At 47.3% G+C, this 142909-nt stretch overlaps 3 protein-coding genes, 3 non-coding genes and 1 pseudogene across 6 annotated transcripts; 2 read left to right on the top strand and 5 right to left on the bottom strand.

Moving 5' to 3' along the window:
• Nucleotides 1–3199: 3199 nt before the first annotated feature.
• Nucleotides 3200–17526, bottom strand: LOC136316137 (microtubule-actin cross-linking factor 1-like). Its single transcript, XM_066247932.1, has 9 exons — nucleotides 17468–17526; nucleotides 16525–16642; nucleotides 14889–15594; nucleotides 8021–8098; nucleotides 7265–7426; nucleotides 5805–5909; nucleotides 5107–5202; nucleotides 3891–4016; nucleotides 3200–3266 (listed from the first exon to the last, which is right to left on the bottom strand). Exons 3-9 carry the CDS (start codon nucleotides 15393–15395, stop codon nucleotides 3225–3227), a joined length of 1116 nt encoding a protein of 371 aa, XP_066104029.1. The 5' UTR covers nucleotides 15396–15594; nucleotides 16525–16642; nucleotides 17468–17526; the 3' UTR covers nucleotides 3200–3224.
• LOC136316125 (mortality factor 4-like protein 1 pseudogene) lies at nucleotides 10547–11713 on the bottom strand (annotated as a pseudogene).
• A 1214-nt stretch (nucleotides 17527–18740) lies between the features above and the next one.
• LOC136316138 (E3 ubiquitin-protein ligase RNF213-like) lies at nucleotides 18741–70500 on the bottom strand. Its single transcript, XM_066247935.1, is given in 55 exon segments — nucleotides 18741–19057; nucleotides 22393–22427; nucleotides 23572–23653; nucleotides 23926–24165; nucleotides 24959–25069; nucleotides 26197–26319; nucleotides 27075–27151; nucleotides 27154–27264; nucleotides 27495–27579; nucleotides 27581–27694; nucleotides 29210–29321; nucleotides 34165–34211; nucleotides 34214–34266; nucleotides 34367–34438; nucleotides 34441–34535; nucleotides 35904–36086; nucleotides 36200–36300; nucleotides 38184–38304; nucleotides 38916–38934; nucleotides 38937–39096; nucleotides 39426–39632; nucleotides 44948–45086; nucleotides 45213–45361; nucleotides 45706–45796; nucleotides 45798–45849; nucleotides 46328–46447; nucleotides 47213–47331; nucleotides 48232–48327; nucleotides 49538–49669; nucleotides 51203–51428; nucleotides 51431–51622; nucleotides 51625–52077; nucleotides 52080–52127; nucleotides 52130–52297; nucleotides 52300–53471; nucleotides 53473–53734; nucleotides 53737–53862; nucleotides 53865–54243; nucleotides 54245–54652; nucleotides 54654–54776; nucleotides 56738–56887; nucleotides 57106–57296; nucleotides 58237–58419; nucleotides 58422–58637; nucleotides 58640–58736; nucleotides 58738–58821; nucleotides 58823–59407; nucleotides 60287–60451; nucleotides 60572–60712; nucleotides 62004–62053; nucleotides 62056–62220; nucleotides 63861–64026; nucleotides 68475–68641; nucleotides 69280–69669; nucleotides 70364–70500. Coding segments are annotated over 53 exon segments (8904 nt in total). The 5' UTR covers nucleotides 68508–68641; nucleotides 69280–69669; nucleotides 70364–70500; the 3' UTR covers nucleotides 18741–18982.
• Nucleotides 31518–31626, bottom strand: LOC136316516 (U6 spliceosomal RNA). Its single transcript, XR_010727746.1, has one exon. It is a non-coding gene; the product is annotated as a U6 spliceosomal RNA (small nuclear RNA).
• A 1662-nt stretch (nucleotides 70501–72162) lies between the features above and the next one.
• LOC136316435 (microtubule-actin cross-linking factor 1-like) lies at nucleotides 72163–85275 on the bottom strand. Its single transcript, XM_066248467.1, has 10 exons — nucleotides 85231–85275; nucleotides 82588–82821; nucleotides 80876–81079; nucleotides 79657–79762; nucleotides 77231–77736; nucleotides 76275–76451; nucleotides 75894–76017; nucleotides 74479–74687; nucleotides 73779–74093; nucleotides 72163–72323 (listed from the first exon to the last, which is right to left on the bottom strand). Exons 1-8 carry the CDS (start codon nucleotides 85273–85275, stop codon nucleotides 74500–74502), a joined length of 1584 nt encoding a protein of 527 aa, XP_066104564.1. The 3' UTR covers nucleotides 72163–72323; nucleotides 73779–74093; nucleotides 74479–74499.
• A 44271-nt stretch (nucleotides 85276–129546) lies between these two features.
• On the top strand, nucleotides 129547–129622 carry TRNAT-AGU (transfer RNA threonine (anticodon AGU)). The gene has a single exon. It is a non-coding gene; the product is annotated as a tRNA-Thr (tRNA).
• Nucleotides 129623–137091: 7469 nt separating this feature from the next.
• TRNAS-AGA (transfer RNA serine (anticodon AGA)) lies at nucleotides 137092–137167 on the top strand. The gene has a single exon. It is a non-coding gene; the product is annotated as a tRNA-Ser (tRNA).
• The last annotated feature ends 5742 nt before the right edge of the window (nucleotides 137168–142909 follow it).

Consider the following 142909-nt stretch of genomic DNA (forward strand, 5'->3'; position numbering starts at 1 on the left):
AGTTTAGACATTTCTAAATTTTGGACCTGGCCAGTTGGCTCAGCGGTAGAGCGTCGGCCTGGCATGCAGGGGACCCAGGTTCGATTCCCAGCCAGGGCACATAGGAGAAGCGCCCATTTGCTTCTCCACCCCCACCCTCTCCTTCCTCTCTGTCTCTCTCTTCCCCTCCCGCATCCAAGGCTCCATTGGAGCAAAGATGGCCTGGGCGCTGGGGATGGCCCCTTGGCCTCTGCCCCAGGCGCTAGAGTGGCTCTGGTTGCAGCAGAGCGACGCCCTGGAGGGGCAGAGCATCGCCCCCTGGTGGGCAGAGCATCACCCCTGGTGGGCATGCCGGGTGGATCCCGGTCGGGCGCATGCGGGAGTCTGACTGCCTCCTCGTTTCCAGCTTTTGAAAAATGAAAAAAAAAAAAATTCTAAATTTTAAAACGTCTCGTGTCTGACCAGGCGGTGGTGCAGTGGATAGAGCATCGGACTGGGATGTGGAAGGACCCGGGTTCGAGAACCCGAGGTTGCCAGCTTGAGTGCAAACTCATCTGGTTGGAGCAAAAGCTCACCAGTTTGGATGCAAGGTCGCTGGCTCAAGCAAGGGGTTTCTCGGTCTGCTGAAGGCCCGCAGTCAGGGCACATATGAGAAAGCAATCAATGAACAACTAGGGTGTGCCGCAAAGCGCAATAAAAAACTAAGGATTGATGCTTCTCATCTCTCTGTTCCTGTTTGTCCTTGTCTATTTCTCTCTCTGACTCTCTGTCTCTGTTTAAAAAATAAATAAATAAAAATTTAAAAAACAGACAAAAAATCCCACTCTTTATCATTTGATTTTTCCTTACTGTCATAACTCTATGAGGAAGCTTCCCTTGTCCCTCATGTCCCTCTAGAGCCAGAATACCCGTTCTCTCTCCTTACCTCGATCTGCCGGTAGTCACATATGGCGTGCACAAAAATGGTGCTCTTCAGCACATGGTCAGGACTTCATGGCTTTAGCGGAACAATTGTTGTTTTTTTGTTTTCCATTTTTCTGAAGCTGGAAACGGGGAGGCAGTCAGACAGACTCCCGCATGCGCTCAACCGGGATCCACCCAGCATACCCACCAGGGGGCGATGCTCTGCCCCTCTGGGGCGTCGCTGTTGCATCCAGAGCCATTCTAGCGCCTGAGGCAGAGGCCACAGAGCCATCCCCAGCGCCCGGGCCATCTTTGCTCCAATGGAGCCTTGGCTGCGGGAGGGGAAGAGAGAGACAGAGAGGAAGGAGAGGGGTAGGGGTGGAGAAGCAGATGGGTGCTTCTCCTGTGTGCCCTGGCTGGGAATGGAATTCGGGAATCGAACCCGGACTCCTGCACACCAGGCCGACGCTCTACGGCGGAGCCAACTGACCAGGGCCGGAACAATTGTTTTTGATCTCCCAACAAGACTGGCAACAGAACTCTTGGACTGTATAAGCTGCTCCTTTTCATCCTACAAAATAAAAAGAAAATAAGAAAGACACTAATGTTGCTACTCAGAGTGACTAACAAAAACTGAATACTCCACTCCCTTAGAGAATGTCATTTCTCAGTTAAATAATTGTTGGTGGAGCCATCTTAGAAACAGTGGGGTAGAGGAGAAAGGAGAGACCGTTTCTGTCTTCCACCAAGTGCATTTGAACTCAAATTTTGCAGCTTTTTCCCTGTGCCCTTTCAAGGAACCAGAGAAGCTACAGGCAAAAAATAAAAGAAAAAGACCTTCTAGCTGCCAAATACAACTATAAAGCTAGCAAAAGATTTCCCCCAAAGAAAGTTCAAAGAACACAGAAATTAAAAATAGTAACAACCATGTTGTTATTGTTGTTATTCAACTTCTCAATGGGAAAAGCCAGTTCTTGCCTTCTGCTTAGGAGAAGCTAGAGTTAAGTTCTTTAAAAATTTTAAGTTATATTCACCACAAATGTTTTACTTTTTTTAATTGAGTCAAACTTTCTCCAGAAAGATCTTAGCTCTCCAACCAACAATCTACAAATCAATACTGTTGGTGAAGGCATTGCAACAAATGATTTAGGGTTCACCTTTCAGTGCCTTGCTGTGTGACAATCATGTAAATTTGATTGCTTTGAAAGCAGTACCATGCAAAATTAAAACTCTCAAGTCTCTGCAAACCCAATTATCTTAAAAACTAATGAACCTCTTGTCAACAAAATTGGTAGCGATCTACTGCCAATTCCATTAACATAAAAGATTAATGGGAATGTTTTGAGCCTGTTTCAAGGTACAAAAACTCCCAGAAGAGGGCTTTCTTAGGATAGAAATAGATGTAATGAGAGAAAAGAGTTAATAATGTTAAGAAATGTCATTAAGGAATTAAGAATATGCAAGTTAAAAAAAGAAATGCTTAATTAAACTACTTCTGCCTGTCCCGGGGAGCATGACTGGAAGAAATACAACTTGAACTTATTAGTTAAGAAAGAGGAATGGAATCTATCAGGGAGACAGCCTCACTGTTCCATACTTGCAAGCTCACCACCCATGTCATTTGCCTTGCAATAAAGATGTCAGTTTCTGTCTAACCCAGAGCCAAACATCTCAAACTCGAGACACCAAGTGCTCAGCGTGGTAAAAGTTCTGAAAAGAACCAGAAGCCAGGACAGATGCTCCCGAACCTGACAGAAAGCTGAGGACAAGCTGAGGAGCAGACCCAGGTGACTCCATGCCCCGAGGATGCCGCCAACCCGATGCCCCTGACCTGGAGAGGAGGGCACAGAGCAGCGACCCTCGAGAAGAGAAGGTATGACAACAACTGCAGAGGAGTTACCCTACGACAGGAAGGTACTCTGTGGGAGGGAGGAGATAACAGCCAAGGATTATTATAATCCTCCTTCATACCTGAAGTACCTCTGAAAGAGACATTCTAGAGACAACATCTGAAAAGTCAGGTTTTTACCCTTCATTCCAAATTAACAGATTATCTGCCCAGGTGAAACACTGAATGCAAATTCATTCATAGGTTTATAATTCCTCTAACTATATATATAAAAAACCCACCAACCAACATTCATTAGTGCCCAAGTCTTACCCACAAAACAAATGGCATTGTTTTGAGTTATTCTGCTTTTCTTATTTATAATCTTCTATTGAAGTGTGAGAGTCCCCTGGCTTCTCATACAGGAAAAGTAATTTCTCTATTACAAACATATTTCATTCTTACTGAGAGATGTACCTGGAGCCTTGTCTTGCCAACTCTACGTAATAGACATTCAATAAATGGAAGTAGTCCTGCTGATTTCATTACAGCACTCCTGAAGGGACAGTTCATTGGAGGAAATGAAGGTAAAATTGATTTGGGTTAAATACTAAATGCAATACTATATTTTTTTAAAGTAAATATTGCTACGTAAATAAACTGGGAAATATAGCATTACCTCTAAGAAAGATTTTAATGTCCTTAATTAAATTCAATATTCTAGTACCTCATCATTACCAAAAGAAAATTGCCAAGGAAGAGAAATTTGGCTCAAGTCTAGTTTCATAGGGGTTTTCTGAGTGAAAAAGAATCTGATGTCAGTTAATCCCCTTCAACCCTACTTTTGTTGCTCTACACCTCATCTCTGGCTCCAACTACAGAACTGAAACAGACAGGAACAAGGCAAAGAAAGTATGATGAGCGCTAAGAGGCTCAGGGGAGATGACTAGGCCTTTACTTCAATAATGTACCCAAAGGAATATTATTAACAATGTCTTTAAAGAAAGAAAGGAAAAAAGGAAAGGGAGCAAACTGATTAAACTCTATTTGAATGTGAGCCAAACATAAAAACAATGACCCACTGCCTGGAGCTTTCAAGGATATAAACAGCAGCAGCTGACAGGTTTACCCTGTTTCTCAGAGCTCCTTTCTGTAATCGTCCCACTGATGCAACACCCACCACGGAGTCCTGGAACAGGTCCTCGAGGCGGGATAAGCTGGTGTTATGGTCACAGGAGTATTTCCGCTTGATGGAGTCTTGGAGGTTCCTCAAGAAGGACTCCAGTTCTCGTGCATCACTGAAGAACTGTGGGGACAGACGGGAGGGGTGCCTTGTGCTCACTACAACGCAACACCAAGACCTTAACTGAGACAGCCTACTGCGCAGAGCCGAGCAGAGCCGATTACACTCTCCCGGCTCAGTGAGGTTCATTACAAAGGCCATGGAAGTATAAACGGGAGCTTTTATGATGCCGTGGCCTAGAACTATTACTGGTAACTAGCACAAAGCCTGCTGAGCACTGTGGAAAAGTCAGCCGGCTTCACACCCCCCCAGAAAGCTCTGCTCATTCCTCTTGACTTCTCACTAGTGACAGCACTGGGCTGTGAGGTATAGTTCACAAAAGCCTAGAGGTTAAATTATCAAATGTTTTAATTTGTTGGTATAATTACAAAATCATCAGGAAGAATATTTAACTTAGGGCAAAACCAAACAAATAATAATTTATTGTCTCTGCCTACCCTCATTTGAAAACAAGTAGCATATCCTTCATTCTGTGAGAGACTGTAGAAAAAAAAATGGCCCTGTTATTCTATAGGTCTTGCCATCAAGAGATGGAGTCTAGTTCTCCTCCCCTGGAAGCTGGGCATGGCCACATGACTTCCTTTGGCCACTGGCCTGTTACTAAGCAAGGCAGCAGACAGGCGCTGGTGCCCTGGGGCTCCCTCTCTCTGGCTGTTTGTGGACAGAGGCACCACGTGGAGAAGTCCAGAATAACTTGCTGGGAGCTACAGACTTGTATACAGACCTGTAGCTCCTCACCTCAGATGACGTCAGACATGGGGTGATGCTGTTAGGGACCCACCAACCCCAGCCTGCCTGCCAGCTGCCTGCAGTCATGATTCAGCCAGGTAAGATGAGAAGACCACGCAGCTGAGCAGAGCCCTAAGTGTCAAACCATAGAATCATTAACTACCTAAATGATTGCTGTTTTAAGCAATTAGTTTTAGGGTGCTGGTTTATACAATAGAAGCTAACTGACACAGGTGAGATTAACTTTGCCTTCCCCATGTATATGCATGTGCACACACAATCTCTTGTGAGACTGAAAATATTCTCCTCAGTCTCTGATACACACATACTTACACAAAGGCATGCACGCAAACAGCCCACGTACCTGAAAGTAAGCAGTGTTCTCCTTCACGTGCTGCTCGACACACAGGCACAGCTGCTTCATCCACTGCAACTGGGACTGGACAGCGGCGCTGTAAGCCTGCAACCACCAAGCACAGACAGAGCAGCATGAAATCAACACACCCAATACACGCACAAGGCTCTCCTCCTAGGACAATCTCCTAAGGATAGGGAGGCCTACAGAAGATACATGGAGGTACTTGACTGGCACCTGCTCAGTGCTTCCCGTAAGCAAGAGGCTTGTCTTTTATCTAACATGGTCTTGTAAGAAGGGGTTACACAGAAAAGGCCTCTCCACACTCAGTTGCAACTAAAGGATCTAGCCAGCAAAACTCAGGCATAAACAAACCCCTCCTGAGTTCCTCTACCATCTTTCCTCTCTGGGCAATGCTACCACATCAACAAGAGGATCTGTCTGGGCAGTTACTTGAAAAAATACGGTCCAAGGCATTTTCCCCGTGAAGTTAGGAGTAAATATCCCTTCTTGTTTTTCATAGTATTCTTCTTAGACCATCTAAACTGTTTGCAGTCTTTTGAGGGCTCAGATGAAAAGGGAGAAGATCCAAGACAAATGTTCCCATCATTCCTCCAGGTCTTTCAGCGGAACAAAGCCACTGATTTGAACACTTTTATAACAACTGCCTCTGAGCACTTGGCCCTCACACACCCTCCAGTCCATACCTCCACAGTCTGCTTGGCTGGGTGGTTCTCAAGTGATAGCAGCTCTGCTGTATCTTGTAGAGACCGAAACACATCCTGTTTCTCCTCCAGTTCCATTCTCAACTCCTGAATATGGAATAAAGGTTTATGCAATAAGCACTACTAAAGGGACAGTATCAGTGAAGAAAAGGCTCTGTTCCCTGCCCTACTTTTTAAAAGCCTACAGCACTGGGTTACAGCCAAAATGAGATGCATGAACAGTACATGCCAAAGGGTTTCAGAAAGGAGCAAAAATACTGGAATTACTGAGGAATGATTCACAAAGGATGTGGGACCCACACCAGACCTGAGTAAGAGAGGGAACATAGGACGAGCACTGAAAGCAGAGAAAGGACAAAACTGGGCTAGAGTGGCTAGTTCATGCCTGCACCCACCTAACACAGGACCTGACACACCAGTGGACCCGAGGCCCTGAGTGGCTGGCTTCGCTAAGGCTATTCCCACAGCCTGCAGTGTCCTCTTCTGGCTCTGAATTCTATTAACATTACAAGACCTACTTTAGATGCCAGCTCTTCTATCAGATTTGACCCCTCTCCCTTGATGCTTTCCAAGCACCTTCTTTATATCTATATAGTCTGTTCTCATACAGACTGTTCTAGGAATTATCATATCTATTCCGTCTCCTTTACCTCAGAAGAATCCTGTACCACTCTCTATTCAGGAAAAGCCTATATTTTAAAATAAACTCTAAATTCATGGAATTAAAATATATAATGTAAATGTTAGTTAAAAAGTTTCCTATTTGCATAGGATTTACAAAATATTTAAAAATCCTCTGAGATGTAGAAATAGTAAAAACACCAAAAAGTAACCCTATTAACTTGTGTCCATCTTGCACTGAAAAGAATACAGTACTGTCCCATAGTCCAATGCTGAATTTTCCTTCCCATTTCACAAATGAAGAGATTGAGACCAAAAAGTTTTGTAATGAATTAGAGAATTCAGCATTTCTGAGAGGCCTCAGTTAAACAATACTAAGATTATTAGCTTATTAAATCTTACTGAATCTTTTACACAACACTTTGAAGTGGTGCTATTATCCCATTTTATAGAGGTCCAGAGAGATTCAATGACTTGCCAAGGCCACAGAGCTAGTAAGCGGAGGAATAAGAAGTTACATTAGAACTAGCTCACTTCAAAGACTATAAGCTTAACCACAAGCCATGTTGCTTCTGAAATGACTCAACTTGCAGGCTGCTGCTCTGTGAACCCAAGACACTGTCTTTCTAAACAAACTCATTCTAGCGTTCGAGTTCTCTCTCTCCACATCCACTTCTCCCATGCGCAGATGCATTAAACAGTATCCTTATTTCTACCTAGCAGAATGCAAACCCAGAAACCCAAGCTCTCAGCAGACTAGACCCTCTGTCTCCTTCTGCTGCTATTACAGAAATATGACAGGCATGTTGTGCTAGACTCAGAGAGAAGTAATTTTTCTTGGCCGAGATATTGGGATTGTCGTCACTCCAATCATATGCTAGTTCCTCCTCCTCCTTCTCATTCAACCAAATCAACTCAGCTGTAGCTCTGGAAACAAATTTCTGCAGGCTCTGAAGGTGCCTCATCCGGAAGCTAGAAGTTCCCTAGACAAAGCAAGGGTTACAAGGTGAAACCACCAGCCTTTCATCTACAGAAGATAGCACATTTGACTGCCAAGCAAACAATAATTCAGGAAATGAATTTTGTCTTCCTTTTTACATCTCTGGGTGCTTCTCCATTGACTTAAATGTAGTACAAGTCTGGTACAGGACTCCCAGAGAGAGCCCTTGTCAATTTTAACTAAAAGCTGGAACTAACCAGGCCTTTGTGGGGCTCCCTGGATAAAAATGATCCTGGGCTTGTCCTACCCTGGGCAACACTGAGTGATAGAAATGAAGAACACAGAAGTCCCCTCCTAATCAACCTCAAACTTGCAGTCTGGTGTCTCAGAGCACACACAGCCACTGCTTTGTAAAGCATGACAGCTCAGACAGGTTCTACTTAAAACTTCCTGGGGCAGTGGTTCTGATCCATTAAGAAAATATTATACTACATGTGAACAACTGCAGAGTAAATGATACAATCTAACAGAAAACCAAAACAGGGCCAAACTCAGAGCTTTCCTAGCTAGGGCAGAGTTGTATGGAGGGAAGCAGATTCTCCATGAACAGAACACAGGAGAGTTAGTCAAAACTTACCTTTAGTTTACAATACTGTGTCTCCAGCTTCCCAGGAGTCTCAACATAACTAGTGTGAAAATTCTGGGACATTTTTCCCTGATAAGAAAGGTATGAAATAAAAATAATTAGAGGAAAAGTAAACTATATTTATGGCATAGCTTCAACTATGTCAATGCTATGTCTGCACATAGGTAAAGATCACTTACTCTGACAAAATAGAAACTTAAGACAACAAATCTCTGGGTCAGATTTTACAGCCTGGAGTAGATCAATGAAACAGAACATAGAACCCAGAAATAAATCCACAGCTCTATGGACAACTGATACTTGACAAAGGAGGTTAAGGGCATACAATGGAGTAAAGACAGCCTCTTTAATAAATGATGTTGGGAAAATTGGACAGCTACCTGCAAAAAAATGAAACTATACCACCAACTTATACCATTCACAAAAATCAACTCAAAATAGATAAAACACTTAAATGTAAGCCGTGAAACAATAAGTATCTTAGAAGAAAGCATAGGCAGTAAGCTCTCCAACATCTCTCACAGCCATATATTTGCTGATTTATCTCTACAGGCAAGTGAAATAAAAGACAGGATAAACAAATGGGACTATATCAAACTAAAAAGCTTTTGCACAGCTAAAGACACTAAGAACAGAATAAAAAAACAAACTACACAATGGGAGAACATATTTGACAATACGTCTGATAAGGGGTTAATAACCAAAATTTATAAAGAACTTGTAAATCTCAACACCAGGAAGACAAACAATCCAATCAAAAAATGAGCAAAAGAAATGAATAGACACTTCTCCAAAGAGGACATACAGATGGCCAATAGGTATATGAAAAAATGCTCAACATCACTAATCATTAGAAAAATGCAAATTAAAACCACAATGAGATATCACCTCACACCAGTCAGAATGATGCTCATCAACAAAACAACACAGAATAAGTGCTGGCCAGGATGTGGAGAAAAGGGACCCTCCTACACTGCTGGTGGGAAGGCAGACTGGTGCAGCCACTGGAAAACAGTATGGAGATTCCTCAAAAAATTGAAAATCGAACTGCCTTTTGACCCAGCTATCCCACTTGTAGGAATATACCCTAAGAGAACCACAGAACTGTTCTAAAAGGAGAAATGCACCCCCATATTTCTGGCAGCATTGTTAACAATAGCAAAGATCTGGAAACAGCCTAAGTGTCCATCAATGTACGAGTGGATTAAAAAGCTTTGGTATATATATATTATGGAATAGTACTCAGCCATAAGAAATGACATTGGATCATTTACAATAACATGGATGGACCTTGATAAAATTATACGGAGTGAAATAAGTATATCAGAAAAAACAAACAACTATATAAATTCATACATAGATGGGACATAAAAATGAGACTCAGAGACATGGACAAGAATGTGATGGTAAGGGGGGGACGAAGAAGGAGAGAGGGGGTGGGGAGCACAAAGAAAAACAGATAGAAGGTGACAGGTGACAGAAGACAATTTGACTTTGACTGAGGGTTATGCAAAGTAATCAAATGTCAAAATAATCTGGAAATGTTTTCCCTGAACATATTGACCTGATTTATCAATGTCACCACATTAAAATTAATAAAAATAACAACCAGCTCAGCTCTGTATATTATGTGCTCATTGGCTCAATAAATACTTTTTGAATGAGTGAAAATTCAGTAAGAAGATTATTCATTCAAAAACATCTGTGTATGCCTGCAAAATGATAAGGACAATGATGCAGGCATAATCAGCACCTTGTCAGCCACACCTTCTCACAGAGATGTCAAAGAGAAGCAACTTCCAGTATTAAAATCTAAGCATGAGGTCTGGCTTAATCTAGAAACCATGATCCTAGTACTTGTGTGAAACTCCACTGAATACTATGCTCACAGTCTCCCAGGTAATCTGCTTTAGGCATCTATTTGAATACATTGTTTTACATTATTTATGATATTCTATATATTTTCTTAATTGAGAAAAGACTTTTATTTTTTTATTTTTTATTTTATTTTTTTAAATTTAAAGAAAAAATTTATTGAAGATCTGAGAAACAATTCCTAAAAGATTGGCTTTTCCAGAAAACTGTAGCTACAGAATGCATTGCGCTTATCATGTTAAAACGTGCATTAGACACAAATACAAAAACCATAAACAAGCCACCACTCTTCAACAATCTGAGTAGATAAAATGCCTAAGGAACAATGTGGATGACTTGCAAAGGATAAACTCTTTACTTTAAGCACCAATAAAAAAAAAGAGCACAAATGGATGAGTGTGATCAGTTATATACACTGAATTGGACCTTTGGCACTAGGAATCAGAGCATTTTGTCATATAGCATTAACACATATTATAAAAGTGCGTAGTGTCAAAGGAATAGAACCACCAGCATTCAAAAGCAGCTTTGTCAACTAGGCAGAAGAACACTCTACAGTATGTCTCTCCATTGTCCATCAATACACTGGTAGCAACTTTGAAATAAAATTTAAAAAATGAAAAAAGAAAAAAGGAACTATAACCCCTTTTATTTTCTCTGTTTAACTCAAACAGAAAACAAACATCAACTCTGTTCTACACTAACATTTTCAAAGTACATCATTTGTACAGGAGGACTAAGAACAGAAATGTGTCAAAGAGATCCAAATGTAACTAGTATGCGCCTCACACCGCTTTCCGGTGGTACTCAGGAGGAGCCACTTCATAATCGCTGGCACTAAACAAAGTTGCAGAATTCTTTGCCAGGTATTTTAGGAAATCATGAAGATAATTCAGTAATAAAGCAAGGCTCTTCTCATCCAGAGGTGTGTAGGCCAGCATTGCGCCAATTCGTACAAATAATCTCAGTAGATGTGGCGCTCCATACACCTGGGACATAGGTGCATCAGGGTGGTCTGCAAGGATTTCAGCATACTGTGGTCTCTCAAATTTGTAGAGCAGCTGAGTGCCCACATCACATTGAAGTATTCCTTTATCCCTGCCACAACTTCATTAACAGCATACTCCCTATTATTATCTGTGTTTCCTGGAGATTTCTTGTAATTTGCATAATCCTCCAGAATGGAATCCACATTCTTCTTGGCAGGAGATAGAAGAGCTGTTTCTGCCCGGTGGTAATTAAGTCCCAGTCATCAACAAGCCATGGTTTTAGTTCTTCAGGAATCTTTAACTTCAACTCTGTTCATGAACGTTTCCTCGTTTTCAACAGTAGGATCCACTCGAGCGCTTTTCTTGCGAGGAGGCCGAGGTGTCGCACTGGTGCTGCCACCATCTCCATTTCCAGGTGTTTTCTGTTTGTTCTTTTTTGTTTTCACTCCAACATTTTTCTGCTGCAGACCAGATAGATGTCTTCTTGCCTGGGGCAGCCCCTCTCATCTTCCCCTCCGCATACTGCTCCTGATTGGCTTTTTGAAGTTCTCGCTGTTTCTGCAGATTGGTGTCCACATATTTGAGGACTCTGCTTTCTGGAACCCACTCATCCCAATTTTTATTCCAACCGCTGTAATGTATGAAGTATTTCACTTGCTTGTCCTTTATGGCAACCTTTACACACTCTGCTTCATAAAGAAGAGGCCCATGAAAGCATAGCCCGCGTTCACCCTCCTGGAATTTAGGCTTCGGGTCCTGCTTCGGCGCCATTTATAGGGATTTGCCGCCGCCTCCTCCTTCTCCCACCACCCCGACTACCGCCCCCACTCGCCACCCCACCCAACTTCGCGACAGACGCCGTGGGCAGCACCAGTTCTACTAAAGACTATTTTAAAAGAGCAGAGAGTAATCTGAAAGGGGCCAGAGCACTTTTCATTGCTCCATTGTTAAAACACCCTGCACTGGAGGCAGTAACATGTAAGCAACATTTTCCTTCCCATCATTATGTTTCTTTTAATATCTTTGTGTGTCTCCATCAATTCACTGATAAGTGACTTCACATTCCTAAAGTAAAGAAGTCTACCCTGCTGCTCATTCAATCACTTTAGTCAAGGACCATTTGTACACAGATACAGGCAAACGCCAGGTACAGGCATCCAACCAAGGCTGGGATCTCTTTCCTCTCGTCCGGAAAACACGGCTGTCACCCAAGTCCTAAAAGCAGGAGTCTCGTGCTCCAGCCAGTACTCACAAGATCTCGTGTTCCTCTTAGTAGTAATAATATGACAATCCCCCTCGATGGCATCTGTAAAGCCAGTATCCAGGGCCAGGGCTACCACTATCAAAGCAGCCCGGCTCACGCAGGTTCGCATTGGATTTGGACAGTCGGTAAAGAAATGGAGCCAAAAACTGATAGGCCATTTTCTTTCATTCTAGCTTGCACCCGGCGGGCAAGGAAAAATACACACTGGGCTCCAAAACCCACTCACATTCAGTGCTCACAAAGCCACTGACTTATCCGAGTTTCTTAGAATCAAAGGTTTCTAGCTCACCAGCCTTATTCTCCTCAGTTCCCCATCTCCTTCCTTATCCCAGATACAAACTCTACACAAACTGGCATCTCACTCAGCACTCTGCCATCTTGGCTGCTTTTCCTGGCCTCCTCCACGTGGCCTCCTTCTGCTCTCTGCTCTGCTCTCTCCTCTAATGATAATCTCAGGAACCAAGAGGGCAAGCTCCCGCTCCATCCCCATTTTATAGTGTAGAAATCCAAACCTTTAATCCAATATACAAAACAGGGAAGTCTCTAATACAAAGTCACTTTCTGAGGCATGATTGGATTGTACCACCCCACATCAAAAAGGGTAGGAAAGGCTTAATCCCAAAACCAAGCCCCAGGCTACAAGGACTCTGCCTGCCTTTAGCCCACCCCAACACACATTAATATCACCTGGGCGAAGGCCTCCTCGTGTTATCTTTAACAAAGTGAGCATAATACATTTTATCTGCCCAACAGCATCCAACTTCTGAGTGTGTGAGTGTGTATGTGTGTGTGTGTGGGGGGGGGGGGGGTTGCGTGAACAGGAGCTACCAGGAGGCAAGGATTGGGGTTGAGAGGAGTGGAGACAGGCTGGGGAGGAGAAGACACCCCACCTTCAAGTTCACTAATCCTTGCTTGTCCTCTGCCCACCCTGTGCTCAAGCCTCGCACACCCCTACCTCTCCCAAAGCCATCTGGCACTGCAAGCGACAGTCCCCAAGGCCACTCCGGGAAGTGGCCCAGCGCGAGCCCCCAAACTCTGCTGAGCACGGTTCAAAGAAAGCCCAGAGCGCTGCGCCCACCTCTGGGCAAGACACACTGTGACACCGATGACTCTAAACTCACCCCAAGAATCACCTCGCTGGTGCCCATCTCGCACTAGTTTAACCTCAAGCCCCAGGGAATGTCTCAAAAGAAACTGACAACAAAATAGACAGCCAACTAAATGGGAAATGACGTTTTCAAACAACAGCTCAGATAAAGGCCTAATATCCAAAATATACAAAGAACTCATACAACTCAACAACAAACGAACAAATTCAATAAAAAAAATGGGAAGAGGACATGAACAGACACATCTTCCAGGAAGAAATACAAATGGCCAACAGATATATGAAAAGAGGCTCATCTTCATTAATTATTAGAGAAATGCAAATCAAAACTGCAATGAGATACCACCTCACACCTGTTAAGACTAGCTATTATCAACAAGACAGGTAATAAATAGCAAATGCTGGAGAGGCTGTGGAGAAAAAGGAACCCTCAATTCATGGTTGGTGGGAATGTAAAGTAGTACAACCATAATGGAAGAAAGTATGGTGGTTCCTCAAAAAACTAAAATTAGAACTACCTTATGACCCAGCAATCCCTCTACTGGGTATATACCCCCAAAACTCAGAAACATTGATACGTAAAAACACATGTAGCCCTATGTTCATTGCAGCATTGTTCAGTGGCCAAGACATGGAAACAACCAAAATGCTCTTCAACAGAAGACTGATAAAGAAGATGTGGCACATATACACTATGGAATACTACTCAGCCATAAGAAATGATGGAATCAGATCATTTACAACAAAATGGTGGGATCTTGATGACATTACATGGAGGGAAATAAGTAAATCAGTAAAAACCAAGAACTACATGATTCCATACATTGGTGGGACATAAAAACCTGACTAAGAGACATGGACAAGAGTGTGGTGGTTTCCAGGGGGGGGGGGGAGGTGGGGGGCGTGGGAGGAAAGGAGGGAGAGGGGAAAGGGAGGGGGAGGGGCACAAAGAAAACTAGATAGAGGGTGACAAGAGGACAACCTGACTTTGGGTGATGAATCTGCAACATAATTGAATGGCAAGATAACCGGGACATGTTTTCTTTGAATATATGTACCCTGATTTATTGGTATCACCCCATTAACATTAATAAAAATTTATTTATGCCTGACCAGGCGGTGGCGCAGTGCATAGAGCATCGGACTGGGATGCAGAAGATCCAGGTTTGAGACCCCGAGGTTGCCAGCTTGAGAGCGGGCTCATCTGGTTTGAGAAAAAAAAAAAAGAGCTCACCAGCTTGAACCCAAGGTCGCTGGCTCCAGCAGGGGGTTACTCGGTCTGCTGAAGGCCTGAGGTCAATGCACATATGAGAAAGCAATCAATGAAAACTAAGGTGTTGCCACGCGCAATGAAAAACTAATGATTGATGCTTCTCATCTCTCTCCGTTCCTGTCTGTCTGTCCCTGTCTATGACCTCTCTCTGACACACACTCTCTGTAAAAAAAAAAAAAAGTCTTCCCAGGCATTGCCCAGCAGTACCGCGCCTCAAAAAAGTACTGTGGCTGCCATTCCGGGTCTGTCCTTCCCTAGTTGGTTTCCTCCCTTGTCACTTCACCCCAAATCTAGTGGTTTCTGCCCTGTGCTAGGTCCCGTCCCCAGCAGGAGGCGGACGCCCAGCTCACCATTCTCCTTGGCGTTGGCAGTGGAGGTGGCTGCAGAGGCCATGGTGCGGGAGGGAGCAACCCAGGATGCGAGGCCGGGCAGCGGGTCACACCAGACCGCTGGGCGGCTCCAGCACTCCGGGCGGCTGTTAATCCAAGTTTCGGCTGCCCGGGCTTCGGCGCGGCGCAGAGCCAGTCCGTGTGAATGGGAGCGAGTGGGGCTGTCCGTGCCCGTGAAAGAGAGGCGGGCGGGCCCCACACGCAGGAGGTGGCGGGCAGTGGCTGCGAGGTCCCCAGCCGGAGCGGAGAAGAGAAGGAAGCAGGCGAGACGTACCAAGTGGAGTTTAGGGAGCGTTTCCTGCACTTCCTGGGGAGACTGGAGCCAGGTGCGGCAGGGCGCGCTCCCACGGTGCGGGCACAGCACGGGCGGCCGCCGGAGCTCGAGGCCCACAGTGATGGGACCCGCAGCGGCTCTGCGGGAGGGGGGGCGCATCCTCCTGCCTGGAGCCGGTACCAGCGTGTCCGCATGCTGAGGGCAGAGCATCCCGCGGCGTCCTCAGTGACAGCTGCTTGGCCGGCCTCCTCTCTCCTGATCCGCCCAAAAGAGTCTGTGTGTCTGGGTTCTTTCCTTCCTGGGTCTTGGAGCCACCGGTGCCAAGGTGTGCGGGCTCCTCGCTCCCCATGACTGGCGCTGCCGGGCCACTGGCGCACCCCAGTCTGCAGCCACCTGCGAGAGAGGGGCCGAGCTGCAGAGTGGCTCCCAGTCTACACACTGCGGGCTCTCTCCCCACCCACCCCTCCCCTACCCCTCCTGGCCGGCTCCCCACCCACCCCGCCCCTACCCCTCCTGGCCGGCTCCCCACCCACCCCGCCCCTACCAGGCACAGGGACTCTTTTGGGCAGATCAGGAGAGAGGAGACCATCCAAGCAACTGTCACTGAGGAAGCTCAATCCAAATCGGTGTCCTAATGACAACATCTGATTTTGTAAGCAAGAGGTTGGGCGACCTCCGAGCTCCAAGAATCAGAGTGGGACTTCAGCTGCAAAGCCCATATCTCCACACTAGCCTTTGGGTCAGAGTTCATCTTTGGAGGTGCCCAACACCTCACAAAGCACCCAGACCCCAGCTAAGCTCTCCCCAGACCTGCTCCTTGCTGGGACCTTACTGCTCAGACACCCATGGCCCCTCCGGTCCACACACAACCACGTGTCATGTCCAGGGAAGTCCCTGAGACTCAGGTTCCCAAGATGCTCCTCCCTACAGGGGCAGAAACTCCTTCCTCTCCTGGTGTTCAAATAAATGGTCTCGAACTGTCTGATCTTGGAAACCTGTATAATGATTTCAACTCTCAGTTTCTCCAAGAAGACACCTGCATTTCCTGAGACTCCCATGGTCACTCTGGGAAGTGGACAGTGGTCCTCTTGGTTTCCCCTGGCACAGAACGATAAGGCAAGATCAAATGGTCTTGCCATCCCTTTGGGCTGTTCCAGGAGCCTGAGGACTAACCTCCCCAGCCCATGGCTACCAGTGGGGGCCTCTGCACAGACACCTGATGCAGCCCACTCCACGCCACCCTGCTCACACAGGGGCTCTGGCCCCTGGCCACTGCATGTCCCCTGCCTGCCATCAGTCCTGCTCCAGGGACTCAGTCCTCACCAGAATTCACTACAATGTTGATTGTCTTCTGGGGATCCCTGTTGTCCTTCCTCAAACCTTCAGGCCAGACTTCTGCCCTTCAACCTCATAGAAGTTCATTTTTCTTTTCTTTTTTCTTCTTCTTCTTCTTCTTTTTTTTTTTTTTTTTTGACACATACAGAGAGAGAGACAGAGAGAGGGACAGATAGGGACACACAGAAAGGGAGAGAGATGAGACGCATCAGTTCTTTGTTGCAGCTCTAGTTGTTCATTGATTGATTTCTCATATGTGCCTTGACCAGGGGGCTACAGCACAGAGTGACCCCTTGCTCAAGCCAGCAACCTCGGGCTCAAGCCAGTGACCATGGGGTCATGTGTCTGATCCCACACTCAAGCCAGCAAACCTGTGCTCAAGCCGGATGAACCCATGCTCAAGCTGGCAATCTTGGGATTTTGAACCTGGGTTCTTCATGTCCCAGGTCTGATGCTCTATTCACTGCACCACCGCCTGGTCAGGTGAAGTTCATATTTCTGATAATCCGTAGAAGACCCAAGTCACGTCTTCTTCCCAGAAGAATCTCTTCTGCTGTCTAAATCAGGGGGCACTTGAGTGAGGACTTCACTGTGGAAGTCCAGGCCCTGAGTCCCTGCCATGACTTATGAATTCATCCTCTATGAGCTAGGAATCCACCCCCCTCTACTGCCAACCACCAGGATGACTTGGACTTCAGCAGTCTCCTTTTTGGGAAGGGTGGAGGGGACAGGGCAGATAAGGATGTTAAGGAAACAAAAAGCCACAACCAAGCCCTCAAAAACTGCCTACCTTCTTTCCTCCCTCCCTCATACTTCCTGAGCAGCATCTGAGCCAAGTGCCCTGTTGGTGGTCTCCCTGGCCAGCTCCAGGGCATAGCAACAATGAAGACAAATGGCAAGGGTGAGGATGGAGGTGAGTTTGTAAGCTTACGTGCCTGGAAGACATTGCCAAGGAGGCCGTCTGTCCCCTGTGTGATTTCTCAATTCAGGCCGAGGTACGGGACCATCTGCTAAAGTGGGCAAGAGAAAACATTTTTGCTGTGTGGAAAATTGGTTTCCAAGGGGAGGCCACGTGCTCAGTGCAGAACTAGCCTGCAGAGGGGCTGCTGGAGGCACAGTGCAGGGCTGGGGGAGTCATGAGAGCAGCAGAGACATCCCTGCACTCCCCACCCACCCTTGCCAGGCTCCAGTCCCAGACTGCCCAGTGTCTCCAATTCATCAAACCCCTTCCTAAAATTTAGGGGCCTTTGCATGAAGGTTGCACTGATCCCCCTCCCCTTAACAGCTTTATTTTATTTTTTAAAACTTTATTTATTGAATTCAGTGGAAGAGAGAGAGAGAGACAGAGAGAGGGAGAGGAACATCGATCTGTTCCCATATGTGCCCTGATCAGGAATCAAACCAGCAACCTCTGCTCCAAGTCCCTGTCGAGGTGCTGCTGCAGAAACCCTCTCGGGTCCCTCACTGCGGGCTTGCTGATGTGGCTCAGAGCCTGCGGCAGCCAGAGAATGATGTGTCACACAAGGTGGAGGAGACAGGGAGCTCAGTGGAAGGCAGGAGGGCTAAAAAACGAGTGAGCCAGCAGGTTTTGCCGGAGGGGGGGGGGAGGTGGAGAGATGGTCTCTGTCTTGTCAGCAGGAAAGGGGATGCCTGCTCTCAGTCCCTTAACTTAGAGGAAGCCACATGCTCTTCTTCCTCCCGCTGTAGGCCTCAGCCCCCCAACCCCCTGAGCCACAGCCCCGACATGGGAAGACTGACTCTACATTAGCTTCCCTGTTCCTGGGTGGAAATGGAGCTGGCCATTTAAAATGGGGTTGACAAGAGCTGGTGAGTGCTTCCCCACACCATCAGATGTCCCAGCGGAGAGAGGCAGGGTACCTGTGTTCTATGTCAGCTTGTGGATTAGGTAACCAAGACAACCTCAAAATCCTCGGGAGGGGCTAGGGCAGGGGTTGGGAACCTTTTTGGCTGAGAGAGCCATGAACCCCACATTTTAAAATGTAATTCTGTGAGAGCCATACAACGACCCGTATACATTACGCATTATCCAATAAAAATTTGGTGTTGTCCCGGAGGATAGCTGTGATTGGCTCTAGCCACCCGCAACCATGAACATGAGCGGTAGGAAATGAATGGATTGTAATACATGAGAATGTTTTATATTTTTAACATTATTATTTTCATTAAAGATTTGTCTGCGAGAAAAGTGCAGCCATCAAAAGAGCCACACCTGGCTCCCAAGCCATAGGTTCCCAAGCCCTGGGCTAGGACTTTTTAGACAGAAGGACACACTGTGAGACACTGCAGGAGCAGCTCATGACCGTAGGAACTAAACAGACAGAGGGGCAGCATGCCACAGTATCTGCTGGCTGTGCGCCACTCCCAAAAGCATGGCCAGGTGAGTGAGTAACCGGGCGAGAAGAAAAACTACGGGGACAGCTGTTGGTCAGAAACTTCCGGTTGGGAGCTGGAGGTCAGGCTTCCCAGCACATGGCCAGTCTGAGTTCCGTCTGGGTTTTCTCTGGGAAGAGCAAGAGACGTCAAGGTGAGGGCTGAGGTCATTTCTCCTGAGCTCTCAGGGCCCATACCAGCCTCAGGGCCCATACCAGCCCCTTAGGCCTGCAGACCAGGCTCATGTTATGGAAGAGAATGATGTTAAAAGTACTCTTTCTGCTAAAGCCAAGACCATGTTCCTAGAAGTCTTCTTCCTTCTAGAACCACCTTGCTGGCTGACCAAAAGCCCACAACCTTCTGAGGGAAAGTGGCTGAACGAGACGGCACTTGGTGCCATCACGGGGCCGCACGTCAGGACGGACGTCTGAAGTCCCGTGGGGAGAGGAGGTGGGCTCAGTAAGGAGAGCTGACGCTGACGTGGGGACATGTGACCACTGGTCTCCTTCTCCCAAATCAAAGACCAGGACCCACAGTCTGGCAAAGGATGTCCTACTGTACCCAGATGGCAGGTACTATATGATAGACATGTCCAGTTGCAAAAGTGTTATTCATTCTAGGACATTCTGATGGTTTGTGGAGCTAACAGGTTAGAATATTTGAAACTGTAACTGTACCAGGATAGCCAGCATGGACAATGACCACGCAGAGGTCCCACCTGCCACCCTAAGGCAGTGCTTACAACCATCCTCACCTGGTGTACAGGTGCAGGACTGTGAGACCAGGTTTTACCTGGATCCCACAGCATTTGGGAAGACTATGTCTCCTTTACTTTCTTAAGAAGAGGAAACTAAGGGAGTTGACAAGTGAGATGGCATCTGCCCAGACAGACAAGGTCCGGTTTTTGGGTTTGTAAACTTCAATGTCCTTCTGGGTTAGGTCACTGATATGTGCCAAGCATATTTCAACAGGAGCATGCCTCAGACAGTCCCTAGTGAGAGACGTGGCATAAACAAGTATTCACATTCATAAGGACTAAACACATTGTGTTTTGCAGGTAAGAAGCCAGTTGGCTTGGCCCTGGCCGGTTGGCTCAGTGGTAGAGCGTCGGCCTGGCGTGCGGAAGTCCCGGGTTCGATTCCCGGCCAGGGCACACAGGAGAGGCGCCCATCTGCTTCTCGACTCCTCCCCCTCTCCTTCCTCTTTGTCTCTCTCTTCCCCTCCCGCAGCCGAGGCTTCACTGGAGCAAAAGATGGCCCGGGCGCTGGGGATGGCTCCTTGGCCTCTGCCCCAGACGCTAGAGTGGCTCTGGTCACGACAGAGCGACGCCCCAGATGGGCAGAGCATCGCCCCCTGGTAAGCGTGCCTGGTGGATCCCGATCGGGCGCATGCGGGAGTCTGTCTGACTGCCACCCCGTTTCCAGCTTCAGAAAAATAAAAAAAAAATAAAAAAAAAAGAAGCCAGTTGGCCAATGACATGACAGACTGGGGTATGACTACAGGGACTGTGGCCTTGACACCTCCCAGCACATCATTGGTACACCGGCGCTACAGCAGTGACACCATGTTTAGTACCAGTTTCTCAGCCAGAACAGAGACAGCTCACAGCCCAGGGTGTGACCGGAGGACACAGCCATACGTACTGGACAACAGTGAGTCCTTGGGTGGGTCTGTGACCCTTCCCTCCAATGGGTGCGCCGCAGGCGATGCAGACGCTCTGCTCCACAGGCATGCCGCACTAGGACAGAGCCGACGGCCTCAGCCCCGGGACCCACACCAGTGCACACATGATGCAGACGGACCACGGGGCAGTGGCTGCCCCCAGGGGTGCTCACTGGTGCGTGTGTATCGATGGGTGGCGGGGGGAAGGGGGACAGGGCACATGTTCTGTGCCAATTATGTTGAACATGCGCAAATCTGGGTCTTTCTCCAACAGGAGAGACAGTTGAAGTTTCCCTCCCAGACAGAATCATCACTGTGTGTCTAGCCAGTGTTCCATCCTGGGCTTTGTCTGCTCTCCACCCCCTACCGTCACCATTTCGGGCGCTTTCTTTCCTGCTACTGAAAGTGCCACATTTCCTCAACTCTGTTATGGACTTTTATTTTAAAAAATAAATAAATGCCTGACCCGTGGTGGCAAAGAGGATAAAGCGTCAACCTGGAATGCTGAGATCGCGGGTTCAAAACCCTGAGCTTGCCTGGTCAAGACACATATAGGAATTGATGCTTCCTGCTCCTCCCCCTTCCTCTTTCTCTCTCTCTAAAATGAATAATATCTTTTTTTTAATTTTTTTATTGACAGAGACAGAGAGAGAGTCAGAGAGAGGGATAGACAGGGACAGACAGACAGGAACGGAGAAGAGAAGCATCAATCATTAGTTTTTTGTTGTGACACCTTAGTTGTTCATTGATTGCTTTCTCATATGTGCCTTGATGACCGTGGGGCTACAGCAGAGCGAGTAACCCCTTGCTCGAGCCAGCTACCTTGGGTCCAAGCTGGTGAGCTCTGCTCAAACCAGATGAGCCCGCACCCAAACTGGTGATCTCGGGGTCTCGAACCTGGGTCCTCCGCATCCCAGTCTAACACTCTATCCACTGTGCCACCACCTGGTCAGGCTAAAATGAGTAATATCTTTAAAATAATGGAACCATATGGTCTACTGCTTCCTCGTTCTGCAACACTGGACTCTGTGCTGGCAACTGTGGCTCGGACTCTGGGACAGACTACAGACAGGCAGGGCTGGCATAGTCTGGGCTGAACCTGGCTATCACCCTTCACGGATACAGAAGTCAGGAAACTTAGAGCAGAGGGTGCATATCAGTTAGTTCCCTCTGTGTCTCTCATTTAATTTATCAATTAACATTTGTTGCTTCCACAGCCCGCTGCTGAGCAGGCAGCTACCAACGACCCTAACAAGGGTATTGGGACTCAGGGATGAGGAACACACAGGTCTTGCCCCCCAGCTTATGAGCTACGAGTCTTTTTCCTCTTCCTGGCTCTGCTCTCTGCCCTGTCTCTTTTCTCTGGGCTGGTCATCCAGCTTCTGACCCAGTCCCCACTTTGCCATCACAGAAAGACACGTGTCTGCAGGGGCCAGGAAAAGTGGCTAGCACTGGTTCCTAACCAGCAGCCATTCTGTCCCCCAGGGGACCCATGGCATCCCTGGGTGTCACACTGGGGAGAGGGGTGCTCCCAGCATCTGGTGAGGCCAGGGATACTACACACCCTGCAATGCACAAAACAGCCCTAGTAAAGAGGTATGTGCAAAGTGTGAGGCTGGCTGGGCACACGGAGCTCCATTTAGAGCTTTATTTGGAACACCGGGGATAGCCCTCAAACCAGTCTATGTTCTCCTGGAGAGACAAGACCTCATTATCCTCCTCCTCCATGCTCTCCCACCCCTCCCAGCCCTGAAGGAACATTCGTTTTAAGCCCCCCAAACCCTGCTCTAAAACAAGACTCACCTCTCCTACACAGCACTGGTGACCATTGGGACACACTGTTGGGAGAGCAATGGGACATGCATTGGCTGGTGAGGTTTCACCTAATGACCCACGGTTCAAAGGGAAAGCTAACTCTTTCCGCACTGGCCTGACTACACTGGACGCAAGGCGGATGTATCCCAAGTACGTACGGTAAAGTGTCTCTGAGTTGAAGTCTACAGAGCAGACAGAATCTAGATCCCAGGCCTATGCTGGGGTTACCGTGGAAGGCAAGGTAGAAAGGATTTTATATATTTCTGTTTTCTCTGGGTTTTTTTTTGCCACGATCATGTTTTAGAACAACTTTTAGAGTAACTTTTATTTACTCAGGCAAGAGCAAAATTTACATAAAGTCATAGGTGACATGGTTCTGTCTCCCAGTTTTATTTTTTCTAAAAAAAATATCTTTAGATCAAAAAAACCTGGCCCTGGCCGGTTGGCTAAGTGGTAGAGCGTCGGCCTGGCGTGCAGAAGTCCCGGGTTCGATTCCTGGCCAGGGCACACAGGAGAAGCGCCCATCTGCTTCTCCACCCCTCCCCCTCTCCTTCCTCTCTCTCTCTCTCTTCCCCTCCCGCAGCCAAGGCTCCATTGGAGCAAAGATGGCCCGGGCACTGGGGATGGCTCCTTGGCCTCTGCCCCAGGCGCTAGAGTGGCTCTGGTCATGGCAGAGCGACGCCCCGGAGGGGCAGAGCATCGCCCCCTGGTGGGCAGAGCGTCGCCCCTGGTGGGCGTGCCGGGTGGATCCCGGTCGAGCGCATGCGGGAGTCTGTCTGACTGTCTTTCCCCGGAAGTCTGTCAGACTGTCTTTCCCCGTTTCCAGTTTCAGAAAAATACAAAAAAAAAAACAAAAAAAACCTGGTTGTGTTGTAACTGAGCCTCTGATGTAAGTGGTTCCCAGTGTCCTTCTCCCCAGACGCATAGTCCAGGGAAAAGGAGCAGGTCCTGCAGGTCCTTGCCCATGACCAGGAAGGACATGATGAAGGTCATCTACACTCTGCAGGCTGCTCCTGTCCCACCAAGCACCAATAGCAGGAGGGTCAGGGCACTCTGGGACCCTCAGGCACCAACCACATGAACTCCCACTCTAAGCCAACGGCTCCCGTGGCATCAGGAAACTTCAAAGCTCAGAGAACTGTGACTGTCTGAGACATCAACACTTACTATACCAGCGGACGTGTTCTAGACCCTGCCAGTTTGTGGCTTGAGCCTGCAAGTCCTCAGGCATCGTTGGGAGAGATGCTGTCTGAAAAACCAAGAAAGCAGAGCAATGATCAGGCAGGAGGTCCAGAGCAAGGACACAGACGTCTCGTTTCCTTTCTTCTCAAACCCAAACACTGTGAAGAAAATGTCACAGCTCTCCATGAGACAACCAAGAGTGAGGCAAGATGGTCACCGTCACAGTGGACTTTAGGATCAGGTGAGACAGAGGCAAACTCAAGAAAACAAGCACATTCAGCAGGTCCCCCAGCAGGGGCTGGGTGTCTGCCGGTGACCAAGCAGAGCGTGCAGTCTTACCACCATGGTGGCCGGGGAGAAGGCCAAGTTCTTCAGGGGTTGAAGGACTCTGTTTTGTCCATAGAGGAAGATAGCTGCAGCATGAACGGCCATTTCTGTCACTGTGCCCTCAGGGCCACCGTCACTGGGATCCGTCCTCAGCAGTGGCAGTGTGTTGGCCACAAGAGATGTGGCAAAACCTCTCATGTCGGGGGAAAGGATCTGGCTTTCTTCAATGCGCTTGTTCATGGCCTCACGTTGCTGACAGGAGCACGTTTCCATGTTAAAGCACAAAGGAAGAAGGCACGCTGGATTCACTGGTTTGCTCTCAAGTCAGTCACACATCTTTTCGTTTTTGTTTTTGTTTTTGTTTTTACAGAGACACAGAGAGTCAGAGAGAGGGATAGATGGGGACACAATGCCTGATCATTGCTCTGGAACAGACAGGAACGGAGAGAGATGAGCAGTATCAATCATTAGTTTTTCGTTGTGACTCCTTAGTTGTTCATTGATTGCTCTCTCATATGTGCCTTGACCGCGGGCCTTCAGCAGACCGAGTAACCCCTTGCTTGAGCCAGCGACCTTGGGCTCAAGCTGGTGAGCCTTGCTCAAACCAGATGAGCTCACGCTCAAGCTGGTGACCTTGGGGTCTCGAACCTGGGTCCTCTGCAACCCAGTCTGATTCTCTATCCACTGTGCCACCGCCTGATCAGGCGACATTAGTTTTTAAATTGTTTTTATTGACTGCTTTTAGAGAGAGAAAGAAACACTGATTTGTTGTTCCACTCTTTGGTTGATTCCTGCGCATGTGCCCTGACTGGGGATCGAACCTGCAACCTTGGCGAATCAAGACAACACTCCAACCAACTGAGCTACCTGGCAAGGGCCTTGACTTTAGTTTTACCTATAATTCTAACAGCTTTGGGTAAAACAGAAAATAGTCCCTCCATATGAGAAAGGTGAAAACCCCTATCCTAGATTTAAAAATTATGGGCAGACAAGTACCCTCCGAATATTGAGACTATGGCCACAAGCCCTGGAGACAGACACTCACCTCTGGCTTGGGGTGCAGGCTGGCGTTGCAGGACTGGTGCAGAGCGGTGACCTCTCTGAAAAGCGCCAACAGTAGGTAGACCGCCTGTGGGGTCTGGGAGCTCCTGCAGGCCTGAGAGCAAGGACACCAAGAAAGACTTTGTAGCATATACAGGTCCCGCCAAGGGCCAGAGCCCATGTGCTTCAGCCCCTACACCACGATAGGGTGAGGAGACTTTCCTAAGACCCTACAGACCTGGACCCTGAGCTTCAAGGACTGCCTCCTGGCAACAGACAGATCCAAGGTGCAGAGTTCACAAAGATTTCTACTAGACTCAGAGCACATGCAGTAGAAGTCTCACGACGGCATAACAGACGCCACCATCTATGCTCTGACCACTTCCTGGTCCTGGAAACATGTCCTGGCACAGTGCCAGGGGAAATGAGGTCTCAAAAAGAAGCAGCAACAGAACACTTGAAAGATCAGACTCTATTCATTTTTTATTATTATTCAGTGAGATGAGGGGAGGTAGACAGACAGATCCCCACATGCGCCCCTACAGGGATCTACCTAGCAACCCCCATTTGGGGGCCGGTGCTGGAATCAACGAAGCTATCCTCAGCGTCTGCGGCTGATGCTTAAACCAACAAAGCTACCCTCAGAATCTGGGGCAGACGCTCGAACCAACAGAGCCACTGGCTGCGGGAGGGGCAGAGGGGAAGACGGGGTGGGGGGGGAGAGGGTGGGTGTGGGGGAGAAGCAGATGGTCACTTCTCCTGTGTGCCCTGACTGGGGATTGAACCCAGGGTGTCCATATACTAGGCCAATGCTCTGTCCACCGAGCAAAACAGCCAGGGCCAAAAGATAGATTCTAAACACCCTGCATCCATCTCTCTTTAACACCGAGAACTGCATGCACGCATAATAGGCACATGCTGGACAGTGAACACCCGTGAGTACCCACACTGCTGGTTGTGCCCACATGCATCCCATCAGAGCAATCTTGTAGGAAGTGATCTCAGCAGGGTCTCAGAGAAAGTAACTGACAGACACAACATAGAGGACCTGCTGTCACTAATGGCCTTGGCAGGTCAGCGAGACCAAGCAAACCTGTCCACCCAGCTCTTCTATTATTGCTTGCCAGTGGGGGCCAGGGAACTGTGGCTTCCACGGCGCTGTCACCCTCTGGGACACTCCACTGCATCGTGGGATATAACAAAGGAAAGAGGCAGGTTCTGAGAGGCCTTGACCCATCCTACCTCCAGAGCAGTTACAAAGGCCAGGGGTTTGCATTCCAGAATGACTTTGCCCACAGCGTCACGGACAGCCTCGTCCTCCTCTCCATGCACCAGGTAGCGGTCCATCTGGCCTGGAGAGTCCTTCTGCAAGCCCAGGAGCACAGAGTTAATCATGGCGGGACGGTGGGGGTAACGTGTAGCAGGTAACTGTCCGCAGAAGGAAAAGAAGCTGGCGATCACTGGAGGTTCAAAGGTGCTAAGCCGGGACTCCAGGCTGGCTCGTGGCAGGAAAGTGCAGTGCTGTGTGGGACACTCCTCCAGGATCCCTGCAGCCAGAGGGGTGGACAGAGCAGGGAAGGAGGAGGCGATGCCAACCTTGTCTCCACTCAGCAGTATCAGAGGCCAGGTGACTTCACTCAATCTATGCTCCAACTGGTAGTTAACCGCCCCCCCCCTTGAAATGTCAGCGTTTTTAGTGCCACTATGAACAACACAATTTGTTTATCTGAGCATGAGGAAAGGACTGTTGCACCCTGGTTCTCCCCATCCCCGCTGCTGGGGTAGAAAGGCCTTGTCCTACAAGCCCAACGACTTCTACTTTTCTGGAAGCAAAAGCCACAGACCCATTTTTTTACTGCTCCCGTGTCCAGCGGGATCCGAAGTGATGCCGCATAAGGACTACAGGAGGACAGCGGAGCAGAGGCCGGTGCAGCACACCTCTCCCTCAGGCAAGCTGGGAAAGGCCATCACTGGTGGAGCTGACTGACTTGGGACACAAAGGCCCAGACCAGACGCCAGCCTTCCCAAGTGGGCAGGAGGAAGTTGGGGACACCTGCTCTTGGGAGGGGGGTGTGCCTAGAGGTGTGACAGTACCCAGGGGTGTTGGGACTGCTCCTCACCTGCTGTGCAGTGACTTCCTTGGGAAACACCCACTGGGCCGGATGTCCGGGCCTGGACGGAGACTGTACAAACTCTTCCCCTGAAGGCTCGTGAGCTTCCTCACCAGGGACACCCGGTACCCGTCATTCTGGACCCGGGCGCAGAAGTGCTTGACCTGTTGCAGGAACTGCTGCTTCTCCTTGGCCATCTCTGCAGAGACCAAGGATAAAGTGGTCAGTGCCGGGGACAGTGTTGTCATTCAGAGTCTGGGACAGACACGAAGCTAGTAAAATAGGAACTTGGAGTAAAACACCAACTTGAGGGAAATGGGGCCAGTGTTACTCTGAGGACCAGTCGCCCACACTTCCCAGATTTCTCTGTAAGGGGGGACTGAGCCGAGGAGAAGAAAGGTGCAGAGGAAGAACTTGCCCGAGCCTGGCCGGAGCTCTGGAGGACCTCGGAAGCCCTGTCTAGGCAGACGCGGATCCGGGCCATCTCCTGCAGGTATTCCACGGAAGCCTCACCGGCAGGTTCTCTGTGATGCCTCCTGACAGACATGCGGGAGTAACTGACCATCCTTCCAGACGGGTCTCAGGCCATCACTGGTGGGGAAATAACTATTCTTCTCGTGGATGGAATCCTGGGGAACCAGATAAAAAAGGGCACTGTTTTGTTTTTTAATTTATTTTTAGAGAGGAGAGAGAGAGAGGGAGAGAGAAAGAGAGAGAAGGGGGGAGAAGCAGGAAGCATCAACTCCCATATGTGCCTTGACCAGACAAGCCTGGGGTTTCGAACTAGCGACCTCAGTGTTCCGGGTTGACACTTTATCCACCGAGCCACCTCAGGTCAGGCCATTCTTTTTAATATGCGAGCCCAACCCTCCAGAACTTCCCATGCAACACGCAGAAACTACAGGGAGGATGAAGAAGGCTGTAGGTTTTCCAGTCCATTTTTCTGAACCCTTGAAACCTATTCTCTCTTTTTTTACTTTAAGACCAAGAAAGAGGACACAAAGGAAACCTCTGAGGAAAAAAAATAGTGTATGATCTAAAGTTTTTTCAAATGCATTATAAAAGCTTTGAACATAAAAAAAAAAATGAAGACAATGAAAATGGAAAGTATTCGAAGTCCCTCTCCCTGGAGCTAAACATGAACTTGAATGGTATATTGTCTAGCCTGTTTTCATTTTTTTTCTCCTGCACATCAATGCCAATATAGACAATGACTGAGGGCGGAGGCAATGCTTTTGAAACCCTTCCCTGGAACACCATGTCTGTTCATTTCAGCCACTAAAATTGTATTCTGTGGCCTAGGCTGGTTGGCTCAGTGGTAGAGCATCAACCTGGTATGTGGATTTCCCAGGTATAATTCCTGGTCAGGGCACACAGGAGAAGCCCTGCTTCTCCACCTCTTCCCCTCCCTCTTCTCTCTTTCTCTCTTCTGTTCCTGCAGCCATGGCTCCATTGCTTTGAGTGAGTTGGCCCCAGGCACTGAGGATGGCTCTGTGGAGCCTCCACGTAAGGTGCTAAAATAACTCGGTTGCAGAGCAACGGCCCAAGATGGGCAGAGCATTGTCAGTAGAGGGCTGGCAGGGTGGACCCCAGTCAGGGTACATACTGGAGTCTGTCTCTCTCCTTTCCTCTCATTTGAAAAAAATTGTATCCTGTGACTTTTCAGAAGTGCTTTTCCGCCCTGGCCGGTTGGCTCAGCGGTAGAGCGTCGGCCTGGCGTGGGGGGGACCCGGGTTCGATTCCCGGCCAGGGCACACAGGAGAAACGCCCATTTGCTTCTCCACCCCCAACCCCTCCTTCCTCTCTGTCTCTCTCTTCCCCTCCCGCAGCCGAGGCTCCATTGGAGCAGATAGCCCGGGCGCTGGGGATGGCTACTTGGCCTCTGCCCCAGGCGCTAGAGTGGCTCTAGTCGCGGCAGAGCGACGCCCCGGAGGGGCAGAGCATCGCCCCCTGGTGGGCAGAGTGTCGCCCCTGGTGGGCGTGCTGGGTGGATCCCGGTCGGGCGCATGTGGGAGTCTGTCTGACTGTCTCTCCCCGTTTCCAGCTTCAGAAAAATACAAAAAAAAAAAAGAAGTGCTTTTCCATTGTGCAAATGACATGGTGCAACCAGTGTGCCAAAGAAATCCAGGGAGGGGTGACGCTACCTCCAGACATCTGCTGACCAGGATGTTCAGCTCGGTCTTCTCTTCCCCTATGAATGCTTTCTTCTCCAATCGGGACAAGTAATCCTGAATGTAATCTTTCACTTCATGGAAGCTACAGAAAGAGAAGTAGTAAACCTGGTTATCTCAGGTCCGGATGTTTATTTTGAAAAAACAAATAAATGAAAACAATAGCTACTGACTTATCTCTGTCAGTCTCCCTATGTAAATATATACATATATACATAGATATAGTATGTCACATGACTTTATTGAAAATGTTTCAGTATGACATTGGAGAATATAAAATGTTGCATTTTAGGGCCCTGACCAGTTGGCTCAGTGGTAGAGCACTGGCCCAGCATGTGGGACTCTCTGGTCTGATTCCTGGTCAGGGCACACAGAAGCACCCATCTGCTTCTCCACCCTTCCCCCTCTCGCTTCTCTCTCCCTTCCACTCCTGCAGCCAAGGCTCCATTTGTTCTAGTGAGTTGGACCCGGGTGCTGAGGACGGCTCTGTGAAGCCTCCACCTTAGCTGCTAAAAATAGCTAGGTTGTGAGCATGGTCCCAGATGGGCAGAGCATCCACCCCAGATGGAGTTTGCCAGGTGGATCCTGGTCAGGGCACACGCAGGAATCTGTCTTTCAGTCTCCCCTCCTCTCACTCGAAAAAAGAAGGGGAAAAAAATGTTGCATTTTAGACTGGCTGATGCCACATGTCTTGGTTTCAGGACTCCTTTGCAGTCTTAAAAATTATGGAGAACCCCTAAGAGCTTTTGTTTATGTGGGTTATAGCTATCGATATTTACGGTAGTAGAAATTAACTCATTTAAAATGACAAAATTGAGCCCACTAGAGATTTTTTAAAAATGACATTTAAAATCAAGCTATTTCCCAAAACAAAAATGGCTTTGTCTTCCAAGCCTCGCAGAACAGTTTGAGTCGGCCTGACCTTCTGACTTGCTCTTGCTTCCATCAGCTGTGCCTATACTGAAGTATCAGAGAGAATCTGCTCTGGAGGGCTGTGTATCTGGGAGAAACATCTTATCTTCCAGGTAATTTTAAACATTCTTCTCTGATAAATGGGTAGTTTCTAAAGATGTTGCAATGTGCACTTTGAAAAATGCACCTGTGCCTTTTTAGCCAGTTACATTAAGTCAAATGGTCGACCTTGCACTTGAAGCGGAGTTGTTTCTCACAAACACATGATTCTGTAACATGAAACATGGGACATTAGAAAACATTGGTGCACTGAGCTATGTGAAACTTACCAACAGTGACACAGTTTTATTTTAAAATATATATTTCAAAACCTCACATTTTTTTTCTTAGTTGTTTTTCCATTCACCAAAAGAGAGAGAAGCATCAACTCATTGTTACACTTAGTTGTAACTCACTGGTTGCTTCTCATACATGCCCTGATCTGGATTGAACCCATGACCTCTGGCATGCTGGGACAATGCTTTATCCACAGAGCAACATGGCCAGGGCCAAACCTCACATTCCTAATATCACTACCCATGTCATCAAAAAGTCTTTATGTTATGAGAAAGCTGACAGGCTCACAGTAGAAGATACAAGTTTGCAAAATTTTCATTTTTGCTTAGAAGCTTGAATTTTCCCTTCACTTGCTCTTGAGGAAAGGTAATGCCCAGGTCTGAGTCACTACAGGCTGGCAGTCCCTTGCCAAGTCCCAGAGGGCGTCCGTGCACAAAGCAGCTCGCTTGGAGTGCCACTCAGAAATTGCTGGCATGGTTATCCTGTTGTGTGCTGCTCACATCAACAGAACATCCGTGTCCTATCCTCAAGGGTCAAGATCTAGTCACAGTGATGACTTGGATAGCCTCACCAAGGATGTTCTTCAGGGAAACTGCCAATCTTTTTTTTTTTTTACTTTAATTTACTGTGTTTACATAGATTCAGTGTCCTATCGAATATATCTGAATATATCTCCCTCCCCACCCGTGTTCCCCTTGATACCCCCTTTGGCCCCTCCCCCAACACCCTCCCCCTTCCCTCCAGGATTTGCTGTCCTGCTCTCTTTGTCTCTGTGTTATGTGTACTAATTTCACTAACCCCTCTCCCGTCCTGGATCCCATCCTCTCTTCCTCTTTCCCTCTGGTCCCTCTGACCCCGCCTCTGCCTCTATTCCGTTCCTCAGTTCACACTGTTCATTAGATTCCTCATATAAGTGAGGTCATATGATATTTTTCTTTCTCTACCTGGCTTATTTCACTTAACATAATAGTCTTCAGGTCCATCCATGTTGTCACAAAAGTTAAGAAATTGCCATTCTTATTTTTATTTATTTTATTTTTTGTTACATGTCCTGAATTTGCATGTCATCCTTGCACAGGGGTCAGGCTAATCTTTTCTGTATCACCCCAAGTTTAGCGCGCATGTGGCTGAAGTGAGCACAAAACTGCTACTTTTAGGACAACCCATGCATGGCGATGAGGAAGGGCTCCTAGGACAGTTTTCCTCATGCTGAGATGCCAGCCATTACCCACTGTGGCGTTAGTCACATTGCACATGCCAACATATTGAAAAAGGTGAATCATCTTAGTACTATATTAAAAATAGTCGTGACCTCGCGGACTCCCTGTAGAGTCCAGGTACCCACACTCTGGAAACTGCAGTACTGGATCGTCAAGTGCCCCTACTGATACTGTCCTGGGCATCTGACCCCAACAAGGAACTTGCATAAGTGGTGTCCGCCCTCTGTGGCCCAAGACTTAGCCAAAAAAAAGTGTGACTGGTCTCCCTTCAAGTGTCCAGACCACAAGCAGCTAGGGGTGAGGCAGCCCAGGAACAGGGGGCTTGGAGAGTGTAGGGGGGCAGTCTACCCAGAGACCTGTCTAGATTTCCACAAAGCAACTCCAAGTCCAGCCAAATCAGTTCTTCATACACACAAAAATGTTCAAACCCCAAAAACAAAGGGACAACAAGCCAGCACATCTCAGAGACAATGCCAACTTAAAAATTATGTCTTGTGTTTCAAGATTTCTCTGTTTTTTGGGGGGGCATTTTTCCGAAGTTAGAAATGGGGAGGCAGTCAGACAGACTACCACATGAACCTGACTAGGATCCACCCGGCATGCCCACCAGGGGGCAATGCTCTGCCCATCTGGGGCATTGCTCCATTGCCTCCAGAGCCATTCTAGCACCTGAGGCGAGGCCATGGAGCCATCCTCAGCACCCGGGCCAACTTTGCTCCCATGGAGCCTTGGTTGCAGGAAAGGAAGAGAGAGAGAAAGAGAAAGGAGAGGGGGAAGGGTGGAAAAGCAGATGTGTGCTTCTCCTGTGTGCCCTGGCCGGGATTCAAACCCAAGATGTCCACACACTGGGCCGATGCTCTACCACTGAGCCAACCGGCCAGGGCTCAAGATTTCTATGTTAGTATCAGTTCTATAATGTACAGCCCCTATTGCAAGACAGAGCGTGTACCCTGTAAGTGGGCTGTCTCTACTCCTGTGACTATATCTACACTACATGCCGGGAGGTACGCCTGTCAGCGACTCCATTTTGATGTCTCTGAGCAAAGAACGTAAAGTGAACACAGATGTCGACACCTATCAGAGCTGGTGGACGTTACAGAACATCAAAGGAGGCTCTTTTCACATCGCAAGTCAACTATGTATACACCTGAAAAGCAGAACGAGATACTGGTTCTGTAATAAAATGCACTTTAAGAGCTTTCTGTTTGAAAATCCTGCAGGAACCCTCTTTCATAAATGATGAACATTAAAAAGGAAAAGGATGTGTCCATGGACGAGGATGCTATGGATTCATGCGTTACATGAACATCTAATCTCTCCTCTATGTCTGCTTTTGGATGGTTAAGTCAAAAATAGTGGTTTCTAGTACAGCCTTTCTTGCAGCGTCTTGATTTGGCCAACACCTCCAAGGACACCGTGCCAATCAGAACATGGGCCACATATGCTGAGCACCCTTTCAGAGAAGCCTTCTGAATACAGGTCACCTTCTTAGCTCTTTCTAAAGGAGAACTCAACGCCCTATGGGACTTCTCTATCCATCCACAAAGACATAGAAGTTTAGGAGCTGAAGCAAAGCTTTGAGGATGTCTGGGACAGCCGGGGACAGTACCAGTTACCTTCCCAAACATCACACGCCTAGACCGCTAGGGAGTTCCCACCTCAGTCCCATCCCAGGCCCCTTCCCACCACCTTCTTTCTTCTCCCTGACAACATGTGCCGTGGTGGAGCTGTGTGCATTTGCAAGAATGCAAGAACGGCCAACACCCCCCAATACAGACAACTAAGGCAGGCGCTGTGCCGCTGGAGAAGCCTTCCGTGAGCGTGAACTTGCTGCCTGTCCTGCGGGGACGAGTGCAGGCAGCAGAGAGAACCTGGATGAGGAGGAAAAGCCCTGCCTGGCTGCTCAGCAGATAGAGCGTCGGCGCAGCATGCAGACATCTTGGGACTGATCCCCAGTCAAGACACACATGAGAAGGGACTATCTGCTTCTCTCTCTTTCCCTCTCCTCCTTTTCTCTCTTCCCTTTCTGCAGCCAGTGGCTTTATTAGTTCGAGTGTCAGCCCCAGGTGCTGAGGATAGCTTGGTTGATTCAAGCATTGACCCCAGATGGAGGGAATGCCAAGTGGATCCTAGTTGGGTCACACGTAGGAGTCTGTTTCTTTTTTCTTTCTTTCTTTCTTTATTTATTTTTAGAGAGAGGGGAGAGAGAGAGAGAGAAAGAGAGAGAGAGAAAGGGGAGGAGCAGGAAGCATCAACTCCTATATGTGCCTTGACCAGGCGAGCCCAAGGTTTCGAACCGGCAACCTCAGTGTTCCAGGTCGATGCTTTATCCCACTGCGCCACCACAGGTCAGGCATGGGAGTCTGTTTCTTAATCTCCTTTCTTTGCACTTATTTAAAAAAAAAAAGAATGAAAGAAAAATAAAAGCAGGCAGGGTTTTCTGGACGCCAGTGCACTGACCTGTACTTCAGAAGCAGTTTCAGGACCATGGAGCGGATGACAGGCAAATCTTGTCCACGACGTCGTCAAAGGGAGACAGAGATTTTGTGTGTTCACGGCACCCTTTAACCAGAAAGAGTGAGGTAAGCTCACTGGTCACACCAGACATGTGACAACAAGAGGAAGACTGGATGTCTAGACTCCTAGGAAGAAAGCAACTTACTCTGGAGCTCATTTCTTAAGAGGTTCTTTTGCACAAAGAGCAGAGACAGAAGAGCTTCGACCACATCCTGTGTGGGGGACAGTTGTCTTTGAAGCACATGGTAGACACCAGGTCCACAGAGAAGCTGGTGCACATCTGTCGGAAGTGGAAGTGCTTCTCAATGGCATCCCTTGGAAATGGTGGAAAATTACAGTCAAAGGGCTTATAGGATGGGCTCCCAATTCTCTCCATACTCAGTGCTTTGCGATGCAGATGGCATTTTGATTTTTTTTTTTTTGGTATTTTTCTGAAGCTGGAAACGGGGAGAGACAGTCAGACAGACTCCCACATGCGCCCGACCGGGATCCACTTGGCACGCCCACCAGGGGGCAACGCTCTGCCCCTCCGGGGCCTCGCTCTGTTGCAACCAGAGCCAGTCCAGCGCCTGGGGCAGCGGCCAAGGAGCCATCCCCAGCGCCCGGGCCATCTTTGCTCCAATGGAGCCTCGCTGCGGGAGGGGAAGAGAGAGACAGAGAGGAAGGAGAGGGGAAGGGGTGGAGAGGCAGATGGGCACCTCTCCTGTGTGCCCTGGCCAGGAATCGAACCCGGGACTTCTGCATGCCAGGCTGACGCTCTACCACTGAGCAAACCGGCCAGGGCCTTGATTTTTTTTTACACAGAGGCAGAGATAGACAGGGACAGACAGGAACGGAGAGAGATGAGAAGCATCAATCATTAGTTTCTCATTGAGCGTTGCGACTTCTTAGTTGTTCATTGATTGCTTTCTCAATGTGCCTTGACCGCGGGCCTTCAGCAGACCGAGTAACCCCTTGCTCGAGCCAGCGAGCTTGGGTCCAAGCTGGTGAGCTTTTTGCTCAAACCAGATGAGCCCGCACTCAAGCTAGTGACCTTGAGGTCTCGAACCTGGATCCTTCCGCATCCCAGTCCGGCGCTCTATCTACTGCGCCACCGCCTGGTCAGGCGGCATTTTGATTTTTTAAACAAAAAGATGTAAACATCTCCTGACATGGCTTGGAGGGGCCTGGAGAACAGTGCCAGGAAGGATGTGCTCATCTCCTTCTAAGAACCCCTGAGCTTTTGGACCAGCTGGCTAACCTCTTAAGTGTGTGTCAAAGACCCCACCACAGGGCTGGCCAAAAAAAGGAGGAAAGGGGAGGAAGCCAAGCCCTTCCCACGGGACTCCCGTTAACTTTAATGACCTACCCCAAAGAGTACTTAGCCAGCCCGCAGCTTACCCTCGGGTCATAGAACATGAACGGCTGTACCACAACAAGAGGAAAAACCACCTACATTCCTTTGTTCTCTTGGTGACGACTTTATATAACTTATGACTGTCTGGCTTGCTGTCTCCCAAATCTATACACATGTATGTCTGCGGGAGACAATAATTTTGAGACATTCGGTGTTATTATGAAAGTCCATTTTCTCTGTTGGAATAGTCCCTTATGACCACGTTTCCTAAAGTTAACAGAGTTCTTTTTCTGAATACCGTATGGCGAAAAAGAAAGAACCTTTCTTAAGAGAAAGGGTATTCTACCTATGTTTGTGGAAAACCTTTACAGAAAAGTTGCCAGGCAAGTCGGTTAAACACAAGGGGCATCTCATCTGTGTAGAAATGAGCCAGGATCGGACACAGCCCAGGCAGAACACGTGCTCACAAGGCAGGCAGGCAGGGTCGTGTGCGTCTCCCAGGCAGACAGGGCACGGCTGGACCCCATACCTAGGATCCAAGGCCAGTGGTCAGTGCTAAAGCACAGAAGCTGGCTTGGAGACACTAGAAACACCAATGGTTCAACGTCCTCTCCCTCGTGGGTCCCAAACCAAAGGTCTCACCGGGTAAACATCCCGCTGGCCTCTTCCTTACATTCACAGAGAGCGGTCATCACTGCCACAAAACGCTTGTGGGTCTTGATGTCAGAGTTCTCTTGCAGGTACTGGAGGAGAAAGGCAGTGACCAGCAAGAGAATTAGCAATAAGGAAGGGCAAGGTTGGCCAGGCCAGGTGAACCAAGATCTTCCCCAACCCAGGGCAATAGAGATGGCACCCACCCGGCTGGCCCACTGATGGGTAGCCAGGACTGTTCCATCTGTCTGCAGGGCGAGGCCTTGCTTGTGCTTAGCAGTGTCTTTTTTTTTTTTTTTTTTTTGTACTTATTTCAGTGTCTTTAGCTTTGAATGCTCTTTGTAACCATGCCACTTTTGGGAGAAGGTTGGTGTTCTCAACTTCCGATTGATCCCTCTTCCTATTTTTAAGGTCTAGTCCCTCCTCCTTCTACAAGAGATTTCAAACTTTAAATGATAATACAGCGACCACTTGTGAATCTACCACCACACTTTAAGAAATCTTATTCGTTTTGGAACATTTGCTTTAGATTACTTTTTAAAGAAACAAGATGTTACAGCTAAACTGCAATCCAAATGTATCTGTCCTCTCCCCAAAGAGACTGTGGGGTCTTTATCCATATATAAAGACGCTGTTATTGTTCTAAGTAGTTTTGTCTTCTTTGTTTTTTTGTTTTTTTTACAGGGACAGAGAGAGTCAAAGAGAGGGATAGATAGGGACAGAGAGAAACAGAGAGAGAGATGAGAAGCATCAATCATCAGTTTTTCGTTGTGACACCTTAGTTGTTCATTGACTGCTTTCTCATATGTGCCTTGACCATGGGCCTTCAGCAGACCGAGTAACCCCTTGCTCGAGCCAGTGACCTTGGGTCCAAGCTGGTGAGCTTTTGCTCAAACCAGATGAGCCCACGCTCAAGCTGGCGACCTTGGGGTCTCGAACCTAGGTCTTATGCATCCTAGTCCGATGCTCTATCCACTGCACCACTGCCCGGTCAAGTGTGTTCTGAGTAATTTTAAAGATAGGAACATTCTGCTTGGCCAGACAGTGGCGCAGTGGATAGAGCATCAGACTAGGACATAGAGTACCCAGGTTCAAAACCCCAAGGTCGCCGGTTTGAGAACAGGCTCACCAGCTTGAAAGCAAGGTCACTGGCTTAAGTGTGGGATCACAGACATGACCCCATGGTCACTGGCTTGAGCCCTGAGGTCGCTGGCTTGAAGCCCGAAGGTCATTGGTTTGAAGCCCAAGGTCGTTGGCTTGAGCCCAAGATCACTGGCTTGAGCCAGTCACTTGCTCTGCTGTAGTTTGCTGGTCAAGGCACATATGAGAAAGCAATCAGTGAACTAAGGTGCTGCAACAAAGAACTGATGCTTCTCATCTCTCACCCTTCCCGTCTGTCAGTGCCTATCTGTCCCTCTCTATCTCTGCCTCTGTTAAAAAAAAAAAAGATAGGAACATTTGTATGCATGAATAAAGATACTGTTATTGTTTTGAATGGGTTTAAACTTTGCATCACACTGTATCTAAGCTTCTGCAACCTACTTTCTTCATCACTACATGAAGGTCCAGCTCATTCATGGTAACTAACCGCTATATGATACCATCTGATGACTATAACAATTCCCTTTTATCCCATTGTTGGACAGTTAGAATGTTCCCAAATTTTGCAAGTAGTGGCCAGGCTGGTCTGGGCACTGAAGATCTGGCTGGAGCCCTTCCTCCTCAGCTGTCCCAAAGGTTTCACTGCACGTCCTGTGCATGAGTGGCTTCTCTAAAACGACGTGCTCTGACTTGGCACGCAGGATAGGATGAGCAACTGAAGAATTAAACACAGAAAACCCGGCAGCCTCTGTGACAGGATCACTTCCCTTTGCAGTTCTAGCTGACCTTGTCAGACAAAGGTCAGGCTATGCTGCAGTTACTCTTTGTGTGGGACAGACAGATGCTGCATGCTGAGACAAGCCTAAGTGCTCACCTTGTCGAGCAAGAGGACATACTAGGTCACCAGCTAGTCCAGCTCGGGCATGCAGCTCCTGGTCCCCAGCAGGACGTGCTCCACAAAGAGCACCACGGAGGAGATGCGGTTCCAGAGGTTTCTGTCAAGAGAGGGCGCCACCCACTCAGCTGATGAGAGAGCCAGAGAAGCCACGGGAGGGGGGCTCTGGAGGAGGAAGATGAGCCACGGATAGGGGTGCCAGCAGAGAGAGAGAGACCGGTGTGGGCCCTGTCATGCACTGCCTGGCCTCTAGCGAGTTTGGCTTCTCATTAGACTCCGCATGGAGGTCACCTGGGGTGGCACATTCTTGTCTCAGCTGTGCCTGCTGAGTGCCACTGAGCCCGCACAGCCAGCACAGGACTTGTCCACCTCGAATGACTGCCCTGAATGCGCCCCGCCCCACACTGTCCTGTGTGGGGTCCTTTCTGGCTGTTCCACTGTCACAGCATTCCTGCCGTGGGGTCCCAGTGCCCGCTCACCCCTCTGTCACCCCCTCATTCCGTGTACTTCCTGCACATGGTTTCTTCTTCTCTGTGTCCTTAGTGCCAATGGGAGGCCTGGCATTGAGGGCAGTGGTGGTGCATTGATGTTAAGGGAATGAAGGAGAAAGGAGCTCCTTCCGTGCAGGGGTATCTGCGTCGTCTTTCTCTCTAAGCTGCCTGGGACTCAGCACAAGTGGAAGGGGCTCTGAGTGCAGCTCCAGTGACTCACCTGACTTCCCTGATGGTGTCTCGGCCAGGCCTCTGTGGTCTGGCACGTACCCGTCGGAGCAGAGGAGTCCCAGAGGGATGGACAAGTTCTTCACCGTCTGTAGCCATGCCTCGGGACTGGGCTTCAGCAGGCCCCCCGGCAGCAGCTCAGTACAGGCCATTGCTGCAAACGCATCCAGGGTCTGGGGGTGGAGAGCAGACCTGCGATGCAGCGCTTCCTTGGCCCCTTCAGCGGCTCTAAATCCCAAGCCCAGAGGCCCTGGCAGTTAGCTCAGTGTGCTCGCACGGTACCTGCCCGCAGCCTCCTCTTGATGGTCTGGGAAGACAGCAGGCCCTGTTTGCTGTGTCTTGACATGTGTTGTGCCAACGTAGGTGCCCCATGCAGGAGTCTCCTATCTGGAGCATGGCTGTCAGCTTTCCCTCCCAGAGTGGCCCGGAAGCACCCTCCCACCTGCTTAAGGAAGGCCAATCCCTGGCTGGAAGAACTAATTGTCCCCAAGAATAGTCATACCATCTCATGTCCAGCCCTCCTGTGGCTCTGTGTGGCGCTGGTTAGGCTGTCTAGAATTGGGGGATGAAGAGTCAAGATTCTGGAGAAGTTGTGGAGCCGGATCCTGAAATGCTGATAGGCCAGGTGCACCCATGGGAGAGACAGCTCCTCCTCGCGGCTTCCTGCTGTCAATTGGTGGATGCAGGACCACAGAGCTGTCCTCTGGAACTGGGGTAAGAGAGTGTGTATGTGTTAAGTCACACACACAGACATGTTGCTGCTCATGGAAAACTGGGACGATTCAAAACACGGCAGGAAAGGGAAACTTAGGCATACTGGCACTGTCCCTTGTCTAACTCTTGGTGTCATCCACTCCTAGCATTTGAACACCCCTACCTGTCCTCCCTGTTGTCCCCAAGTGAGGGTCACAGTATCACTTTCCATCATGAACTGTTTCTCTGTTCTTAGGTGTACTTGAAGAGCACCGTCTTTATTGCCTGTGCAATCCCGATCGAGGGGCCGCAGGGGGCGCACTTCATTGGTCCAACCCCTATTTTTGGACACTTAAATGGTTTCTCATCTTCCATTTTTAGCAACAAAGCTAGAAACAACATTCTTAGGGCTAAGCTGTTTGACCACATGTGCAACAATGCTCTCTGGACAGAATCCGCAGTTCAGTTTCTGTAAGGTCACTTGTTTGCCCTGCCAGGGGGTGTTCAGGAAGCTCTGTGCTGGTCACATGGCTGTTTGCAATGAAAAAACTGCTGGCCATTTTTAAAAAACAGTATTGCCATGGGGACAGGTAAAGAGAGTCTCTTCAACTCTTCATGGTTTGTTTTTTTGTTTGTTTGTTTGTTTTTTAACTCTTCATGTTTTGTTGATTACTAGTGAGTTTGAGCAGTTTTACAAATGTTTTCTGGCCTGACCTGTGGTAGCGCACTAGAACGCTGAGGTCGCCAGTTCAAAACCTGGGGCTTGCCCGGTCAAGGCACATGTGGGAGTTGATGCTTCCTGCTCCTCCCCCCCTTCTCTCTCTCTTCTAAAGTGAATTTTTGTAAATAACTTTAAAAAATGCTTTCTGGATGCCTGTATAATTCTGTGAACAGTTGGTTTATAACTTCTACTCCTTTTTAAAAAATCGGGCGAATTTTCTTATTGACTCCTAAGCATACTTTATTAACCCTTAATTATGTTCTCCAATCTGTCTCTTTCCTTTTTTACGTACAAAGTTTGAAGGAAGTATCTTTCTGTTGAAATTTCCGTTTATTATTATTATTATCCTGTAATGGTCTGTTAAACATTTGCCTAATTTCCTTTCAGAGAAGCTAAGCATTTGAAAAGAAGGTGTTCCAGGGACACTGGAGATCTTCATCATGTTGCTAGAGAGTTCTCTGTTTTAGGGGCCTGGGCGGTGAGCTGAGGGTGCGGCAGCCTGTCAGGAACCAGGGCCCTCCAGGACCAGGTCCTGTCCCGCAGCACTGAACCAGGCCCACCTGGACCAAGTCCTGTCCCGCAGCACTGAACCAGGCCCTCCCGGACCGGGTCCTGTCCCGCAGCACTGAGCCAGGGCCCTCCCGGACCGGGCCCTGTCCCGCAGCACTGAGCCAGGGCCCTCCCGGACCGGGCCCTGTCCCGCAGCACTGAGCCAGGGCCCTCCCGGACCGGGCCCTGTCCCGCAGCACTGAGCCAGGGCCCTCCCGGACCGGGCCCTGTCCCGCAGCACTGAGCCAGGGCCCTCCCGGACCGGGCCCTGTCCCGCAGCACTGAGCCAGGGCCCTCCCGGACCGGGCCCTGACCCGCAGCACTGAGCCAGGGCCCTCCCGGACCGGGCCCTGTCCCGCAGCACTGAGCCAGGGCCCTCCCGGACCGGGCCCTGTCCCGCAGCACTGAGCCAGGGCCCTCCCGGACCGGGCCCTGTCCCGCAGCACTGAACCAGGGCCCTCCCGGACCGGGTCCTGTCCCGCAGCACTGAGGTCAGAAAACAGTCAGTGAAGTATCACTCAAAATGTAAGTCAGGAGCCACCTCCCCCAGCCCACTGTTCTTAGCTCTCAAGACTGAGGAATGTTTAAGGTAATGAAGCCAGTCCTCTGGTCTGTGTCACAGCTCAGGTTTCTGTTCTAAAGGAATTCAAGGATGGCCTTGTGTAATCTATTGTGCAGACAGACCAAGCCTGGGAGGGGTCAAGTAGGCTGGCTACAGTCTCAGGGAGCCTGAGCCTTGCCGTGCCCTGTGCAGACAGGACATGAGGTCAGAACGAGTTTGTCTCATGTTCAAGTGTTGAGTCTGTCTTCTCGGGGTCTCCACCAGTGATTTTGAATTCCACTTAACTCATTTTTTTTAAGGTGAAAGGACAGGAGATAGTGAGGCAGACTCCTGCATGCACCCTCACCAGGATCAACCTGGCAACCTCATCTGGGGCTGATGCTTGAGTACTGAGCTATTTTTAGTGCCTTAGGCTGATGCATTCCAATGGAGGTATCCTCAGCACCCAGGGCCAACCTCAAACCAATCAAGCCAATGGCTGCAGGAGGGGAAGAGGGAGAGAAGGGGGCAAGGGAAGGGGAAAGCAGACAATCACTTCTCCTTTGTAAAGAAGCCCCCTAAAATCCAAACAGGAAGCTTTGGGGAGTCACACAGGAGTGGACCTAGGGCTAGGCTCTGAGAGCCCCACCACACAGAGAGAAACCAGGAAGCACATAGACGACGCAGTTCTCCCACTGTAGCCTCTCCGAAAAGATGGAGTGGATGCCGGCGATGCTCGTCATATCATGATCTGAGGGCACGGAACGTGGCCGGCGCCTGAAGCCCAGATTCCTCAGATGCCACTAAACTCCTCGCACAGGCCGTGAGGCTACAAGTGCCAGGCTAAGAGTGACTCTCCAGTCAGGGCCCTGTGTGCTATTGGACACGTGGAAGAGCAGACTCCGACTGCCACAGTGCTGGGTGCTTCCTCACCACAGGCAGGAAGTCCTCTACTCGCCTGGTATCGCTCACCACAACAGGAATGTTCAGAAGCTTAATGTCCCTGAAAATAAACATCCAAAGGTCTCTGGCCCAGGATGGAGTATCAGGCGTGGCCAAGAGCTCTAGGTTGCCATCTCTGTCAATGACAGACACTATGCTCGCCAGGAGAGGGGTCACTGCACCCAGAATGCGCCTCCAGAGGGTGTGCCTGCAGGGAGGGAGACAGCATGTGGCTAGCCCAGAGTGAGCTTTTGACACTGGGGGTTTTGTACACTAGACCTGAATAGTGATATATATAAATGTGATTGTTTCTGTTAATTGCATTATACTGTTACTATAATTAAGTTTATATAGAATAAACTACAATTCACTTAAAAAACTCTTGTGGTAAAATATGAGACGGCCCTGGCTGGTGGCTCAGTGTATGGACGTCCCAGGTTCAATTTCCAGTCAGGGCACACAGAAGAAGCAATCATCTGCTTCATCTCCCTTCATCTTCCCCTTCCCTCCTTCTTCCCCTCCCACAGCCAGTGGCTCAACTGGTTCGAGCATGGCCCTGGGCACTGAGGATAGCTCAGTTGGTCCAAGCACGTCAGCCTCGAGTGCTAAAAATAGCTGAGTACTAAAGCATCAGTCCCAGATGGGTTTGTCGGGTGGATTCCAGTTGGGGCACATGTGGGAGTCTACCTCACTATTCCCCTCCTCTCACCTAAAAACCCAAACAAAACAAAACATGAGACCTTGGCCAGTTGGCTCAGTGGTAGAGCATTGGCCCAGTGTATGGAAGTCCCAGGTTAGATTCCCAGTCAGGGTACATAGGAGAAGCGAACACCTGCTTCTCCATCCCTCCTCCTCTCACTTCTTTCTCTTTCTCTTCCTCTCCTGCAGCCATGGCTCGATTGGAGCAAGTTGGCCCTGGAGGCTGAGGATGGCTCCATGGCCTCAACCTCAGGTGGTAAGAAGAGCTCAGTTGCTGAGCAACGAAGCATCGCCCCCTAGTGGGCTTGCCACATGGATCCTGGTCTGGCTGCTAGCAGGAGTCTGTCTCTGTCTCTCCTCCTCTCACTTAACACAAAATAAAACAAAACAAAACGAACAAAAAACAATGAGGCATCTCTTGCTAGTTAATTAATACTAGGGAGAAAAATGCAGGCTTTATTTTCAAAAGAAAAAAATACCCACTTCAGTTTCTTAGCTCTATGTATGTAGGGACCTGGAGAGAATTCAAACCCATCTACTGAAGAAACAAAGCATGACAATGACCCAAGAGGTCACTTGACTGGAGGGAGAAAAATGCCTAAATAGAAAAAGTGCGGAGACTACAAAAGGGGAAGGGAAGCACTGGCTACAGGGAGAGACAGGGAAGTCACTCCAGGACAAGCATGCAGACTCTGGGCTCCGGGTATTGGAAAATCCTGAGTGTGAAGAGTACCAGGGTTTGGACTTTTTAAACCCGAGAGGGCAAAGGACTGTGGTCCAAAATACACGGATGGTGAACATTCGATCCCAAGGCTGCGGTCATGGACTGGCTGCCCCAGAGCTCTACTTGCCTCCTGACACCTGACACTAGTGTGCAGTTCGGCCCTGTCCCCGACCAACAGGTGAGATGGGTCAGTCCTTGGGGCTACAGCAAGTGGCAGAGCTGTGATGGGTGGGAGGCCTGACACCTCTGAACACCCGGCAAATGAAGAGATGAGCAACAAAAGCGGTATGTAAAGGGGGGCCCCTGACGACACAGACTTTAAGAAGTATTTATGTAAAATAAAGTATTTGATGAAGTACACTGGCACAGCCAAGGGGCACAGAAATCCTTCTAAGGTTCGTATCTTATAAAATTCCTGACTCAGGAAGTACAATTAGGAAAGAAATTAAGGATAATTGGAGGGGTGGAGAAGAAGCAGAGACCCCTACAGTAATAGAACCCCATTGATGAGCCCCCACCTGGTTGTGTTCCAGTCCCGCCTACTCGTACACCCAGAGCGGAGTCCAGCAGAGCCTGGGCCACTGGACCCAGAGGGGCCAAAGGATGAGAAAAACCTTCATTCAGAGACGAGAGAGCTGAGGCCAGAGTCCCAAAGAAAGTCTACGCAATCCTGCCGCTCAGGCATGGACAGAATTTTCCACCTGGGATTTGGACCGGCCCCTCCTTCCTGGGCCACACTGGTCATCACGGTGGTTTTAGAGAGAAAGGACCACAGGCAATAAGTGAATTCTCCAGGAGCTTGTTCTTCTAGTTATAGAATAACTTCAAGTAGGAGGTCTGGAGAAGTAATTCCTCTCCCCTCTCTGCACATCACCTTTTTAATTTAACGACCTCAAACAGAATCTGTTTCTATGGTTTGTTACATGCTGGCGAACAGCTACATCCTCCAAGAACAGATTTAAACACACACACTAGTAGAGAAAAGAGTCTGCAAGCCCCCATAGAACCCCCATCCAGACCATCTTAGACTTTTCTTGGGGGGAACACACTTTGAATAGCTGAGAGAAAGAAACTTGAGAGCTCTGACCTTGCACAGGCTGCCTGTCAGTCACCCCACTGTTTTGCAGGCCCCTCCTGGTGGCTTTCATCAGGTACCTGAACGTGCCCGCCTCCTGGAGGGCATCGGGGTTGGAGGCTTCCTGCACCACCCACTCCTTCCTGTGTGACATGCAGCTTTGCTCCTGCTGTGTTAAGAGGTCGTGGAGGCGCATCTTGGTGACCCACAAGAAAGCAACTGCAACACAGCAGAGGGGACACACCAACATTGCCCCTGCTGAGGTCCAGGGGTGCAGCCCGGGCCACCTGGAGCCTGGCCAGGTCTCCAGCCGAGGCCGGGCCCTGCTGGGTCCCCAGCACTCACCTCCGGGCTCCCAGTCCTCGCTGAGGAGGCTGAGCAGGATCCCCTGCCCACCACACCTTCCGCTGACTGGGCGTGCCCAGGTCGCGGAACAGGCCCACTGCACTCTGGATGGAGCTCCGCAGCAGGCTGTCAGTGTCCAGGGCTGCTGTCTGCCGGACACAGGCAGGCTCCTGTCAGCCACCCAAGCGTGGGGGAGGCCCAGCTGGAAACAGGTCCCCGCACGCCCACCCACCTGCCTGGCTTCCCTTAGAACTACTGCAGGTCCTCAGGACTCAGCTGGGGCTCAAGGGACAGAGCGAACCCATCCAGGAGATGGCACGGAAAGCCCACATGCGCCCCCTCCTGGTAATTCTTCTGCAGCATGCAGGAAAATGGTGCCAGGTTGGCCCGGGTCTGCCCGTCTAGTCCTCAGCTTCTCTGGGGGCAGGTGTGGAGCGCCGGAGGGTGACCAGCAGCTCTGGGGAGGCCCCAGAAACAAGGGAGCTGAACTCACATGGCTTCTCCTGGGCTCAGAGGTCTTGCTCTCCACTACCTCGGAGCTGTCTGTTTCCATGTCCACATGGGTCTCGGCCCTCGGTTCACCAGTCTGTTTCCATCACCTCCTCATGGCTGTCTCCAGCCCTGTGTCCTGTCTCGGCTACAAGAAAAGCAACATGATCAACCTACTGCCCAGAAGACGGCCCTGAACTGAATGCAGGGTACTGGCTGGTAGCCGTTCCATGGGTCCTGGCTCCAGCAGGGTCCCCAAGGAGAGGCCTAGGACATGCAGAACCTCCAGTCTGCCCCTCAGGTGTCCTCAGAAGGGACCCCTCACTTCCAAGCAAGGCTCTAAGGGCCGATGATACAGGAAGAGAAGGTGACATATGCCACAGGTGTCATTTCTGTAGCCCTCTGCACCCACAGACTTTTCCCAGTGGAAATATTGCCTCCTGCATGGCCTGGGAAAGCAGTAGGGATGCCTGGGAGCCGTCCCAGCTGCCGCTGAGAGGCAGGATCGAGGACTCTGGCAATGGAAGCATGGGGGCCCTGTTCTCACAGCACACTGCAGCACTCCCGACACTGCCTCACCACATGGCCTCCCTCCCGCATCCCCAGAGATTTTCCCCAAGACATACACACAGGCCCACCGTCTGGCTCAAACAGCTGGCTGATGGTCACGTTCTGTAGCTTCGTCACGTCAGAAACCATGACCATGGACTTCGGGAGGTCGTCGATGTGCACGGAGTGCCACAGCCCTGTAAAGAGCAAAGCCCCTAGCCTGCTGGCATCTTTTCCGGTTTACCCATCTGTCAGAGCAGGAGGCACCACGTCTTGGTGCTGACCCACACTGCTGAGTGACAGTCTGACACATGCTGTGTCTTAATAGCCCAACACTGCAATCCGTGTGAGCCTGAAATAACCAGTTGGTCCAGGACCCCCAAAGAAGGGCTGCAGTCTTCTACATAGGTGGTATCCCATCTGCCCTGGCACAGTTGGTACAGGGCCGGGGGGCACCGGCGGGCTGCCCTCCATCACCTAGGGAACTATTAAAGTAAACTGCTATTTGTCTATTTCTAGAATGCCAACGTTCTTACATGACAAATATTTGGTGAGCCATTCCTTAGGAGACAGGGAGGGAGGGGGAAGGAGAGAGGAAGACTGATTTAAAATAGCATGTCCTCCCACCCCAAAACAGGCACAATGTATCAGTGTGTCCATGACAGGTGAGTCGGGAATGCCCTCTCAGCATTACCCATATAATGAAGGTGAGGAACCAGAGAGGCCGCGTGCGCGTTCATCTAGAAGGTAATAAAGGAAATGCTACACGAGGAAGCTGCAAGTCCAAAGATAAGGGATTTTTTTTCCCGGTAATCAGTGGTAACAAATCTAATTGCATCTGGACCAAAGACTGTTGAAATTGACATTAATTTTCTAATTTCAGACTTGTACACCCCAGGACCAAGTTAGACACACCTGAAGTGTTAGACACATAACCACAGTCAGTAGTATCTTTCTCTCACCTCCGTGGAATCCCACGTAGGATGTTCCACTTCCCATCCAGGACACTTTTGTGATGAAATAGACAAAGATGCAGTCCTTATTCCCTTGTACCTTGTTGATTTCATTTATAACGGAATACCTGTTTTTAAAACAAACACGTAAACCCAAAACAAATCAAAGCAAAAAACAAAGCAAATAAACAAAACCACAGCTGTGGCATGGCTGATGGGTGTCTGTCCTCACAGCTGGCCTGTCCAAGCTTATGGTCTCACCTTATTTTTTTTCCAGTTTTTAATATATATATCAGACCCTCGTGATTACCCCTCTTATGAGAGAATGAAGGCATGTTCTAGCCTATCCCTGCCCACTCCCATTCCTGTGTCCTCCTGCTTCGAAAAGGAATTTCTTACCAACTGGAACCCCTGAACTGGGATCTAGATGTGCTGCCCTAATCCCACCAAAGGCAAGTCTAGCAAAACTTTATACTGTAAGCAACAGGGCTCTGAGAACAGATGACCAGGGCATGACATATGGCTTCCAATGCTTTCAAAGGTCCAGAATTCACTGACTTTGAGTAATAGGGGACACAACTTGGGAAGTACCATGTTTCCCTACAAACACTATAAAAATCCAACAAATGCAAATAAAATCATTTACAGCCTGCTACTGTCCTTGACCTTGCCACAAGTTCAAATTGAATAATTTAAAACTAGTTTTAAGTACTGAAACATGTCTGCAAGCCCAGGTGTCAAGGATGCCCCCTTTTTAAAATTCCCACTAATGTTCTATTGTTTACACATCTTGCATCACTCCACCATTTCTGTATTGTGATTAGCCTTTTTTTCCTTCTCTTTTTGCTTCTCCTTGTTCAGTTTCTCTAGTCCACAACCGGGAAAACGAAAAGAGAGAATTGGTTTTATTTTTATTTCTATGTATACCAAGATAACATACTGTTCTCAGGAAAGCAATTCTTTAGGAGGTCCCTAATAAATTTTGGGTTTCCTATTCGTGATTTCTGAGAAAAATAACAGAAACATACTTAGCCGATGCAACGAGCTGAGCACTGTGAACCCCATCTTCAAAATCTGTTTGAATGATGAGGATTGTACATGAGGCTGTGTTAGTCAAGCAGTTTCTAGGGGGGAAAAAAGAGAAATTATGCAAGTGAGTTCACCAATCTTAAAAAAGTAGGTGATGTGGCCCTGGCCCGTTGGCTCAGTGGTAGAGCGTCGACCCGGCGTGTGGAGTCCCGGGTTCAATTCTCAGCCAGGGCACACAGGAGAAGCACACATCTGCTTCTCCACCCCTCCCCCTCTCCTATCTCTCTCTCTCTCTCTCTCTCTTCCCCTCCGGCAACCAAGGCTCCACTGGAACAAAGTTGGCCTGGGCGCTGAGGATGGCTCCATGGCCTCTGCCTCAGGCCCTAGAATGACTCCGACTGCAGTTTGGCAACGCCCCAGAGGGGCCAAGCATCACCTCCTGGTGAGCATGCCGGGTGTGTCCTGGTCGGACACATGTGGGAGTCTGTTTGTCTGCCTCCCCCTTGCAATTCACTTTGAAAAAGTACAAAAAAAGAAAAAGAAAAAAGAAAAAAAAAAGTGGATGATGGCTCTGGCCAGTTGGCTCAGCAGTAGAGCACTGGCCTGAGGTGTGAAAGTCCTATATTTGATTCCCGGCCAGGGCACACAGGAGAAGCGCCCATCTGCTTCTCCACCCCCACCCCTTCCACTTCTCTCTCTCTTCCCTTCCTGCTGCCATGGCTCAATTGGTTCAAGCAAGCTGGCCCCAGGCACTGAGGATGGTTCCATGGCCTTGCCTCAGGAGTTAAAAACAGCTCGGTTGCCGAGCAACACAGCAATGGTCCCAGACGGGCAGAGCATCACCTGGTAAGGGGCTTGCAGGGTGGATCCCATTCAGGGCACATGAGGGAGTCTGCCTCTTTGCCTCCCTGCTTCTACTTAATAAAAAAAAAAGTTGTGCCAATGACCTCCTGGCTCTGAGTGATGGGAACTATAAGGGCTGCAGAGAGAAAAACTGTACAGATGGGATTCTGCTCTACAAGGTGAGTATCCTTTCCCTACAGTGGAGAAAGAACAAACCCCAATAAATGCTTCCTCAAGAGATACAAGGACCAAGGGCCAGAGAAGAATGTTCACGCAGAAGATAACAGCAATGACAAGGACACAAGAGACTTTCGCAGCTGTCCTTTTCACAGTCACAAGTTCTCACATTCACTAACTGACGCTGGTAACAAGCACCAGCAGTCCCAACAGCCACACAAACAACATACGACACAGCCAGGACTGAGGATGAAGCCCAGAGGGAGGAAAGGCAAGGGACCTCACCAGATTTCTCTGAGGAATGAGTGCTCTGTGTCAAACTGTTGCAGTGACAGGATCATGGGTTTCAGGGCCCTGCCATTAACTTTTGACTCTAAATTCTCACAGTCACAACTGGTGTGCAGTCTGGAGAAAGTAGTAATCTGCAAAGTCAGGGAATGCAAATTATTCACTAGAATTCAAAATTATTAGCACATCCCCTAAGTTGAGATCCCAGGAACATGAGAATGGTTAGCAAACATTTTCTATGGGCGTAGCATGGGGCAGCTGGCACATAGACAGAAAATCATCCCAACCCAGAGTTTTAAAAAAATGAGGCAGTGCTGAGGGAAACAACCAATAATCAAAGGGCAGTGGAGAGAAGACACCCCGTCCCTAAGGTGAGGTGCCCTTCCCAGACACCAATGCCTCTTCCTGCTTCAGTCTCTACTGGAAATTCTGGAAATTCCCTAAAGGGCTCATCACAAATGTCACTTCTTCCCTGGCAATCTTGCTTCATCCTCTCAGATGGAGTTAGCCAATGATGCCCCTTCCTTTCTGTGGCTGCCAATTCTCTACCACTGGGTCATACCACATAGTGCAAGCAAAACACTCCTTATGGGCATGCTGATCCCACAGCTGCCAGGTTCCCGTCTCCAGGCTGCCTTACCACAGACCTTCCAATTTCTACATACAGCTGCATGACAGACACGTCTGCCTGGGTGTTAGAGGAGCACCAGAGAGAGTTTACCAGTGACCCCCAGACTTGCTGCTTGTTCCAGGATTCTCTATTCTGGTTAACCAAACCTCTGACCATCTGAGGAAGAAGCCAGGGAGTCACCTCCGGACTCCTCCTCCTCCTGTGGCCCTTATTCAGAACCAGCCAGCACATTCCTTCCCATTTCCTGGTCACACCCATCCGCCATCACTCTGAACGCCTGCAGCAGTCTCCCTACTGGTGCATCTTTTCTAGGATAGTTTCTTATCAGACTTTCCTCCTGTATCTCAACACATATTTCTCCAGGACTCCTCTCTGTGCAGGAACCACCAACTCCTCGGGGCCGCTGTATGGGCCCTCCATGCAGTTTCTCCAACGGTATGTCAACCCTACCTCTCGGCACTCGGCCTGGAACGTTAAGCTCCATCAGTGATCAATGCCTAGTCTCCTGCACAGGCTGTGCTGCTTCACACCTTCATCCAAGGCCCTCTGCCTGTATTACTTTCCTCAGCCATATTTCACAAGCTGTTTAGGGGGTCAGCTCTTAAAGAAGATCCCGTCTGACTTCACAGCCTGTCCTGCACTGCCCCTCCTTGCCTGGGGAGAGCATCATGGAATGATATCAACGACTCAGGTTTGTGAGTCTGTCTTTCCACATTATACTCTATGCTGGCCAAGGACAAGAACTGTGCCAATGCATTTTCTTGTCCCCAGTACCCTGAGTACTGTGATTGAACATGATACTTCACCTGTTGACATAAACACAATTGGCTGTTACTGTAAGCCCAGAGCTCTGCACAGCAACAGGCACACAAACTGCACTTTTATAAATTATGGGTCTCCTCACACTTAACATGAAAAGGAAGCACATGTCTCAACATGTCCCTTTTTGATATCTAGACACTGACTGGAAAAGAATCTTGAGTCTTTGACACTAAGGATCAAGGACTCTGAGGGTAAAACCGTAGGAAGATATCATCTCTGTGAAGACAACATGGTGCTCCGGATTCGGAGTGCGGAGGTGAGCCTGAAGGAAGTCTGCAGAGGAGTCATGCTGCTGCCCACAGTAGTATTCTTGCAACAGGGACTGTGCGGCAAAGACGCCCAGGGAGGAAGAGCTGAGCCGGACCATGGCCTCAGGCGTGGCGCAGTTCAGCAGCACCAACCTGGCGTCCTCAAGCACCTTCTGGTAACGCTCATGGTTGAGGTCCCGGGACCAAGCCTCTCCATGACCTGAAGCACCACAGAGGCACTAGTGTCCGAGTGGTAGCCAATGAAGACGTCAGAAGGGCTGTAGCTGTGTCTGGCTTGGAATAGCTCTTCTTTGACCCAGATGAACTTCTTCACCCAGCCCTGGAGCTCCTCCACGATGCTCTTCTGCCATTTCTCCAAACGGTGCTGATGTCCAAATAGTGCTTCTCCAGCCGGTTAATGAGGGGCATGGGGAAGTGTTTGTAGACAACGTCTTTCTCTTCAACGACTATCAAGCGGAAGTCTGGGTGAACCCGACATTTGACCGGATGGGTTCCCAGGCCGAGGTCCACGTACGTCTGGCCCCGAAGGTAGACACAGTACTAGTTGAGGGCATCGTAGAGACTCTCGTAGAGGTTCTTCAGGTTGAGGAGCACCGCCATCTTGCCAGTCCCCATGCAGATCTTCACCCGGTTGATGTTTCTGCAGACCTGGGTGTACTCTTGGTCCCTGGGGAAACTGGACCCGAAAATGATCTCTGGCTGCTGGTTCCCACGGAAGAGGGTCCGCTGCAGGGTCTGCAGGGCCACGTAGTTTCTGGTCAGCACGAGCAAGTAGCGGGACTCAGAGTCTTCCGGCTCCTGCCCGACACCTTCAGGTCACCATACACGTTGTCCCTGATCAGCTGCATAGTCTGACTTTCTCTGAGCTGCCTGTGAATATGTCCAGGGCATGGATGTCATCTTTGCCCCTGAAATTCCGAAGGATGGCCTGGCTGATAGCTTGTGGGGAAGGCTTCTTGTTAGAAGCCTTTGTGGAGGCAAAGACCATTTTGATGAGGCTGTAGTAGTCACGAAGCCCAAAGAATCCCTTGTCTCGCAGACTGTTTCGTAGGCTTTGGCAAAGGACGGGAAGTATCCTTGGATTCTTTCTTGAATAAGGGGCTCTGAAGAGCAGATCCCCCTGGCGCTCTCTATGTGCTCTTTCTTATTGGGGCTGCCACGTGGCACAAAAATACCCCGGTTCATCTTGGCTGGGTCCAGAGCCCAGTTGGAAACACCGATAAAACCGATTTTTTTGTGGGGAGCAGGGTCATCATTTTCAATGCAACCATCTTCCAGCAGTGGATGCAAAGCCTTGAGGGGCATTTTGGGCGAGTCTTCGGCCAGTCCGACCTCATCTAACACCACCAGGGAGACATACTGCTGCAGGTCCTTGCCCTGTTGGAAACGGGCACGCTGCCTGAAGGTGCCGATGATGCCTTGTGGGGTGGGGTGTGGGCTGCACTGGAATGACACCAGCTGGACCTGCTTCCGGCTCCGGAAGAGGTCTCAGTGGGCGGCCTGGCCTTGCATGGCATCCGCCACAATGGTCTTGGCGAGAGACTTGGAGCTGCCGGGCTTTCCCACCAGGAAGAGAGGGATCTTAAGCTCAATGCAGATCACCATCATGAAGACATTCTCCTTTAAAGTCAAGTTCTTGGCGATGGTTTTCCTTAGAGCTACACCATCCAGAAAGAGGTCCTGCGTCCGCATCATCTCATCCAGCACGGCCTTGCTATCACTGTATGGTTGTGGTAGAAACCGGCAAACAGCTTTCCGATACAAGTCTTGTTTCTGTAAAGAGGCGTGATAACACTCCCCGGTGGCCAGCACCAGCGACCAGAGGACAGGGTCTCTCTCAAAGACATTTCTGCTGGTGTCAGACACACAGAGGGAGGTATTCAGCTTTGACAAGAGCATCTTGCTGTGGTCATAAAACCGCCTGAAGACCTTCACGCAGTGCTCCACATCCCTGAGGCTGACGAAGCTGCACTCATCCTCTCTCTTCCTCATGAAGCGCTGGGAGGCGGAGAGCACGTCGGTGATCACACGCGTCTCATCCTGACCCATCTGGGTGGCATCCACCAGTCTCTGGATTGTTTGCTGGATGTATAGCTTTTCTGTGGAGTCACTCAGGTGCCCAAAATCCCACACCAGAGGGATCAGGCTTGGCGGCAGAGCACGGACTCGGTATACCAGCTGCCTCAAGAGGATGGAGCCCAGCCTGTCTAGTCTCCTCTGCACTCACTCTGTAGCCCAAACCAGCTGCCTCCAAGCGGGAGAGCATCTCCTGGGAGTGTGTACGGTAGGGGTTATAGGGCGCAATGATATGCAAGCCAGAGTCCTCAGCTAGCAGCCAGCCGTCCACCGTGTGGTCACACAGAACTTCTTTGATACAGCTGATGGCTTCTGTGGTGTTGGCTTCATCGAAGAATAGGACAGTGGTACTCATTTGTGTTGGTGAGGGCAAGGACTTCCGCTGCCTTGACTGTCATAGATCATGTTTGCACTTGTTCCTCCGTGGACCTTGACCAGCTTCACGGTTTCCGCATCGGCACACCCGCGCCGCAGGTCACTAAGGAATTTGATGAGTCTGGTTTTCCCACAGCCGGTCTCTCCATGATGATCATGGGGATCCCACACCGGAAACACATCTCAATGGTGAGGATTTTGAGCCTATTTTCCATAGTGAGGTCATAAGTATCGTCAGGGTCAATGGGCCACTGGATCCCTAAAGCCAGGCAGAGCCATTCCAGTTTCTCATGCCTGGGCAACTCATCAAAGTCAACATTGAAGGGCACCCTCTGAAGCAACAGCCCCTGGAACCGATCCATCATCATGACATATTTTTTGATCACCTTCTCACTCAAGTGGTCAATGGCGTCGACCATGCCCTGCTCGTTGGGCTGCAGGTGGAGCCCTATAAACGTCATGGGCGTGTGGTCACTGTTGAAGAACACGTATGGGTGGGGCTCTGACTCCCACTTCCTTCGGAGGGAGAAAAGGGGCTATGTCTTCCTCCTTGACCCCGTCCATTGTGAAAATGTGCTTCCCTGGGCTTTGGTCAGATGTGTGGAGGGTGGGTGTGGCAAAATCTCTTGCCATAACATTCATGAAGGTGACCACAAAGTTCTTGAAGCCCCTCAGAGTGTCCCCAGCGATTCTTGGGTTGCAGAAGAGAGAGGATTCACAGTCTCTGAGCTGGTAGTTGAGGAACCAAGCAAAGTTCCAGAGCTCCGACCGGGACGGGTTTATCACTCCACAGTAAAACAGGAGGTGCTGCAGGCACTCCGCAGGTGTGCCCTCAACCACGCCTTCCTCCTACTGGAACACGTACAGGTTTCGTTTCTGGTAGAACCGTTGTAAATACTGGAAAGGCCTTTGGAAAGTCTCGCTGCAGAACTCTGTTCTGATCCATTCCTGGCTCTTCCTGGTTCCACTGAGGATTTAACTGCATGTCTAACACTTCCTTGGGAGGCCTGCAGGTGACTTTTGGGAAGATGTCAAGAAAACTGAAGTGGGGGGCATTTGACTTCTGGAAAGGAAGAGAGAAATAAAATGGTTATGATTGAATTTCTTTCTTAAGTGAGAGGAAGGGAGATAAGACAGATTCCCACATGCGCCTTGACTGGGATCCATCCAGCTACCCCTGTCTGGGGCAAATGGTCTAATCAACCGAGCTATTTTTAGTACCTGAGACTGATGCGCCAGACCAACCAAGCTACCCTAAGTGCCCAGGGCCGACACTTGAACCAATTGAGCCACTGGCTACAGGAGGGGAAGACAGAAAGAAGGGGAAGGAGGAGGCAGGGAGAAGCAGATGGTTGCTTCTCATTTATGCTCTGACCGGGGATCGAACCCAGGACATCCACACAATGGGCCAACGCTCTCTCTATTGAGCCAACAGGCCAGGGACACGACTAAATTTTTTTAAAAAACTGCTTTTGTGTTTGAACCGTCCACATAGTCTGTATTGGACAGACCTTCCAAAAACACTTTTTGCAAAGCCATTTCTGCAAACCCCTTTCTGCAACAGCTGTGATTATTTGTAAACTCGGGCACTGTGAGAGCTGCGTTTCCCATCAGGAAATCTTTTCCACCCGAGCTTCTGAAACTAAATCTCTACATCAGGGGTAGTCAACCTTTTTATACCTACTGCCCAACTTTGTATCTCTGTTAGTAGTAACATTTTCTTTTTTTTTTAATTTTTTTTTTCCATTCTTCTGAAGCTGGAAACAGGGAGAGACAGACAGACTCCCGCATGCGCCCGACCGGGATCCACCCGGCACGCCCACCATGGGGCGACGCTCTGCCCACCAGGGGGCGATGCTCTGCCCATCCTGGGCATCGCCATGTTGCGACCAGAGCCACTCTAGCGCCTGAGGCAGAGGCCACAGAGCCATCCCCAGCGCCCGGGCCATCTTTGCTCCAATGGAGCCTTGGCTGCGGGAGGGGAAGAGAGAGACAGAGAGGAAGGCGCGGCGGAAGGGTGGAGAAGCAAATGGGCACTTCTCCTGTGTGCCCTGGCCGGGAATCGAACCCGGGTCCTCTGCACGCTAGGCCGACGCTCTACCGCTGAGCCAACCGGCCAGGGCCAGTAGTAACATTTTCTAACCGCCCACCGGTTCCACGGTAATGGTGATTTATAAAGTAGAGAAGTAACTTTACTTTATAAAATTTATAAAGCAGAGTTACAGCAAGTTAAAGCATATAATAATGATTACTTACCAAGTACTTTATGTCGGACTTTTGCTAAGTTTGGCAGAATAACTCTTTATAAAACAACTTATTATAGTCAAATCTATCTTTTTATTTATACTTTGGTGGCTCCGCTACCGCCCACCATGAAAGCTGGAATGCCCACTAGTGGGCAGTAGGGGCCAGTTTGATTACCACTGATGCTCTACATCATGCGCGCGCGCGCGTGTGTGTGTGTGTGTGTGTGTGTATGTGTGTAGAACTCCCTTTTGTCAAGAAATTTATATGCCAGAAGTTGCATTAAGAAAGACAGTAATTCTCAGCGCAGGAACTTACCGCCCTCAGAAGCACAGTTGATATCTACCCCATGAGACTCGGTATCAGCTGTGACTCAAAATAAATTTAAGATGCTGCTAACTAATAAAATTATTTTTATTCCAGGCATTAAAAACAACAACAAAAAACAGGGTTAGACCCTGGCAGGATAGTTCAGTTGGTTGAAGCATCCTTCCTGTATACCAAGGTTGTAGGTTTGCTCCCCAGTCAGGGCACATATAAGAATTAATCAATGAATGCATAAATAAGTGGAACCACAAACAAACGTTTCCCCCCTCCTTTCTTCTTTCTAAAAAAACCCCAATAAATTAAAAAAAAAAACTTTTAAAAAGTTTAAAGATTAATCTTTCTTTACTAACATCACACTTGACTGCTTTGCTAAGGCACAAGTAGGGGGTGACAAGCACGTAGGAAGGACCCTACTCCACCATGCCATGACATGACGGGGCCCTGGGAAGCCACCAGTTTGGAAGGCCTCAGAGGCAGTGCAGAACGTCTTTCCAGGATCTCTATGACATATAAATGGCACGGGTTCCGCAGCCATATTTTCCCTTTTATGTCCATCAAGTACTGTAGAATGAGGAGTTTGAAAAGAAACGCCCAGATTCCAGTCTGCACCCTAAGCAGAAGCATGTGGGTCTGTCAGTATTCATATACAAGAAGACCAATTTCCCCAACCCACCCCCTTCAAGGACCTTCTTATTCTGTTCTTTGATATGCAAGACTGAGTATCTATACATGGTAAAGAAATCCTTATGCTGGGGGGTGGAGCGGGACAGGGCTCAGCATCACTTGTTTCCTGACAGGGCCACTCAGTTGGAGTCCCTGGCACTTACTGAGGAGGTCACATCAAAGTGGAAAATCACGGGTGTCATCTGATGCTGGGCATCCAGGAGGGGGAGCAGGGAGCCCAGCACTTGATTCTCATCCACCTGGGCGTCGATCAATCGAATAATTTTTAGAGGCACTTGTTTCCTACTAAACTTCATTTTCAGAGTCTCGTGCAATCGCTTCACATAGACTTTCCTGCAACATTAAGATAAGAACATTAGGTGCCAGGGCTGCAGTCCAATGATCCGAGTCCAGAAAGACTTAGCCCAAGTCACTTCTTTCTGTGCAAAATGCAAAACCGACGCAAGGCGTAACCTGGGGATCAAAGAAACGCAGGTGTCCACGCTGTTTCCCTAGGGTCGGTGATGCACCATGCACAGGCTGTGGGGAGGGAAGGGGCAGTGCTGTGAAGGGGATTCAGTCACTAGAATGAAAATGGTAATGGGGACTGAAGGGAGACAAAGATCAAGAGACAGAGGTGGCCCTGGCTGTTTGGCTCAGTGGTAAAGCATATGCCCAGCATGTGGAAGTCCAGGATTTGATTCCCGATCAGAGCACACAGAAGAAGCAATTATGTGTTTCTGCACTCCTCCCCTTCTATCTCTCTCTTCCTTTTCCACAGCCATGGTGCAACTGGTTTAAGCGAGTTAGCCCAGGTGCTGAGGATGGCTCCATGGAGCCTTGGCCTCAGGCACTAAAAATAGCTCAGTTGAGAGCATGGCCCCAGATGGGCAGAGCATCAGCCCCAGATGGGGGTTGCCAGGCAGATCCCTGTTGGGGTGCACTTTCTATCTCCTCTCCTCTCACTTGAAAAAAGAAGAAAATAAAAAAAGAGTCCAGGGTTATGTCTCTTATTGCTCTCATGACCCACCCACACCAACCCTGAAGCAGCCAATGGAGTTCTAAAAAAAATGAGGAAACTTCGGAGGTTGTTTAAACAAGGAAGGTGGATGAGAGGGTCCCGTTCCAGTTTGGACCCTGATTTGCAATTTCAGATAAGACACGTCTCCCTAAGACTCAGTTTCCCCCATTGGGTGAGGGCTTCATTTGAATCACCTCCCACCCCTTTGGGATAAGGAAGAGCCACCAGGTGGTTCCTGGGACACAGGGGACCTGTCCACCCCAGCAGCTGTCATTACCAACACCCGCTCTCTCCGAGGCCATGATTCCCACACACATCTGGTTCTTGACCATGGCAGAGGCCAATGGGGTCCACTCGGGGACCCGAAAATGATGTGCCAGGTAGGTCTGGACAGCCTCAAGGGGCACCTGGGGGATGATGGGGACTTTGTGCTGGCTGAAGACAGAGGGAGGTGGCAATGCTTCCGTTCATAGTCACAGACCATGATGAGCTGGCAGTCCTCCCGGTGAGGCCGCGTGCAAAGGCTATGGAAGAGCGCCTCCATCTGGCAGGCCACCTCGTAACTCAGCTGGTCTGCATACAGCAGACTGTAGATGCGGCGCCTCTGGGAGCTGAGGCTCAGGCAGCGGCGCAGGAGAAGTGCCACCTCCTCAAATGTGGTCCCGGGTTGCACAGCAGCACCTCATCATAGGTAGGCAGCGGCCGCTTCGGGCTCTGCATGTAAGTGGCCAGGGCAGCCAGCAGCACCTCCAAGGGGCCACAGACGATTGAGGTTGAGCTGCCCAACCCTCAGGCCTTTTGGAAGCTCCCGCATCACGGGAGCCTCACCCATCCTCACCAGGTGTGCCAGGCAGCCAGCCCAGGGCCTCCAAGTCCAGGCAATGAGGCAGAAAGGCGCTCGTATACACCAGGGACTGTCTCATGATGATGCCGAGCTTGTCCACCACGCTAGATCCACAGCTGAGCATGAGCCACAACTCCTGCACCGTTGTCTGCCGCACGGGTCCGGCCACCCTGCTCTGAGACCTCACGCAGGCCTCCACGACGTCCTGAGGGGTGCAGTTACGTTTGATGAAGGACAGCACGGTGAGGGCAGCATCGCTGGGTGGCTGCCGCACGAGCTCTGTGCTCAGGTACACCAGCTGCTCGGCCGTGTAGTAGTTGAGGTGGAAGTGGTGAGCTCGCTTCTGGGCCATGGAACGCTCCCACTGCTCCAAAAAGAGCTCCGTCTGCCGGCAGACAGCCTCCAGCAGCGGGGCTAGTGGCCCACTCCCAGCTAGTGTGTCCAGCAGCCCCAGGCCCAGGTTGAAGTCCATCTGCACAGACATGTCCTTCCGAGGGAAGCAGTACACCTCAGCCTTCCAGGCCCGGAACAGCAAGTTCCCGGTGCAGTATCGGTTTATAAAGGACTGCGTGAGCCTCTGCATGTTGCAAAACACCTGTTGTGAACAGAAGCAGGAGGCAGGTGTCACCCAGCAGATCACAGAGAGAACAATCAGACCTCAACTCCTAAGCACTGGAGGGCAGGGACTGACCACAGAGGCCTACCTTCCTCTGCCACATGCCCTCTTCCTAGGGAAGGCTGGAAGTTGTAAATACGGAGGCGGTCGTGGAAAAAAAGAACAATTGAGTGTGAAAGGAAATCTAGTGGCCCTAGCCAGATGGCTCAGTGGATAGAGCATCAGCCCAGTGTACAGATGTCCCAGGTTGGATTACTGGTAGAGCAAACAAGACAAGCGACCATCCACTTCTTTCTTCTTCGTTCTCTCCCTTTTCTATCTCTTCCCCTTTCACAGCCAGTGGCTCAACCCAGGCACTAGGGATATAGCTCAGTTGGTCTGAGCACATCAGCCTCAGGAGCTAAAAATAGCCTGGTTGATTAGACTATCAGCCCAAGACAGGGTTGCTAGGTGGATCCCAGTCGGGGCACATGTAGAAGTCTGTCTTACCATCTCCCCTCTTCTCACTTAAAAAAAATAAAGAAGAAAAAAAAAAAACTTATAAAAAAAATAAAAATGAAGAAAATCTCGTAACAAACAATGAGACTGTTCTGATATATTTTCTCAACAGGGTTCCTTCTGATGTATTTTCTCAACAGGGTGCCTTTTGCCCATGAGGCGTCCCCTTTGGGTCACGATTTTGGATGACACACATGCTGCAGACCCATGACTCTGACTCTCAGAGCAGATCAATGATAAGTAATCAAATCCAAACCCAAACCTTCCTTATAGCCCTGAGGCCACTCAGCAGGGGGTCCTTGGCCCAAACTGAGCAGCCCTGGCCCTGCCCTACAGCCTCGAGGGAAACAGAGTTCTCACCTGGGAGAACTGCTCCACCTCAGCACTGTTGTGGTCTTTCTTGCCAGACATAAGCATCAATTTATTCAAAATCTCCCTCAGCTCTTCCAAGGAGTATGTTCGCACCTGCTGGAGGTCCCCGTGGCTCTCCGGGAGGCGTAACTATAGAACTGTGTCTGGGGAAATCTGAGAAACAGGACACATTTACAAGTTATTTTTTGGAGGGAGACACAACCTCTCTACCCCAATTCCCAGCAGCCTATCAGCTCTGCTGTGGCCAGCCGTGCCCAGGACGTGAGCACACACCTTCCGGCCATCACCGGGCGCCTGGATCACGTAGGTGCCCCTGCTGTTGATGGCTGTGGCCAGCGACAGGGACGAGAGTTCCACAGACCCATGACTTTCCTTCACCGTCTTCAGCCACTCTAAGTTCCTAGCCGAGTCACGCTGTTGGGACAGGAGAGAAAACAGTGATGTGTTCTTTCTGTCTTCACGCAGCCCCTCCCAGCTCTGCCTTCGAGGGCAAATGCCGACTCCCTTTGCCGGGCTGGGCAAGTCACCCCACAAGGGAGGCTTCCTCAGCTGCTGCCCACGCCCATGTGCTTCAGCTGCTTCTCTCAGAACACTTGTGTTGCACTGTTCCCACCTGTACTTGTGGACACTTGGACAAGGTGGCCAGAAGGCGGCGCTGCTCTGCCAGTCTCCCAGCTGGGGTCGGGAGGAATACTAGAAATAACAGGGCTGTGGTTCTTCCATTCTAAATGTCCTTTTGGGGTCCCCAAGTCTGGACCAGCAGAATTAAGGAAAAACTACAACAAAGGCCTTTTGTTGGGACATGAGCTCCCAGCATAGAAAATGAGACCCCTCCATCTGCTGCTCACTCCACTGCTCCCTGCTCCCCACGAGGATCCATCCAGCCCGGGTCTACTCAAACCTCGCTGAAGATACGTCACATCATCATCGGAAGTGTTTACTTTTTCCGATAAATGGACATGTTTGATTTTTCTGAAAGTTAATCTATCCAGCCCTGACCAGCTGGCTCAGTGGATACAGCATCAACCCAGCTTATAGACGTCCCGGATTTGATTTCTGGTAACGGCACACAGGAGAAGCGACCATCCGCTTCCCCCTCCTCCCTCTCCTCAATATCTCTCTCTCTCTCTCTCTCTCTCTCTCTCTCTCTCTCTCTCCGTCTCCCACAGTCAGTAGCTCAATTGGTTCCTGTGCAGCCTCGGGCACTGAGGATAGCTCCATTGGAGCGCATCAGCCTCAGGCACTAAAAATAGCTCAGTTGCTGGGTAGATCCCGGTCAAGGTCCATGTGGGACTCGGTCTCACTATCTCCCCTCCTCTCATTTAAAAGGAAAAAATTAAATTAAAAAAGTAAATAGATCCCAATTGTAGGAAATATAGAAAGTACCAGAAAGCACACAGTATCAAGTCACAATAATCACCATTTGGAGAAAACACTGGTGTTTTCTTTCTTTTTTCTCCCCTATGTGTTTTACCTAGTAGAATTTAGTCTTATTTGCTTGCAGTTTTGTATCCTATGTTGTAACATGGAGATAGAGCATTTCCATACAGGCAGCACTGTTTGCAAACATCACTTTCAACTGTTTGCAAACAACATCTGCATGAACGCCCACCCACAGGCGTGTGATTTGCACAGCCGTGCCCTAGTACAGCTGAGCAATACTTGATTGAACCCCATCAGCTTGGGAACCTGAAGTAAGATTTACCAGTTTGCTGGGGAGGTCCGGGTCATTTTCCAGAGCCTTCCACAGTTCTTCAGATGGACCATGAACTCATGGAAGCCTGCACTTGTGTCCAACTTGTGGAGCAGAGAAGTGTAGCCCTGCATGGCATCGTGGAAGCAGGCCACGCGGTCCACATCAATGTCATTCTCCCCTGCAGAGATGGATGCCAGGTCCACAAACACCTTCAGGTCGTTGATCCCTGGGGGCAAGAAGAGACGGGTGAGCATGGGGCCTCTCCACAACAATGTGAGGCTCTACCTGAGGACAGTAGTCCTCAGTGAAGCTAGAAATGGACACTGAATGGACGTGGAGGGTTTTTATCCACTTTTCTGCTTTCAGTAAGAACCTGGGCACCTTCCCTTTGGCCTCTTCTCTGAACACCACTAAGCAACATCTGACCCCTTAGAAGCAGGATCCAGGCACCGCCCAAGGCTTCCTGTGCCTGATTCCACTCAGTCTACGCGACATCACCAACTTACACAGAAAGGGGTTCAGTTAGTAAGGACTAGAACCGCAGAACCAGCTCAAACTGGTCCTGTCCTGATTCTTTCTAACAGGACCCAGGGCCAAAGCTCACCCTACTCACGAGTGATATGTGTGGACCCTTAACAGCTCCCCGATACGGGACCAGAGGACGGGCCACGTCTTGAATCTGAGCTCCAGAACCCTTTCTGAGTGACAGGTCTGCTGTCCAGAAAGATTCGGTGCAGAAACCACTTAAATTCCCACTCAAACCCCGGATGAGACAGATGTGAGCTCTGCCACTGTCTCCTTGTCAGCTGAACTCACAGTGAAAGCTCTTTCTTTTTCCAAAAGCTGGTGCCATGGTAGTGGTTCCTGTGCGTGGTGGGTAGCAAGCCTGCCTTGCTTGGTAACAATACTATGTCGATAGAGACTGTAAGAAACAGGGGTAATTCTCTGGGATACTTACTAACTAGAGGATGTGTCCATGTGGACCAGAGCTCCCAGTTGCAGGCAAAAAGGCTTGGGATGGCAGTTGGGATGGTCAGGCGCCCACTGCTCCGCCCACTCCGGGCACTGTCCACCTTCCCCGTCTCTCCTTCCTCACATCTCCTCCTCTCCTCCAAGGAGCTTTACCTACAGCACCTCAGCCACAGAGCTCAACAGGCTGCCAACCTCCCTCCCCGCCCCGCCCCACCGGAAGAGGAATGCATCACACCAACTAAATTAAATCTCTCCATTGGCCTCCAGTGAAAAACAACCAGAGGGTGAGATTTATTTTTTTTTTTTTTAACAGAGACAGAGAGAGAATCAGAGAGAGGGATAGATAGACAGGAACAGAGAGAGATGAGAAGCATCAATCATTAGTTTTTCATTGCGACACCTTAGTTGTTCATTGATTGATTTTTCATATGTGCCTTGACCGGGGGGCTACAGCAGACCGAGTAATCCCTTGCTTGAGCCAGCAACCTTGGGTCCAAGCTGGTGAGCTTTTTTTGTTTAAACCAGATGAGCCCACACTCAAGCTGGCGACCTTGGGTTTTCGAACCTGGGTCCTCTGCATCCCAGTCCGACGCTCTATGCACTGCGCCACCTCTGGTCAGGCCAGAGCCTGAGATTTTTAAGAAAATGATCCCCAGACATTCACAGTCAGCATGCAGTGTGGGGAGCACAATAGCCAAGGAAGTCATTTTGACCCAAGAGCATGAGAAATATACTGTCCTGATATAAATCCTACCAACAAGCATGTATGGCTTGTGAGTCACAGAATGCAGATGGCAACCCTGCCCTGTCCTTCATGTGACCTGTCAGCTTAGGACAGCCGCCCTGAGTGCATCAGGACAACCAGACTTCTGCAACCCCCGGGGAAGGCTGTACCTCCGAGAGCCTCCTGGACGCAGCTGATAAACTCCTTCCTCAGGGACACCTCCCACAGACACCGGCACCGAGCCTCGTCAATGCCCTGTAGCAGCTTGTGGGCCCAGATGAGCTGCTCATTGATCTGGTCCAGTTTATCATGGCGGAAGCTCTCAAAATCGTCAGTCTGCAAGACAAAGCTCTGTTGTGGGCTGGAGCTGGTTCCGTGGGGCCCCAGAATCTGAGCAGGAATGCTGACCACTGCAAGGGCCTCTGACCCTCCTGGACTGGAAGCTGCTACAATGGCGACATGCCTACAAGGCTCTCTCCCAGAACTGGGCACTATACCCCTCCCCTCCCATGGCTGTCCTCCCTCAATCAGCAGTGACCGCTACAGTTCTGTAGAGACATTCTTTAAAGTAGGCTCCACAAGAACTCACCCAGTATGTGTAACTGTTCTGTTTTATAGGTACAGAAGTGAGGGCCTGGAACTAGGACCCACTCAAGAATCCATAGCAGGAGTTCAAGCTTATAGTGTATGATCTTGGGACCCTCGCCAGTTGGCTCAGTGGTAGAGCATCAGCCAGACGTGTGAATGTCCTGGGTTTGATTGCCAGTCAGGGCACACAGAAGTGCCCCTCTGCATCACCACCCCTACCACTTCTCACATCTCTCTCCCTCTCTCTCTCTCTTCCCCTCCTGCAGCCAAGGCTCTATTAGAGTGAGTTGGCCCCAGGCGCTGAGGCCAACCTCCATTGCCTCCACCTCAGGCACTAAGAAGAGTTCACTTGCCAAGCAACAGAGCCACACCTCAGCTGGGCAGAACAGTGTCCCCTAGTGGGCTTGCTGGGTGGATCCCAGTCAGGGCACATGTGAGAGTCAGTTTCTAACTCCCTTCCTCTCATTGAATTAAAAAAAAATCTTGTACTGAATTGTAATACCTGTTTGAGTACAGGCTCATCAGCTTGAGCATAGGGGCACCAGCTTGAGCATGGGATCATCAAAATAATCCCATGGTCACTGGCTTGAAGGCCAAAGGTCTCTGGCTCGGCTTGAGTCCCCCAATCAAGGCATGTATGAGAAGCAATCAGTGAACAACTACAGTGACACAACTACAAGTTGATGCTTCACTGGTCTCTCTCTCTCTTGCAAACAATAACATTATTTTAAAGATTAATATTAAACTAGAATTTCATTTTAAAAAACTGGCCCTAATTTGTCTTTCTGATTCATCTCTAATTTTGGATTCTGGAAGTGTGAAAAACTCAATGTATACAGGACTTAGGGTGCAAAGAGAAAACCTAAAGTAATATAGAGGCATCGAAAATCTAGTATTAAAACTCTAAATTAGCCTGACCAGGCGGTGGTGCAGAGGATAGAGCGTCGGAATGGGATGCGGAGGACCCAGGTTCAAGACCCCGAGGTCACCAGCTTGAGCGCAGGCTCATCTAGTTTGAGCAAAGCTCACCAGCTTGGACCCAAGGTTACTGGCTTGAGCAAGGGGTTACTCACTCTGCTGTAGCCCCACGGTCAAGGCACATATGAGAAAGCAATCAATGAACAACTAAAGTGCCACAATGAAAAACTGATAATTGATGCCTCTGCATTCCTGTCTGTCTGTCCCTATCTATCCCTCTCTCTCTCATTCTCTCTGTAAAAAAAGAAATTAAAAAAATAATCTACTCTAAAAAAAAAACTCCAAAAAGATCTTTACAATGTCTATAGCAAATGAAGCTGCTTTTGACATTTTTCTTTTAAAAAATGGCCTAAAAACTGTGTTAGGCCAGGAAGATGGGACTGAGTAGGGAAGAACAAGAATCATAAGTCCTTTAGAAACAAATCATGACTTTAATGAAAGTATGGACCCAGGAGATAAATACTACGTAAACTAATAACCATAGTACAAGGTACTAATAAACAGCAATTTAAGAGGAAGGTGAGATTATTCTATCCAGTGGTACCCTGAGATATCAATTTAATTTGTTCTGTAACCGAGCTTGAAAGTCAGTCACTTGTATATCAAACTGCCGATACTGGACCGTGTGCCAACGTGCTAACTAGCTGCAGCTTCCTGAATCATGACTTGTATCTCGGAATTTCGCTCGGATCTCTAACAAAAATACGGACCAAGTCGCAGCTCTTATCTTTAAAAAATTCGTATGTTGGTCTGTTTGTATCTCAAGGTACCGCTGTACTTAGGTAATTCACAGAAGAAGGGAAGATAGATGGCCAAAAGTATTTTGTGGAGATGCAACACTACCAGCAAAAAGACAGAATAGGAGACTGAGAGAAGTTACTGAAGAACAAAATATGATTTTCTTTACCTATAATACAGTGTGTCTGTAAAGTTATGGTGCACTTTTGACTGGTCAAAGGAAAGCAACAAAAGACGATAGAAATGTGAAATCTGCACCAAATAAAAGGAAAACCCTCCCAGTTTCTGTAGGATGATGTGGCAGCATGTGCGCACACGCAGATGATGATGTAACACCGTGTATACAGCAGAGCAGCCCACGGCCATGCCAGTCGAGATGCGGACGGTACAAAGTTCAGTGTGTTCTGTTGCTTGCTAAATTCGAATCTGTGACCAAAGTGCAACGTGAATATCGGCACGTTTATAACCAAGCGCCACCACATAGGAATAACATTACTCGGTGGGATGAACAGTTGAAGGAAACCAGCAGTTTGGTGAAGAAACCCTATTCTGGTAGGCCAAAAATCAGTGACAAGTCTGTAGAGGCTATACGGGATAGCTACCTAAGGAGCCCTAAAAAATCTGTGCGTGAGCCCACATCGAACTGCACTGAATAGGTATGAAACTGGGAGAGTTTTCCTTTTATTTGGTGCAGATCTCACATTTCTATCGTCTTTTGTTGCTTTCCTGTGACCAGTCAAAAGTGCACCATGACTTTACGGACACACTGTATAAAGACTGAGAGGAATAGGGGAAACTAAGAAGGTAAATTAAGACCAAACAGTAGAAAGTTTTGAATGCTGGGTTAACTATTGATAGTTTAGATTTTATTTATAGGCAACATTTAATGTTTTTGAGTGTGCAAAGAGGCAAAGGCCTTGGGGTAAGTGGCAGCAGAGTGATGAGTAAAGTGATTGGTTAGGAAGCTACTTCATGTGAACTAAGCCAAATGAGAACTCAAGTCATGAACTGAGGTACGTGAACTGGAAGACCCCATAGACGTAAAATGGACAGAAGTTAGCATGCTGGTAGATGTGACAAACTGGGGGTGCTGGTAGGAGGTAAGGGGAACTAACAGTAGGGTTGAGGTTTTAGGCCTGGGTAACTGGAAGTTTAATGGCAATCCTGATAGAAATGGCCAGAGAGGCCCTGGCCGGTTGGCTCAGCGGTAGAGTGTCGGCCTAGCGTGCGGAGGACCCGGGTTCGATTCCCGGCCAGGGCACACAGGAGAAGCGCCCATTTGCTTCTCCACCCCTCCGCCGCACTTTCCTCTCTGTCTCTCTCTTCCCCTCCCGCAGCCAAGGCTCCATTGGAGCAAAGATGGCCCGGGCGCTGGGGATGGCTCTGTGGCCTCTGCCTCAGGCGCTAGAGTGGCTCTGGTCGCAATATGGCGACGCCCAGGATGGGCAGAGCATCGCCCCCTGGGGGGCAGAGCGTAGCCCCCGGTGGGCGTGCCGGGTGGATCCCGGTCGGGCACATGCGGGAGTCTGTCTGACTGTCTCTCCCTGTTTCCAGCTTCAGAAAAATGAAAAAAAAAAAAAGAAATGGCCAGAGAAAGAAGAAAAGCAGTGCAATTTGGAAGTAAAAATAAGTTGAATTCTTTTATTTTTGTTTTTTCTCACTAATACGGGCAAGCAATTGCTTTGTAACTCAGGTAAGACATAAGCCATGAGCAGGTGAAAGTAAACAGACTGAGGAGGAAGTTATTTGAAGACTGCTATTGGCAGACAACTGAATTAGTCCACAATAAGAAATAATCAACTCTACTACTCTCATATTGATTTCTGATCAGCTATCATTTATTTTTAAAACTGGGGACTGTACAGGCTGAAAGTAAAGACATCCATGTGACTTATTAAGCCCATGTGACACTAGGGGAACTTCTAGTTATGGAATGAGAAGGTATTGCCTTGGAGGAGAAAAATATACTACCTGTCTTTTTGCCATTTATTGAAGAAAGTAATATTTATGCATTTCTTGAAAGCACATTTAACAGAACCACAGACTCGCTCTATGATGCAAAAACATCTAATATTCTAATAAGCTGAAAGAAAATCAATGAAAATTTCAATTCTAAGTATCAAAAACATTGTTTATAAATATGAAGGGGAAAAATCTGTTTCAAACACTCAGAAAATTGGCTGGATGGCAGGAATCTTGTGTCTGTTTGGAATCACAATTATGCTGCAGCAGAAAAACAGACCAAGGTGTCTTCCAGGTCTCAGTAATTTAGGGAGGAGTGACACTCATAACCTGAGAGTTATTCTGGTTATGAGGATCATCTGTAAGACTGTACCCTCTTTAAGATAAAAGCCATTAAATACCTTTCAAAGCACTGTATGAAGCACCCAGGAGCTTTTAGAGCATCTCAGTGATAGCAAGTCAAATATAGGGCAAAACAAACCTTCTCTGACCCATTCTCAAAACGCCTCTGGCCTTACCTGGCTGCTGCCTTGCTGAGGAGCCCAGCCCATCTACTTTCCAGACTCTCCAACTGTCCAGTGATTTTTTCTCTATCAGCCAGTTCAGCTGACTGGGCTATTCTGCCTCCTTCTGCTTGAAGCATGTCTACAGTGGCCTTTCGATCATCCAAGGGTCGCTGGAGCAGCTATCGTACACATGATTAAAAAGAATGAAAAGTGATAACATGGGGTCGGTCACTTTAAAATTCACAATAAGAATAAAAAACAAGTCCCCAATCCCCACCCCACCAAATACTAACCTTAACTTTTTTCACCTTGAGGCAAAAACATAAGATGTACAGCACATTTCCTACCATCCACGGAAACTTTTCATACATTTAAGTTTTTAAATGGAGCAGTGACTCCCATCATTCCGTGACTAACAGGAAACTTACTTTGAACCAGGAGAAAAATGCACTGAAATAAAAATTAACACCCTCCCGATATTTAGATAGACTTTTCTTTATACATAAAATTATATAAATGCATTGTTTAAAATTCTGCTGACCCTAAAACACCAAAAACCTCGTAAGCTAAAGCTGTGGCTAAAACATTGAAATAGGATACTTAAGTATCCTATTAAGTCAAAGTGTTCAGTCCAATACATGCCACAGTAAACTAGTGCATTAAAGATAGTAAAAATAAATGTCTACCTTTCTCTTTCAGGATCACACAAAGTATGTGAGGATTCTACTAAAACTGAACAAACTTCTTAAAGTGTAAGCGAATGGGTTGTCTGCCACTCCCTGCGGCTGTTAAGAGTTCACTGTCCCAACATTCTCACCTTCTGTTCTTGGATCTGTGCTTTCACACTTTATGCTCAGCAGCCGCCGCGGGTCTGTCGGAAGGGCTCGCTCGGCGCGGCCCGCTCCCCCGCGCCTTGCTGCGCACCCCGAGGGCCAGGGTTGCCTCACCGCTGGCTGGCTGGCAGGTGGCTCCGGGCCGCGCCGGCCTCGGGTCCCGCGCTCCGGAAGTTAGTTTGTCCCTCCGGCAGCTGAGTCTCGCGTGCTATGGTTGCCGCCTCCCCCGCCGCCGCCAGTACCCGGGCCGCAGCCGCCGCGCCGTGGGCTGCACGTCAAGCAGCCGCCTCTATTCGCCGCCTCCCCCGCTGCCGCCGCCGGCCCCGCCGATCTCCCGGCCCACAGCGGTCACGGTCCGGCAAGCAAACTTCTGGCTGGGAACAAAAGGCGCCGTTTGCCCGCGGCTCGCTGGAAGGGCCGGGCTGGCGGGCAGCTCTTCTCGCCCTCCCCGCACCGCCTCGCCGCAGCCGCGCCGGGCGGGCAGCTCCCCTGGAACCCCGGGAGCCACGCAGAGCTCAGGGGAGGAGGGCGGACAGGGAGCGGAGCGGGGGCAGGAAAAAGGAGAGACCCGAGCGGACAGGGAGGGGATTGGAGGCTGAGGCACCGGGGGAGGGGCTTCTGCGCGGTTCGGTGAGAGAGAGTTCCCGGGCGCCAGCCGCTCGGCTCAGCAAGCCACGCCCCCGCGGCCCTCAGGCCGCAGGGAAAGCCCCGCCCCCGGGAAGGCGAAGGAGGGGAGCCGCACCACACGAGTCTCGCCAAGCAGCGCAAATCCCCTGACAAGGGAGAGTCCCGCCCTCTTCTCCCCCCACCCCTGGCCCAGCTTCCCCTCAGACCCCGTTGTGTTCCATCCTGTGCCACCCAGGTCAGGCAGGGCAGCCTTGGTTTTTAAATAGGAGATTTTTGGTGCTCAGTGCTCAGGTAGGGGGAAGGGATAGGTGGGAATTTCTATTCTGATACAAAGGGATAAATTGATATCTCACACCACTTTCCCACAGCTGGACATGAATTCATATATATTTCTAAACTGCTGTCTAGCCCAAAGATCTGCAGATCTTTTTGTTCACCTACCTTCAGGCATTCTATCTGCTTTTCAGGCTCTTTAGTACTCATGAAAGTCTCTGTAGGTGGAATACTCCCTTCTGTTTCCTTCAGCCATTTCTGGAAGGTCCTAACTAGCTTCCGGAATTCATCCAATTGCTCCTGGCAAGATGATACATCTTCCCCTCAGTTAATGAAGAGGTTTTGTTACTTGCCAGACTAAGCTGTGTAAAGAAGTCAACGCAAACGAAAACTAAGTTCATTCTGAGACAATGGCATCAGTTTCCTAACAGGGCCTTCCCATCATCTTTGCCACAGCAGCTTTGGCTGAACAACCACGTGTAATGTAGGAGAGCATCAGAGTGAGGAATCTGTTGCCCTTGTTTGGACATTTCTGGGGAAAGGAGTCTTCAATCTTACTCAAGCTAGAGTGAAAGTGAGAAAAACTAAAGGGAGCCTGCTATTTAGGTATTCAGATACAACGGAAAGGATGCTGGCTTTGGATCTTATGTCCAGCTCTGCTACTTTTTAGGCAGTTGACTCTTTCAAGGCCTAATTCAAATGCTAATTCCTTTAGCAAGGAAGATGTTAAAACAGAGGCTCTGTGAAGTTAGAGTAAGTATACTCACAAATAACAAAAATCAAGAAAAGAGAAATCAATTTGGAACTCAAGTTTTGGAAATGGCCAGCCACATCTATCAGACTTCAAGCCAGAGCTAAAAGGCCTTAGCATAGGGGAAGAAAAATAAAGCCTTCTTGGCGTTTGTCCCCATCTTCTCCCCTCCCCTAAATTACCTACCTGCATTGGTTTGAGCAACTACTTTCCTCTAGTCATTAAGACCGTCATCTGCTAAATCAATATTATATATATCGGAGGTAATCAACCTGGTCGCTACTACCCACTAGTGGGCGTTCCAGCTTTCATGGTGGGTGGTAGCAGAGCAACCAAAGTATTATATAAATAAAAAGATAGATTTAACTATAGTAAGTTGTTTTATAAAGATTTAGTCTGCCAAACTTAGCAAAAGTCCGACATAAAGTACTTGGTAAGTAATGATTATTATATGCTTTCACTTGCTGTAACTCTGCTTTATAAATTTTATAAAGTAAAGTGACTTCCCTACTTTATAAATCACCATTACTGTGGAACCGGTGGGCAGTTAGAAAATTTTACTACTAACAGAAATACAAAAGTGGGTGGTAGGTATAAAAAGGTTGACTACCCCTGATACATATGGCTAAACCAAGAGAAGAAATCTTAACAAGCTCTTAGATCCACATGAGGCTTTCTAATGAAAAAATCATGGTTTTACAGCAGTGAGCTGATAACCCGAAACTGGCCACCTTTGTCACATCCCCATGTATGCCTTAAAAAAAGAGAGAGAACCCACACACTCCTCCGAAACAGCAACTTAAATGTGGTCAAAACAAGCAGGCTTATTGCCAATATAACCCTCAACTATGTCTGGGAAGTCTCCAACTTTTCTCTTTATTTCAAATCCTGCCATAATCCTATTTGCTGCCCCAAATTTGATCTGTTTGGTCCAGGTGACCTAAGCTTTTTATAGTACAGAGAGGTAACTGAGCCCCATTACTGAAAAAAAACAAAACACCAAACTCACTATTTAGTAACAGAAAAACCACTAAACATAAAGTAGATTGAATAGCTTTGGTTGAAAGAGGCACTCTCCAAATCTCCTATGACTCCATAGTAGAGTTCTTAGTATCATATATTCTAGTGATTAATGGTGAGATAATCATTTCACTCAACAGCAAGAAAAAAACTAGCTCCCCGACACTGACCCACATATATGAGAACTCACCTTTCTTTAACTATCTTCTGTAGCTCTGTGAAGTCCTTTTTGAGGTTCAGTATCCTGTCCTGGTGCTGAGAAAGGTCCAGTGCAGAGCCACAGGAGCTCAGTTCCGAGACCAGGTGCTCGAGAGTATCAAGGTTCTCCTGTTGGCCTTCCATTTCCAAATTGAGCTCCTGTCAAACAAACAGGAAATATATTAACTTCTCTGAAATATATTAGTCAACTGCCTAAAAAGTAGCAGAGCTGGACTTAAGATCCAAAGCCTGCATTCATTCCACTGTCTCTGAGTACCTAAAATATATTAACAGGAAATATATTAACCCTTAAAAATAAGTACACACTAAAAGATGAAAGAAGCTAGGCAGCATAAGGGAATGAAAAGAATGGAGGTTTTGGAATCAAAAAGACCTGAAATTCAATGGTAGTTTTGCCTCTTACTGGCTTGTGATCTTAGGCCATTACACCTCTCCAAGCTTCTACAGTCTACCTCTTCTTCCAAAAACCAGGCAAACACTCTCTCCACTATTATTTAAAATTGCATTGAAGATGTTAGGCAAGAGAAAACAATTTGTGGCAGAAAAATTGAAAGAGATAAAACTACATTTTCACATTACATGAAAGTGTACTTGCAAAACCCAAAAGAATCAAAAATACAAATAAATCAAACAATGAAGTAATTCAATAAATAAGGTATCAGAACATAAAACTAACATATAAAAATCAAGTGTGAAGACTTCATACAATAGCCACACAAAAGGTACAATTTCAGGAATGAGCTAATAAGAAACATAAAATCTTTATGAGTAAAACAGTCTGCAACATACAAAAGCAGACTGAATAAATGGAAAGGTGTCCATAAAAATGTGTATTTACATATACATGTATGTATGTATGTATAGGTAAATTTAATATGACCCAAATAAAAATATCAATTTTTTTATAGAATAAAGTTGATTCATAAAGTTCATATTTTTATAGCTATGAAAAATCCTGAAGGAAAAAAATAAGAATGAGAGCATATAGATATTAAAACATACCTTAAAGTTCTGGTAATTAATAATAGTGTACTATAGTAAATGAATAGAAAGGCTAATGAAACAGAATGGGCAGCCATTCCAGAGCACAGGTTGGCTGGCTATATATTATGACCCAGCAATTCCACTGCTGGATGTATGTATCTATGTTTGGTAGATAATACTCTTCACCAAATATTCCTACTTCCATGCCTTCTAGTTACTTGGCAGGATTACATATCAGTCAGTCAGCTGCGGGCAAGTAAAGCTTGCTTCAATTAACAAAATGTATATGATATTCTTTCTTCCTAGTGAAGCAATAATCATAAAAACATGTCAGGATGAAGTTTTCATCAACTTGCATCCCTGAGTGACTATGATGAGCTAAGTATTCTTCTGATACTGAACATGTATTATGAGTGAAAAATTAGGCTATGTTTTTAAAAAATGGACAAACAATATCTAGTTTGCAGGATGGTTGTGATAATTCTTTTAAGATAACTTTACGGTAAAGTTTCCAGTACACTGACTGACAACGTATGCGCTCAATAAATGTTGGTCCCCTCCTCGCCCTTGTTTTCCCTTTGTCTTGTCATTTGGCAGGTACGTCCTCACCTGGATCTGCTGGAAGAAATGTGTGAAATCTTGATCTGGCTGATTTCCAGAGGCCAGAATACGACTTTTGTTTTCCATGAATTGCTGCAGCTTGTCAGAGAGATGTTCAAACATCTCTGCTTGGGGCAGGAGCTTCTTCAGAGAGCTCTCCTCTTGCTGCTGTAGACAGAGCTGTTCAAAGCACTGGCTCACCCCCGCCAGCTTGCCCTGCAGTACTGCGGCCGTGGCGCTGTCTGCGGTCTCCATGAACTGGGTCACCATCGCACGGGTGGCCTCCAAGCTGCTCTTCTGCCGAGCAATGTCCTGCTTCCATTTCTGTCATCAAAAAACATGGCTGTCAAGCTCCTGGCTCACTTATTCTAGGAGACCCGAGCCACAGACTAATAAACTTGTAATAACTACATGCTCACCCCCCTCAAGGAGGTTTAGAGTTGCAACGAAGCCTTCAGAGTTCCCTATGTCTCATTCCCCCTAGTACTAGAACCTTTCCACCAAATGACTATGCTGTCACCACTGTTCTTCAAGTTTAACAATGGTTTGGAAATTAGGTAGGAATATCTTCATATGGACTAGTCACTCTAAGTCTCATCATCAGAAGATTCGTAAAAATGAATTCTTCTCCTGTTACTTTCGCAAAGTGATACAATTATGGAACATGGCAAATATACCCTATATGAAACTCTGGTGGTAGAGGTCTCACCATGTTAGTGGCAAGGGCTTCTCAGATGACTCCCAATGAGAGGGATGCCACCTGCTTCTCTTCCAGGTTTTTGTCCACCTCCCGGATGGACTGCAGCAAGCTGTCCGGGCTCTCCTGCACACTCTGAGACTGGGCAATCGCCTTCTGCAGCAGAGCAGAGCGTCCGGCCAGACCACAGGACAGGCTTTGGAAATGGCCAAGTATGGAATCTGGAAAGTCAAAGCCATGAAAAGAGAGAGTGGAGACTATTTTTGTGGTATGCTTTTAAAAAAGAATGTATTTAAATGGCATGTTAATTATAATAATAATAGACATCAAGACAAATAGAAGGAATAAGCTTAAAGGGCATTAGTAGTTGAGCCGAATTCCATAGCATTATGTATTTGGCACCTACTAAGTGCCAGAAATTGTGCTAGAAGCTGAGGACTAAAGACAATCACAGTCAAATCCTGCTTTTTATAAACATAAAAGAGCATAGGCCGAGGAAGGCACATCACAACTCACCGTGAAGACAAAAGCACGAGTGCCTCACACTGGGATTAAGAGTACTAGAGAAGCCTGAAAGAAGAACAATTATTTCTCTCTCATTTCTTTTGGGAGGTCAGGAGACCTCCTTTCCAGCAGAAGTCAGGAGTTTACAAAGCAAGCAACCTCTTGGCCACATCTTGAAGCACAAGCAAGATTTCATTATGTACGGTAAACACTCAATTAATGTTATCAGCTAAGCAACAGAAAAAACTTCAGGGGTAAAGCAATTAAGAAATGTGAAATCTGGCCCTGGCCGGTTTGCTCAGTGGTAGATCGTTGGCCTGGCATGCAGAAGTCCCAGGTTCGATTCCCGGCCAGGGCACACAGGAGAAGCGCCCATCTGCTTCTCCGCCCCTCCCCCTCTCCTTCCTCTCATTCTCTCTGCCCCTCCCGCAGCGAGGCTCCATTGGAGCAAGGATGGCCCGGGCGCTGGGGATGGCTTCTTGGCCTCTGCCCCAGGCGCTAGAGTGGCTCTGGTCACAACAGAGAGACGCCCCGGAGGGGCAGAGCATCACCCCCTGGTGGGCGTGCCGGGTGGATCCCGGTCTGGCGCATGCGGGAGTCTGTCTGACTGTCTCTCCCTGTTTCCAGCTTCAGAAAAATACAAAAAAAAAAAAAAAAAAAAAAAAGAAATGCGAAATTTACTTGGGAAAGGAAAATGTAGGGTGTGGATAGAAGGCAGAATGCCTAGGGAAAAGAGGTTGAAGCCAAACTGCAAAGGCCCTTCAATGACAGAAGAATCAAGTTCATGAGAGGGTAACCTATTCATGTTTATATCCTCAGCACCCAGCTAGGATCAGATACTTACAGAACACAATGGGATCTATTACAGGACAGAGGTACATACTAGGATTTAAGACCGCATTATTCCTGTTGCCACTTCACACCTGTAGTTTCTTGAACACGCTTGTGGTCTGGGGTTGGCTCCCCTTCAATTTCCATGAGGTCACAAGCTGCTTTTTGGAGCTTTTCTACAGGTACTTGGTGCTCAGCCAATTCCTCCTGCAACTGCTGCTTGTCCATGAAAAAGGACAAAAGAAAAACATGTGAGTAATCAAAGCTGGTTCTAGGAATCCAGGACTACTAAGATGCTTTACAAAGTAATTCTCAGCTTATCCACAGCCATAGATACTAGAATAAATTGTTTAGGAATGGGATCTTCTCCCAGGCATCCCAACCCAACAGCAGCTTTTAACCTAAACACCAGTATTTGTTTTACTTTTGGATACTGTAAGCCATACAAAACCACAGCCTGTGTCCCGGCTTACCTTTGTTGTTGCAAGCTGCTGCTGCAGGACCCCAGGGTCAGAGGCAACAGTATCTGAGAGGAGCTTCTCCACATTGGCCTGGCAAGCCTGCATCCAGGCCTGCAGGCTGCCAGCACTGCTCTGGAACTGCCGGTAATGGCCTAGCAGCATGTTCAGGTGAGTACCGAATCGTGTACACTGCCAGAGAGGAGGGAAAGCAAGCTTAAGCAAGGCCCGGCAAAAGGCAGCAGCTGCCTAGGCCGAGTCCAAAGAGAGACCCGGCTTTGTTACAGGGAACTCACCATAACTACAGTTAGAAGTAGTACCGAGGCCTCCATGGATAGAGGGGTAGCAACGACCTTTTATGAGTGAGTTCCTTGCTGCTTGATTCTACTATTCACCTCAACTTTATTACATACAAGAGAAGATTTAGTGAGTTGGATGACAAACCACCAAAGTATTCAATAATATACATCAGGTTGCAGGCAGAAATGGCATTAAGAGGTACAAAAGTGTTCCTTTTCAAGGGTTAAGAGGTATTGGTACAAAGCACAATAAAGGTGAGAAGAACTCACTAGGCTCTATACCTGAGGAGCTAAACAGAGGTCTTCGATAGGAGTGAAAATAAGGATTAACCCTAGATGCTCTGTCCAGGAACACAGACTGCGTACGTGGTGTAAGCTTCCCCTGTGCTATGTCTCTCGGGAGCTGTGTCTGCTGGCCAAGATACAAGAGGTGAGCACCTCCACCTTCATCACCAGAGTGAGACATACCCAGTATGGCTAGGATCAGGCATCAGCCCATAGGCCTCCACATTTTACATTTTTGCACAGCTCAAAAAGACATTCTGCCTGTAGTCTATATACAGATGAGCTCACTCACTGTGTTGTGAGGTTTCTAAGCCTCAGAAACCACCCACAGTACTGTGGGGGCTGCCACGATCGTTGACCCAGAGGCTGCCAGAGCCTCTTCCATACCTTTGAATGGAGAACAGTGTATCTCCCTGTTGCATCCTTCAGCTTGTCCTTCACTAAGGTTCCAGTTGCTGATGGTTCTCTGCCTTCCTCAAAGCTGTTTTCAGTGTCCAACACTTTCTGTCCTGAGATAGTCACAAATCTCAAGTCTCCTCTGTGGGAAATGACGTCCTCTGAGAAGTTGCCCTGCCGCTTGAGGAGGGAGGGAAGGGCCTCGGGGCTGCTGCCTCCCTGGTGCATGCTCTCCAGCTCCTTTTCAGACTGTTCCAGCCAGTTTTCAAACTCCTGATGGTCCTGCAGAAACCTCTGCAGCTCACCCCGTGGCGTCTGCACCTGCTTCAGCTCTGCCTCAGACTGGGCCAGGGAAGTAGCGTAGCGTTCCTTTAGCTCTCCTAGCTTTTCCTGCAGCGTCTGTCGCTCCTCAGGTGTGAGATTGTCGCCATGCTGGTCCAGAAAGGCCTGAGCTGATTGGGTGGCCAGGATAAAATTTTGCTGCTGAGACAGCAATTCTTGGTGTCAGGCTTGGCAAAAAATCCCCCAAACAAAAGATAATCAGTACAGACACCACAATAATTTGATTATAACTAGAGGTGAAACAGAAATGCATAGACCACATTTATAGATGCTCAGAAATCACTAATCTCTTTCTCTCTAAGCATGATGCCATATGCCAATTCCAGCTGAACTAACACATATAGAAACATACTTCTTAAACATATTTTATATGTATTATCTTATCTGACTTGTGGCACAATATGCAATGTGGGAAGACAATATAATATCAATATTAAAGATAGGGTTAAGTGAATACCAAAAAGACACACTACTGATAAAGGTCATGCAGATAGTTAAGGGATGAACTCCTGACCTGACTCTCTTCACTAAACTACCTAAGTCAAAGAGAAGGTACAAATTGCCAACTAATAGTTACCTAAATTAATGGAAGAGGAGAATAAGCTGGGTGAGCCACACATGGGACAATATAAAAACTGCAAATTCTTAGCTGGGACTTCTCAATCAATTATCAGTGAAGACAATTACTTATGTCCCTATCAGGAAAGATCTAGGAAAATTAATTTGTTAGTAAAAAATTTATATATTAGAGTAAATAGTGTTTCTGGACAGAACAGGTCATTTGTATGTGCTATCTCCATGTGTTTCTATGTGGACCTTCTTTCTATTCCAATGGAATACAAGTGAAAGGAGAACAGTAATGGTTGTTTTTTTGTTTGTTTATTTCTTTACAGAGACAGAGAGGGAGTCAGAGAGAGGGATAGACAGACAGGAATGGAGAGAGAAGAGAAGCATCAATCATCAGTTTTTCATTGTGGCACTTTTAGTTGGTCACTGATTGCTTTCTCATATGTGCCTTGACTATGGGGCTACAGCAGACCGAGTAACCCCTTGCTCAAGCCAGCGACCTTGGGTCCAAGCTGGTGAGCTTTGCTCAAGCCAGATAAGCCCTGCTCACGCTGGCGACCTCGGGGTCTCGAACATGGGTCCTCCGCATCCTAGTCCGACGCTCTATCCGCTGCGCCACCGCCTGGTCAGGCAAGTAGTGGTTGTTTTTACAATGTTCTTTTCGAGTCTAACAAAAGTCAGTGGGAGCTCAAGTCAGTGTGCCTAAATATCTATGCTGTTTATGCAACTACTGAGAGAAGGACTATTGCCTACTTTTCTTCCGGATATTATCCAATTTTAGCCTGTACCAAGAGCAATCCGATAGCCTCAGATTCCAATATCCTCTTAGGGAAGCGGGGGGTGACAAATATATATATATATCCTGCTCCTATCCATAGATAGCAGGGAGCGTATAGTACCATATAGCCTATCTGTATAACATCCAGATGTCTCCTTCTCATCCTCTAAACCAGGGGTCCCCAAACTACGGCCCACGGGCCACATGCAGCCCCCTGAGGCCATTTATCCGGCCCCCGCCGCACTTCCGGAAGGGGCACCTCTTTCATTGGTGGTCAGTGAGAGAGCACAGGATGCATCCTGTGTGCTGTATGTGGTGGCGCCACAAAGCACAGCGATGCGGGACGCACACGTCAGGGCTCCGGAAGCACGTCGTATCACTTGTCACGGCTCGCAGTGACAAGTATGGAACCAGACACTGACCATCTCATTAGCCAAAAGCAGGCCCATAGTTCCCATTGAAATACTGGTCAGTTTGTTGATTTAAATTTACCTGTTCTTTATTTTAAATATTGTATTTGTTCCTGTTTTGTTTTTTTACTTTAAAATAAGATATGTGCAGTGTGCTTAGGGATTTGTTCATAGTTTTTTTATAGTCTGGCCCTCCAACGGTCTGAGGGACAGTGAACTGGCCCCCTGTGTAAAAAGTTTGGGGACCCCTGCTCTAAACCATCCACCCATCAGTACGGCAGTTTCCTTCCTAGAATGGAGATAGCCCTGGGCAAGCTGACTGCTGCCAGCAGGAGGTGTCAGGAAGGTTCCCATGACAGCAGAACCATCTCTGCTCTGTGCTGTTACAAGAGTGCCAGGGCTCAGGGGGGACACAACACAATGAATCTTCCAAGCACAGAAGCATGCCAGAGGCAGAAATCCTATTAGTACACGATAAGGCAATGGACCACACAAGCTGTTCAATGAAGCACTCCAGCTAAACCAGATTTGCTTTGCTAGAAAGATATCACTACTACAACATGTGATCTATGTGTTTTTAAGTGCCTTGAATATATAATATAAGCATCCCTCAATCATGTAATACAATGTACCTGCGCATGTCAGTTAATGTCCCAGGAGACACTTTATCTGGTTGGTTCACTGGTTAATCTCTACTGCCTGTCATATAGCAGGTGGTTAATATTTGCTAAATGAATGAATAAATGAGTACAGATACATAGTAAGAAATGGTTTCATGCGTGCAATAGGGAACCATTAAAAGGGTATAGCATGTTAGAAAGATCCCTTCAGTGTGGGGGATGGATTGGAGGAGAAAAGCCAACAGGAAAGGAGACCAGTAGAAGATGACTTGATAGCAGTCGGAACTACAATAACATCTCACTGGAGACAAAGCAGTGTGGCTGCTGTGAAAGAGAGATAAGCAACATGGGGTTTGATGACTGATGCGATATGGGGCAGTGAGGCAGGGAAAGGAGTCTAAGATGAGGTCTAATGCAGGCAGTGATGGGCATACAGGAAGGAGAACGTGTTTGATCAGGGAGGGGCAGTATAGGAAACAGGAGTTCCACTTGTCAGTTTGAGGCGCTTGTGATTCCAAGTCACTGATAGAGGTTTATACACTGGCTTGAATCTCAGCACAGGCATTTGGGCTGGAGACAAATATACACATGTAATTATTTAGTATAAATGATAACTGAAATGTCATAAATGGACAAGACTAGAAAAGTATATTCTGAAAGATGAGAGGAGGCCTAGCACACTAGTAGAAAGCACAACAGCACTAGAAAGGGGGCCTAGGAGAAAGATTATGAAGGGCAGAGCAGTGCTGTGCAAAGTAAGGGGCAGAGTACTGCAAGGTGAGCGCCCAACAGTGACAAAGCTGCAGAGACATCAAAGAGATAAACTGAACAGCTCACTGGATCTATGAGCAAGGTTATGGTAAGTTGTCCAGGGCAGAAGAGAGTCCCCAGCACAGTGAGGACAAACTAACACCCTCACCTTCATCTTCTCACATCGCTTGTCCAGTTTCTCTGCGGTGTGGTTCACTCCCATGTGACCATCAGTGGTATCCAAGTCTCCTTTCTCCAGGCTAGCTCCTGACAGCCGCTCCATCTGTCCAGCAGGGGAGCCCACTGAGGCCATCCAATCCAAGAGAGCATCCATCTGACTTCTGTTTTCAGCCAGCTCCTTTACTGCCTTGCTCTGAAGCCACAGAGGGAGCCCAGTGGGAAGGCCATAGATACTCAGCAATTACAGGGTACAGGTTAAGTCAAGAGGGAAGTTTTTATGCTAAAGAAAAAGAGAAGCTCCAAGACATGGTGAAATCAGTCACTGACCCACAAAAAAGAACAAGCATCTAAATCTATTGAAAAAAAGAATTATTTAAAATTATCTCTAGATTTTCTCTATACCTTACTGTTTTAAAAGGTAGAGTGGGAGGGAGAAAATCCCAGGATTTTATTAAAAGGCTTCATTTTATTAGGAGGCGATTTAGTCCTGGCACCCAGCAAGGTCTCACAGCATCCTTTCTAGGTATGCAAGTGATACACTGCCTCCCAGGGTACGAGCGAACACAGTCACACTCAACTCCCTGGCTGCTCCTCCCTAAGGGAAATAGTCTCCTGCTATCCCTTTCTCTGCCAAAAGAGCATTAAGTTCTGAAACTATTTTCTGACTCTTCAAGTATTTTAATTGATTGAAAAGATATGCCGGCCCTGGCCGGTTGGCTCAGCGGTAGAGCGTCGGCCTGGCGTGTGGGGGACCCGAGTTCAATTCCCGGCCAGGGCACATAGGAGAAGCGCCCATTTGCTTCTCCACCCCCCCTCCTTCCTCTCTGTCTCTCTCTTCCCCTCCCGCAGCCAAGGCTCTATTGGAGCAAAGATGGCCCGGGCGCTGGGGATCCTCCTTGGCCTCTGCCCCAGGCGCTAGAATGGCTCTGGTCGTGGCAGAGCAACGCCCCGGAGGGGCAGAGAATCGCCCCTGGTGTGCGTGCCGGGTGGATCCCAGTCGGGCGCATGCGGGAGTCTGTCTGACTGTCTCTCCCCATTTCCAGCTTCAGAAAAATACAAAAAAAAAAAAAAAAAAAAAAAAGATATGCCACGTGATACATTCATATAGTTCAGAATTCATCTTCAAGTAACTTATTTCTCTTTTCTCTACTTCCCTGTTAGCATCTGAGTCCGTGGCCAGACAAAGGATTCCAATTCAATCTGCCAGTGCCGAGTGGGCCCACAAGACCACCTGAGACCTCCCCTTCTCACAGGGTATCCCAGTGCTGATTCCCACTGAAACCACAGTGGCAGGTGGGGGGGTGGCTTGCAGCCCACGAATACTCCCCATCCCCCAGCACTCTCGAATCACGAGTCTAGATTCCTGGAAGAAATATGACATTTGCATTTTCCTCCTCAGAGTACCTCTTTCTCACTAAATTCTTTCTGACATTTTCCAACTAGAGTACTGAGCACTCAGCAGCCAGATTTTTTTTTGGGGGGGTAGGGGTAATATGAATTTCCTACCAACTATTCCTGACTTAAAATTCTTCAGGATGTTTCTTGTAAAAAATAAAATGTTGGTTCACAGATCTGTTCCTGAAACAGCCCTTGTTCATGAGTCTATGCTCTCTATAAGGCGGTTTCCCCTCATTACCTTTCATTTGTGTAGGTACCAAAACATTTATGGAGAAATAGCAAGTGTCACTGCAGTCTGGTTACCTTCTCAGTCTCTTGCTGTAAGGCTGAGGTCACCACTTCCTCCAGCTCTTTCTGGGCCACCCGCGTCCCTTCCTGGAGAGCCTCATATTGCTCCTTAGCCTGACGAAGTTTTTCCTGAAGAGTTGTCAACTCGTGGGGGCTCATCTTGGTCTGGTTCTCTTCCAGGAGCCCTTCAATGTCTCTAATAACACTGGCAAATGAGGTGGCATGATTCTGAATGTCGTCCTTTAAATCCTTAACACATGAAAACAGGGATGGCAGAGCCTTTGACTTCAGTACACCTAAGACCTCTAACAACACTACGAGGTGGGATGACCTATCTGCAACAGATGTATGTCCCTGACTATAATTGCTTAAGGTTTAGGCCTAAACCAATGCAAATAATAAAAAAAAATTTTTTTCTTTATGCCAGAGGCAGAGAAAGAGAGACAGAGAGGGACAAATAGGAACAGATAAGCAAGAAGGAAGAAAGATGAAAAGCATCAAGCCCTTGTTGTGGCACCTTAGCTGTTCACTGATTCCTTTCTAATATGTGCCTTGACCCAGGGGCTACAGCAGAGAGAACAACCCCTTGCTCAAGCCAGTGACCTTGGGCTCAAGCCAGAGATCTTGGGCTTCTAGCTGATGACCTTTGGGCTCAAGCCAGTGACCATGGGGTCATGTCTATATGATCCTACGCTCAAAATAGCGACGCTGTGCTCAAGCTGGTGAGCCCACGTGCAAGCCGGTGACCTCGGGGTTTTGAACCTGGGCCCTCTGCTTTTCAGTCTGGCGCTCTATCCACTGAGCCACTGACTGGTTAGGCTTCAACATAATATTTAATTAAGAAATGTTCTAATATTCAAAAAAAAATTTTTAAACAGAGACAGAGAGAGTCAGAGAGAGAGAGAGAGAGATAGGAACAGACAGACAGGAACAGAGAGATGAGAAGCATCAATCATTAGTTTTTCGTTGCACATTGAGACACCTTAGTTGTTCATTGATTGCTCTCTCATATGTGCCTTGACCTCAGGCCCTCAGCAGACTGAGTAACCCCTTGCTCGAGCCAGCAACGTTGGGTCCAAGCTGGTGAGCTTTTGCTCAAACCAGATGAGCCCACACTCAAGCCGGTGACCTCAGGGTCTCGAACCTGGGTCCTTCCGCATCCCAGCCCAATGCTCTATCCACTGTGCCACCACCTGGTCAGGCTCTAATATTCAATTTTAAAGCAAAATTTATTTTATTTATTTATTATTATTATTATTTTTTTGTATTTTTCTGAAGCTGGAAACGGGGAGAGACAGTCAGACAGACTCACGCATGCGCCCAACCGGGATCCACCCGGCACGCCCACCAGGGGCGACGCTCTGCCCACCAGGGGGCGATGCTCTGCCCCTCCGGGGCGTCGCTGTGTTGCAACCAGAGCCACTCTAGTGCCTGGGGCGGAGGCCAAGGAGCCATCCCCAGCGCCCGGGCCATCTTTGCTCCAATGGAGCCTTGGCTACGGGAGGGGAAGAGACAGAGAGGAAGGAGGGGGTGGGGAGTGGAGAAGCAAATGGGCGCTTCTCCTATGTGCCCTGGCCGGGAATCGAACTCGGGTCCCCCGCACGCCAGGCCGACGCTCTACAGCTGAGCCAACCAGCCAGGGCCTAAAGCAAAATTTAAATTTCTGACCAAATATTTAGTGAAGACAAAAATGAAGAACCCCATAAACGTGTTGAATATATTTTGACTGTGTAATGAGAGTTGACAACAGGATTCTAGCTGAGTCAAGGCCTGGTTGGTCTTCCATCCTCTCCTTATCCTTACTGCAGCCTGTAAGAACCAGCATGATGTGGGCACCTCTGAGTAGTTTCCAGCCTCATTAGTCACTAATCTTTCTTGTGTTCTTTTCAATCCAACTGAACTAGCTGTCTTTCAGTTCTGGACAGTGAGGGGCTCAATCCCATTCTCACCAACACAGATACACACGCTGCATATTCTCTTCGTCCTCTCACCCTTTCATGCCTTCAACCCTGTGTATCCTTCATTTCTCGGTTTAAGCGACACTTCTTCAAGGTAAACTGTTCTGATATCCCAGACTAGATTGGGTCTCTCTATTATACATTCTTGTAACTTTTCCTTCCTGACATAATTAATAATTACTTATACATTATCATGATTCTATACACACACACACACACACACACACACACACACACACACCTGACCCTTCTACTACATGGTAAGCTTCATGTGAGCAGGGATATTTACCAGCATGTTGGTAGCACTAAGCACTATGCATGATATCTAGTAACCTTTTATAAATATTTGTTGAAGGAATTTAAGAAATGAATTAACCCACACTGTCCTTCAAGTCACTTTGGTTCTTCTGCAAAGCAGAAAGATCCTGCTGGGTGGCTCTGCCTTGGTGGCCCACCAATGCTCTTTCCGCCTGTCCTACCCAGCTGCAAAGATCCTCCAGTTTCTGGTGACAAGTATTTTGTTGTTTCTGCAGGGTCTAATTAAAATGCAAAGGGGCCAAGAGACAATTAATAACTTTCATTCTACGAAAACAAGATAATGCCCTGAAATATAAAACAAGGTTATAGCTCAGGATGACAAAGTTGGTGGGAGATGAGAACAGGAGGAAAGAAAATGGGATTCGATGTCTGGTGTTCTCACATGTGGAGGTACCAACAGGCCACCTTCACGGGGCAACTCCCCCATGCAGCCAGTATTTTTTAGCCCACCAGGAAGATGGGTCGCCTGTTTCCCTGGCATCTGGGTGCGCCCAACACCATGCTGATGGGGCACCCTGACCCCAGGCAGAAATATCTGGGAACACAAGACAGCAGGACGAGAACATTCCTGTCTCACCCTTGATCTACAAGCGTGGCAAATATTTTTCTTTACAAATGGGTCAAGGGAAGGACACTTCAGAGTTGAAAGGCAAGAACTGGCATTTTTTTAAAAAAGTAGAATTATAACATGCAGAGAAAACCCCAAATAAACAGCCGCGCCACACGTCCGGGGCACATGCCGTTGTCTGCAGTGCAGACCGGTGGAAGGGTCTACACAGCTCCTCAAATACCGGCGAGGGCTCTGGTCCAGTCCCTGCGTCACAAGCCGCTGGCGGGCATGGCCAAGTGCTTGTGCGTTCACTGCAGAGCCTTGGAGAAAAGGCGGACTGTGTGGGTGAGCTACGAATATGTTAATTTCCTGGACACTTGGTACACGAGGGAAAGATGAACAGGTCCATGATATGCAAGTGCTCAGGTTTCTCCCTCTGTGACACAGAGGAAGGATTGGTTGTGCCGCTGGTAGGAGGCTGTGCAAGCTCTTCAGGAGCAACGTTACTCAACACAACATCTGGCCTCGTTACTTGCTCAGGCACATCAGGAGAGCAGCAGGACAAGCTCCCTCTGGAGAAGGACACAGCTGGGGGCCGGCCTGATCTCAGGAAGGTCTGGACCAAAAGCTGCCCCCTTTCTAAAGCAAACTCACACTTACACTTTGACTTTTGGTCAAGAGTTGTGCTGAGCTGGCCGCAGCCTCTCTCGGGGACAGTGCGGCCGTGGAGGGAAACGCATCAGGACTTCTGCCTGCAGCAAGAATGCCCAGTGTGGATGACATCCTAGAGCACGTAGGGGAGTTCAACTTCTTCCAGAAGCAAACGTTTTTCCTCCTTGCTCTGCTCTCCGCCGCCTTCGCCCCCATCTATGTGGGCATCGTCTTCCTGGGCTTCACCCACGACCACCGCTGCCGGAGCCCCGGCGTGGCTGAGCTGAGCCGGTGCTGTGGCTGGAGCCCGGCCGGCCGAGGAGCGGAACTTCACACCTTCCCCTACCACTGCCGTAGCTACAAGGTGGACTGGAACCAGAGCGCCCTGGGCTGCATGGACCCGCTGGCCGTCCTGGCCACCAACAAGAGCCACCTGCCGCTGGGCCCCTGTCAGCATGGCTGGGTGTACGACACGCCCGGCTCCTCCATCGTGACTAAGGTGAGGGCCACTTTTCTAAAGGAAGAAGCCAGAACGTCCCAGACATGCACTTTGGACAGAAAACAGTGAAGTCAGGGACAAGGTAAACATCACACCGTCCAGATTCTTATATAGCTCTTAAGAAATTCAGGGTTTCTGACCCAAGGGTATTACACAGAGAGAGAAATGTGCCCAACAAGGCTATACACAGAAAAATTCAATGATGAGAGAGAGGTCAGAGTCACAAGGGGCTTTAAACCCACAGGAAACCACAGGCATGCAGACTATCAGGGGCAGTTACTCTTCAGGAACAGAAATTCAAGAAAAATTCACATCATTGTTGCTATGATGGTAGATGAGATCATTTAGAGAGGATGAGAGAGCCAGGGGAGGATGTCAAGGGGGCAGAATTTTTGGAAACCAAGCTGAGGAGGAGAAACCGGGACTGAAGAATGAGCTGGCCCCAGTGGGGAGAAAAAAGGAGGTGCAGGGGCAGAGGGGGTGTGGAAGTCACAGAAGAATGACCCCATGCAAGCCTCACCTCTGCTGAAGCCAGCCAGGTGGCATTACGCATGCATCTCTGTAATTCTCACATCTCACTGCTTGTTGGGGTCAACTGTTGACGTGACATTGTGTGACCTGACTGTATGTCCCTGAAGACTGTCAGCTCTTTGAGATCAGGTAACGTTAGGGACCCTCTTTTCCTTCTTCTGGTCCAGGGCCCCATAGCAGTGCCCCAAACAAATGACCTCCCAGCCCATGATGGCTAACGCTGACTCCACATCGAGTGAGCCCTTTTACGGCAGAACCCAAAGCTCGGGTCCAGGAGACTGCTCACTGAGCCAGAATTCACACCCCTGTCGAGTTTACCCAATACTCCTAACTTTGCACTTAGAGTTTCAAAAAATGATTTTCCTTGCTCTTCCACCAGTCAGTCCTTTGACTGGATACGCCCTCGGAGCATGTCTAGACACACCACCTCTGGGCTAGCCATTTCCAGTTCCTGCCTTCTCGGACCCAGTCCCCACATCCTCCACTTTCTTGGTCCTCCAGCTCAGAAAGCAGTTGGCCAAACTGACTCTGCTTCCTGAACTGTGAGTGGCCAGAGCTGAACGCGAGCCCCGTGTGACCTCAAAAACTTCACTGTAATGTCACAGTGGACAGGACCGTGCTGGGAACTGTGGGTTGACTGTAACTGAGCATTAAAGCCTTCTGTCTCTGACATCAGGTCTTAGCCAAGGAATCATCCTTGGTTCCTCTCTCCATCGCGCTCCTACAGAAACTTCCGACCCGAGCCCAGCTCACAGAGCCACCCTCTGTCCCTGAGGAATGACCCAGAGCAGTCCAGACGGCCCCTCCTCCCATCACCCCTGGCCCAGCCGATCAGAATCCTCTGCAGACACAGACCCAAGCGGCTCCAGTCCTGATGTGCAGGGGTGCCCATGTCCTCTAGGCAGGTGCACTCTGTGCAGTCTGGCATGTCAGCTCTCCTGCCCTCCAATCTCAGACTCTCAGCTCATTCCATTAAGAAGTCAGCTCTCAGAATGATACACAGATAACATGTCCGCTTTCCCTGAGACGGTCCACATACTCCCACGTCCCACCTCCCACCAGTTCTCACAACTAAAAGGCCTGGAGCCCCCCTGAGCTGACCTGTGGCTCAGACCTGGGTGTTCACCTGCACCCTCTGTGCGGTTTGCTCCCCAGGGTGTCCGTGGGGACTCTCTGGAGAGGAGACCCGCGGCTTCCTGCACAGGGCTGAGTAGAAGTCGGCATTAGAAGGAGAAAATATTCTACATTCCACTGCACGATTTCACAGAATTTTTTTCTTGTGATGAGGGATTTAAAGACCTACTCCGTTAGCAACTTTTCAATATGCAACACAGTATTGTGAATTATAGTCACCACGCTGTACACGACATCCCCACGACTTATTTATTTTATAACTGTGGTTTGTCAGTTTTGACCCCTTTCGCCCATTTCATGCACCCCCATCCCCTCCCTCTGGGAACCACCAATCTGTTCCTTGTATCAGTCAGCTTGTTCTTCCCCGTAGATCCCACATCTACGTGAAATCATAATGCACCTGTCTTTCTGTGTCTGATTTATTTCACTCATTGTAATGTCCCTCAGGTCCCTCCATGTTGTCAGAAATGGCAAGATTTCATTCTCTTTTTACGGCTGAATAATATGCCATTGTATGTGTGTGTATACATATATACATATACACACAACATTTTCTTTGTCCGTTCATTCACCGATGGACACTTGGGTTGTTTCCCGATCTTGGCCATTGCAAATAATGCTGCAATGAATGGGAGAATTCGCATATCTTTATGAATTAGTGTTTTTGTTTTCTTCAGATATATTCCCAGAAGTGAAATTGCTAGATCATACGGTAGCTCTGTTTTGAAAATTTTTGAGGACACTTTACACTGTTTTTGTTAGTAGCTGCACCACTTTTTATTTCTACCAACAGTGCACAAGGGTTATCTTTTTTTCACATCCTCACCAGCATTTGTTATTTCCTGTCTTTTGGTGAGTAGCTGTTCTAACAGGTGTCCCTCGCCATGGTTAGTTTGCACGTCCCCACTGAACGGAGATATTGAGCACCTTCTCATGCACCTGTTGGCCATGGAGATGTCTTCTTTGGGGAGAAAGATACCTATTCAAATTCTCTGTCCAGTTTTAAATCAGATGTCGGTGTTTTTGCTATTGAGTTGTAGGAGTTCCTTATATGTTTTGGATATTAACCTATGATCAGATGTACGATTTACAAATATTCTCTCGATTGAGTAGGTCTCCCTTTCACTGAGTTGGTGGTGTCCTTTGCTGGGCAGCCCCTGGACGACACTATTTCCTGTGTAGTAGCCCTACTGTGTGCCTCACAGACAGCTGGTTATGGCCACTGGGAAAGGGGGCCAGTATGATTTTCCCTCCACTGTTTATACTTGCACTGTCCCCTAGGTGTATCCCTGAGTCCTTGAAATGGCTAATCTCCCAGGACAAAAACGCTCAAGCCATGAGGGTCATTAAGTACATCTCAAGGAAAAACAGAAAGTCAGTACCTTCGTCCCTTCAGGTGAGCCAGCAGCTGTGACGTCAAGTCCGGGGCCACCAGGAAGAAGATGCGTAAACCCGGTCCTGTCACCAAGGGCTGGTCCTGTCACCGAGTGGCCGCCACGTGCCGCAGGGTGCTTCTGTCATACAAGATTCGTGGTTCCTGGGCCAAATGTCTTACATAGGTGGACAACATAAACCTAGAAGGAAACCCCCCCAAAATTATTTAGAAGGCTGGAGATACAGTGATGGAGACTGTAATATGTGAAAAGGCACGTATTCTTTATGGCAACTTGAAGAAGAATGAACCATCAACCTCAAAAGAGGCAGCAGAAGATACGTTTAAGGTAAGTCACTGTTGGTTTGAAAATTTCAAGAAGAAATCTGGCATCCACGCAGTGGTGAGGCACGGTGAAGCTGCGAGTGCTGACGTTAAGGCAGCTGAGGAATATACATCTCACGTTTTGCTGCGCTTATTGCAAAGGAAGGCTACATCCCCCAACAAGTGTTCAACTGTGAAGAAACAGGATTGATTTGGGAAAAAAAATGCCCAGGTGGACTTTTATTACCACAGAGGAGAAGCTACCAGGCCATAAACTCATAAAGGACATTCTGACACTTGCATTGTGTGCAAATGCTAGTGGTGATTTTAAAGTAAAGCCACTGCTAGTGAATTATTCCAAAAATCACAGAATTAGTTCAGATTAAGGTTTCAGCCATGTAGAATTAAATAAATGTTTTATTTAAACAAGGATGAGATTGCAAAATAAACATGAAAGAAATCTTATCCCTTGGATGACCATATATTTTATGATATGCTTTCAATATAAAATGTAAAAAGTAACAGAAAGGTTGGAGAGAAAAGTGACACTCTGAAATTTAAATATTTTACTATGTTCTACTAATCTGTAAGTATTTAAAAAGTTAATTTAAAAATTAAAGGTACATAATTTTTCTAATCTTCAAATAAAAATTTAGATTACATTTTATCTTACCAATTGAAGATAGTTTGATAGAGAGGTGATTTCTGAAACAAATACTTTTAATCATCTGAGGTCTGTAATTACCTTTGTATAGGATACACAGAAATAGCCTGCTTGATATTGGAGCAATATCAGGGAAACCAAAAGAAGGTTGATGTAGCCATAAAATCAAATGGACAGTTGACTTGTGGTGGTGGGAGGTAAGTTTGGATAGGATTGGATTTACAGTGAAGGGCCTATGTGCTTTGGTAAGAAGTTTGAGAGCAGTGAATGGTTTTTTGGCTAACAGAGTAGCAGTCCAATTTATGTTTACAAAGCATCTCTGAAAGCAACTCTGGATGCATATAAACAGGCTGTTTTGGAAATACGTGTCTTTTACAGAGATTCAAGCAAGAAATAATGAAGGGCCAGACCTAGAAGAAGAGAGAGAGAAAGGAAGACAGATTAAGAATTTAGCTTTAGTAATTTATTTCCTTTCCTTTTGTTGCAGTAATATAAGGTTAAATTAATTAAATATGTAGAAATATAGAAAAATATGGAAGATACATAAAAGTAATGAAGATAAAATGTTAAAATCAATTAAGGAAATTAAATAAAGTTATGCCTCCTGGGTACGAATTAATATACTGTGTACAAAAATGATAGAGAGGGCCCAGTTAGTGTGTGTGTGGAGTTATACATAGATAAGAAGTGGCTTGATGTCCTAACTCTGTAAATTAACATAAACAAGAAGCTTCCCTAGGAACATCTTAAAAGTGGCTTGATGTAATATTTCAGTAGACTAACATTAAAAGGGTTCCCTGGGAGGAACTCCCAAAAAGGTGGTTTGAGGTGATAATCTTGAAAGAAGGCCTTGGCCAGAAAAGGTAGTAAAGCTGAGGGCCCCCCTGCTGCGGTAATCCCCTAGACTCCAACACTGAATATGGACTTTCTCCATGCAGCTCTGACCAAGGACAGCCAAGAGGAACATGCAGACAGGGCCCCCTGTAAGCTGTACCCAGGCATGCCAAAAGGATTTGTGAGTAATAAACTGCCTGTGTGATTCTTGCAACTAACTCGTGTGGTTGTTTTTCCTCACCTGGAAGTTGGTCTCTGCACTGATAAGTAGAATCCTCATAGCCTCCTCAAGAGAAATCTCAAAGAGCCTGCCAGCCCTGCTGATAAGCAGGAGTGTCCCATGTGCGGGGAAGTCAAATCAGGAAGGCCTGTTTGACGAAGAGCTCAGGTTCTACTGGAACACCTTACAACCCTTTAATATTTTTCTTGCTTTATTTAGTCAAAGACTTTTTTTAACAATACTTCAATGATAGTTTAACCAAATAAATATGTGATGTTTGGAGTAATAAAGGGCATGAGGAGGAAAAAAGACATATATTCCAAGGATAGGAATGGCAGACTTGATGGAAAGAAATGCTCCCTTTCATATGCGAGAGTCTGATAATGACCCTTTTCTAAGTAATTAGTAAAGATGTGAAGGAGAAACAGGCATGCCATTCTTGTATTTTAACACAGTAATGCTTACCACTACTTTCTCTTGAGGACACAAGCTTTGCACACAAGAATCCTCTTGTACATGCAAGATTAAGCTAAAGGAACTGAGGAGAATAAGGCTGGTGAGCTAGAAACTTTTGATTCTAGGAAACTCGGATAAGTCAGTAGCTTTGTGAGCACTGAATGTGAGTGGGTTTTGGAGCCCAGTGTGTATTTTTTACTTGCCCGCCCGGTGCAAGCTAGAATTAAAGACTATGGCCCATCAGTTTTTGGCTCCGCTGTTTCTTTACCGACTGTCTGAATCCAATGCGAACCTGCATGGGCTGGGCTGCTCTGATGGTGGCTGTGGCTCCTGGCTTTACATTTGGTGTAGTCTGTGGCAGGATTTGATACAGATCGGCAAGGAGCCTTTGAGCAGTGGAGTAGAGGACTGGCTAGTGTTAGGGCTCCCCATGGCTGTCCTTTTGGGGATTGTAGGCTGGCTGACTTTTACAGCCATGTGTGAGGAAACTGAGAGCTCTGTGGAAGAGGCTGCCCAGGACCTGCAAACCGAGCAGTGGAAAGAGCTGGAGCAAACGTGGGAGAAACAGATGCTGACCCTGGAGCTAGAGGAAGTGCTGGAGGAGGAGGCCGACCAGGTTTGCGAGATTCGCCTGGAAATGGAGCAGCTGCTGGAGGAGGATTCACAAGTTCGTGAGTTGCAGATTGCCCTGGACGTTGTGGAGAGCCAGCAGCGGCGGGAGGCCGGGTCTGAGGCCAGGGCTAGAGCTGCAAGGTCTGTGGAGCAAAAGGTGACAGCAGCCTGGGACTCGAGCCCGGCAGCGGCCCAGGACTCGAGCCTGGCAGTGGGAGCTGGTGTTTTCAGTTCCTCTTTGGAGGATGAGGAGAATCGAGCTGGAGTTGTAATCCACAGTCTCCAGAAGGTGAAAGCGCAGCTGGAGGGAGCACCTACTATGGCCCTGGTAGGTCTGCGATTTTGGGACATAGGGCTGGACAAGCTTGCCAGAGCAGAGGTAGAAATGCTGACTGCCATTGCCACGTGCTCCTCTTCGAGACAGTGTAAGACCTGCCAGGACGGCAGGAACGAGGGGGTGGCTGACACACCATGTACATGGACTGATTTCCTGGACTACGACCGGAGTGGGCATTGGCTCCTTTGTTGGATGGACTTATGGATTATGGATTTTGGACAATGTGAAATACCCTGATGGGGGTGGGGGGTGGCTTTGCTGGAAGCACTCCCCTGCCCCGGGAAGCTTTTCCCATGGCTAGAAAGAAGGCCAAGGACATTTTGCGCTTTGGGCAAAGTGCTCAGATATTGGTGAAATGTACCTTGTAATTGTTGTAAGTTTGTGCAGTTTGACGCTGGAGAAGGAAGGAGATGGGGAACTGAGGAGAATAAGTCTGGTGAGCTAGAAACTTTTGATTCTAGGAAACTCGGATAAGTCAGTAGCTTTGTGAGCACTGAATGTGAGTGGGTTTTGGAGCCCAGTGTGTGTTTTTACTTGCCCGTCAGGTGCAAGCTAGGATTAAAGACTATGGCCCACCAGTTTTTGGCTCCGTTGTTTCTTTGCCGACTGTCCGAATCCAATGCGAACCTGCGTGAGCCGGGCTGCTTTGATAGTGGTGGCCGTGGCTCCTGGCTTTACACTTCTCCATTTTAAAGACATTTGCCAAGTGGCCCAGGACTAAAAATGTAATAAAACTGACATGCTTTGCCTCTTTACTGCGGTCAGTACCCTTGGGATAATCAGGCTAATTATAACTATGGATCAGCAGCTCTCTCACTTTGTTATAGAATGAAATTAGATGAGTCAGACTGGCTTTTTTGGGGAGGGGAGCTTTATTTTTCAATTTTCCATAATCTTTTGGGTCCCTGTAGACTGATTTTTGAAGAACATTTAATATATTCTATGCAGAGTTCTACAGTTCATAAGGTTGTTCATCTCCCCTTTTACTTTGAAATAAGTTGTCTATAGAACATCTTGCTATCCTACAGTGATACATGGACTCTCATCTCTTGCTTCTTCCCAATCTCTGCATCTCCCGCACCCCAGCCCAGGTCCTCTGGGTTTTGTGCTAGCCATTCTGCAGGTGCCCAGGCTCAGTGGGAGACTCCTCAGAGCATGTGGCAGTCAAGCACACAGAACTGGTCCAAGTTTCTTTGAAAGGCCTTTCTCTTCCAGTGGTGGGAGCTGCTGCAGGAGGGTGGTGCTGGCTGACAGACACAGTTCACAGCAGTGTCCCCAGTGCTCTCCTCCGAGGATCCTGGAGGGTTCCTGCCGGCAGAAGTGATAATTACTGATTTATCACATCGAGACTTCCTTCCTTCCTTAGGTTACTTCTCCATACTCAGTCTACAGTGAGTTATGCACATGATATAAGGAATTCCCATTTGCAAACAGGTCAATTAGCAGTGAATTGGCCATGTAGCACTTGTTTTATTCTGGGGTCCTCAATCTGGCTCTTATAAATCAAACAAAATTGCCAAAGAATCTCAGCTTACACCTTTATAGGTTTATATACACTGCTCACAAAAATTAGGTAATAAGGGAATGTGCAGATAGATACTCCAGTACTGTCTGCCTATTGTATAGTGCAGGGGTCCCCAAACTTTTTACACAGGGGGCCAGTTCACTGTCCCTCAGACCGTTGGAGGGCCGGACTATAAAAAAAACTATGAACAAATTCCTCTGCACACTGCACATATCTTATTTTAAAGTAAAAAACCAAAACGGGAACAAATACAATATTTAAAATAAAGAACAAGTAAATTTAAATCAACAAACTGACCAATATTTCAATGGGAACTATGCTCCTCTCACTGACCACCAATGAAAGAGGTGCCCTTCCAGAAGTGCAGCGGGGCCCGGATAAATGGCCTCAGGGGGCCGCATTTGGCCCGCGGGCCGTAGTTTGGGGACCCCTGGTATAGTGCATTTTTACCAATGAACTGAAAATTAGTTTTGCATCTCATTTGCATAATCCAACAACTTTCTTTGGTTTGTCGTTTCCTTTTCTGATGTTCTTGTTTAATAAAAAAATTAAAATGCTTTTTTTCATGGCTTCATATTCATTTTGAAAGAGCCCCTAATTTTTGTGAGCAGAAGTATATTATAGGCTGTACAAAAATGGGGCACAGTTAGTCAAAACAGATCAATGGGTTTAAACCTAGTCCACATTTAGAGTCAAATTATTTCTATCTCCTGTGGACAAAAAAGAAGCCACGTGCTGAACTTAACAAACTCAGGGAGAGGCCTGCATGGTGGCCTTGCAAATTCAGAGACCTAAAGTAACCCCATAGGACAGTCTGAGATTGAAACTTTCTAACTAAAAGCAGCTCATGGTGGGTAGTCATGTCCTAGGGCAGTATTTTGCTCTAACAAAGATCAATGCTTCCCTAAGTGAGCCTGTTTTCTTTTGCATCTACAATAATGTACCTGATACTATGTCTTTGAAACTGAGGGTTGTCTTCTTTTCCTGCCCCCCACAGGGCAGGCATCCCAGAGCAGAAACCAACAACCCCCCCAGTTGTTCTTATCAGGTTGATTATCTGTTAAAAATCTTATTCTTGGCTGTGTAAAAGAAGTTTCAGTAGATACATTTTTACTTTTTATCCCAGCCCATCCCAGAGATTACCCCCTCCTTGCTTTCTCTCACCTCCCTGATCTATCACCAATTTCATGTAACCCCTTGCCATCTCCCCAGATTCTGATGCATAAAGGAAGTGGTGAAACCTCTATTTTCTGGAGCATTTTCATTAGTTGATACTGTTTCCCAGCAATTGTCAACAGTTTGGCTCAAATAAACTCATGAAAAATTTTCACAAGTTTGGAAGTTTCTTATGTTGAAGTTTCTTATGAGTTTCTTACTCTTCTTTGTTTTCCTTTTTTAGTGAAGTTTAAACTTCTTAGATACAATCTGATGGCAATTCAGGAAAGAAATAAAATGTTATAAGTAAATGTCCTAACAAAGGTTAGAAATATTTAGAGGCAATGAATAAAAGTAATAGTAGAATCAATCAACCAACCAATTAAATATCTTAGTTCATGGTCAAATGTACCAATTAATTCTAAACAGAATCATTACCACCTTAGACTTGGGAAAGGATAGTCCCTGCTCTGGGTCCTGTGTTTAAGAGAGTCCTGCATGTCACAGCACAGAAATTTATTGAACACAAAACACATAAGCCATGTGACACCTGGGATCTGGCACTTATGACCTGTAAACTGTAAAGCCAGTAGTCATGGCCAACATCACAGCCACCTGGCTCCTGTAAGATCCCATTTAATTTGGACAGATGGTAATGAATCAATGGAGCCAAAAAAATGGTGGATCATTTTCCTTTATTCTAGATTCGTACTAGCTAACGAGCAAGAACAAACACCCGGTGTACTGAAACCCACTCACATGTTCTCCTGTTCCACAACCAGGAGAAGTATTCTTTTTTTTCTTTTCTAGAATTTAAGGCCCACTAATCTCAGCCCCCTCATTTCCCCATCTGCACACTTCCATCTTGCTGGCTCCTCTCTTTGCAACCACGTGTTCTTCTCTCTCACACGCGGTCTTCTCCTCCTCCCTAAAATGGCCTCCTAGCTCCTCCTTTAAAAACTTTTCTGTGTGAAAGCCCTCCCCTAGTACACATTAGCATAACCAAACCCTTTCCCAAACTGAAGGGTAATTAACCCTATCACCTGGGCGACGGCCACTCAAGCGGTCAGGGCCATTTTTAACAAAGTGAGCATAAAAATCACATTAAACTTATTTGCCCAACATAACCCTAAACATCTGTTCTTGTCACTTTCATCATTTAGGCCACAAAGAAATGGATGCTTGTTCCACAGCTCCTGCCCTAAGACCTTGAAATGAAAGGTGACTGCATGCCAATAAAATGAAGGTCTGTGGCTAATACAGCTGCTGACTTCACACACAAGCAATGCTTTGGTAGTTTCCTCAGGCACAGTGTTAATTAGTATTCTGCTAAATATGCAATGATAAACTCTGAAGGACTTCACGTTTCTTTCTCTCTGTAGCTCTCTTCATTTTAGTACAGTGTATTGAATGTTTTATGTCATTGTGTATTTTTTTGTTGCTAATTGTAATACTGAGTTATTACATGTATCACCATAGTTCTCTACCTTTTTCTTCAGTCCAATCCTCTGCAGCATGAGTTTTTAGCTCCTGTCTTCAGGAGGAGGAGTCTATTTCACCAGCCCTAGAATCTAGGTGGCCTTGTGAATTTCTTTGTCCCTTAGAATGTGGTAAAATTTATATTGAGTTTGTTTTAAATTTAGGCACACAGACACAAAATAATATCCTAGGTATATGTCCTAGATTCTGTGGAAGCAAGTCCAGGATAACCTGCTGGAGGATGAGTGAGCAACTGGCACAGAGTGAGTCATCCCAGCCATGGCTGTCCCAAACCTACCAGCCCTCAGGTGCTCAGCTCACCACAGAGGTATGAGTGAGTTAAGACTGGAGGAAGCACTCTGCTGATAGACCGAACTGTTGCTGTTAAGAATTGTGCATCGAACCAATCCGTTTCTTAATCATGTTTTTGGACATTAACTGACACATTGTCATGTAGAATTGCCAAACTCTTGACAATTGCTGGGAAACAATTGTATTTTTGTTTTGCTTTTTACCTTAATTTAATGATCATTATTATTCTCATAGTTTGCCTGTAGATTCTTTTGATTTACTACAATTACAAAACATCATATGAGAATGACAGTTTTACTTATTTTCAGTACTAATACTTTTTTTGTATTTTTTTTTCTGAAGCTGGAAATGGGGAGAGACAGTCAGACAGACTCCCGCATGCACCCGGCTGGGATCCACCCAGCATGCCCACCAGGGGGTGATGCTCTGCCCCTCTGGGGCATCGCTTTGCCATGACCAGAGCCACTCTAGCACCTGGGGCAGAGGCCAAGAAGCCATCACCAGCGCCCAGGCCATCTTTGCTCCAATGGAGCCTTTGCTGCAGGAGGGGAAGAGAGAGACAGAGAGGAAGGAGGGGGGGGTGGAGAAGCAAATGGGCGCCTCTCCTATGTGCCCTAGCTGGGAATTGAACCCAGGTCCCCCGCGCGCCAGGCTGATGTTTCACCTCTGAGCCAACCGGCCAGGGCCAGTAATAATACTTTTTATTTTCTTTTTAAAATCTTATTGTAGTTGTTCTAACCTCCATTATAATACTAGCTAGAAATAGTGACTCTAGTTTCAGGGGGAGAGCTTATAATAAGTTCCCTTTATCACCTCTAGCACTTGACATATCTTTTGAGAGAGATTGATTTTGTGCTTGAAACTTTTCAAGCCTCACTTTCCTTGTCAATGCAGAACCAGGAGACCATCAAAAGCTCTGTCCATCTTTCTGTCCCCCAATAAGTCCCTGTGTCAAAACCAGGCTCTGCTGTCAGTCTGTCTGCATTGGCGACAATGCTCCAGGGGAGAAGCAGTGGATGGTCTGTCAGCTGTCTCTCTAGGATTCCTGCATCTCCGCAGTTTGAGCCTCTTTAGTCCTCCTTGCTTTCAAAGCTCTCTGATGCCTCTGAATAAGATCCCTATGTATTTTATCTGACATTTCTATTATTTCTTGACTATATCTTTGCTTAGAAACAAACTATACCATCTATATTAGTCATAGTTTTCCAGGAAAACAGCATTTTTTATATTCACTTATGACTGTGAAGAATTGGCCTATGTCAGTGGTTCTCAAAGTGTGCGCCAGGGTGCACTGGTGTGCCCTAGAAGATTTCCAGGTGTGCCCTATGGCATTCCAGAGAAATATGTGCCTGTTGGGGACCAAAAAACCCCAGGGTTTTTAGAGTTTATATTTTTGAGGGATAAAGGTGTGGGTGGGGAATTGGCTGTAAGCTGACAGTCTGCCCAACTTCCCACTTCACTTGCCTGATTAGGTTGGAAAAGGCTGTTAAGCTGTGGTGCTGGATTGTTTACACTACCCCCCATGTTCCCCAGAAAGACTGAAGGCAAATTTCTTCTATTCTCTGTTTGGTGTAAAGTTAAGATGATATGTATGATTGGGGTTTTCTGCACTTGGTAAAATTCTTGGGTTGCCTTGGAAACATGATCAGAGACCACTGATTTGCTAATGGCCTCATTTTGCACTATAAATAAAGCAAGATGCAGTTTTGGGGTGCGCTTTGTTTTTGCCAGCAGCAATTACAGGGCCCTCTTGACTCCGTAATTCCTTAATTCTGTGTAATTTCTTAATTCCGCGTATTTTCTTAATTTTACATCATTCCCACCCGGGACCTGGAATTACTAGCTGCACTGGTTCAAAGCATGTGCCCAGATATAAAAATAAATATAGTTACTCTATTATACCATTTCATTATGAAAATACTACTCTTTTTGTTAACACATCATTATTATATTTACTATTAACACATCATTATATTACTTTTAAATAAATACTCCCAAATTAAATGAATAGATTTCTCAAAAAGAAGCATGATATTGAAGAATCCAATTATGAAAGTGAGCAAAAGTTAAGTGTAAATAAGATAGGACTTAAAGGCTGATGGGCAGAATTTAATTTATAGCATTTTCCATCACTTAACACTGAACAATACATTTGGATTAGAAACCCATTCATAGAAACTGCCTAGTGATTTTGGTGTAACATTAACAGAAGAAGAACTGGCAGCTATATCCACTGATCGTGGATTGATGATTAAAAACATAAGGAATTGTCTTTTGGATTTCTATAAAAAAAGAATATGTGGCAATATCTAAAACAGCTTTGAATATTTTACTACAATTTTCAACATACTATTTATGTGAATTATGATTTTCTACCCTTAACACAATTAAGAGTAAAAAGAGAGGAATTCTTCAATGTGTTGACGAGAAAATGAGAATTTGCCTTTCAAATATATGCCCAAACATTGAAGAAATTGCTGGGACACATCAGGCTCATGTTTCTCATAAGCACAAGAATGAAAAACTTAACACATTCACTCCAGGACCTGCCGAATTTACTAAATCTTACTAAGAATGTATCTATATATAAAAGGATAATATTTTGTCATTCTTTTATTTTTAAACCTTTTTTTTTACAAATTCTAAAAAGCATAACAAAAAATATAAAAATATAACATAAAAATGTTTTTTAATATCAGAATAAATTTAATTTTGTCATTTATTTTATTTATTTACCATTAAAGCACACTTTGGCTTTATATTTTTTCTTTAATATTTGACTTAATTATTATAACATATTTTTCAGAAATTTGTGTATAGTGGCCTACAATTATTTGTAGGATTTTAAATGCGCCTCAACTTCAAAACCTTTGAGTACCACTGGCCAATGTGATCACAGAGGCTGAGAAACCCAAGGTCCACTGTCTGCAAGCTGGAGATCCAGGAAGACTGGCATTGCCATTTCAGCCTGAATCCAAAGGCCAGGAACCTCAGGAGCCAAAGGTATAAATCTCAGACCAAGGGCAAGAGAAGAGCTCAGTCCCAGCTCAAGCCGTCAGAGAGCAGGAGAGTGAATCTTTGTTCTTCAGCCTTTTGTTCTATTTGGGTCTCAGTGCATCTGATGAAGATGCCCACACTGGGGACGGCCATCAACTTGAGTCAGTCCAGCAACTCAGATACAAATTTCATCCAAAAACACTACACAGACAAATGGCCCAGTTAAATTGAAACATAAAATTAACCATCACACCATCCCACTCTCAAATACAGGTGAATTAGTGATCTTTATAGCCCTTGTACATGTAAACCAAAGAATATTTTACATCATAAAAAATCCAGATTGAAAGTCAATTGGTATATTAGCAACTCTCTTAAAGTATAACTAAATTGCTATAATTTACATTAGTGTTTACATTATAGTAAAGATGTAGTTAATACTTTTAAAAATAGTAACAAGCATGACCTTCGAAATAGTAAAAAAATTGAAAAATTTTGTTAACGTTTTATGCATAGGGATAATTTATTGTTTGCCCTCACGATGATGTTTAAATGTAATATGTAAAATTTATTCTTTATTTCTGAATAAAATATTTAAGAATTTTGAAAATTTTAGTTCCTCCTGCCTTATCACTGTTTCCTTAAATTGTAATTATTAACAATGTATCTAATAACTAAAAAACTACAAAAATTTCTAATTTGGTATTGAAGCCACATTAAAAAAAACTAACTTTAGGTATATTTTCAATTTTTTTTTTAATTTGAAGATATAAATTTTTTTTTTAAGTGAGAGCAGGGGAGACAGCGAGGCAGGCTCCCATATATGCCCCGACTGGGATCCACCTGGCAAGCCCCACAGGGGCAATGCTCTGCCCATCTGGGACTTTTGCTGGTTGCTTGGCAAACTCACTATTTTTAATGCCTGAGGTGAGAGGCTCTGTGGAGCCATCCTAAGTACCTGGGGCCAACTCACTCGAACCAATTAAGCCATGTATGTGGGAGAAGGAGGGAGGAGGAGAAAGAGAAGGGAAGAAGGGGAAGGGGGAGGAGTGCAGAAGCAGATGGTTGCTTCTCCTGTGTGCTCTGACTGGGAATCAAACCTGGGACCTCCACACAAGGGGCAAAGCTGTACCACTGAACAAACTGGCCAGGGCCTGAAGATGTAATTTTCAAGGTAGGAAAATAGAACCCATTTTGCTTGGAAGTTTTAGCTCAATTTATAATGTATTTTTAGTAATATTGCATGTGAACCACCATTTGTACTCTTGCCCCACATCATGCAAGTGAGGTTAGGCCAAGCCAATACATTTACACTAGGATATTTTAAATGTTTACTTCTTTTTCTTTTTTGTATTTTTTTTGTCTGCAGAGACTTGCAAGATTATTATTATTTTTTAATTAAAAGAAAAAAATGAAACTTTCTGTATTTACTAATAATTATTTTATCTTTTGTAATAATTGGGGTTCCATTATAGAAGCAGAATTACTATAAATATTATGGAATAAGGAATTTATTATGCAAAACAGCCTCACACCACCAGAAGAGCTGGGAAATCAAGGTCCTGAAGAAATCAGAGGAAAGTTCCTAATTAGTCCTGGTGCACTGAGTGCCTCAGAACTCACAGGAAGCTGAGCCCTCTGGGTGCTGATGTCTAACTGATGCAGAAGTTTAGGACAGTTATTGGGTCTTCAGGCTATTGCTTCTCTGAGTTCTCAATGAAGCTACTTTCATTGGCCTTAGATTGTTGAGATGTTGGAATTCAATAGGACTAATTGTCAAGGAGAGATGCTAATGTGAGGACAAATTGAAATCTGCCAAGCAATGTGTAACCCTTAGAGTTCAATGGCTACTTCTTTTTTTTTTTTTTTTTTTTTTTTTCCATTTTTCTGAAGCTGGAAACAGGGAGAGACAGTCAGACAGACTCCCGCAGGCGCCCGACCGGGATCCACTCAGCACGCCCACCAGGGGTGATGCTCTGCCCACCAGGGGGCGATGCTCTGCCCATCCTGGGCGTCGCCATGTTGCGACCAGAGCCACTCTAGCGCCTGAGGCAGAGGCCACAGAGCCATCCCCAGCGCCCGGGCCATCTTTGCTCCAATGGAGCCTCAGCTGCGGGAGGGGAAGAGAGAGACAGAGAGGAAGGCGCTGCGGAGGGGTGGAGAAGCAAATGGGCGCTTCTCCTGTGTGCCCTGGCCGGGAATCGAACCCGGGTCTTCCGCACGCTAGGCCGACGCTCTACCGCTGAGCCAACCGGCCAGGGCCAATGGCTACTTCTTTACAGCTGCTTCCCAGACCACACACAGATGTTTCTTGTGGCTGACCTTTACCCAACTTATTAGGGCAAAGAATTTCTTGACTATTTAGTTTAGATTAGTTAAAATGACATAATAGAACTATGGTATTTTATCATCTGTGTCCCACGAATTCAGTTAAAAAACTAGAGAGGAGAACATTGAGGTGAAAAAAGACTATGTAATTTTCCTACGAGTACAAACTCGAGGGTGTTTTCATAACACTGAGGGTGCTTACAACATCGAGGGACTTTGCTTTCTGACTCTAATATCAGTGTGCTCAGCATCTAGCCTGCTTATTTCTTTCTGTACTCAGTGTTTTTCCTTTGCATTTATGGTGACAGTTAGAAAGAAAGATGCTTGTCCACTGGAAATGTCTGAGCTCTCACAGAAATTACACAGCAAGGGATGTTGAGGAATTGGAGCAGCCGAGATAAATTGAGGATAACTTTTCTCAGAGGAAGTGATGGTGGCCCCCACTGGCATCACTAACCACCTGAAGCATTTCCTGAGCTCTGTAAGACAAGACATTGAGGAGAAGTGATTTCCCCATCAGCCAGGATTGTTGTGTTTTAATATCTAACTTAATGCTGTGTTTCATTCTCTGTGCCTCTGAATTTTCTGACAATGTCAGGAACGTGTCATTAAGGATTTAGAGATGCTAGTTTTTTATAACTTGATCCTGTATCTGCCTAGCAGCTGTCCTACTCAATGCTTGCTTGGCTTCTGTCACCTGTGGAGGGATAGCTGGGACATTTCCAGTTATGCTCTGTGACAACATAATACCAAATAGGAATCTATTTCTACAAACATGGTGTTCTGTTTGGTTATCATTCTGCAGAAGGCCAAACACTGCTATCAGAGCTCATGGGACTTCCAGACTAGAATGGCTCTAATTGGCAAACAGATCACAATGACAGAAATGACATTTACATGCTGAATCAAACTCTGGGGTCCTGGGCACATCCCAGAATACAAATGATGGCACATGCAGGAGTCTTGGAAATATTTCAGCTCCACATAGTATCCACATTTTATAAATAAAGAACTTAGACTGGAAGACAATATAGAAATTGTCCAAGTACACTATGTATGCAAATATTTGTTTTATTAAATTCTAAAGGAAATAGAATTTGTAGTTCTTTAATCATTATTCTTTATTATGTCTCTTTTTAGATCTGTAAACTGCATTTATCTTGTCATGTATAATGCTTAAAATGTGCTTCATTTACACTTTTGTGTAAAAATTATTTTTACTTCTCACAATAATTCTATTAATATTTGTATTTTATAAAAGGAGAAATAGAAGCTCAGAGGACAAGTGAATTATTGAAGGTAACAATGAATGTGAATACAAAAAACAGGCATCTTGTCTGTGACACAAACCTACTCTTATACCCAGTGCAACACAGATGAACAATGTGTTATTCAGTAGCAAGATTTTTATTTTTAGAAAGTCTCAAAGGCTTTCATGTTGCAAGCTTAAATTACACTTAAAGCTCTCCCACCTTACAAGACCTTCGTTTTCTGGTAGATTATGAGTTATCTCTTTCTTTTCCTTTTCACATAAACTCTTCCAACCCCTGGATCCCCTTCCACAGCATGGTTTGTCCCCACTGGAATACAGCACCTCCCACTTCAGCATTTAAAATACTGACTTCACTTGTATCTTGCCTTAGCCTCAACAAGTTTGTCATGCAGGCATGACATGCTTCTTTTTAATGGATGAGTGTGCATCGGTTGGAATGCAGCAAAAACATTTCAAAAATATGCTTAGCACTCACCTCGTCACCCTCAGCCGGCCCTGGCAATGGCCTGGAGAGGCTAGAGTCCCCCCATTAGGCAGCTCAGAGGCCCTTCCTGGGGTTTTACTCCCACTGCTGTGGGTGGGTCAGGCTGGAGGTCTGGGATGCAGGTGGATTCCTTGGGTTCTGGGCCGACAGGCTGAGCGCTGGTCCTGGGGCCGGATAGTAGAGCCATGGTCCTGGTGCTGGAAGCTGGAGCACTAGTCCCGGGGACTGGAGCTGAAGTGCTGGCCATGTGATGGGTGGGATGCTGGAGCAGGGGCCAGGGTGGCAGGGCTCGTTGCTGAAAGCAGGCTGGGGACATTGGTGGTGGAGTCACAGCCCAGGAAGCAGGACCTTGGACTGGATGCTGGAGTGACAGCCCAGAAGGCGGGACCTTGGACTTGATGCCTGTGTATCAGCCTTGGAGGTGGGTCCAAAGGATGGAGTGTCAGTTAGGGACATTGGGTCAGATTCTGGAATGACAGCCCAGGGGCCTGCCAGTTGCTGAAGTGCCAGCCCTGGACTTTGGGTCGGTGGCTGGAGTGCTGACCTGGGACTTTGTACTGGATGCTGGAGTGACAGCCCAGGAGGCAGGGCTTGAGGCTGGGTCACAGGTTAGGGACCTTGGGCATCTCAGATGCTGGAGTGACAGCCCATGGGCAGGGCCAGAGAATGGGTCACAGGTTAGAGACTTTGGGCCAAACCCTGAATCCCTGGACCATGACTGGGAGTCTGACACTCCTCTCCTCAGGCGCTGGCAGAGTCCTCTTCCCCCATAACTGAGCGGAGGGAAGGATGATGTGAAGACAGCCGGTAGGCCCTTGTGAGAACAGGACAGTCTTTCCTCTTCTGCTTCCTGGACTCTAAGAGGAGACAGGGCCCCAGGATGTGACTGTACCACTGAAGGCTCGCTCAGTGCCTTCTGGATGTCATCATGATTGAGCTGAGGCGGTTCATCTCTGCTACCACTTCAAGGTCCATGTCCCCCCAGAACACATCGCAGGACAGCTCAGGTTGTTCCTTTTGGCCATTATTTACCCATGGATCTTTGAGGATTTAATCAAAGGCTGATTACTACTGGCAGCTGAGAGCCTTTAAGATCTTTAGTAGGGCTTGACACTTTGTCAGGGTAGTGTTTCTCAAACCTGGTATTGTGAATTTCCAAGTAATAATGTTCTTTTTTACTTTCGTTAAATCCTGGCCCCTAAATGGTAACCGTCCTGTCACCATGTAAAATAGGATTAGACCGAGGCTCCTGATGTCCACCTTCCAGCCTTCCCAAGTGCAGCTCTGCAGAATCTCGGGTGCCAAATGCCACATTGTCCCACAGTAGATTATCGGTTTATCATTTTCAACTTCCTCCCTAAACTCCCATCAGAGTGTAACTCTGATGTTTTTGTCTGCATTGACCAGGACGTTCTTCAGCTTCAGATCCCTGTGCAGGATACCCAGCCTGTGCCAGTACTGTAGTGCCACAGTGAGCTGTCAGAAAATGTGTCGAGTTTCCGCCTCAGTGCTCGGGCAGTTCCTAGGTAAATAGTCAGAGGTCACCACTGCTGACATACTGAATGATGATGTTTAATATAGGGTCCCTGATAATCAACTCCACCAGTTTTATTACATTTAGCTGGTTTAACGCTTTAAGAAACTGAACCTTCCAGAAGGTGTTAGGGCAGTCCCTTATGCTTACGATTTTAACGATATCGTATATCCCCATTGGGACATGCATGGCCAGCTTAACTGTGCCAAAGCCCCCTGTGCCCAGGGTGCAAAGAAACAGATAATTTTTTATGTCATGCCTCATCCACAAAGTGGTTACTCCAAAGTCACCAAACATGGTAACTTGATGATGCTAAAAGTCCAAGGCGCCTAAACCAAACCAGAATCCAGAAAGAATAGCCTGAGTCACAATCCAAACCCAAATCACCTTACCTTCCGAGGAAGAACCAAGACCTCTGACTTTCTACGCTTCAGCACATGCTGCAGTAGTGGCCTGCCTCCCATAACCCCTCAGTTTTTTCCGCCAAAAATACCTGTCCCTAACCCAGCAGTGTCAGGGACTTCCTTACTGTTCTGAGTGCGTGTTTGCCCATGGAGATGTCCTACAATCATCCAGTCTACCTAACAGTTTGCAGTCCAGAGTTTCAGTTGCGGGATGCCAATTCTCATCTCTGACCACTCCGAGGTCTAAGTGTGTCCCTGGGGCAAAGAAATCCAAACCTGGCCCTAAAATACCCCTGGGGTGCCTTATCCAGAATCTCTCAAACATTGATCCTTTACTACAAAGGAAGAAACGAATGTTCTTATGCAATGTAGCCTGGCCACAATACCCACTGGAAAACCAGAGGCCTCTAGAAGGGACTTTTGATTTTAATACCCTGGCTTATTTATGGAACTATTTTCAAGAAACTGGAAAATGGTCGGAGATCCCTTACATTCCATGGTTCTGGCATTGGCGCTCTTGTCCTAATCTCTGTGCCGGCTAAACTACAACGCAGGTCATTTTGGCCAGAGAAACGTCAGCTAAAGCCTCTGCTCCAGGTCTTTCCCTGCTTTGCTGACTCCCCTGAGGAACTCTCTTCCCCACATGCATGAATCCTTCAGTCCTCTCAGACTTCTGCCTTCCCTTTGCTAGATCCTGTTTTTCATCTGCCTGCAACTATAGTATCTCTTTCTTCTCCCCAGTCAGCGCTCACACCAGATCCTGCTCCAGGCCACAGGGGGGAGTCAACCACTTATGCCCTTTCTGCATTTACCCATGAGTCTTTTAGGATTTAATCAAAGGTTGATATTGAGTGGGGGCTGAGAGCCTTTAAGTTCTTTAATAGGGCTTGACACTTTGTCATTGTAGTGTCTCTCAAACCTGGTATTGTGAATTTCTGAGTCATAATGTTTTTATTGACTTTTGTTAAATCCTGGCCTCTAAATGGCAACCATCCTGTCACCATGTGAAATAGAATTATATGGATGCCCCAGATGTCCACCTTATAGCCCTCGTAAGTGCATCTCTGCAGGATCTCAAGCACCATATACTACACAATCCCACCGTAGATTTTTAGTTTATTCTTTTCAACTTCCTCCCTAAACCAGACTCTGTTATTCTGATGTTTTTGTCTGCATTGATCACAATGTTCCCCAGCTTCAGGTACCTGTAGACAATACCCAGCCTGTAGCCATACTGTAGTGCCGAAAGGAACTGCCCGAAAATGCGTCCTGTTTTTGCCTCGATGCTCGGGCAGTTCCTAGGTAAATAGTCAGAGGTAACCACCACTGACATACTCCATGACGATGCATAATATGGAGTCCCTGACAATCACCTCCACCAGCTTTATTATATTGGGATGGTTTCATGCTTTAAGGAACTGAACCTCATGGAAGGCGTTAGGGCAGTCCCTTAAACTTACAATTTTTAGAGCAACGTATATGCCCCATAGGATATGCCGGGCCAGCTTAACCATGCCAAAGCCCCCTGTGTCCAGGGTGCGAACGAATAGATAATTTCCCACGTCACCCCTCACCAACCAAGTGGTTACTCCAAAGTCACCAAACATGGTGACTTGATGATGTTAAAAATCCAAGGCACCTAAACCAAATCAGAATCCAGAGAGAATAGCCTGAGTCACAATTTGAACCCAAATCACCTTCCCTCAGCCTGCCAACTCAGACTGGCCCCTCAATCTGCCCACTCAGCCTGCCCACTGGCCTAGTCACTCAGCCTACTGCCTCAGTGTGCCCACTCCACATGGTTACTCAGCCTGCCCACTCAGCCTGGCCAATAAGCTTGCCCATTCAGCTGGGCCCCACATCTTGGTCACTGCTCTTGGCCTCTCAGCCCAGCCCCCCCCAGCATGTCCACTCAGCATGGTCCATCAGCCTACCCTTTCAGTCTGGACTCTCAGCCTGCCCACTCCACAATAGCCACCACTGAGTCTGCCTTCTGAGCCTGTCCCTTCCACATGCCCTGTCCGCTTGGACCCTCAGCCTGGCCACTTAGGCCACGTAGCCTGGCCACGCAGCCTGCAGTCTGCTTGACCCTTCATGTTGGCCACTGCATATCGCCCCTCAGCCTGGCCCTACAAACTACCCATTCAGCCTGGCTTCTCAGCATCCCCACTTCACGTAGACCCTGATCCTGGACCCTTAGCATGGAACTTCAGCCTGATCTCAGCCAGCCTACTCCTCATGGCCACTCAGATTGCCCACTCAGCCTGCCCATTCAGCCTGGCCCTTCTGCCTATCCAATCAACCTGGCCCAACAGCCTGCCCACTCCATACGGACCCGCCAATGCCCACTCCACATGTCCCTTGAGCATTGCACTGCAGTGTGGCACCTCTTTCAGGCCACTGGACTGGCCACATAGCCTGGCACCTCAAACTCTTTCCTCACCTTGTGCCCAGGGTGCAATGAACAGAAAATTTCCCACATTGCCCCTCTTCCACCAAGCGGTTACTTCAGACTCACCAGACATGGTGATTTGACGATATTAAAAATCCAATCTAAATCAATCTTAGCGGCCTAAACCAAATCACATTCCCAAAAGAATATACCCTGAGTCACAATCTGAACCCAAATTGCTTTTTCTTCCGAGGAAGAACTAGGACCTCAGACTTTCCACCCACATTGGCACATGGTGCAGTAAGTGGCCTGCTTCCAGCCTCTCCTCAGTTCTTTCTGCCGAGGCTCCCTGTGCCTGATCGCAGCTGTGTCAGGGACCTCTTTTCTTTTCTGAGTGTGTGTTTTTCTCTTGGACATGTCTTGGACATGTTCAGTCTACCTAACAGTTTTGGAGGTCAGAGCTTGAGTTGCTGGATGCTAATTCCCATCTCTGACCACTCCGAGGTCTAAGAGTGGCCATGGGGCAAAGGAATCTAAACCTGACCCTAAAATACCCCTGGGGTGCCTAACCCAGGATCCCTCAAAAATTGATGACAGCCTAAGAAAGAAGAAACTAATTTTCTTCTGCAATGTAGCCTGGCCACAATGCCCACTGGGTAACCAGACCAGGTGGCCTTCTGAAGGGACTTTCAAATTTAACACCGTGATTGATTTATGGAACTATTTCCAAGAAACTGGAAAATTGTCAGAGATCCTTTACATTCCGGGCTTCTGGCATTTGCGCTCTTCTCCTACTTTCTGTGCCAGCTGCGCTACAGCACAGGTCATTTTGGAAAGAGAAACCTCAGCCAAATCCTCTGCTCCAGGTCTTTCCTGCCTTGCTGACTTCCCTAAGGAACTCTCTTCCCCACATGCACGAATCCTTCAGTCCTCTCAGACTCCTCCCTTCCCTTTGCCAGATTCAGTTTTTAATCTGGTTGCAAATAATAGCCTCTCTTTCTTCTCCCCTGTCAGCGCTCACACCAGATCCCGCTCCAGGCCACTGGAGGGAGCCAAGCTCTTATGCTCTTTCTGCACGGTGGCTGGAAAGGGAAAAATTGTAAGGGTTCATGTCCCCTTCTTCCTTTCTGATCTGTCTGCAATTGAAAAGCATTTAGGCTCCTACTCCAGTAATCCTACTGCCGATACTAAGGAATTCCAATATCTCACTCAGGCATATGATCTCACTTGGCATGATCTCTATGGCATTATTTCTTCTACCCTTACTCCCGACTAACGAAACCAGATCCAGATGGCGGCACGGGTTCATGCAGATAAGGTCCACATCTCAAACCCTCAAAAGCCAACAGGCCCAGAGGCAGTCCCTGACATGGACCCCAACTGGGATTACCAAATGGGACAAACAGGTAGGAGACGATGACACCAAGCGATTTACTGTCTTATAGCTGGCATGCAAGATGCAGCTCAAAAGGTAGTTATCTATGACAAATTAAGGGAAATTACTCATGAACCTGAGGAAAATCCGGCTCTCTTCTTCAATCACCTCACTGATGCTATGGTCCTCCATACTCATATAGACTCTACTTCCAGTGCCAGGCCCACTGTATAAGCTGCACACTTCATTTCCCAATCACCCTTGGACATTCAGAGGAAACTTAAAAAGGCAGAAGAAGGCCCCCAAACCCCTATGCGAGACCTGATGAACATGGCATTTAAGGTTTTTAACGGTTGGGAGGAACAGGCCGAGGCTGTTGGTCAGGCCCGCATGCAGCAGAAGGTCACACTGCAAACCCAGACTCATGTGGCAGCCCTGAGGCTGGCAGAGCACCAGGGGCAAGGCACGGGAGGTACCCCACCAAGTCCAGACCACAAATAGGAATCCCACCAGGAGCTTGCTTTAAATGTAGAAAGGAGGGTCGCTGGTCCCGGCAGAGTCCCTGCCCGAGACCACCCACTAAGCCCTGCCCTAACTGCAAGCAGCTCGGTTACTGGCAGAGTGATTGCCCCTTTTGGGCCACAGGCTTTTCCTCATGCCTCTATGTGGAGGACAAGCCACCCCAATGGGAAGCCTGGCTAGACAGGAAGGCCCACCGCTTGAACTCCTAGTCCTCAGGGATGACGGACCAGGCTCAAACTCAGAGACCCCATCACACTCACTGAACCCAGGGTAGTGCTACAAATAGCAGGTAAGTCCATCTCATTTCTTGTGGACATGAGGGCTTCCTTCTCTGGTTTGCCATCACACTCTGGACCTCTAGTTCCCTCACAGGCTGAGGTTATGGGAGTGGAGGGGACCCCTTCTTTTTCTCTTCGCACACCACCCCTGACATGCAGTTTAAACAGAACCATTTTTTTCCACTCCTTCTTAGTTATGCCATCATACCCTTTACCCCTTCTGGATCGGGACATTCTACAAAGTCTCAAAGCCACTATCCAGCTGACAACACCATCCTCACTAACAAGGGCTTGCCCATACTCAATACTACCCTCATTTCTAACCATGTCTCTCGCATCAAGCTTGCCCCCATGCAGGATCGCTGGCAGTCAGAACCACTGGGCCCTACCCATCTCCTGCTCACCAAAAGGTTGGGCCCTGCAGACCCTCCTATTAATCCTGTCCCTCCCACCGAGAACCTGCCACCAGAGTGAGCTAAAGCAGGAAGCAAAGCTCTTCAATGAGACTGACCAAAGGAAGAAAGCATCGGGGTCCTCCACCATCTGCAAGAGAAACTGCAGAAGGACCTCTCCTTCTACAACCCGCTTAACTCCTAATGACAGCCACCCATGCTCACCTGGGCTGCCCCTGTCCTAGACCCTCTTCTAATTATCAGCATGTCACTCATATTTGCTCCTTTTTAGATTCTTACAGGACCCCATCCACGAAGTTTCTCGAGTTACGGTCTAATAGATGTTCCTTCAACTGTACACGTGACTCCCCTCAGAGCCACCACCTTCCGACCTCCCTTCCCCACAACGCCTTTAATCAGCAGGAAGTAGCCAAATGAATAGCGGCACCCCTATCTCACATAAAAGGTCGGAATGTGAGGTTGGTTGGCAATGGGGGAAGGTCATGTGAGGAACCAGGCTTGGGAACTTTGGCTGGAACCGCCCACACCCATGCCGGATAAAAGAAACTTCCCAGGAGCCCTATGAAAAAGAACACGACCACTCTACCAACCCTATAATTTACCCCCACGTGGGATATTTTATGCAACTCTCTGGCCCCAGTCCCCCAGACCAGAGAACCTTGTCTACGAAGCACTCTACTAAAGAAATCTTTTGCTGTTCCACACTTGGTGGCTACGGCCTTCTTCTTCCTCGGTGGGGAAAATACCTTACAACACACATCCCTGTTCTGTCCTCCCTCAGCTTCTGGGGCAGATATGCTAGGAAAGAAAAGGGCTGAAGCCCGGGTCTGCAGGCCTGTGAGCACCTGCAGAGGCTGAGGGATGGCCAGCTGATTGGAGCCTCTCTGTGAACATTGAAGATGACTCTTCCCTCCAGCACTCGCCAAAGGATGCTGTAAATTCGGATCTGCAGTGAGGCTACAAAGTACACACTTTGAATATCTATTTCCAAATCACACAAAGGACTTCTCAGGTGAACTTGAGTAGGCTGTCTAGGTAAACTTCTGTGTTACTTAAAGAACCATGTCTGTGCAGAAAAGCGATGATGACACTGGTTCATGTCCATTTGTGCAAACACTCGGAAACCTCTCATGAAAAGATATTTATTCCTGCCTTCCGCTTGGTTTAGATACATATCCTATTGGAGGCGTTTCTGAGGTGCCTGATGCTCCTTACTCACCTGTTCACACCTTCAGAGTCAATTAGAGCTTAATAACTATGTTGGGCAGAGGGTGGATACTGGACAAAGTATGGGATCATTTTGTAGAATGTCTGATTGTGAAACCACTACACTGTACATGCTTACAATGTGCTTCATTTACACTTTTCTGTAAACATTATTTTTACTTCTCACAATAATTCTATAAGGTCAGTATTAATATTTCTATTTTATATAAAGGAGAAATAGAAGCTCAGAGGACAAGTGAATTATTGAAGGTAGCAATGAATGTGAATACAAAAGACAGGCATCTTCTTCTGTGACACAAAACTACTTTTATACCCAGGGAAACACAGATGAACAATGTGTTATTCAGTAGCAAGATTTTTATTTTTAGAAAGTGTCAAAGGCTTTCATGTTGCAAGCTTAAATTACACTTAAACCTCTCCTATCTTACAAGACCTTCGTTTTCTGGTAGATTATGAGTTATCTCTTTCTTTTCCTTTTCACATAAACTCTTCCAACCCCTGGCTCCCCTTCCACAGCATGGTTTGTCCCCACTGGAATACAGCACCTCCCACTTCAGCATGTAAAATACTGACCTCACTCATATCTTGTGTTGGCCTCAACAACTGCATATCACCCCTCAGCCTGGCCCTACAAACTTCCCATTCAGCCTGGCTTCTCAGCATCCCCACTCCACGTGGCCCCTGATCCTGGCACCTTAGCATAAAACTTCAGGCTAGACTCAGCCAGCCTACTCCTCATGGCCACTCAGACTGCCCACTTACCCTGCCCATTCAGTCTGGCCCTTCAGCCTATCCAATCAGCCTGGCCCAACAACCTGCCCACTCCATATGGATGCGCCAATGCCCACTCCACATGTCCCCTCAGCCTGGCTCTTTCGCATGGCGGTCCAGCCTGGCCACTCAGTATGTCCCCTTTGTCTGGCCCCTTGCCTGGCCACTCAGTCTGGCCCTGTAGTTTGGCCACTCAGCCTGGCCAGAGAGACTGGTCTCTCTACCTGGCCACTCAGCCTGCCCACTCAGTTTGACCCTTAGCCTACCAACTCAGTGTGGCCCCTCAGTCTCTCCTCTGGCCTAGCCAATCAGCCTGGCACCTCAATTTGCACACTCCACATGGTTACTCAGCCTGGTCTCTCAGTCTGGCCCTCAGCCTGCCCAGTCTGTGTGGCCCTTCTGGCTGGCCTCTCACCCTGGTCATTCCTCATGTCCCCTCCCCCTGGCCCCCAGAATGACTGCTAAGAATGGACCCTCAGCCTGTCTCCTCAGCCTATACAGTTTACATGGCCACTCAGCCTGGCCCCTCAACCTGCCCCTCAGCCTGGCCCATCTGGGTGCCACCTCAACTGGGCCACTCAGCCTAGCTCAACAGGCTTTCCACTAAACATGGACTCACAGACTTCCCACTCTACGTAGCCTGTCAGCCTGAGTCTTCCACATGGCAGTCAAGCCAGGCCACTCAGTCTGTCCCCTTTGTCTGGCCCCTCGCCCAGACACTCAGCCTGCCTCCTGAACATGGTATCTCAGTGTGCCCACTCACCCTGGCTCCTTAGTCTGGCCAATCTGCCTGGCCATTGAGACTGGCCTCTCTATATGGCCACTAAACCTGCCCACTCAGTTTGGACCCTTAGCCTTCCTACTCAGTACGGCCACTCAGCCTGCTCATTGCCCAAGCCACTTAGCCTGGCGCCTCAGTGTGCCCACTCCACATGGTTACTCAGCCTAGCCACTCAGTCTGGCCCTCAGCCTGCCCACTCTGCGTGGCCCTTTTGACTGCCCCCTCAGGCTGCCCTCTCAACCTGGACTCTCAACCTGGCCATTCCACATGTCCCCTCTTCCTGGACCCTGGAATGACTGCTAAGAACAGACGCTCAGCCTGGGCATTCAGCCTGGCCCATCAGGCTGGCCCCTAAGCTGAGCCACTCAATATGAACCTTCATCCTGTCAATTCAGCCTAACCCAACAGGCTCCCCACTCTGCATGCTGCCTCAGACTGTTTTTTCAGCCTGGCCCTTCCACATGGCTACTCTGCCTGGCCCCTTTGTCTGGCCGCTCAGACTACCCGCTCAGCCTGCCCACTCATTCTGGCCCCTCTGCTTTCCCACACAGCCTTCCCACTGCACATGGACCCTAGCCTGCCCACTCAGCCTGGGCACTTAGCCTGGACCTTCAGCCTGACCAATTTACATGGCCCCTCAGCCTGGCTCTGCCGCATGTTAGTCCAGTCAGGCCACTCAGTCTGTCCCCTTTGTCTGGCCCCTCAGCCTGGCTAGTGAGACTGGCCTTTCTACCTAGCCGTTCAGCCTGTCCACTCAGTTGGGACCCTTAGCCTGCCAACTCAGTGTGGCCACTCAGCATGTCCACTGGCCTAGCCACTCAACCTGGCGTCTCAATGTGCCCACTCCACAGGATTACTCAGCCTGGCCTCTCAGTCTGGCTCTCAGACTGCCCAGTCTGCGTGGCTCTTCTGGCTGACCCCTCACCCTGGCCATTCCTCATGTCCCCTCCTCCTTGCCCCAGAATGACTGCTAAGAATGGACCCTCAGCCTGCCCACTCAGCCTGGGCCTTCCGCAGGGCACTTCCGCCGGCCCACTCATCTTGGCCACTCAGCCTGCACTCAGCTGGATCCTTCATGTTAGCCAGTGCACATCGCTCCTCAGCCTGACCCCACAGCCTGCCCACTCATCATTCCCATGAGCCAAGCTTTTCAGCCAGGCTCCTCAGTGTGGCCCCTCATACTGTTGATTCAGCCTGGCCCCTCAGCCTAACCCCTCACCACGCAGCCTTGACAATCAGCCTGGCCACACAGCCTGCCCACTCAGCCCTGCCCCTCTGCTTGCCCACACAGCCTTCCCACTGCACATGGCCCCTCAGCTTACCCACTCAGCCTGGGCACTTAGCCTGGACCCTCATCCTGGCCATTCCACATTGTCCCTCAGTCGGGCCCACCAAACTGACCCCTAAGAACAGCCCCTCAGCCTGCCCACTCCACAAGGTCACATGGCCTGTCTCCTCAGCCTACTCAGTTTACATGGCCACTCAGCCTGGCCCCTCAGCCTGGCCCATCAGGCTGGCCCCTTAGCCGGGCCGTTCAATGTGGCCATTAGTTCTGTCAATACAGCCTAGCCCAACAGGCTCCCCACTACACATGGACCTGCAGACAGCCCACTCTACATGGCCCCTCAGCCTGGTTCTTCTGCATGGCGCTCCAGCCTGGTCACTCAGCCTGCCCACTTTCACACCTGGCCAGGCCAATCAAACTGCCCACTCAGTCTGTCCGCTCAGATTACCCACACACTCTGCTTACTGCACATGTCACGTTTGCCTGCCCACTCAGCCTGGGAACTCAGCCTGCCCACCCAGTTTGGACCCTCAGTCTGCCCACTCAGCCTTCCCACTGACCTAGTCACTCAGCCTAGTGCCGCAGTGTTCCTACTCCACATGGTTACTCAGCATGCCCATTCAGCTTGGCCCCAAATCTTAGCCACTAATCATGGCCCCTCAGCCTAGCCCCACAGCATGTCCACTCAGCATGGTCTGTCAGCCTACCCTTTCAGTCTGGACTCTCAGCCTGCCCACTCAGCGTGGCTTCTCAGCCTGCCCACTTGCCTAGCCCCTCAGCCTGCCCACTTCACATAGCCACTGAGTCTGCCCTCTTAGCCTGGCCCTTCCACATGTCCTGTCAGCTTGGACCCTCAGCCAGGCCACTCAGCCTCGCCACGCTGCCTGCACTCAGCTTGACCCTTCATGTTGGCCACTGCACATCGCCCCTCACCCTGGCCCCACAGCCAACCCACTCAGCCTGCCCACTCAGTCTGTCCCTTCAACATATCCAATCAGTCTGCCCACTCCATATAGACCCACCAATGCCCACTCTGCATGTCCCCTCAGCCTGGCCACTCCACATGGCCGCTCAGCATTGCACCTCAGTCTGGCACCTCTTCCAGTCCACTGGACTGGCCACTCAGCCTGGCACCTCAAACTGTTTTCTCACCTTGTGCACTAAGCCTGCCCTTCCACATGGTCCTTTAGCCTGGCCACTCAGCCTGGCAATCAGCCTTGCCCCTAGGCCTGGCGACTTTAAAAGGCCTCTCAGACAGGCCCCTCAGCCTGATCACGCCACATGGTCACTCAGACAGTCCACTCAGGCTCGCCATTCAGGCAGGCCACTCAGCCTGCCCACTCAGCATGGCAGCTCTATCTGCCCACTAAAGCCTGGTCATCAGCCTGGCTTCTCAGCCTCACCACCAGCCTGGCCACTCAGTCTGGCCCCTATGCCAGCCCACTCACCACGGCCACTTGTCCTGGCCCCTCAACCTTTCATAATAGCCTTCCCACAATACATGCCAATCAGCTTGCCTACTCAGCCTGCCCACACTGCCTGGCCCTTCTGGCTGGCCCTTCAGCCTGGTCCATCAGCCTCCTCACTCCATATAAACCCCCTGACTGCACTCTCTGCATAGACCCTCATACTGGTCTTTCAGGCTGGCCCTTCCACTTGGCCATTCAGCCTAGCCCATTTGTCTGTCCACTCACTCAGTCTGCCCACTCAGTCTGGCCCCTCTGCTTGCCCACACAGCCTTCCCACTGCACATGGCCCCTCAGCCTACCCAGTCAGCCTGGGCACTTAGCCTGGCCATTCCACATGTCCCCTCAGCCGGGCCCCCCAGAATGACCACTCCACAAGGTCACTCAGCCTGTCCCCTCAGCCTACCCAGTTTACATGGCCACTCAGCCTGGCCCCTCAAACTGCCCATCTGGCTGGCCCCTCAGCCGGGCCACTCAGCCTAGCCCAACAGGCTCCCACTACACATGGACTCACAGAAATGCCCACTCTACAGGGCCCCTCAGCCTGGTTCTTCCGAAAGGCAGTCCAGCCGAGCCATTCAGTCTGTCCCCTTTGGCCCCTCGCCTGGACAGTCAGCCTGCCCACTGAACATGGCAACTTAGCCTGGACCCTCAACCTGGCCATTCCACATGTCCCCTCCTCTTACCACCAAGAATGACTGCTAAGAATGGACCCTGAGCCTGGCCACTCAGCCTGGCCTCTCAGGCTGCCCACTCAGCCTGGTTCTTCCACAGGGCACTTCCACCTGCCCACTCATCCTGGCCACTCAGCCTGCACTCAGCTGGATCCTTCATGTTAGCCACTGCACATAACTCCTCAGCCTGAACCCACAGGCTGCCCACTCATCATTCCCACTAGCCAAGCAACTCAGCCTGACCCTTTAGTGTGGACCCTCATACTGGTGACTCAGCCTGGCCCCTCACCCTGAACTCAACACACAGCTTGGACACTCAGCCTGGACACTCAGCCAGCCCACTCAACATGGCCACTCATCCTGGCCCTTCAACCTTGCATAACAGCCTTCCCACAACACATGGCCACTCAAACTGCCCACTCAAACTGCCCACTCTGCCTGGCCCTTCTGGCTGGCCCCTCAGCCTGGTCCAACAGCCAGCCCACTACATATAGATCCACCAACTGCCCACTTTTCTTAGCCCTTCAGAGTGGTCTTTTAGCCTGGCCCTTCCACTTGGCCACTCAGACTGCCCACTCAGCCTGCCCAGTTTACATGGCCACTCAACCTGGCCCCTCAACCTGCCCATCAGCCTAGCCCACCTGGCTGGCCCCTCAGCCAGGCCAATCAGCATAGCCCAGCAGGCTCCCCACTACACATGTACTCGCAGACTTCCTACTCTACACGGCCCCTCAGCCTGGGTCTTCTGGATGGCAGTCCAGCCTGGACACTCAGTCTGTCCGCTTTGTCTGACTCCTTGCCTGGCCACTCAGCATGCCCTCTCAGTCTGACCCCTAGCGTGCCCACAAAGCCTGGCCTTTTGGTCTGGCCACTCAGCCTTGCTATTGAGACTGGCCTCTCTACCTGGCCACTCAGCCAGTCCATTCAGTTTGGACCCTTAGCCTGCCAACTCAGTGTGGCCACTCAGCCTGCCCACTGAACATGGCATCTTAGCCTGCCCACTCAGCCTGGCCCCTCACCCAGCCCACTCATTCTTGCTTCTAAGTCTCCCCACTAGCCCGCACACTCAGGCTGGCCCCTAAGTATGGCAACCTGGTTGGTCACAGAGGAGATGTTCCCCTCCTTAGGGAATGCAGGGTATTTGCCACTCTCTAAGAGACCCAAGAAGCTAGAACAGTGCAAGAGAAACTAAAAACTTATGCTTTGGCCCAGCCTACTGGAAAACAAAAGACTTATTAACCTACAAAAACAGCAAAGTGTCTCACATTTAAATTTTTTTTAAAAAAAGGAAATGAAGAACCAGACTCATTCTCACAGATGCCTAGACCAAAAAAAGGATTCATTAATTACCATTAACAACCTAGGTAACAAGGCACTCAGAAATAAAATTTAAACCCTCCAGACAATAATTTAAATACATAAAAATACATTGTTTAAAAGACAGAGAAGTAAAAATTGCAGAGCTGAAAAAAATGAGATGCCCAAGAAAATCAATTTGGCAGTTTCATGAACTCAGAAATAAAATCAACAAACAAAAGAACTATTTTACCAGTAAGACTGAACCTTTAAGAAGGAACCATCACCCTAAAGCAGTAGAATATACATTCTTTTCAAGTGCTCATGGTACATTCTCTAGGATATACCACATGTTAGGGCACAAAAGCGGTCTCAACAAATTTAAGAAGATTAAAATATAGCCATTTTCTCTGATCACAATGGCATGAAACTAGAAAGCAATCACAACAGAAAAACTGAAAAATACTCAAACACTTGGAAATTAAATAGCATGTTATTAAATAACGAATGGGTTAACAATGAGATCAAAGAAGAAATAAAAAAATTCCTAGAAACAAATTATAATAAGCACACATCAACTCTTAATTGTGTTAATGGTAGAAAATCATAATTCATATAAATTAGACGTTGAAAATTGTAGTAAAATGTTCAAAGCTTTTAGATATTGCCACATATTTTTCTTTGATAGAAATCCAAAAGGCTTCAAGAGACAATTCCGTATGTTTAATCATCAATCCAAACCCCCCACCTTACATATCATCTTAACTTTACACCAAACAAAGGATAGAAGAAACTTGCCCCCAGTCTTGGCAAGACATTGGATGTAACATGAGTGTTAAGATTCACTTCTGAACAGTCATCCTGGTTAAGTTTCCCGAAAATCTTGGAGCTGATAGTGATGAGCAGACTACTGTTGAAGCATCAAATGAGATTGTCCTCAACAAGTACACAAACGCAAGACCCACAAATGCAAATTTTAGCCTGAATAGAATTTAAATGAGTTTTGTGCAAATTTTATGATTAAAATAAATGTTTGAATATGTTCTATTTCAAAACTGTAGACAAATACTGATGCAATCATATCTTTTAGTGTATTTACTGCATTCTATAAATTATTATATTTTCACAAAGATGATGCCCAAGAAGACATTCTACTTCATTGTTAAACTAAATGTTGAAAATTTTACAATAAGATGAAAACCTAAAATATTGAATTGCAAAAGAACTGTAGCTTGCAGAGAAAAACTAATGTCAGATTTGAGATCAGCACACTCGAATTAGGTAAGAACAAGTGTGTTTGTGGATGCAACATTTTGTTCCCCAGTGTTTTAGTTGACATTTAATATTATATTAATTTCAGGTGTACAGCACAGTGGTTACACATGCACATAACTTACAAAGTGATCCCCCTAAAAAGTCTAGAACCTCTGACACCATATAGTTATTATAATAATATTGACTCTATTCCCTATGCCTATGCTATACTTTACATCCCCCTCACTACAAAGTGATCCCCCTAAAAAGTCTGGAACCTCTGACACCATACATAGTTATTTCAATAATATTGACTCTATTCCCTGTTCCTATGCTGCACTTTACAACCCCCACCCTGCAGCCCCTCACCCCCCACCACCCTGCAGCCCCTCACCCCCCACCACCCTGCAGCCCCTCACCCCCCACCACCCTACACCCCTCACCTCCCACCCCCCTACACCCCTCACCCCCCATTATCCCCTGTACACCCCTCAACCCTCATTTCCCCCCTACCCACTATTCTCCCACCCCAAGTGAATGTAGGGTAAAGAACAGGTCTTGGGCTTTTAGGTTTGCTCATTTATATTGAGGGGCTGCAGCAGCCCTTCGCCCACGCGTGCTCCGCGCTGCCATGGCGCCCACTGCTGCTGGCGCCCGCCCCCGCGTGTTCCCAGGGGATTGTTGGGTAAACAACAGGTGGTGTTTTTTAGATTTGCTCATTTGGATTGAGGGGATGCCAATGCCCCTCGCCCCCCATGTGCTTCCCAAGCCACCGCCCCTCACCCCCTACCCCCCACCAACAACACAGTGCTGATTCTTCACCACACCATGAACTCATTTCTGAAGTGTCTGCAGAGCCTCACTGCATGTGGGAACAGCAGGTGCAGGATGCATTCTAGCTCTTAGTAAAGAGTTGGATGTTCTAGTTTTAGATGTGCCCCTTTGAATTCCCAAAATTAATCTTGTTAAGTGTGAAGTTATAAAAATTTTTACCACATTAACCTATTTATTTTTTTAATTGAACTTATTAGGATGACACTGGTTAATATAAAATTATACAGGTTTCATGTGCCCAAAAGTACAACACATCTCCGTACTCACGCCCCTCAATATAAATGAGCAAACCTAAAAACACAAGACCTATTGTTTATCCAACAATCCCCTGGGGTGGGGGGGAAATGGGGGGTGGAGGGGAATTGGAAGTTGGGGGGGTAATGGGGGTGGAGGGGAATTGGGGGTATGGGGGTAATGGGGGTGGGGGAATGGGGCGGTGGGTGTTGTAAAGTACAGCATAGGCATATGGAATAGAGTCAATATTATTGTAATAATATTGTATATAAATTCACCGATATGTTTCCCTAATATTGGCTGAAATATGTGACAAAACCTTTTACAAATTCTTACAAAGATCAAATGTTACAAAGATCAAATGTCTAATTCTTCTATATATCTTTATTCTCTCAATCTGAACCAACACCTGAAGGTGAACCTGTCTGTGTATTTGAATATTGCAGTTCTCTTGATGGAATGGAGAAGCTTAATCACACAGATAATTTACACACTAATTAAAAAGACAGAAGAAGGAATCAGATGAAAACTGCAGAGTAAGAACAAGAAGCAGGCCTTCTGGGGAAATGTGACTTTCAAGACTTTCATCAGTTCTTTCAGTGTAGTTAGAACATTCTTTATCATACATTGTATTACTACTGTGAATGTATCTATTTCTAATGAAGGTCTTTTTCTTGTAGCTTAACATTCTATGGTCCTGTAGAAATCTAGAGTACCATGTTAGACGTGAGGAGTACAGTACCAGTCTGGCTAGTGCCTTCCTTCAAGGCACAGCATAGTGGTTACACATGTATATAACTTACAAAGTGATCCCCCTAAAAAGTCTAGAACCTGTGACACCATACATAGTTATTAAAATAATATTCTACCAAATATTCAAAGAACTAACTCCTATCCTTCTCAAGCTATTTCAAAAAATTCAAGAGGAAGAAAGCCTTCAAAGCTCCTTTTATGAAGCAAGCATAATTCTGATTCCAAAACCAGGCAAAGACAACACAAAGAAAGAAAATTATAGGCCAATATCCCTGATGAATTTAGATGCTAAAATCCTCAACAAAATGTTAGCAAACTGGATCCAGCAATATATGAAAAAAAAAAGTACACCATGATCAAGTGATATTTATTCTGTGGAGGCAAGGCTGGTACAATATTCACTAATCAATCAATGTGATTCATCACATAAACAAAAGGAGAAAAACCACATGATAATTTCAATAAATTCAGAAAAAGCATTTGATAAAATCCAGCACCCATTCATGATCAAAACTCTCAGCAAAGTGGGAATACAGGAAACATACCTCAACATGATAAAGGCCATCTATGACAAACCCACAGCCAACATCATACTCAGTGGACAAAAATTAAAAGCAATCCCCTTAAGATCAGGAACAAGGCAGACGTGCCCCCTTTCACTACTCTTATTCAACATAGTTCTGGAAGTCCTAGCCACAGCAATCAGACAAGAAGAAGAAATAAAAGGCTTCCAAATTGGAAAAGAAGTAAAACTGTCATTATTTGCAGATGATATGATATCGTATATAGAAAACCCTAACGTCTCAGTCAAAAAACTACTGGACCTGATAAATGAATTCAGCAAGGTGGCAGGATAGAAAATTAATACTGAGATTTTTTATACACCAACAATGAACTGCCGGAAAGAGACATTAAGGAAACAATCTCCTTCACTATTGCAACCAAAAAAATAAAGTACCTACAAGTAAATTTAACCATGGAGATTAAACTTGTTCTCGGAAAATTATAAAACATTGATAAAAGAAATCAAGGAAGATACAAACACGGGGAAGCATATACCGTGCTCATGGAGAGGAAGAATAAATATCATTATAATGTCTGTATTACCCACAGCAATTTATAAATTCAATGCAATACCAATTAAAATACCATTGACATACTTCAAAGATATAGAACACATATTCCAAAAATTTATATGGAACCAAAAAAGAACATGAATAGCCTCAGCAATCTTGAAAAGGAAGAATAAAGTGGGAGGTATCACACTTCCCGATATCAAGTTATACTACAAGGCCATTGTACTCAAAACAGCTTGGGGCCCTGGCATGTTGGCTCAGTGGTAGAGCATCAGCCTGGCGTGCGGAAGTTCCGGGTTCGATTCCCAGCCAGGGCACACAGGAGAGGCGCCTGTCTGCTTCTCCACCCCTCCCCCTCCTTCCTCTCTGTCTCTCTCTTCCCCTCCCGCAGCCGAGGCTCCATTGGAGCAAAAGATGGCCCGGGCGCTGGGGACGGCTCCTTGGCCTCTGCCCCAAGCGCTAGAGTGGCTCTGGTCATGACAGAGCAATGCCCCAGATGGGCAGAGCATCGCCCCCTGGTGGGCGTACCGGGTGGATCCTGGTCAGGTGCATGCGGGAGTCTGTCTGACTGCTTCCCCGTTTCCAGCTTCAGAAAAATACAAAAAAAAAAAAAAAAAAGCTTGGTTCTGGCATAAGAACAGACATACAGATCAATGGAACAGAACAGAGAACCCAGAAATAAACCCAAATCTTTATGCACAACTGACATTAGCCTGGTGCCTCAGTGTGCCCACTCCACATGATTACTGAGTCTGACCACTCTCAGTCTGGCCCTCAGCCTGCCGACTTTGCGAGGCCCTTCTTTCTGGCCTCTCAGGCTGCCCACTCAGCCTGGCCACGCCACATGGCCACTCAGCCAGACCCCTCAGGCTCACCATTCAGCCTTGCCTCTCAGCCAGACCACTGAGCCTAGCACGTCAAACTGCCCACTAAGCCGGTTACTCAGCCTGCCCATCAGCCTGGCTTCTTAGTCTCACCACCAGCCTGGCCACTCAGCTTGGCCCTTCCACATGGCCCCTCAGCCAGGCCCAACAGCCTGTCTGTTCCAAATAGACGCACCGACTGCCCACTCTGCATGGCACCTTAGACTGGTCTTTCAGCCTGGTTTTTCCACATGGCCACTCAGCCTGGGCACTTAGCCTGGACCCTCAACTGGGCCATTCCACATGGCCCCTCACCCAGGTCCCCCAGAATGACCCCTAAGACTGGCCACTCAGCCTGGCTACTCAACTTATCCCTTAGCCTGCCCACTCCACAAGGTCACTCAGCCTGGCCCCTCAGCCTGCCCACTCAGTCTGGCCGCCCATCTTGCCCATGCAGCCTGCCCACTGAACATGGCATCTCAGCCTGCCCACTCAGCCTAGCCCTTTGATTTGGCTATTCCACATGGTCCCTCAGCCTGGCCCTCCAGAATGACCCCTAAGAATGGCCTCTGAGTCTAGCCACTCAACATGGCCCCTCAGCCAGCCTACTTTAAAGGCCACTCAGCATGGCAACTTAGCCCAGCCACTGAACATGCCCACTCAGCCTAACCACTCAGCTTGCTCACTCCGCATGGCACCTCAGACTGCAGACTCAGGCTGACCCCTCACCCAGCCCACTCATCCTTGCTTCTAAGTCTCCCCACTAGCCCGCACACTCAGGCTGGCCCCTAAGTATGGCGACCTGGTTGGTCACAGAGGAGATGTTCCCCTCCTTAGGGAATGCAGGGTATTTGCCACGCTCTAAGAGACCCAAGAAGCTAGAGCAGTGCAAGAGAAACTAAAAACTTATGCTTCAGCCCAGCCTACTGGAAAACAAAAGACTTATTAACCTACAAAAACAGCAAAGTGCCTACATTTAAAATTTTTTTTAAAAAGGAAAAGAGTTCGATTCCTGGCCAGGGCACACAGGAGAAGCGCCCATCTGCTTCTCCACCCCTCCGCCGCGCTTTCCTCTCTGTCTCTCTCTTCCCCTCCCGCAGCCAAGGCTCCATTGGAGCGGAGATGGCCCGGGCGCTGGGGATGGCTCTGTGGCCTCTGCCTCAGGCGCTAGAGTGGCTCTGGTCGCAATATGGCGACACCCAGGATGGGCAGAGCATCGCCCCCTGGTGGGCGTGCCGGGTGGATCCCGGTCGGGCGCATGCGGGAGTCTGTCTGACTGTCTCTCCCCGTTTCCAGCTTCAGAAAAAAAAAAAAAAAAAAAGGAAAAGAAAAATCAGACTCATTCTCACAGATGCCTAGACCAAAAAAATGTATTCATCAATTACCTAAACAACCTAGGTAACGAGGCACTCATAAAGAAAATTTAAAATCTCCAGAAAGTAAATTTCAATTTAAACATAAAAATTCATTGTTTAAAAGACAGAGAAGTAAAAATTGCAGATCGGATAAAAAAATGAGATGCCAAAGAAAAACAATTTGGCAGTTTCATGAACTCAGAAATAAAATCAACAAACAAAAGAAGTATTTGACCAGTAAGATTGAAACTTTAAAAAGAAACCATCACGCTAAAGCAGAATATATTCAAGTGCTCGTGGTACATTCTCTAGGATAGACCACATGTTAGGGCACTAAAGCAGTCTCAATAAATTTAAGAAGATTGAAATCATATAAAGCATTTCTCTGATCACAATGGCATGAAACTAAAAATCAATCACAACAGAAAAACTGAAAAATACTCAATCACTTGGAAACTAAATAGCATGTTATTAAATAACAGATGGGTTAGCAATGAGATCAAAGAAGAAATTTAAAAATTCCTAGAAATGAATGATAATGAGCACACATCAACTCAAAATTTACGGGACACAGCAAAAGCAGTATTGTGAGAAAAATTCATAGCATTACAACCATATCTTATGAAGCTAGAAGAAGCTCAAATAAACAACTTGACCCTGCATCTAAGAGAACTAAAAAAACAGCAAGAAAACCCAGGGGGAGTAGAAAGAAGGAAATAATAAAGGTCAGAGCGGAAATAAATGACATAGAGGTTAAAAAAATACAGAGGATCAATTAAACCAGGAGCTGGTTCTTTGAAAAGGTAAACAGGAGCGAAGAACCTTTAACTGAACTCGCCAAGAAAAAAAGAGAGAGGACCCAAATAAATAAAATTAAAAATGAGAGTTGAGAAATAACTACTGACACAACAGAAATACAAAATATTGTAAGAAAATACTATGAAGAACTGTATGCCACGAAACTACACAACCTAGATAAAATGGACAAATTCCTTGAATCATATAATCATCCAAAAATCAATCTGGAGGAATCAGAAAACCTAAACAGACCGATTACAACAATTGAGATCAAAACAGTTACCAAAAACTTCCCAACAAAGAAAAGTCCTGGGCCTGATGGCTTCACAAGTGAATTCTACCAAATATCAAAGAAGTATTAACTCCTATCCTTCTCAGGCTATTTCAAAAACTTCAAGAGGAAGGGAGACTTCCAAGCTCCTTTTATGAGACAAGCATAGTTCTGACTCCAAAACCAGGCAAAGACAACACAAAGAAAATTATAGGCCACTATCCCTGATGAATTTACATGCTAAAATCCTCAACAAAATGTTAGCAAACTGGATCCAGCAATACATGAAAAAAACCATACACCATGATCAAGTGGTATTTATTCTATGGAAGCAAGGCTGGTACAATATTCACTAATCAATTAATGTGATTCATCACATAAACAAAAGGAAGGAGAAAAAACACGATAATTTCAACAGATGCCGAAAATTCATTTGATAACATCCAACGCCCATTCAAGATCAAAACTCTCAGCAAAGAGGGAATACAGGAAACATACGTTAACATGATACTGACCATCTATGACAAACCCACAGCCAATATCATACTCAAAGGGCAAAAATTAAAAGCAGTCCCCTTAATATCAGAAACAAGGCAGGGGTGCCCCCTTTCACTACTCTTATTCAACATAGTTCTGTAAGTCCTAGCCACAGTAATCAGACAAGAAGAAATAAAAGGCATCCAAATTGGAAGAGAAGTAAAACTATCATTATTTGCAGATGATATGATATTGTGTATAGAAAACCCTAAAGTCTCACAGCCTGTTCCCGTGTACTAAAATTAATTCAAAATGGATTAAAGACCTAAATATAAGACCTGAAACAATAAAGTACATAGAAGAAGACATAGGTACTAAAATCATGGACCTGGGTTTTAAAGAACATTTTATGAACTTGACTCCAATGGCAAGAGAAGTGAAGGCAAAGATAAATGAATGGGACTACATCAGAATAAAAAGTTTTTGCTCAGCAAGAGAAACATATAAAAATAAACAGACAGCCAACTAAATGGGAAATGATATTTTCAAACAACAGCTCAGATAAGGGCCTAATATCCAAAATTTACAAAGAACTCATAAAACTCAACAACAAACAAACAAACAATCCAATAAAAAAATGGGAAGAAGACATGAACAGACACTTCTCCCAGGAAGAGATACAAATGGCCAACAGATATATGAAAAGATGCTCAGCTTCATTAGTTATTAGAGAAATGCAAATCAAAACTACAATGAGATACCACCTCACTCCTGTTAGATTAGCTATTATCAACAAGACGGGTAAAAGCAAATGTTGGAGAGGCTGTGGAGAAAAAGGAACCCTCATTCACTGTTGGTGGGACTGTAAAGTAGTACAACCATTATGGAGGAAAGTATGGTGGTTCCTCAAAAAACTGCAAATAGAACTACTTTATGACCCAGCAATCCCTCTACTGGGTATATACCCCAAAACCTCAGAAACATTGATACGTGAAGACACGTGTAGCCCCATGTTCATTGCAGCACTGTTCACAGTGGCCAAGACATGGAAACAACCAAAAAGCCCTTCAATAGAAGACTGGATAAAGAAGATGTGGCACATATACACTATGGAATACTACTCAGCCATAAGAAATGATGACATCAGATCATTTACAGCAAAATGGTGGGATCTTGATAACATTATAAGGAGTGAAATAAGTAAATCAGAAAAAAACAAGAACTACATGATTCCATACATTGGTGGAACATAAAAATGAGACTAAGAGACATGGACAAGAGTGTGGTGGTTACCAGGGGTGGGGGGAGGGAGGACATGGGAGGGAGGGAGGGAGAGAGTTAGGGAGAGGGGGAGGGGCACAGAGAACTAGATAGTGGGTGGCGGAGGACAATCTGACTTTGGGCGAGGGGTATGCAACATAATTTAATGACAAAATAACCTAGACATGTTTTCTTTGAATATATGTACCCTGATTTATTAATGTCATCCCATTACCATTAATAAAAATTTATTAAAAAAAAAAGAAAAAGAAAAAGAAAACCCTAAAGTCTCAGTCAAAAAAACCACTGAACCTGATAAATGAATTCAACAAGCTGGCAGGATAGAAAATTCATACTCAGAAACCAGAGGCATTTTTATAAACCGACAATGAACTGTCAGAAAGAGAATTTAAGAAAACAATCTCCTTCACTATTGCAACCAAAAAAATAAAGTACCTAGGAATAAATTTAACCAAGGAGATTAAACTTGTACTCAGAATATTTTAAAACTTTGATAAAAGAAATCAAGGAAGATACAAACACGTGGAAGCATATACCGTGCTCATGGAGAGGAAGAATAAGCATCATTATATTGTCTGTATTACCCACAGCAATTTATAAATTCAGTGCAATACCAATTAAAATACCATTGACATGCTTCAAAGATATAGAACACATATTCCAAAAATGTATATGGAACCAAAAAAGAACACGAACAACCTCAGCAATCTTGAAAAGGAAGAATAAAGTGGGAGGTATCACAGTTCCCGATATCAGGTTATACTACAAGGCCATTGTACTCAAAACAGCTTGGTACTGACATAAGAACAGGCATATAGATCAATGGAACAGAACAGAGAACCCAGAAATAAACCCACAGCTCTATGGATAACTGATATTTGACAAAGGAGGTAAGAGCATACAATAGAGTAAAGACAGCTTCTTTAATAAATGGTTTTGGGAAAATTGGACATCTAACAGCAAAAAAATGAAACTAGACCACCTACTTACACCATTCACGAAAATAAACTCAAAATGAATAAAACACTTAAATGTAAGCCATGAAACCATAAGCATCTTAAAAGAAAACATAGGCAGTAAGCTCTTTGATATCTCTCACAGCAATATATTTGCCGATATCTCCATGGGCAAGTGAAATAAAAGAGTATAAACAAATGGGACTATATCAAACTAAAACACTTTTGCACAGCTAACGACAATAAGAACAGAATAAAAAGACAAACAACACAATGGGAGAACATATTCAACAATATGTCTGATAAAGGGTTAATAACCAAAATTTATAAAGAACTTGTAAAACTCAACAGCAGGAAGACAAACAATCCAATCAAAAAATGGGCAAAAGAGGCCCTGGCCGGTTGGCTCAGTGGTAGAGCGTCGGCCTAGTGTGCGGAGGACCCGGGTTCAATTCCCGGCCAGGGCACACAGGAGAAGCGCCCATCTGCTTCTCCATCCCTCCGCCACGCTTTCCTCTCTGTCTCTCTCTTCCCCTCCCGCAGCCAAGGTTCCATTGGAGCAAAGATGGCCCGGGCGCTGGGGATGGCTGTGGCCTCTGCCTCAGGCACTAGAGTGGCTCTGGTCGCAACATGGGGACGCCCAGGATGGGCAGAGCATCGCCCCCTGGTGGGCAGAGCGTCGCCCCATGGTGGGCGTGCCGGGTGGATCCCGGTCGGGCGCATGCGGGAGTCTGTCTGTCTCTCCCTGTTTCCAGCTTCAGAAAAATGAAAGAAAAAAAAAAGGGGGAGCAAAAGAAATGAATAGACACTTCTCCAAAGAGGACATATGGATGGCCAATAGGCATATGAAAAAATGCTCAACATCACTAATCATTAGAGAATGCAAATTAAAACCACAGTGAGATATCACCTCACACCACTCAGAATGGCGCTCATCAACAAAACAACACAGAATAAGAGCTGGCCAGGATGTGGAGAAAAGAAAACCATCCTCCACTGCTGGTGGGAATGCAGACTGGTGCAGCCTCTGTGGAAAACAGTATGGAGATTCCTCAAAAAATTAAAAATCAAACCGCCTTTTGACGCAGCTATCCCAATTTTAGGAATATACCCCAAGAACTCCATAGCACTGTTCCAAAAGGAGAAATGCACCCCCATGTTTATGGCAGCATTGTTCACAATAGTGCAGATCTAGAAACAGCCCAAGTGTCCGTCAGTGGACGAGTGGACTAAAAAGCTTAGGTACATATATACTATGGAATACTACTGAGCCATAAGAAATGATGACATTGAATCATTTACAATAACTTGGATGAACCTTGATAACATCATACTGAGTGAAATAAGTAAATCAGAAAAAAAACTAAGAACTATATGATTCCAAACATAGATGGGACATAAAAATGAGACTCAGAGACATGGACAAGAGTGGAATGGATGGGGGGAGGGAGGTTAAGGAAAGGCTGGGGAGGGGAAGGGCACAAAGAAAACCAGATAGAAGGTGACAGAAGACAATATAGAAGATGACAGAAGACAATCTGACCTTGGGTGAGGGGTATGCAACATAATCAAATGACAGAATAACCTGGAGATGTTTTCTCTGAACATATGTGCACATATGTACCCTGAATTATCAATGTCACCTCATTAAAATTAAAAAAATGTAAGCCTCATGGACATTATCTGTATTGTTTAACATTAGTGCTTGTCTCATAGTAAGATCTCAAACATTTGTTGAGAAAAAAACCCAAACCTGCTTCATACAATATAATTGATTCCAATAAGAATATGAAAAAAATAGTTTTGTTATCCAAATTTGTATTCACTTTATCTTTAACTTTTTTTCTTGGAATGAAAGCTGAATATATTTGAAATAAATTGTAATGTGGAAACATTTGTCCAAAGCCCTGGAATATGTCACGACTACTGAGGACAAGCTATCAGAGCACCAGCCTGCATCCCTTCCAGCAGACCAGTTAGAACAGAGCACCTTACAGAAAGGACACCCACCCACTCTCACTCCCACACCAACCCGATGCACCCTAATTATCAGACTAAGTTTACATAAATCAGAGAAGTTACAGTGCAATTAAATGTATCCACAAAGTAATATGATATAAAACACTCTGCAAATATTAAAACCTTTTTTTAAGGGATCAATGTTTTCTATGAAGAAGCTGGTATTGGGCTGAAGGAGGAAAGCTGGGAGGGGGACCAACCCACCAGGTGAGGACTGGGGAGACCAGGGATCTGAGCAGCGGCTACGTTGGGTGGGTGCCCTGAAGCACTCAAAGGAGGGAAGCAGGAGAGCGGAGCCCACCGGGGCGAAGTGACTGGAGTTCTGGAGGAGGTTTGCACGCTGCGCACCTGCAACTGTCAGGTAGAGGCATCCACCCGAGGCTGGGCGCTCCTTCCTCTCGTCCCCAAAACAGGGCTGTCGCCCAAGTCCTAAAAGCAGGAGTCTCACGCTCCAGCCAGTAGTCACAAGATCTCACGCACCTCTTAATAATAATGACAATCCCATCAATGGCATCCAACTTCTGAGTGTGTGTGTGTGTGGGGGGGAGGTGAAGTGGTTGGCATGGGTTGCTTGAACAGGAGCTACCAGGAGGCAAGGATTGCTGTTGAGAGGAGTGGGGACAGGCTGGGGAGGAGAATACACCCCACCTTCAAGTTCACTAATCCTTGCTTGTCCTCTGCCTGCAATCTGCTCAGGCCTCGCATACCCCTACCTCTCCCAAAGCCATCCACCCTGCAAGCGACAGCCCCCAAGGCCACCCCGGGAAGTGGCCCAGCGCGATCCTCCAAACTCTGCTGAGCACAGTTGTTTCTCTCAGAGAGCTCAGAGCACTGCGCCCACCTCTGGTCAAGACCCACACTAACTGACACCGAGGACTCTAAATTCACCCCAGGAATCACCCCCGCTCGTGCCCTTTTCGCACTAGTTTAACCCCAAACCCCAGCGAATGTCTCAAAAGTCTTCCCCAGGCATTGCACAGCATTTCCGCACCTCAAGAAAGTACTTTGGCTGGCATCCCGGGTCTGTGTTCCCTGGTCCATTACCCCCCTTGTCACTTCCCCCAAATCTAGCGGTTTCTGCCCTGTGCTAGATCCCTTCCCCAGCGGGAGGCGGACGCCCAGCTCACCATTGTCCTTGGCGTTGGCAGCGGGAGCGGCCTTGGTGCGGGAGGGAGCGAACCCAGGGCACGAGGCCGGGCAGCTGGTCACACCAGACCACTGGGCGGCTCCAGCACTCCCGGCGGCTGTTAATCCAATAGTCGGCTGCCCGGGCTTTGGCGTAGCGTAGAGCCAGTCGGCGTGAATGGGAGCAAGTAGGGCTGTCCATGCGCGTGAGAGTAAGAGGCGGGTGGGCCCCACACGCAGGAGGTGGCGGGCGGTGGCTCCGAGGTCCCCAGCGGGAGCTGAGAAGAAAAGGATGCGGGCGAGAAGTAGGTAGTGGAGTTTAGGGAGCGTTTCCTGCACTTCACTGAAGACTGGAGCCAGGTGCTGCAGGGCGCGCTCCCGCGGCGCGGGCACAGCACGGGCGGCCACCGCGCAGTGCTGGGATCCAAAGCTACTCTGCGGGAGGGGGGGCGCACTCCCCCCCAGTGCTACCAGCTCGTCTAAATTCTGAGGGCAGAGCATCCCGCGGCGTCCTCAGTGACAGCTGCTTGGCAGGCCTCCTCTCTCCTGATCCGCCCAAAAGAGTCTGTGTGTCTGGGTTCTTTCCTTCCTGGGTCTTGAGCTACCGGTGCCAAGGAGTGCGGGCTCCTTACTCCCCATGACTGGCGCTGTTACAGCCGCTGCCCGGCCACTGGCGCATCCCAGTCAGCAGCTGCCTCCCAGAGACGGGCCCAGCTATGTGCGCCTGTGTCTAAGGGAATCTCTTCCTCTCCCTCATTTGGGCGCGGGACAAACTGGGTCCCTGGCGAAAAACTGCAGAGTGGCTGCCAGTCCACACACTCCAGGCTCTCTCCCCACCCACCCCGCCCCTACCCCTGCTCACCATCTCCCTCCTCTCCCTGCTCCTCCTCCAGCTGTGGCTCCCCAGCTTGCAAAGGCAGTGGAGAAACCACTAGGAAAAGGGCGGGGTAAGGGTGGGGAAGGGAGCGCAGGTGTCTAGAGGAGAGATGGGTGCACAACCCAGGGCGGTTTGCTGCAGAGGGTGGGCAGGGTCTTAGGCAGAGAATAGAGAGGAGAGGATTTACTGGGAGGCAGAGATCCTGCGGCTAAGCACTGTAAGTCCACCCAGGCGTGGGAGCTGCGGGCCAGCTGTGCGGTGGGCAGTGGGTGGGTGTGCAGGGCTCCCAGGCGGATTGTGGTCCTAGCTTGGAGAACTTGCAGAAGTGACCACAGTCGCGGAACCCGGAGACATAGGAGTCAAAGGGACTCAATCTCTGAGTTGCTGCCACAGGTGTCTTTGGGATGAGGGGGCTCTAGACTCGGAGCTTGGCAGCAGACAGGTGTCCAGGGAGCTCCTGCATGGCTCTGGTTTGCCAGGCTGAATTGCTGAGCCTGTGAGGGTTCCAGCGATGGTGGCAGCGGTGGTTCTCAGACTGCTGTGTGCACCCGGAGTCACAGGGGGCTGTCATCGCCTAGCTGGGAAGCAGAGATCAGGGTTCAGCGTTTTTTCCAGGTCCAAATCCCAAACTAACCCTCCCAATTTAGTCTATGCCCCTCCTACATTTTGCTCCCATCAGAAACAATAGACCAGAAGCCTGTATGAGCTACTTCTCTTTGGGGACTGAAAGAATCCCACATGATCTGAAACTGATGTGTGTCTGCTTCTCTCCCAGTTTAAGTCCCCTCCTTTATCCCCACCCAATCAGAGATTGCTTTCAAACTAGTATCTTTTTCATTGCTAAAGGTTTTCCCTATGGAGATGCCTAAATATTAACCTTTTTTTTTTCTGTTGAGGTATTAGGTGCCTTGCTAATTTCACAGTAAAATGCAGTAGGCAGAAAAGTCCTTTAGGCAGGGATTCACAGCATTGTTGCTTAAAACTGCTTGTCTGTTTTCAAATGACAGTCTTAGAATGCAAAGTTGAGTCAACTCAGGGTCAGTGGAGAGGATTGTTCCATTAAATTAGAGGACTGTTAAAAATATCCCTGGAAAAAGCACCAGAAAGAATTGTGCTTTCTCCTGTATCTATTTTTTTTATTATGGTAATTTCACTCCATTAATTTAGGCAATCTGAACATGAAAGGTCAGATTCAATTGGCAAAGGTCAGATTCAATATTTGTGCCACAAGAGGGCACAGTGTGACTGTGCATACTGTGCAAAATAATAGACGACTCTAACCTTACACAACTCTAATCTAACATGACAAAATACATTGTACTCCAGAATTGTTTCATTTGAATATGGTTTTTACATACTTGAATTAATTGTATCCCTTAAAGCAAGAATAATTAAGAGCAGGAAATTTCTACATTTCGTTCTAGAAAATCTTTTCTCAGGCTATAGCTGGTTAAGTACAAACAGTACCATTTTTCTCTGTTTAAACTGTGATTCATCTCTTTTTCTGGGAGTCATTTCCTGTGGGGCCTTAAGAGGCCCTTTTGCTCCAAATTACTGTACATTCCTAGTTCTTATTATTTTTCTTGCAGGCCAATCAAGTTCATGGGTTTTATTATAGTCTTGCAAATTAGTAGAAAAAAATTTACTAGCCCATAAACATTTTATCAGCCTCATCTTGCTCCTGGGGGCAGATTGGTAACAAAATAGCTGAAAGCGCTATTCTGCATAATTTACTCAGCTATGAAACTAATGATTGTTACGCAACCATTAGTAAAAAAAAAATAGTTTCTAGCTTTTTATTTTCTCCTTGTAAAGTGTGCAAGTACAGTGGATATGGGCATAAATGTGACCAAATAAACTTGTTTCCCAACACAACATGCATGCCGTCTATGCTATGTATGGCAAAAGTGATACTTTCCCAGATTTCATTGACAAATGGAAATCACCCTCCTTTGAGAAATCCCAGAAAAGGCCTGTTCCCCCTCTTCCTCTTTGCCCCTCTGATCCCCTACCCTGCACCTGGAGACACCCAGAAGGAAAGTAGGCAGAAACTTGGCACACTGTTTTACAAAAGTTTCTGATCTCTGAGCTGCGATGGATACTTCCACACTCATGAATCTGGTGTCTGTGTGGTGTGGTACAGTGGTCCAAGGCAGTCTACTTATCCCGCTTGGCAAAGTCACAAGTGTTTTTTTGTAGTTGCCACACCCATTTCACCTTGGACCTCATGTTCTGTGCTGGCCTCAACATGGCTGAGAGTAAAGCCCTTCCCCTAGATTTTAGGAATGCCTGCCCCTTTCTGTAAGAGCAGCTGTGGCTCTGTATCCCTTTCCATAACTCTGTATCCAGTTATGGCTCTGCCACTCACACTGGTCCATCTCCTAGAACAAGGTAGCCGATGAACCACACATTATTAATCAGGGAAGCAGATGTGCCACAAAAGAGAAGCAGCCCCTTATATGCAAGAAGGCAGGTAAGGACAGCCATGGAGAAGAAGCTAATTCTTTTCCAGCCATCAACATTTCTCCTCTGTTAGTTCAAGGCCCTGAGGAAATCAATGGGAGTTTGACTGGTTCCATTATTGGGCACAGGTTCCTGGTTGAAGCCCTGCCCTATAAACAAGGGAGTGGGGCCCTGGCCCGTTGGCTCAGTGGTAGAGCGTCAGCCTGGCATGCAGGGGTCCCGGGTTCTGTTCCCGGCCAGGGCACATAGGAGAAGCGCCCATCTGCTTCTCCACCCCTCCCCCTCTCCTTCCTCTCTTCCCCTCCCGCAGCGAGGCTCCATTGGAGCAAAGATGGCCCGGGTGCTGGGGATGGCTCCTTGGCCTCTGCCCCAGGCGCTAGAGTGGCTCTGGTCGCAACAGAGCGACGCCCCGGAGGGGCAGAGCATCGCCCCCTGGTGGGCAGAGCGTCGCCTCCTGGTGGGCGTGCCGGGTGGATCCCGGTTGGGCACATGCGGGAGTCTGTCTGACTGTCTCTCCCCGTTTCCAGCTTCAGAAAAATTAAAAAAATAAAATAAATAAAAATAAACAAGGGAGTGGGGGAGGACAATGGGGAGCCGGCAGCAGGATAGGGTGGCTGAGACCAGGATCCCCTATGGTTTCTAGTCCCGGGCTGCCAAGCAGAATGATAGGATGCTGAAAACATGGACTTCAAGACAGATTTCAGGAGTAGTTTTTCCCAATGGATGTACTGAGATGGGTTAAGTGAGAGTCCAAAGAAATAAGAGTTCCACAAAGTTTCTTTGTTACAAGACTTTTCAGAATCTGTAATATGCCAAAACTTGTATCTCCCAAAAGGAGATATTATTTTGCCACAAAACTTGTTTTTAAAATAATGTCATATAAACCTAGTCTTTGACTTACTACATACATAGGAACTGTTTTTCTAACAATCTAATATGGGCCAATTATTCTAAAAGAAAAATTGTAATGTGTTGTATCTTATTAAATAAGAGCAAAATTTGTTTAATCACATGTGACAAAAAAAAAGATTGAAGAGTACCTCTAGGGGGTTATTAGGGGATTAGGTGTGTCATTATCACTAAAGATCTGCAAATAACTACGGTCCTAGTGAAAGGTACAAAGATGGTCTTTCATTTAGGTGCCTCTTTATTTTAACAAGCTTGCAGTGCTTCTCAGAAGTTACCTTGTAAGAATTCCCAAGTTCTAGAAACTGGTGTAGGCGTAGCCTGGCCCCTGGTGTGATGAATAAATAAATGAAGGAGCTCAATGTACGTTATGCAAGATTTGAATATTTGCTATCTCAGGGAGATATACCCAGCCACTATTGATTTCAGAGAGAGAGAAAAAGAGAGAGAAAGAGAACGAGAAGCATCAATTTGTTGTTCCACTTACATCGATGTGTTATCCTATATGCATTCAATGGTTGATTATTTTAAAGATTTTATTTATTGGCCCTGGCTGGTTGGCTCAGCAGTAGAGCGTCGGCCTAGAGTGCGGAGGACCCGGGTTCGATTCCCGGCCAGGGCACACAGGAGAAGCGCCCATTTGCTTCTCCACCCCTCCGCTGCGTTTTCCTCTCTGTCTCTCTCTTCCCCTCCCGCAGCCGAGGCTCCATTGGAGCAAAAGATGGCCCAGGCGCTGGGGATGGCTCTGTGGCCTCTGCCTCAGGCGCTAGAGTGGCTCTGGTCACAACATGGCGACGCCCAGGATGGGCAGAGCATCGCCCCTGGTGGGCGTGCCGGGTGGATCCCGGTCGGGCGCATGCGGGAGTCTGTCTGACTGTCTCTCCCTGTTTCCAGCTTCAGAAAAATGAAAAAAAAAAAAAAAAAGATTTTATTTATTGATTTTACAGAGAGAGAAGGAGAGTGGAGCAAGAAGTATCAACTCATAGTTGCTTCACTTTAGTTGTTCATTGATTGCTTGTTGTATGTGCCTTGACTGGGCAAGCCCAGGGTTTTGAACCAGTGACCTCAGCATTCCAGGTCCATACTTCATCCACTTTGCCACAATAGACCAAGCTCATTGGTTGATCCTTGTATGTGCCCTGACTGGGGATTGAACCTACAACCTTGGCATATAGGAACGGCATTCTAACCAACTGAGCTATTCGTCCAAGGTCAGCCACTATCTATTCTTAGCAAGGCAAACACTGCCCTTTCTAAAAGTCGTAGGCTACACTATTTCCCCACATATAAATCAATACAAATTGACGACCTGTGTAAGGCGGGTGGTCGTGGTCATGCAGGTTCACATTGGATTCAGGAAGACAGTAGAGAAACTGCAGAGCTGGGCCATTCTGTTTATTAGAGTCTCACAACGGGACGAGCAGCAGGCAAGGAAAACCTCTTCTTTCTCTCTTAGGGCTCATGAGCAAACAGGGCGAGGGGGGACCCCTTCTCCAGCAAACAATAGCAATAAATGGCTCCTCCCAATGGCGGCAGGCAATCCACAACCTACAAACTGCCACTCTGAGGTCACGCACCTGCAGCCCTACATAGACTATACACACGTGGTACTGCCCCGAGCTCATGCATCAGTCAGGCAAAGTATAAGAGAGCAAGCCTAACACACTTGTTTGCCCAACAACCTGAAAGAAGCAAAATTGATTAAAAGGAAGCTGGTTGTGGGCAAATAAAATACCAAGAATGAAATAGCATAACTTTGTATCATCACTAATGTCTTATGTAATAAGAACTGCTATGGTCCTGGCTGGATAGCTTGGTTGGTTAGAGCATCATCCTGAAGCCCAGAGGTTGCCAGTTTGATCCCTGGTCAGGGGACATACAGGAACAGATCGATGTTCCCATCACTTTCTCTCTCTCTCAAATCAATAAAATAAACATTAAAATAATAATTGCTATGGGAATACATGAGATGAGAATGCAAGAAAATGTTTTGGCTGGGTCCTTTCACAGGTTAAATTTTTTCACTCATCTACAAGTCTTCCATGAACCCTGCTGACCTTACTTTTCTCTGGACTGTGATGACTAATGATGGAAAATGGTGTCTTTAGGGCATGTCTGAGGAAGCAGGGATTGGCAGAATTTATCTTCTAAATTCCAAATAAAGGAAACCAACCATCAATGTTCAGGGCTCAAGAATAGACAGCAATAGCTAAATCCATATCTAATTCTGTTCATGTGATCTCTCTACAAACCTATAGACTCTTTGCACCAAGAGCAACTTCCTTTAGAGTGTCTTGTGTGACTACCTGTGTCAAGTTGGCCCAAAAGGCGACCTGCAGAGTTCTGACCTGGTACCAAACTCAGCCATCTATTCTGGGAAACCAAAGACTGACTTCAGTACAAAAAAACAGAAAGTGAAGAAAAATGAAAAAAAAAAAAAAAAAAGAAATCCCTTCATCTCCTCCAGAAACCTAGGGAGAGAGATGAGATGCATAACAATACTTGAGGCCACATGAAGAGAGGACTTAAATGGCCTGAGAAAAAAATGTAGCATTCTAAGTGGAGAAGAAAACAGCTATTGTCTAACACTTAAATAAAAAATACTGTATAAACAGCTAACAGCTGTTTTTCAGCCTTTGCTTTTTAGAGCAAAAGCCAATAAAAGAAAAGACATATTCTTTCAAATGTGGTTTTTGTTCAGAGCCCAGATTTTCTCCAACTAATTTCCAACCCAGGAGTAGGTCCTGTTTAGTATCATTTTGTTTTGAAGACGAGAGAAATAGTTCAGTGCAGCACCACAGACCCAGATGGAAGCTGAGCCAGAGGACTTTACAAGAAGGTGTGTACGTGGGGGGGGGGGGGGGGTTTAATATTAAAAAACAGAAGCCAGTACTCTCAAAATCTTCCTCAATAACAGAATATTGAAAGAAAAACACATGAACTTTGCATGCGGAAGTAGGTAACAAGATGCACCCCTTTGAGATGCTGCTTGATTTCAGCACCTGCAACTACAAAATCATTAAGGAGAGTAAATGACCTGGCCAGCCACTCATGTCCTTGTGTAAAAGCCACCTGATAAGACCAGGACTCTAAGGAGCACCCATCTTGTAAATAAAGGAAATTATAGGGGACTTTCAAAGGGATATTCATTGTAAAATTACTAGCTAAGTCTTATAATTAGGAAGCCAGAGGGATAAAATAACAGTGAGGTAAGGCCTGTTTTATAAACAGAGACTCAAAGATAAAACCTTACTTATTCCCTCTTGGTGCCTCTGTTAATGCTATTTATTCCACACTAAATACCAGCTTCTGTCCTCAAAGGACATCTTATAGTTACTGCAGGTGTCAGCTCTTCACCTATCTGTAACTTTGTTATTATATAAATATGTATGTGTGTGCATGTGTGCGTGTGTGTGTGTGTGTGTGTGTGTATAGAGAGAGAGCTTTGAAATTTTCTCTAATTATTTCTCGTATCTTTATTTTACCTTAACATTTTGAAGTGCAGGCTATGTCTCCTTCTGCATGTGCTGTTCTTGCTGCTGTGTCTGTATGGCCTGAATGTTGTGAGCACCCAGCATCCATTCCCAGCATTATGGCAGAGCCAATCCCCTGAAGGCCCTCCTACCACAAACCTATTAGATCCTGAATACAACATGGCTTTTAATGTGGACTCCTAGGCCAGCAGACAGCAAAGGAAACCCTCCAGAGTCCAAAGAAATAAGCAGTGAACTAAATCCAAGCGGGAGGTGATAAGTGCAGGACAAAACTGAACACTAAGTTCTCAGCCCACTGCAAGGTGCAAAAGCCAAACTACATCTCCTACTTTAAACTCTGAATCTTGAAGGGGCCTAAATCGGCCCTTTGGGTCCTGAAGGAAGCAAATGAAAACCTCTTCCGGAGTAAACAACTCCAGTTTAGGTCCTCAGGACTCCCACAAGTGGAGCAAAATGAGTTCAGAACCAAAGATTACAAAACAATGAGAAGGTTTAACAGACTGGTCAGAGGAGTCGCAGGAAAGACTAGAGAGAATAAGTGAAAAGGCAGCACTCAGAGGGATAATGAATGAGAAGGTCCAGAGCGGGTAAGGGATATGAATTCACAAATGCAGGAAGCATAATATAAACCATATAGGATACACTTTTTTAAAATCTATACTCAGACACATTGTAGTAAAAGATCAGCATGTAAACTCAAAAAGATCTTAAAGGCAACAAGCAGGAAAAAGGCAGATCACCTACAAAGAATCAATTAGATTGTTAGCAGACACCTTTATAGAGCAACCTGAAAACTGCAGAATAATCTTTTCAAAGTGATAGGAGAAAACAGCTGAGAATGGCATGTGAGCCAAACTCCTTTTCAAAATGAGTGAGAAATGAAGAATCTTCAGATAAATATTACACACGTATATCAACAATGTGAAGGGCACTGTGCTTAAGCTGCCTTTGCACATCATACCAGGGACCCTTTTTGGTATGTGAAAAAATAAAAGTTAAGTATGAGGTTAACATTCACTTAGTTGAGCTGACAAAGAGGATTTCTGCATGTTCCTGACTCTCAGGGAATTCAGAAAACAATTGAGTTATTGGTGGTTTAAAATGTCAGAGAGCAGTAATCACAGTGTGCTTCCTACTCTCAATTACTTCAAACACGGCCTGATTTTGAGGCTATTCTTGAGAACTAAAATGTTTTCCTAGTATATTGTGCAGTTTCCACGTGCTCGGTATGACTAATGCATTAGTCACAAGGTACAATATGAGAGTCTCAAGAAAAGACAGCTTGGTCACTGAATGACTTTCTTCCCAACTCCCACCAATTCTTGACCCTTCCACTGATGCTGGTCCTATTACTGGCAGGAGGTACTTACTGAATAGTACCAGCTGCTTATTGAAGTCTTCAGTAAAAGACTCCATTGTCCACCTTGGGCAGATATCTGCGCTATGTTTCTCATCCCTTTTCCTACAATCTCTAGTATACCTGTGGGAAAATGTGAGTCCACCTGTTAGAGAAGTGAGAACGGGAGCGATAAATAAAAAAATTAGGTGAGGCTGCTGCTCCTTGAGCAAAGGTATATTAAGCTGTGCTTTTTGTAATGTGGAAAGACAGAAACCAACCCAAGTATCCATCAATTAGGATCTAGCTTAGCAAACTCTAGCACATGAAAAAATGGAATATTATATTGCCACGACTGATGATAAATGCAAGATTATGTGGAGAGTGGCTACAGGTGGATCATGGGACTACATCACACTGTTTAATGTCAAATTGATAAACAAAGGGCACAGAGTCGGTTTTGCACAAGAGTTACAACTAAATAAGAAACATGCAGGCAGAGAGCAAAGAATTGAAGAGAGCTAGACCTTTTTAACTTAGTAAATTTATTAAGTATTAATATTTATTAATATACTTATGATGAAAGTGTTTTATGTTTTATTTAGTAGTATGTATGAGTATATTTATAGTGAAACTGTTTTCACGTTTTTATGTTGTTTTTGATTCTTCCATGATTCTTACATGTTTTTCATAGAAAGGAGGCTATATTTTTATTTTAAATGATGGACTAAAAAACATGATGAAGCTATTAATTAAAGCTGAAAAAGGAAATAGAAATCAGTAATTTCTACAAGGAAAGTTAACTATAAAGAATTATTAACAGGGAAGTGGAGTAACAAGAGGTTGGCTAGTAAGAGGTAAACAGAGAACATTCAGGAAGAGGCCGAGGTCTAGACCTCAGTACAGAAGATAATGATGGAAAAGTTCACAGGTGGCCATACTGGTGAGACCTTCCAGAAACCTGCTCGCTGGAGTGCTGAAGCCATGCACAGGGTGGGGTGCCATGCCCCAGAATTCACTGCAGACTTCCCCAGTGGAGTACCAGGGAAGCCTTCTGTGGGGAGATACCCCACTTTGGCATCCTCCTGTGAACCTCTTGTGGGGTCCCGGCGGAAGTCATTCACAGGGAGGTTCCCAGGGAAGCTGCCCCCCCCCGGGAAGGGAGCCCTGCCGCTGGCCACCCAGCACTGCAGAAGCGGCACTGGGGCCAGGAAGAGAAGCCCCTTTCTCTCACAGTGTCCCTTCCACTGACGCTGGTTCAGGACCCTCTGCTAACCAGGGGGCTTAACACCACATATCTGGCAAAGGAGAGTTGCCCATGGATCCAGATTGATTATTGCCGAGCAAGTAATGAAGGGTGAGGTTGGAGCTGAGAGGCAACAAAATAATAATCACCACAGTGAATTAAGCTGATGGGTGGAGCTTGAGCCACCCACATGTTCCTTCTAGTCTAGAAGTCCCGATTTTCCCATCAGAAGCCAAGCTCCTGCAGGAAGCTTGAGCTGCTGAGCAGACAGCCGAGCCAGTCGGTCCT

Source organism: Saccopteryx bilineata, chromosome 12, assembly GCF_036850765.1.
Source record: "Saccopteryx bilineata isolate mSacBil1 chromosome 12, mSacBil1_pri_phased_curated, whole genome shotgun sequence".
Classification (NCBI taxonomy): domain Eukaryota; kingdom Metazoa; phylum Chordata; class Mammalia; order Chiroptera; family Emballonuridae; genus Saccopteryx; species Saccopteryx bilineata.

What these genes read in the sequence shown, in the direction of transcription:
- LOC136316137 (XM_066247932.1), bottom strand. Translation starts at nt 15,395, where the DNA reads ATGCGGACACGCTGGTACCGGCTCCAGGCAGGAGGATGCGCCCCCCCT. An exon ending in TGCCAACGCCAAGGAGAATG is followed by an intron (nt 8,099 to 14,888) that starts GTGAGCTGGGCG and finishes CTTTCTTATCAG; the next exon opens with GGAAAAATGTCCCAGAATTT. An exon ending in CACAGTATTGTAAACTAAAG is followed by an intron (nt 7,427 to 8,020) that starts GTAAGTTTTGAC and finishes TGCTTTGTCTAG; the next exon opens with GGAACTTCTAGCTTCCGGAT.
- LOC136316435 (XM_066248467.1), bottom strand. Translation starts at nt 85,275, where the DNA reads ATGGGGGAGTTGCCCCGTGAAGGTGGCCTGTTGGTACCTCCACAT. An exon ending in ACACTGTTCTCCATTCAAAG is followed by an intron (nt 76,452 to 77,230) that starts GTATGGAAGAGG and finishes CCTCTCTGGCAG; the next exon opens with TGTACACGATTCGGTACTCA. An exon ending in GCGTGTTCAAGAAACTACAG is followed by an intron (nt 74,688 to 75,893) that starts GTGTGAAGTGGC and finishes TTGACTTTCCAG; the next exon opens with ATTCCATACTTGGCCATTTC.